The sequence below is a fragment of the Aythya ferina genome, assembly GCF_964211825.1.
Source record: "Aythya ferina genome assembly, chromosome: 21".
Lineage (NCBI taxonomy): Eukaryota > Metazoa > Chordata > Aves > Anseriformes > Anatidae > Aythya > Aythya ferina.
The window spans coordinates 1,548,305-1,689,540 of NC_140319.1; the positions used below are offsets into that span (position 1 = coordinate 1,548,305).

At 48.1% G+C, this 141,236-nt stretch overlaps 2 protein-coding genes and 1 long non-coding RNA gene across 7 annotated transcripts in view; 1 reads left to right on the top strand and 2 right to left on the bottom strand.

Annotated features, from left to right (window-relative positions):
* Positions 1-7,373: 7,373 nt before the first annotated feature.
* On the top strand, positions 7,374-108,044 carry PAX7 (paired box 7). 5 transcript variants are annotated; one of them, XM_084495382.1, is made up of 10 exons: positions 7,374-7,491; positions 8,304-8,529; positions 10,461-10,696; positions 11,359-11,488; positions 12,475-12,609; positions 57,305-57,504; positions 70,938-71,103; positions 71,725-71,924; positions 103,697-103,943; positions 107,660-108,044. In XM_084495382.1, the coding sequence occupies exons 1-10, from the start codon at positions 7,480-7,482 to the stop codon at positions 107,773-107,775; spliced, it is 1,668 nt and encodes a 555-aa protein (XP_084351508.1). In that variant the 5' UTR covers positions 7,374-7,479; the 3' UTR covers positions 107,776-108,044. The 5 variants fall into 5 exon arrangements, with proteins under 5 accessions (XP_084351508.1, XP_084351510.1, XP_084351509.1 ...); XM_084495384.1 differs by having other exon boundaries at positions 12,481-12,609; XM_084495383.1 differs by having other exon boundaries at positions 11,362-11,488.
* Positions 108,045-130,291: 22,247 nt separating this feature from the next.
* LOC311422126 lies at positions 130,292-131,324 on the bottom strand. Its single transcript, XR_014685197.1, has 2 exons — positions 131,122-131,324; positions 130,292-131,028 (listed from the first exon to the last, which is right to left on the bottom strand). It is a non-coding gene; the product is annotated as an uncharacterized lncRNA (long non-coding RNA).
* Positions 131,325-132,845: 1,521 nt separating this feature from the next.
* Positions 132,846-141,236, bottom strand: part of ALDH4A1 (aldehyde dehydrogenase 4 family member A1) — an 8,815-nt gene continuing 424 nt past the window's right edge. The window contains exons 2-15 of the mRNA XM_084494686.1: positions 140,537-140,630; positions 140,316-140,408; positions 140,168-140,215; positions 139,656-139,811; positions 139,289-139,438; positions 139,130-139,204; positions 137,876-138,063; positions 136,969-137,042; positions 136,611-136,807; positions 136,195-136,242; positions 135,674-135,826; positions 135,356-135,477; positions 134,501-134,619; positions 132,846-134,396 (exon numbers count right to left, since the gene is read on the bottom strand). Coding sequence (XP_084350812.1) covers positions 134,284-134,396; positions 134,501-134,619; positions 135,356-135,477; positions 135,674-135,826; positions 136,195-136,242; positions 136,611-136,807; positions 136,969-137,042; positions 137,876-138,063; positions 139,130-139,204; positions 139,289-139,438; positions 139,656-139,811; positions 140,168-140,215; positions 140,316-140,408; positions 140,537-140,630 — 1,630 coding nt within the window. The 3' untranslated portion in view covers positions 132,846-134,283. The remainder of the gene's footprint in view (positions 134,397-134,500; positions 134,620-135,355; positions 135,478-135,673; positions 135,827-136,194; positions 136,243-136,610; positions 136,808-136,968; positions 137,043-137,875; positions 138,064-139,129; positions 139,205-139,288; positions 139,439-139,655; positions 139,812-140,167; positions 140,216-140,315; positions 140,409-140,536; positions 140,631-141,236) is intronic.

The following is a 141,236-nucleotide window of genomic DNA, read 5'->3' on the forward strand; positions in this document are numbered from 1 at the left end:
ATCAAAGGTATCACCTATAAGGAGGAGCCTGGCATTGCTAAGACTGAAGCGTGTAAGGAGCCTAGCAGGGTGCAGGGGTGGGAACCCTTAACTCAGTAACTAATAAAACATTTTCCCTGTTGTGGCAGCCTCCTCCCACCTCCTGACCTTTTCCATTGGGAGTAATTAGAAGCTACCTGGTGTGAATGAAAAGGAATTGAAGGTTGGCTCAGTGGGGTTTAACCTTTTCATTCCCTGTGCTTGTTGCATCCCTCTTCCTCAATGCTGCATGTGCCCCAAATTCAATCTGGCTTTTGGGAAGGGATGTGAAATCTGACACACATCACAGCATAGAAATTACAGTTCTTTGGAAAGGTAGGAACAAGCCCTGGAAGGATCAGCAAACCTCACATGGGCCCAGGAAAGACAAAACCCATGGAGAAACAAAACAAGCATCACTGAAAAAGTCAACGTGCAAGGGAGGGAAGGAGCAAGCAGCCCTCTCAGCTGCCCAGCAAGCCTCCCATACAGGTTCTGCAGGGCTGGAGATGACCAGGGATGAACTCAGCTTCAGGAAAAGATACCCAATGCCCACTCTTCACACCAGTATGGATTTTATTAAGATGCGTTCAACCCTTTTTCTCTGCCACCCAGGATGGAGACAAGCCAAGGCACCAGCCTAGAGCTCAGAACCCAGGGTGCTGGGCTGTATCAGACCCTATGCACAATGGAAAACCACAATATAAAGCTTGTCCACAGGACAGCAAGAAAGTAACAGAAACATTGACCTGCTTTTACTAAGAGGTCTTACAGTGTTAAGTCACATGAGTCTGGGGCAAAGGTAACAATTTAAACAGTTACCGTAAGGATGAAGCCAAGTTCCTCCACCAGAAGGGACCTCCTACCATGACAAGTCAACCTCCTTTAGAATAAATCATATTTATCAGCAACAGTCTGCATTAACTCAAAATGAACTTTTTCTTGGACTCACAGTCACCAAGAGACTTTTAGCCACATAAAGGGGTGTAAGAGTCACCCCCAGGGGGCTACCTCCACTCCCACAGCCTCACCTCTATCTGTGGGGCTGGTCCTCAGGAGTAGCCTACCCTAGGTGACCCCAGCACAAGGCTCAGAGCACACAAAGCCCCCCCAGCCCTCTAAAGACACCTGGAGGGGTCCAACCTCACTCCCCACATGCATCCACTGCTAGGTTGCCCAGGTGCCTCCCCCTACCTTCCCAGCACTGCCCCAACAGTAGGAAACCCTTGCAAGGGGAACAAAAAGCAGTCAGGCCAGCTGCACAAGGTTAAGAACAACCCCAAAACATGCTTCTTCTAAGAGAAGAACTAGCATCTTTTCAGCGCTGTAAGAGAACTTTTATGTGAGGTCTTTATTGAGTTCAGACTGAAGGCACAAACAAGAAAGCTATAAGGTCATCAACCTTTCTTGTCCCTATAATAGTGTGCTCATGTAATGCTATGGTTGGTAGTGGAACGCTTCTAATTATACAGTATTAGAACTAAAAATCTGACCTGAAATAGGCATTATAAGCAGTTCTTATAGCAGGGTGCTAAGCAACTTTAAATGGAGGACTTGAAATGAGTAGCTTCTCTGAATAACTGCTGAGCTACAGCAGCAAGCCCAAGGTGACTGTGCAAATTTTCTTGAGAGCTAACCTGGTCTGTATAAATTCTGTGTTGCTAGTATTTACTTATTTCCTTTGACACTTCAGTAATCTGAGCTGTGTTCCCATGCCACATGGTGTAAAGATGTGGTGGCTTTGGGGCACCACATGGAATACAGTCACCTTATGCATTATACATATATGTGCAAAGACGCTGGACTGAGTTTCTTCCTTTGTTTATTTGCTTTTCTGAGCCCCTTTCTATGTACCAGCTCCTTTGTTCTTGAGGACAGCTACTCTCCATCAGAAATATATAGCCAGAAAAGCCTTCTCTAGCTACTTATTGCCAATGGGGCGAGCTGTACGGAGGTGCTGTGCTTACCCAGTGCTTCTGAGAGCAAGTCTGGTGTTCCTACAACCCAGGTGCCTGAAGCTTTCCCTGAAATCCGCTGCTTTCCTTCCCTTCTGGTGCCTGGCCTTGCCTTGTGGTAAGGCTCTGGTGCTGCAGCTGAGCTGTACCTGTTGCTGGGGTGGATGAGGAACCTTGCTGGGAGCAAGTGGGGAGCTTCTGACACCCCCTCACCTCCCTTTTCCTTCTTGCAATGAGAGGAGCTGGAGAGGAATAGTAACAAGGCTTCAAGTTCAAGTATTTTCAGGGTACCATTGATCTGGAAACTATGTGGGAGAAAGGGAAGAAGCTTTTGCAAATGCATTTTTTGATCTACCTTAACAACGACTATAGAGAATTAAATGGAATTCATTTCTGTGATGAAGGAATTAATGGCAATATGGAGAATCAGGTTCAGGTAGGAGACTTGAATCCAAAGAAGGGAATAAAGCCTTGAAATTCAAATGAAAAATTATTATATAAGCATAAAGGGAAGCTATTTTACACCTGTAAAACTAAATGTATAAATATGAAGCAACTGCTCCCTCTGGGAAGAGAGGATTGTGCTCTTAATTCACCCAGACAAATATGCAGCTTGGCTCCATCTGACTCTTTGCATGTCAGGAAGGACCAAGCCAACCCCTTTGTACATTGTCCCCCCATGCACACAGCTCCTTCCAGGTCTTCTTGCTGCTGCTGTGCTCTCCTCTATGCTGACAGCAATCCAGCTCCAGGCTGTGGGCTGGGATGCAGCCTAGTCCTGGGCTCTGATTTACCTGACTCGTGGCTGACGATCTCCAAGAGCTTCACGAAGCTTGAGGTCCGCCCTCAAGAAAGGAGAAGGTGAATTATAGTTACGGTGGAGATTCAGCTTTCCAAAAAACTCAGACAGCTGGGGGTGCATTGAGACCAGCTGGATGTTGCACACAGGTATCTGGGTCTGCTTTGCCCATCAGTGGAAAGAAAGTGATATCCTTATGGGGGTGAGAAATGTGCTGCTGCAGACCCAGCCCTGAGCACTGGAGTGGGACTAATCTGGAAACAGGTGAGCTATGAGCTGCTATTTCCAGATAATGAGGGATTTGGATGTACATCCAGTGCAGAGGCATCTTGACTTATTTGAGAGCAGGTGCTCCTTTTTTTTTTTTTTTTTTTTTTTTTTTTTTCAAATCCATCTTCAACATGCCTGGAGCTGAGCATCTCAAAAAGAACAGTGTCCTGAAATCATGATCCTGTGGAATGTGCTAGCCCCTGCTTCGAAACTGTCCTCTTTCCTTTTAAAACACGTTGGCTCTTAAATGCATGACCTCAGTGCATCCCTGCTGGGAGCAGCCGTGTCCCTCGCCACCTCCTCTGCCAGCCTGTTCCCTTGAAATGTGCAACTTGCTGACCCCAGGAAGGTGCAAACTAAGAGGAAAAACCCCTCTTTGCTTGCACCCTCACCCTGCTCCAGCAGCATCTGTGCTTGGGCACCCTTCCCATGCGGTCAGGCCCTCTGGAGCATGCTGCTGTCAATGCATAATGCTGAGCAAGTCAAATGCCTGGAGCAAAGCGTTCTCCCTGTCTTGAAAAACCACATGAAAAGGGAAGTGAGACCAGGAGTGGGAATACAGGGATCCTGTTGTATGCAGGGTAAACCCAATTAGTCTGTGCACCCTGACAAAAGTAGAAGTGAGCCTTTTAGCAAGGGGTAGTTAATCTTCTTTAGAAAAACTAAGCAGGGACTACCAGTGGTGTAGAAGTTGGTGAGGTACTGTTGAATATCTCTAAAGCCACTTACAGGTTCAAAGAATGAACAAGGCCATTGCCAGCCTTATTATTTTGATTTGTTTAATGAAAATACTTTACTCATTCCATAGATGTTATGCTTTGATAAGGTAATTGTTCCAGGGCACAGCTTACATCCTATTAATACTGCACTCTGGGCAAATTAAACCTGACCCAGTGGAGAGGCAGATCCGAGGAACCCAGTGGTGTTGTGACACTGGCTTTTGTCTGGCATTCTGACAGGGAGCGAAGTTGGAGGAGTTTTGTTCTTGGGTTTTTTCTTGCTGCCCCTGGGTGGGGGAAGAATTCCTGTTGCATGCACAAATTGACAGCATGGCTAACTGGGCTCCCTGCGAAGCTGCAGGGTCTGTGTGGAAGATTTGTACTGGTGCATGAGCATTTTGCTCTAGGAAAAAAAAATGCAAACTGCTTTAGGAACAGTCTTGGAGGTAAGAACTGTTTCCTTCCCCACTTCAGGGCTTCAGAAAAGCCCATGGTGTAAATGCATGGGACTTTCTTTAGCACTGATGTTAAGAGCATCTCTTGCAAACAAACAGAGGCTTGTTCCCCAAGGAAGAAGAGGGGAGGCGGAGGAAGAAGGTTTGGAGAGCAGCATCGCTTTCACCAGGCTATTGAGGGGCTGCACTCAAGCAGAGCATCCAGACTTTAGCTTTCTGCTCCCTGACCTACCTCTGCTTCCACCCCCCCCGTAGCAAAAAGCAGATCTCTGCAGCAGATGTGGTTTGTGTGCCCCTTCGAGGAGCTGTCTTGCCTGAAGGTCGTGGATGCTCAGGCTTTCCTCAGACCTGCAACTTTGCTTGTGCAAAGATGGGCACTTCAGCCTGTGGGGCTCCAGGAGGCTCGAGCGGAAGCAGGCACCAAATGCCTGCACCCAAACTGCATCTGCTTCATCTGGCAGCTCCTGGGCTTTCATAAAAAAAAAAAAAAAAAAAAAAAAAAAAAAAAATTTTGGTGATGTTGAGCATATGTGCATGTTAACTTTGCCTCCCTGGGAAGGAGCTTGCGAACAGCACTCCGCTCTTCCAGCTTGGAGCTGCCTTTTCAAACAAGCAGCCTGCTTTCCTGAGCCTGCCTTGTTGAGCTCTGAAAATATTCCTTCTCTCCTCTCCGGGTTTTCTGACAAAACAAACACTTCAGCCTGAATGTGCTACTCTGCCTTTCTTGATTTTTTTTTCCAATGGTCATTTTAAAAAATGCGGAAGTCCCTCAGAAATATTTTTTTTAAATCCCCGGTTTTCAAGGTGGATTTATCGCCCTTTAAAGAGAGATTTATTGGATAATCGCTTAAAAAAATAATGCTTATTACGTTGAGATCTCAAGTGGAAAACCTTCCCACATTAGTAATCTTCTTGTAATTGCAGAAGGTAGCAACTTTTCATTAAATAATTCATCCCCGGGCGTTTTTTTTTTTTTCTCTTTTGCATCTTACTTGTTGGGGGGGGGGGGAGTCACCATCAAATTCTTCAGGTTTCACTAGCTGAACAGGCGAGCCGCATCTGACTTAGCTTCTAAGCAGCTTTCTCCTTTCTAGATCTGTATCTCTGTATCGCTCTAGAAATTGAATGGCATCGGGAAGGGGGGAAGGAAAAAAAAAAAAAAAAAAAAAAAAACTTTATTAGAGCATCGCAATTAACACCGCGTGGTGGGATCGCGACTGGCGGGGAGGGGGCTCCGGGCCTCCTCCTGGGCGACCTGGCCGCGGCTTTCCGCAGGGCTCTGCCCTCCGGGAATCTTTTTACCCCCGGATCCAGCCCCCTCCCCTGGCAGCGGTAGGCGGGTGAGGCAGGGGGCGAGATGCGCCCCCCAAAAAACTCCAACCCCATTCCTTCTGCTCACGAGTTGGCTGATTTACAAGTCGCTTCTCCAAAGGGAATAGCGAAATACGGCATTTATCAACCAGAAACATACCTTAGGAAACCATGGAGATGCGCAGGGAAATGGGGGAGCGGGGAGGAATTCTGCCCTGCTCCTTTAGGCGGTTACTTGCTCCTTTCCTGATTGATGCTTGTTTTAATCTATTGCTGCTCCCAAGAGAGAAAAAAAGAAGGGGTCTCTCTTTTGTGGGCATGGGTAATGAAGCAGAGCACTGGCCCCAAAAAAAAAAAAAAAGGGGGGGGGGTGATAAAAAAACAAGGGGGATCCCACTTTCTTAGCTCGCTGCCTGGGCGCGCAGGTAACACCCCCGGCCCCCAGAGCTGCATGTGAAATCGCCATTTCACCCCTGCACACTCCTTAATTGTTGGAAAAATGCTTTGTGAAGTCGCTCGCCGCCAGGAGTGCCGCCCCCAGCCCGCCTGCCCCCCCCCCGTCCCCTCCCCAGCCCGAGAAGCAACCCCGGGGGCTGTCGCCGTGTCCCCAAAATTAACTCAGGCGGCTCCCGGGGGCGTGCGGGAGGAGAAAGTGAAGTTTGGGCCGAAACCGTCCAATCTTCACCCAATTCCCCCCCGTCGCACCCGGGAGGGGTTTGTGACCCGGGGCCGCTTCCCTTCTCTTCCCTTGGTGCCGGCGGAGCAGAAACGTTTAATTTTCAACTTTATTCCCAGGCTCTGTCCATCTAACCATATGAAAGGCAAATAATTGAATTACAGCTGCGCTGGAGGAATGCGGCTGAGAAGGGCTCCAAATTGGTCCCTCTCTGCCCTCTCCCCCTAGCTGCCCGTTATTTTTGTGCCTAAAACTTTGGGAATTGGCGCTTTTGGGGCAGAGGGGGGTGAAGTGTCCTTATTTTCGTTTGCCGGAGCCCCAACCGCTGGGCTGCGCCGAGATTAGGAGACTTTAGGAGGAACTTGACACCTTGGAAAGAATTTCAGCTTTTTTTTTTTTTTTTTTTTTTTTTTTCCCCGAGGATTTTGGGGGACGAAGTTTAAACGTGGTAATGCGATAAAACAAACAAACAAAAAATACAAAAAATAATATAAAATTGGGGTTCACAGTGAGGCGGGGGAGAGGAAGAGTGGGAGCAATGAGGATGCGGCTGGGCTGGGAAGGGTCTGCCCGTGCTTTAATTTCAAAGCAAACGCTGCAGAAGACAGCACGGGAGTGAAAAAAGAGGGGGGGGGGTGTAATTAGGGGTGGCGGTGCCCTCGGGGGGCAGGGGATAATTTAGGGACCACATTTTGGGTCCAGACAGGTCAGAAGCAGCGCTGGCTGGCTGCTTCATTTCCCCCCAGGACGCTTTTTTTTTTTTTTTTTTTTTTTTTAAAGGAGGGAAAAAGAGAAGTTTCCAGCGGTTTGCACGGAAAGTCTTTTTACAGCTGCAAACAAAAGGGTTCGCGAGCCCTGGCGTCATGCCCCGCTGCGAGGAGGATTCCGGCCCCGCTCCCACTTTTTTGGGGGGAAAACACCGCCGATTTGGTCGGCCCCGGGAGCCGCCCTGGGCACCTGGAGCGAGCGGCAGAACCCGGCCCCTTCGGCTCCTCCTGAAAGGACCCGGCTGAGCAGCCCCGCTTAATTAAGGCTGTTAATGAGGGAGGCGCGCGGGGAGCTCGGGGGGAGGGGGGCACTCCCTTTGCTCAGGGGAAGGGCAGGTGCGACCCCTCCCCAGTCCATGAGGAGCGGGAACAACGGGCAAGACACCCCCCTCAAAGGATACAAGCCCCCCTCAAAGGGTAGGAGTCCCCCTCAAACCGGGGGTGTGAAGGCTCGGGGGGAGTTTTTTTTTGAACCTGGGGCAGGATCGGCCCCGCTGGGAACCGCAGGGATGCTCCGGCTGGTACGCGCCCAACTTTTTTCAGGCAAAACCCTTTTTTTTTTTTTTTCCCTAAAGTTTCTCCTCCCTGCTTTCACCCCACTGTATTTAATAATAATAATAAAAAAATAAAAAATTAAAAAAAGGAGGGGGGAGAGCCCCAGCTTTCCATCAAAAGGAAACCAAGCCTAGTAATGAATAATAATATATAAAAAAATAACCCGAGCCCGTAGATTTGCCTGCGCGCTGGGAAGCTGCTGCCTCTTATTGGTCCCTCGGCCCCGCCGCGGTACCCCCTTCCCCGGTGATGAATAAAAGAAAGGAGCTGGAGCCTATCACAGCGCTGGGGCTCGCTCTTCCTCCCCACCGACCCAAGTTGGGCTCTTTAACAACTTCCAAACCTCCCTCTGACACCCCCCCCTTCTCCCCTCCGGCTCCCCCCCCTCTCCCCCGCATCCCCGTAGCGACAGGCACCAACCACCAGAAAAAAAAAAAATAAAAAACGGGGGAGAAAAAAAAAAAAAAGCAGCAACAACGAAATAAGGGGGAAAGTCGGCTCCCCCCCCTCCTCTCTGCCCCCCCATCCCTAAGCCCAGCCCAGCACCGAGGCAACTTTGGATGTGTCTGCTTCTCCCAGCAGCCTGGGTTACATTCCTCCGGAGCGCCCGCTCAGGCCGGTCGTGACATAGCCCTAAAACTTTAAGAGGAATTTCTGGTGGGTGAGCCCTCCCCCAACCCCCCCCCCCCCTTGTTATTATTATTATCATCATCATCATCATTATTTCGATTCTTATCCTTTTTATTTTCGGAGCAATGATTTCTCCCTTGTTTTGCAGCCGCGGGCTGGAAGAGAGGAACCCTTCAGCCTCCCCGGAGAGGGCGACGAGAGGCGACCCCGCAGCTCCCTCCCTTCGCCCGGGGCTCGGGGGTGCCCCCGGTTCGCAGCGGAGCCCCTCCACCGCCCGGCCTGCCCCGCCATGGCAGCTCTGCCCGGGACGGTGCCGCGGATGATGCGCCCGGCTCCGGGGCAAAACTACCCGCGCACCGGCTTCCCCTTGGAAGGTAGGTCTGGGACACCACCCCCCCTCCCCGCAATGCCTATTTTCTTCTTCTTTTTTTTTTTTTTTCTTTTTTTTTTTTTTTCCCCTTTTTTTTTCTGCTTTTTTTCTGGTGGATTTTCACAAGGGGGGAGCCGGGCTGGGTGGGCTCGAAGTTCAACTTAAATCAGAGGGTCCCGAGCCGAGCATCCGACTCCTCTCCGCGGTGTAGCCGCTTTCCCACGCCGTGCCCTTCCCCACGCAGCTGTAGGGCTCCATCTCTGCGCCTTTCCGAGCTTTGCATCCCGAAATTCCCTCCCCTGTTAAAATAGTTACAGGCAGCATGCAGGTTTTGGGGAGCACGTTCCGATATTTTCTTTCGACCCCCTAAAAAAGTCCCAGCCCTAAAGAGATAAGAAAAAAAGAAAGAAAAGGGGAAAAAAAAAAAAAAAAAAAAAAAAGAAACAACCGAAGTGATTGTTTCCAACTTTTCCCGAGGAAAGCAGAACCCAAAGCCCAGAGCATCTGCTGGAGCCGGGAGCAGACGCGCGGCTCCAGCGCGGAGCGGGCAGCGGTGTGGCCTTGGCCGGGGCTGGTGAGGGGAAACGGGGGGGGACTTGGGAGCTGTCACCTCGCGAAGTGTCATCCCCGTGTCATCCCCACCTCGCAGAGCTCCCAACTTCCCCGGTCGTCTGCTTTCCCTTTGTGTGGGCACCCGGCACCCGGGTTATTATTTCTGCCCAAGGCTGTGCGAGGGAATAAAATAAAAGAAAGCAAAATTAGAGCAGGAGCCCTTTCCCCGCATTTATTAACCGGGAGAATTTCATACAGACCGTGATCAAGTGGCGAAACTCAAACCTGTGGAAAGCCACGCAGGCTGCAAAACATACAAGCTGGGGGGATTTGCTGAAGTGCTTTTCTGTAGCAAATGAAGTAAAACAGACGGCAAGGGAAAGGATCAAAGGATTACAACAATATTTGCACAACATGACTGGGAATAATGAAAAGAGAGAGCGGCCGGCGGTTTTAGTGCCTCTTGAATGTAAAATTGGCCACTCGAGTGTTATCTGTCGATAATGATATATCCAGGGAGTGCTGGCCAAGTGACTTTGAATTAGTGGTGCATGATTCTTGTTAAATCGCGAGGCAATTTCTGGAATCGACTTTTCTTTGTAAAGAGAAAATCACCCCTTCGCCCCCTCCAGCCTTTCTGCAAATTACGCAGCTGAGTTCTTCCTTTCTTCCTTTTTTTTTTTTTTTTTTTCCTTCCCTAATTTCGAACCTGTGAAATCGTATTAATCTGCTAGATCCACCTCGGGAGATGCGGAGCACACCGGGGAGGGGAGCGCTGCTCGGGAGCGGCTCCGGCCGCGCAAGGTGCCGGGGATGCGGCGGGGGCTCCGCGCCCATCGCGGCTCCTCGAACGTGCCTAAAACCGGACCCAAAGCCCGGCAAAACCCCTCCGGGGTATTTAGAGGGGTTATTTACAAAAGTTTGCCTGCAAACAGATATCCGCCTGCCCGTAACTTGGAGCGAGGAGCGGAGAGCGCCTTAGTGGGAAGTGGGAACTTTTTTGTTTGTTTGTTTGTTTTTAGCTTTGCAATGCAGTTTTAAAAATCTTTTCCTATTTCCACCGGCGGTCTGGTTTAAAACGTACGCGTGAAATGCCAAAAATACGTACAGACGCATAAGCACCTCGGGGAGAGCAGGGAGATGGGGGAGTGCGGCTCCGGGACCCTTCATTTTCGGCTCCTCGGTGGGAAAACTTTCCTGTTTTCCCAGGGCACGGCGTCGGGGATGCGGGACAAAAGCCGAGGCCAAGGGCTAGGAGAGGTTTCTGCCCGGCTTTAGGGCGCAAAAGCCGGGGGTGCAAACTAGAGGTGCGGGGAGGGACGCGCCGCGTTTTGCCGGATTCTCCATTTTTTTTTTTTAATTTTTTATTTTTCCGTGCTCCAGTGTCCACCCCGCTGGGCCAGGGCCGGGTGAACCAGCTCGGAGGGGTTTTCATCAACGGGCGTCCTCTGCCCAACCACATCCGCCACAAAATCGTGGAGATGGCTCACCACGGCATCCGGCCCTGCGTGATATCTCGGCAGCTGCGCGTCTCCCACGGCTGCGTCTCCAAAATCCTCTGCAGGTACCAGGAGACGGGCTCCATCCGGCCCGGGGCCATCGGAGGCAGCAAGCCCAGGGTGAGTGCAAGGTGGGGGCCGCGCTGCAACTTGGGCCGGTGCCCCCCCCACACACACACCCTCCGCCTCCCCAAACTCCCTGAGGTTAGGAAGCATCGGGGGGGGGGGGATTTCTTGGATTTTGGGACGGGGAGCGGTAGAGGGGAGGTGGAGGGGAAGGGGCTGTGAGCAAGCGGCAGTTTGCAGGCTCGGTTGGGGAGAGAGCCCGGTGCCGGGCGATGAAGAAATGAACGCGGGATTCCCCGTGCAACAAGTGGCCCATGTTCAAGGGTTCGCTTCAGCCCCCGTGCGCGGGGAGGGGGTGAGCCGGTTTCCTTCAGGGAGCTATAGACCGACGGGTCCCCTCTCCCCCGAAAGCATCCCTCACACCCTCCCCCTGCCTCCTTCCCCTCTTCGGGCTCACGATAAATCCATGCTTGCTGTCTCCTTGTCCCCCTGAGCCTTTAGTTTTAGGGGGGGGTGAGTGGACTCCACAGCTGTGGGAGAGGAGTGCCTTCTCCCAGCTTTATTTTCCTCCTTTCCACCCCTCAAATACCTATTCTTGACCCCAAAACTAGCGGCCTGGCTTAATTTTTTCAATTAAAAGGTCTTTCTCTCTCCCCCCTTCCCTCTCTCTGCACTTGCACACGCGGGCACACACTGGTGGCCATTGACCACAAAAGCAGGTTGCGACTCCCGACGTGGAGAAGAAAATCGAGGAGTACAAGCGGGAGAACCCCGGGATGTTCAGCTGGGAGATCCGGGACCGGCTGCTGAAGGATGGGCACTGCGACCGCAGCACTGTGCCCTCAGGTGAGAAGGCAGCCTGGCCAGCAGGGTCCCCACGGCCAGAGAGAGTTGTTTTGGGGCATGGTTATCTCCAGCTGACACCAAATGCATTCCCAGGGGCTGCAGGCATCCTCTCAGCCCTTACTTTGAATGGGAAGGGGGGAAATGATTGCCCCAAGTAAACCCTGCTGCAGCAAATAAGCACAAGGTGGAGGTGAGGAGTGTTTGTGCCCTGGATGCACAGAGCTACTGGAAAAAAAAAGAAATGCAATAAAAACAATTTCCTCAATTTATCTCATCTCTCTGGAAAGTACCAAGAGTCCTCACCTTGGGCAGAGCATGCATGGGGCAGGCCCCAAACCGGGGGTCATGGGGATCCTGCTGGGTCTATGCCCCACTCGACTTGGTGGGAGCATGCGTGCAGCTGTGCTTCTCTCAGTCCGGGCTCCCCATCACCCCCAGGAAGCAGTGCTGTACCCCAGTCTTGGGCTGTGCCGAGGGTCTGGTCATTTTTTTTAGGTCCTGGCTCCTCTGGCTAAAAGTTTCCCTCTGCTCTGGGGAAGCTGAGCCTCCCCTTCAGGGCACAGTTCCCCCAAGAGTGAGGTCCAGAGGAAGGCCTGGGGCTGGATCCAGCTGGTGAGGCCTCACCAGGTACCCCATAGGGTGCAAGCCAAATCCCCAACACCAAGCTGTTGGTAACCCTGGGGGAGAACATCCTGGGACACCCTGCACACAGCCCCTGGGGTTCTGGGACTTCTGGGTGGAGGATGAGGAGTGCATCCAACCTGGGGCATCCATGCCATCGGCTCGTGGCACCTCGGGAGAAGCCAAAAGCACTGGGGCAGGTGTGGCAGAGCAGGCAGGTGCAGCGCGCCCCTGGGAAAGGGGGTGAGCTGCCCTCTGTGGGGGCTCCTGCATGTCTGGGAGGCTCTGGCTTGGGTTTCCCCACCGGCTCCCGCGTTGCATTCCCAGGCAGCTTATATTTGCCTTCTTGTCTTTGACTGTCTGAGGTTTAGTGAGTTCGATTAGCCGTGTGCTACGCATCAAATTCGGGAAGAAAGAGGAAGAGGAGGACTGCGACAAGAAGGAGGAAGATGGGGAAAAGAAGGCCAAGCACAGCATAGACGGCATCCTGGGCGACAAAGGTTAGAGGCGGCCGTGCGTGCCCTGGGCTGGGCTGGAGGGGACTGGTGGGCCCAGGGACATGTCCCTGCCCGCTCAGATCAATAACAAATAGGGGCTGGCCCCAGAGCCCTCTATTTTTGCCTTTCCAGAAAGGTCTGGTGTCAGAGTCAAGGTGCGGTGCTGCCCTGGCAGGGTCCAGTGGTACCCAGCCCCTGGGGTCCGGATGCTTTTCCCATCCCTGGGAGGAAGAGTTGTCAGTGTTTTGCTCACAGCTGCTCCAGGTCAATTATTTATAAAGGGGGAAAGAGATGGCCGGGGGAGGCATCTCTGATTCCTAAATGAATTTGTTAAACAGATTTCTCTCCTGCTCTCTAAGTGGTCCCCTGAAACTCTGGCTGACAGTTGACCGATTTGGCCAATCAATATCAATTAGGGAGCCCAGGATGTGCGCTGCTGTGGGGCTGTGGTGGGAGCCACCAGCACCGGGCAAGGGGGGGCTGTGGATGGAAGCACGCGGGGGGCTGCCCCCCTGAGTGAAATAATAAATAGGGATAATAAAGCTGGGGCTGCTGATGAAAGGCCTGAGGCCAGTTGCGGAGCCGGGGGAGAACTGGTGACACCTCCTACGGCTGGTGCTTTCCTCTCGTGGGATGAAAAATCAAACTTTTTCAAGCTCCTTGTGCCTGGGGAAATGTGGGGTTGGGGGCGAGACGCAGCTGGAGCAGGCCGTGTGGCTTCTGTAGTTTTAGTTTTGGCAAGCTGGGGAAGGGGGCAGGGGGAGATGGCTCCCCAGCCCCCCACAAAGAGGAAAGGTGGTATTTTTAGTGGATGTGATTGAAGCTTGTCAAACAGGGGAAACTTAAAGGAGAGGGAGGTAGTGGTTCAGGCACAGAATTTTATTCCCTCGTGTCAAAGAGGTTTTGCTATTTCTCTTCAAAATTGATGGCAAAATGGCGATGGCACAGGCCCGTCAGGGTCGCACTGGTGTTAAAGCGGTGGGAGTTTGGGGAGACTTCGCGACATCGCCGACGGAGTGGGCACAAAGTCCGTCCTGCGTGGAAACGCTCCCACGTCCACGCGTGGGAAGCAGGGCGATTGCTTGTGGAGTTTCTGACTGCAAAGTTTTTCCCCAATTTGAGACAATGCGGGCGAGTGGGGAATATTGAAGTGCGGTGAATTTTGGGCAGAGAAAAGCTTCTCCATGTCACCATCAAACGTTACTGGGAGTTTTAAATGAAGGTGCACAAAAGGGGGTTCTTTAAGGGTCCGATCCTTTTTTTTTTTTTTTTTTTTTTTTTTTTTTTTTCCAACCTTGAAGATGAACTTCACTTACAAAGACCTTTAAGTCTATTGAACCTTTATAAGCAAAAGATTCCCGGCCACAAAAGCAAACATTAGAAGAAAAAAAAAAAAAAAAGAAAAAAAAAAAAAGAAAGAAAAAAGAAAAAGGGGAAAAAAGGGGGAAAAACCCTAGGCTGCCTTAAAAATGGAGTAAAGGGATGGGGGAGGGAGGGCTTGTCTATTCTCATTCAAAATTCTGCAAGGAGGAGAAAAAGTTTGGACAAAGGGCCAAGGAAGGGAAGAAAGGGAGATAAATTATTCAAAACTCCCTGCTGTTAGATAGTTTTGTAATATTATAGGACCGTCTGTTGGAAAAAGGATAGCCGTTGGACGTTGCAAAATGTTGCTTGTGATTTGGAAATAGGCGATGCTCATTTGCAAATCGGGTCCATTGTGTGTGAGGAGAGCTCCCCCCGTATCACGCCGCGGTTTATTTCTTTTTATTTCGGGGGGAGCTTTGGGGGCTTTAAAGATTTATTTTCTTCGGGTCCCGTAGCTTCAAAAAGAAAAAAATTGGAACTGCGGGATGATTTTTTTTTTTTTTCCCCTGTTCGTCCCCCCCCCCCCCCCCCTCCCAAAATCACCACGACCGCAGTAGCTGGAGGCTTTTTTATTCCGTAATAATATGCAGAATTGCGTGTCAACAAGCAAAACAGAACGGGCTCCATTCCTGCGCGGGTAATATCGCGGGCAGACAAAACACGAGCCCCCGATTTTAGGAACCCAGCCCGTTTGCAGTCGAGTGCTAATTTGGGCCAACTCGGGTGCGGGAGCCCGCGGAGCGCCGCGCTGCCCATCCCGAGAGATAACCCCCGAATTCCGTGTGCTTGGCTTTCTTTATTTTGTTGATTTTTTGTTGATGTTGTTGTTGTTTTTCCTGCCCCGTAATGACGCCGGGACTCTGCGGGTTGGGGTAAAATCCTCCCCAAAAGCCCGAAGCCGGGGGGGAGCCACAGCCGCCGGAGGAGCGGAGCCAGGGGGTGCCGGGGAGCGTTGGGATCCGCCGCTGCCTCGGGACCGGGAGCGCTAAAAAATAATCAGAATACAGCCCAGTCCCTCCACCAGTGTGCATTTCGAAATGTTTTAATAATAGCCCCAATTAAGGTAAATGATGACCGTTCAACTTGTAAATCACTTAGAGGCGGGGAGTGCGCGCTGTGTATTTTTTTTTTTTTTTTTTAAATCTGAAATAACAATACGCTTCGGAGGTCTCTTCCCCCGCACCCGACCAATTTATTATTTTTTTTTTTAAGGAGAGGGAGAGCGAGGTTTGCCACAAACCCACAAAACCACCAATGCGTTCCTGACACTTGTTCTCCAGCTCAGCTTTTACTGAGTGGCTCTGTGGGTTTTTGACTATTACTATTTTTTTTTTAACACCTTTTCATTATTTTCGCGGATGGGGGCGGCACGGGAGAAGGAGAAAGAGGAGAGGGGAAACTTTGTTTTGGCCTTTTTCCTCTTGACAAACGCCTTTGCTCCATTTGCGGGTTCTCCTTGCGGGGAGCCAGGGGAAGACAGCCCTAAATGCTCTCTCTTTTTAAGTGTTAAAGAAAGCTTCCACCCTGAGCCTGTTTCTTTCTATCGTCTGCTTGGCATTTAATAATGTTAAGACTTATTAGAGCTGGTAATGAAAACTGTGGCTGTTGAATAGGGAGCTGTGTTGGAGAAGGGTGTAATAGCTCCAAGGCATGCTAAGAAATGTATTTATCCCCAATCAGTACTCACTCTCTGAGTTCCCAGCACAAACGTTAAGTTGAAGGGTTTTAAGGCAGATTAAATTGAGCCTTTATTTCTTTGCACTTTCATCTTTAAACGGCTCACTCCAGCTAGCCCTGGGCATATATTCATGAGGCTTCACTTTATTTTTTTTTTTTTATCCTTGTTAAGACCGAGTTATTATTATTTGGTGTTGTTGTTATTTATTATGACTGTTGGGGTTTATTAGGGAGGGTCACGTCTGGGTGATGCGATGCTCCCCCGCACCGCGAGATGCGAGGTGGGGAGAGTGAGGGGGGGGGGGGGATAATTTGGGCAGCCCCAAATTAAAGGGGGGTAAGGGGGGAGAGCGTAGGCCCTGCTGCCCTCAGGGGAGGCTCGGGGCTGGAGCTGCAGGGGCAGGCGGGACTGATGCGCGAGTTTTCATATTTAAAAAAATATATATATATTTTTAATTATATATATTTTATTAGTGTCCTCCTCTGCTTTATTTCTCTTGAGCTCCGCTTTATTGCACGGGGCTTCCAGCACCGAGCTCTGCCCCATTTTTTTCCCTTTCCTCCCCACCCCGCGTCAGCGTGGCAATATTGCGTGGGTGCCTTGCGAGGTCGGGAAGGCCGCGTGTGGAAGAAGGGACTGGAAGAGGATTTTGGTTTATTGGGGGCTGGAAACGTGAACAGGTGGGAGAAGCAGCGGGGGGGCTGCTGGGGTGCACCCCCCGGTACTAACGGTGGCATTTGGTGCCCGCCGGTGCAGGGAGGTTCGGGGTTTTTTTTATTTTAGGGGTAGGAGGGAGGTTCGGGTATGTGCACAGGTCCTGCCAAATTTAATTAGGGTCAGGGCTGTGAATGGATACACAGCAAGAGTGCGGGATGGGGGGGTAGGGGGGGCTTCCCTTGCTTTCACACCTGGGAAGTGGCTTTGTCCCCCTGAGCCGGGGGGGAGGGGTAGCCCCTTTATCAGCAAACAATCTGCATCGATTTAAAACCAACAAGCGCTTTCTCTGTAAATGTGTGTTTAGGAGGGAAATGGGGGGGAACAGACACTTCATCAAATCAAGGGATTACGAAAGGTTGGCAATCTAATCAAACAGAGACCAGGCGGGATTTGTGAGTGTTGCGAGTGGGATCAGCTCTAATAATGGGGGGCAGGAAAGAGATAGGGTAGTGTCAAGCAATTCATTGGCTTTAGGCTCAGTTATTCTGTGCATATTTCAGGGAGAGAGAGAGGAGAGGGGAGGGAAAAGGGAAAAAAAAAATACAGGGAGAGGGAGAAGGAAGGGGGGCTGTATGTGAGCACACACGGAGCTTACATGTCACAAAAAAAGCTGAGACAAATGAGGTACAACAATAAACACAGATAACAATTACAAAGGCAAACAGTGGCTTTTGGGAACAAGTAGCTGCAGAACCTGGTCTACATAAACAAAGTAGGCAAATGTTTGCAAGATAAACTCCTTCCTAAATCAAGTGTGACGGGAAGGAGAGAAGAGAGGAGGAGAGATAAGGTTGGAGAGGGGAATAAACGAGTATAATCTAATACAAGACGTTTTAAAAAACAAACTTAAGACAAGGATGCGGAGAGAGAGGTTCAATTATACAGTAGGAAGTGAAATAATATAAGGGAGACGTTTATGATCCGGGGCTTGCTTGCTTGTTTGTTTTCTGCTTTCCCCCCCGCCTTCTTTTCGGAGGGAGAAGGGGTCGAGTTGTGGGGCTGGGGAAACAACCGCGGCTGCGGGCAGGGGAGCAGGCGGGGGGCCGGAGCTGGGCTCGCAAATGCAGGGGGAAGGGGAAAGGGAAGGAAATACGGGGCCGAGCCAGGGCTGCCCGATTTGAAGGTGGATGGCAGACTGCGTGAGCCACGGGGAGGGATAGAGAGCGGCTATTTTGCCTTTCGTAATCGAGTGGGGGAGATGGATGCCGCGATAGAGGAGGGGAGGAAGGAAGCTGTAAGGTATATTTCTAATCCCAGGTTTTGTCGGTAATTGGGGTAGAAGAGAGGAGGCACAGATTGAATTAAGCGGCAGGAAGACTGCGAGGCAAATGTGGGATCCAGGTGTGCGCGGGGATTGTTCGGAAACAAACGGTCCCCCCCCCACCCCCCCAAAAAAAAAAAAAACGCTCTTAATGCCCGAATAATTTTAAGAAGTAGTTTAAGGCTGTGTTGGGGTTTATTCTCTGTTTCATATATATATATATGGATCTCTCCAAATGAGAATAGTATATAAGAGGGGAGAGACGTGTCTGCAGTATGGTTAAAGGAATTAGATATTTACCAGTTTGAAATAAGCCTGGTTATAAAAAAGCGAGAGAGAGAGACACTGAAAAGATGAGACGGGAGAACACTTCAAACGAATTCATCATCTGGAGTGGTGAAGAGGAGATTTAGAGACAGTATTGGGAAGTTATTTAGATATTAATAACATATTTTCCTGAGGCGTCAGGAGTGCCTCCATACGCACTTTTTTCTCGCAGCTATTTGGCTGGGTGAAATATGGGAGACCCAAATGTTGGGAAGAGATAACACAATCAGCCTAGCCCTGGTCCTGTGACTGCATCATAGCATTAAACCCGGATTAACCTCCCCTTTCTCCCCTCCCCCCCTCCGCCCCCCCCCCCCCCCCCCCCGAGAAGCTTTCCAAATTTTTCAGGGGAATTTACATGGCAGGATTTTAAAGCATATATAACACTAGCCTTAAAGCTGTAAGGTACTTACTCGAGCATTAGGGTAAGGCGAGGGGGAAGCATCTTTCTGAAAATTACGTCTGCTACAAAAGAAATAAGCAAATAAGGGACCCTCTTAAGACCTGAGCTTTGGAGATATTATATTTATAGAGCCTATTCTCAAAAAAAAAAAAAAAAAAAAAAAAAAAAGCCCATTTCAATCAGCTGCCACATAACTCCTCTCTACCAATGGCTTTTTTTTTTTTTCATTTTCCTTTTTGTTAATCTGAACTTCACTCTGGTTCGGACTTTTTTTTTTTTTTTTTTTTTTTTGGTGGGAGGGGGAGGAGGTGAGAAAATGCTGGGGGCTGCCGGCCGGGCAACAGCGGGGACTGCGAGCCGGATGGGGACAAGGAACGGGGATGGGAATGGGTTTGGGGATGGAGACAGGGATGGGGACACCGCTGCCCCCGGCTGCGAGCTGCCTGGCCGGACTCTGGTGGCACCGTTTCCCCCTCGAGGGGGTGTTGAAGATGCAGGTGGAGCAAGCAGCCGGCCGGGTGGTGGTGGTGAGGGGGGGCTGCGTATGAGGAGGGGCGGGTCCCTTGTCCTTTCTATCCCGAATCAGCCCAGAAAAAGAAATGAAGGAATAAATGGGCGCAGGTGCGGGTGGGCAGCTGACAGCGGGACAGGGATGCGGCGGGGCCGGGGGCAGCGGCTCTGCTGCATCCCCCTTCAAAAAAAAAAAAAAAAATTCTCATCTTCATCCTCCTCCCCGGCTCATCCCTCCCCGGGGACGGAGCTCGGTGCGCACAGCATTTCGCGTGAACTGGCCCCAAAAGCGATGAGATGCCAGACGACGCCCGGTTGGGGGGGTTGAGGACTGGCAGCGGGGGCTTTTCGGACGGGTTCGGGCAGAGGGCTGCGGGGAGGAACGGCAGAGACAGGGGCAGGGAGAGAGAAGAAGTAGGTGAGGAAAAGTAGAGGCAGCTTGAGGAAATTGAGAAGCTTATAGTCTTTGATCCTTGGATGCTTTTCGTTATCAGAAACATTTGTGGTGACACCGGTACAAAGGAAGTTCATCATATTACAGACTGCTCGGGCCGCTTGCAGGAATCGCTGTCTATTAATTAGCAGGCGCTCTGTCTTGTGGGACACGGGAGATCTGAGGCTGCACATTACGTGCTTGGATGGCTCCGGGTCCGGCGCTGAATTGCTGCTGCAAAGGGCCCTTCTTGCGCCAAGGTCCTGCGGGGGCAGCGGAGGGGGGGACAGCCTGCTCCTGCCCTGTGCCTGCAGCTGTACCCGTGCCAGGGCTGTGGATGTGCCTACAGCTACTGGGCGACGGATGGCCCGGGGCTGGGGGGTGGCAGGGCTGCGCTGTCCGTGCTGGGGGGCCGGGGAAGGGGCGCAGCGCTTGTTTCGGGGGGGATCCCCGCCGCCAATAGCGACCCGAAAAACCTCTCCGCACCCCGTCGGGTCTTCCCGGAGAGAAGGCAGCTGGAAATGGGGGGGTCCCTCCTTTCAAGGCACAACCCAAGGGATGTTCCAGCCCTGCCCGCGCTCCCCTTGCACCTCCATCTGTCCGGGAAGCGCTGGCAAGGGGTGAAAAAACTTTGGTTTTCTTTTTTTTTTTTTTTCTTTTTTTCTGGGGGGAGGGGGAATAAAATGGCATTCAAGGAGGGGGTCGCGCTTCTTATGGCGCTGGGGACACGGGAGGGCACTCAGGGTTGCTCGGCAGTGTGTGCGTGTGGGGGGGGAGCCGCCTCCATTTACACCCGCTGCCCCCCCTCAGAGCCGGCCGCCCCCTGCCCCCGGGCTCCCTCTGGAAGGCAGAGGAAGCCCTTCTTGGTTTTCACTCTTCTCTGTTTTTTTGTTGCTGTTGCTAAAATTGGAAGGAAGCACTTTGCCTGACCCTGGAGAGTGGGGCTGGGGGCACGGCGGCCTGCGAGGCTCCCGCTCGGGGTAGGTGCGGCAGCCGTGGGGAGAACGGGGGGGGGGACACCCGGCAGCCTTCAGCCTTCAGTGGCTTCTTTGTCCGGAGCCCCTAAAGAGCGCGGATCAAAGTGACCTGGTGGCTTCTTGAAAGGAGGGAGAGGGGAGGGGGAAACTGCGGGCTCCGAGCCGAGCGGCTGCGTCCCCACCGAGAGGTTGCTGTCCCCAAAGTGGGGGTGGGAGAGGAGGAGAGGGGGTCCCCACCGGCCTGCCCAGCCCCCTGGGGGGGGGTCCAAAGGGCTGCCCCCTCCCCGCTCTGCCGCCTGAGTCGGGATGGGGACGGGGATGGAGACGCAGCCGCCACGGGCGGGGACGCAGCATTGCCGTGTCCCCGGCCCCCGGGGGCCGTCCCCAACCCTTGGTGGTGGTGGGGGTGCTGAAAAAATTAATTTTCCTCTTTTCGAGGGGAGCGGGGAAGGGGGGCCACGGGGACACCTGCCTCTGACCCACTGCCATCGCCATTTGCGCCCGCATCTTGAGTGGAGGGAAAAGTCCGAAGCGACGGCAATTCTGTAATTTATTTATTTTCCGTTCCCATTATGGGGACGAATTGATTTGCATATTTATTGGGAATTAAAGGAGAGAGAGGAAAGTTGACTCGACAGGATTTCTCAACGAGAAACTGGTTTCGAGCAACTTCAAGTGGAGTTAAAAACGCTCGGGTGATTTTTCGCCTCTCCCGAAGTTAGCACAAACGTCCTCAAACCGCCCGCGAAACTTCCCACGGGCAAACAGCTCAAAAAAATTTGGGGTTCGAGCTTCACCGATCCGAACAGAGCCCAGGCTTGCGCTTTAATAAAGATCCCCTGGTTGCATTATTTTGCATTTTTAAATGTATAAGCGTCCTTGAAAAGAGAGGGTGAGCGTACAAAGGACACTGCGATGTCGAGGGATATTCAGGGGACAGTCATGTTTAAATTCGCTACAATTGTCCCCAGCACATTTGATTGCTCGAAAAAAGAAAGAAACACTGACATGAATAGGAATGGGGGGGTTGGGGGGAGGACGACACGGCATTAATAGCCCCCAACCTTTGTATAGTATAAATTATCCAAGAGAGGGCAGATAGCCGGAGCTGCTGGTGATTTTAAAGGGCTATATCTATATCCACGTAGTTACGTGCGGATTTGGTGAAAAGCTGGCATTTTCTGGAGGGATTCGTTATTTATGTGCAGGAACTCACTTCTTGCAAATTCTTTCCCCACTTCTCGAGGAAATGAGTGTTTGATGCTAAATAGCAGCAAATTGAGCTATTTGAAGGTTTTTTTTTTTTTTTTTTTTTTTTTTTTTTTTTTTTAATGTGAAAATTGGAATATTTGGTTTGTACCTTGTTGCTCTGTTTCTTTTTCCTGGACTTTTCTCCTTAATCTCCTTCCAGCCACAAACCCTCCCTTGTGCGTGTGGCTGAATGTGCTCGCAGCGGGTAAGCTGCAATTTCCATTCCTGAAACTCCAGCAAAAGGAGGAAAAAAGTTTGCAGATTTAACAAATGTTTTTTTTTTTTTTTTCTTTAAAAACAAACAAACAAAATAACCCCGTTCTCGCTGCCTTCAGTTCACCGGAGGGGGGATGTGTGAAGACGGAGAGGAGGCACAGCCCCACATTAGGACGCATATAGAGGACGAGGGGATCCAAGCTGTTTAAATCTAAGTGATGTTTTGGGGGAAAATATATATAAATATAGACACTGTCAAAACCACCGTGCTTCTCAGGGGAAAATGCACACAGGTTAACGGTGCAGACGTAGGCAAACCTCTGTCAAGGGGAAAACTCGTTGGGACCAACTGCTGAAGAACGAAATAACTTCAGGGCGGAACAGAGATCCGCGTGGGGTTCGGTTGCCAAGGGTCCCCCGGGGAGAAAAACTCATCGCAGACCCCCCCACCCGCACACACAATCGCATGTCGCGATCGGTTCCTCCCTGCGAGGCAGCCGGGCAGGGCAGAAGCGAAGCCGAGCCCCCGCGCATCGCCGCATCCCGGCCGCTGGGGCTTCGTGACTTTTCTCGCCGGTTCTCAACTTTACCCCGGCTGAATTTGATCTTTTTCACTCTTTTTTTTGCCTCCCTCCCACCTCCCCCCCCCCCCCCCCCCGCCTTTTATGACGGTATTTTTTCTCACTCTGTTTTCTCCCCTTAACCTCCTCTTTTTGTTGTCCGCCTTTCATTTGAAGCGAGGCTTTACAGCTTGCTACACTTTCTAAGTGCATCAATAGCCACTTTAGAAATACAAACAACTTTTAAAGATAAAATAACCAAACCAGAATGGGACTTTCAATGGGGGAATAGTTGTTGTCCTTTACCATGGAGTGTGCAGCCGCCTCTGCCTAATCCAGCTTTCATTTTCACCGACAAATGCCAAGAATCTATATCTGTCTCCCAACCCCTCGGGAGCTTGATTACACGACAAAAGGCTGCCATTATCCGCGGGAGAAAACAGGGAGGGGACACGGGGGCTCGGGCCTCTGAGGATGAGGGCATCTCCAAACTATTGACTTAGTGGATGAAGTCAAGAGCAAACACGCTGAGATCTAAAGGGGGGAAGACGCTTGCGGAGGAGGGGGGGGGGGCGGGTGGTCAGAGAAGGAGAGGAGGAAAAGTGGCAGCAGAAAGCCCTTGGGAAGGGGAGAGCCTGGGGGGGGATGGGGGAAATCATCCCGCCGGTGGAAGGGCTTTTCCCCCCTCCAGAGCGCCCACCCGCCCTCCGACCCCCTGTTATCCTCCCCCCACAAGCCCCTGCACATGCCCTCGTTTCCCGGAGAGTTTCCTCCCGCCGAGCCCAGGTTTGCAGCCCCCGGGGAACTTGGGGTCTCTCCCCCAAGAAGGAAAAAGAAGGAAAAGAAGGGGGACAGCCCAAGCTCGGGGGCGCGGCGGCCGAACCCCGCTTTTCCCCTTAAACCGGGAACGAGCTGGGTCAAGGTCGAGCTCCGGGAGCTGAGAGGGGGCATGGAAATGGGAGTGGGCCGGAACCCACCCGTGGAGCCCCCACGGGTCCGGCAGGGAGGAGCAGACACCCCACATCGGCTCTTTTCAGGTTTAAGTCGCCGCGTTTGCATGACTGCCTCATCAGCCACCGCTGCGCGGGGATTTGCGGGCCGCGCTCATCCCGGCCCGTCGCGGACAAAAGTTATTTCAGCCCTATCTGTAATTTATCTGGGTCACCCAGGGAGAAATCCTCCGGGCACGGGGAGTCCTACGAGCAGCACCAAAGGAGTCCCACAGCCCTTAATTATTCTTTAATCAACCTAATGCTGTGGTCCCTTTAAAGAGCTTCCTTTGGTGCAAGCGCTGCATTTAAGCATCTGCTTTCTGGCCGAATTTGGGGAGCCAAAAACCTACACCAGTTTAAGAGATTTAAAGGTGTGAACGCGTGCTTCGGGCTGGGCCCCGCGAGCGTCCCTTTTTCTGTAATCCCAGAAGTGCTAAACAAAGGAAGGGGGTGGCGGTGATAACCCGGAGGATCCGATTTAAACTACAAAAGCACACAGGGAGCCTAAATTCATCTTTTAGGCGAGTTTATCCCCTCGGATGGAGAGCAGGCTGTTTGCAGCGGGGGCAGCGTGTGGATGCTTGCAGGGAGCAAGCCGAGCATCTCGGCTTCGGGGCCAGCTGGGCTTCTTCCTCACAATACAACCCAGTCGTGTGGTTTTATTTATTTATTTATTTTGTGTGTGTGTTTGTTTTCATTTTTCGCTCTGTATATATGTAAAGAAAAAGGCGGTGAACCTGCTGCTCGCAGCGGTACTCTGGCCGGGGCTACACGGGACCCTGGGGTCCCTCGCTGAGTTTTCTCTCTGGGGAAGCTGCACGGGATCCCCTGGCTTTGCAGTCCTGTGGACAGTTCAGTGTCTGGCAGGGAAAGAGCAGCTGCTGCGAGAGGGAGAATAAGTATCGGAAGAAAGAAAAATCCTCGTAATCTTGGGACGTTAATAATCTACGCTGCCCTGAATCCCAAAAGGCAGCGGGACCGTCTCTCTGATTTATTTTTATGCTAGCCTAGTTTGCATCCCAAAGAAGTAAACTGCTATTTTTAACCACTGGTTTAAAGCTTAATTAAAAGCCCCTAAACTGATTGTTTTGAAAATTGATTTAGAGGAATTGCCCCAGGGCTGAGACGCTATCTAAGCCAAGTTGCAGTCCCAGAGCTCTCAGTGGTGTCTGAATCGTTAACCCCGAAGAGCCGGGAGTCGCGGGGATGGATGACACATGGGCTGGCCGGGCTCCTCACGCCCCCTGGAAAGAAAGGTCCTTTGTTAGCCCCGGCTACTGGCTTGCTCGGGTGGATCTCCGCCGGTTTCCTGGCGTTGCGAGCTTTAATTGAATTAAGAGAAGCTCTGCGATGCTGGTGACACCGGGACGGGAGAGCTCTGCCTTTCATCTGCGGCTCGGCGGCTGAGCCCGGCGGGGGAGGGCGGCAGGAGCGCGCCGGGGGGAGAAGAGGGGGTTCGGGCACCCCCCCAGGGTGGCTCTGCTGCCAGGGCTGGGTGCCCGGAGCCCTCCCTCCGCCCGCTGCCCCCCCCCGGGGGGGGAGGCTTTACCTGCTACCAGCGGGTGAGGTGGAAGCTGGCTTGAAGGCTTTGTGGCTGGGGAAGGGAAGTGGCGCTTCAGACCCATAATTAGATGTAAACAAGAATAGAGACGGGGCTCCGTGGTCAGACAACTTGATTGTGAAGGGATTAACACCTAAGTAAACCAATAAAGGCTCCGCGGGGATGGCGAGAGGGCTTCGGGCCAGGCAAGCCCGGCGGGGCATATGGGGGCACCCCACCCTACCCCACCCGGGAACGGCGCTTTCGTCCCCGCCGAGGCACGCGTGGGACCCCCCGAGCCCCAGCGGCTTCAGGAGCCCGTGTTTGAAGGCTCTGAGTAAAGGTTTGGGCCGGTTTTGCTGTTGGTGCTCCCTGGGAATCGCCCTTCGCGATGCCTCAAGGCAGGTATCCTCTCGTCGCCCGGCGCCCATCGCCCCTAATTAACGGGGAGAATAAATGAATGGGTAAAGGGTCCCCCACCCGCCCACGTGCGGGACAGACCCGCTCCCGCCTGTCCTCACGTAGCCAGGGCGATCTCCTTTGCCCGGAAGGTTTCCCGAGTCCCTCTGGTCGCTCTGTCCCTTTTTAGGGATATCTAAACAGGAAACTTTCCGAGCCATCTCGAGCAGAACGCTCCCGGGTGTAGCTCGCCAGGTTTGCCTCCAACTGGGCTTTTGTGCTGGTTTCTTTTCCTTCCAGTTCGCCCTCGGCCGGTATTTTCTCCTCCTCTCCTGCTCCGGCCAGGCTCGGAGTAGATGAAGGAGTTTAACCTTTGGAAAATGGGGGCTGCCCCGAGCGGTGCGGTACCTGGCAGCATCTCTCCCGGGACTTTCTGCCGGAGCGGTTTGGGGCTTGAGAGAGGTACCTGAAAGGCTCAGAGTCAAACTGGGTTCAGTAAATTTGGTGGGTTTTGTTTTCCTCCATCGCCTCGGCCTCCAGTGGTCTCTTTGCTCCGCTGGCAGGGCTAATATCGGAGCGCTCTAGGGTGTGGGTATTTCTTCCTCCTGATTGCAAATAACCGAAAGATTAGCACCAGCAGCTGTTTGGAATTGGAACAATGGAGAGACCTAGGAAGTGGAGAAATTGAAAAAGGAGAACCCCCCTCCTAATCACCCAGCTCAAAGTTCACGAAGTCAGCCTGCATGACTTAACGTGACCTCCACCTCGGCTTCACGGGGCTGTTTACTTATATGAAGGTTGAGGGGGGAGAGGCAGAACGGGGGTGGGAAGGAAAATAGCGGGGCGTTTAATGCAATTTCCAACAGAAATAGACGGCCCCGTTTGGCCTCTCAGCAGCCTGTAGCCCCTTGCCCCGTGGGGTGGGTTTGGGGGCGACCATCTCCTTGCTGTGACCCCCCCTCCCCAGAGGGCTTCTGGTGGACGCGGCGGGGTCCGGTCTGTGCCAGGGAACCGACAGCTCCGGGCTGGGGGGTGGGATGCTGTGGGGCCGGGGGGAGACGGCTGTGGGGCAGGGGCTTTGGGGGTTCTGCTGGCCATGCGCTGGCTGATGGAGTGTGAGAGCGGCTGAGCTGTCAAGCAGGGTTTGAATGGGATCTCCTAATGGATTTGACTCGGAAATCTCGACTTGACCAGTTTTTTCCTCTTTAAAACAAACTCATTAAACTTGTCAACACTCATTAGGGCCTTAAAACGCTGAACTGGAGTCACCGGGGAGAGCGGTTGGTGGGGGGCTGCTCGGGGAAGGAGGTGGGGAGGGGGCAGCCGAGCATCGCCTCCACGCCGGGCTGCGGGGCCGGGGCTTTGCGGGGCGGGAGAAGGGGAAAACAACCCCCTGCCAGGCAAAGAAAGGCGTTAACAGAGAAATCAAGGGAGGAGAGAGGGAGCCGCCACGGGAAGGGGGGCGGACTTTGGGCCGCTGCTTGGAAATGGGGGCATCTCCGTATCCCCTCTCTCTCCCCCCCTCACACCCTCCAGGCTGGGCTGCAAAGGGGGCGCGGGGAAGGGGAGGGCACCGAGGACCGGGGCAGGCGGCTCGGTCTGCTCCAAAACAATCCCCATTCGATGTGATTTGGGTGATATATCTATATATCTGCCCGGCTGGGATTTCTGCAATTGCCGGAGGAAGGTGGAGTGAGGAGGAATTCAGGGGGAGGAGGTTAGAGCAAGCTTTCAGCCCTAAATCCTCTGGAAATCAGCCCGGTCTCCGAAATTCCTCCCCAATCCCCCTACCCAAAATATTTTGAGAGCTGTAAAATCAGTCGGAGATCGTCTTAATTCTGTCGGCAGGACGAAAATCGCTTTCGGGGTGTGTGCGCGCAATTAAACGTTGCGCATTTCTCCGTCTCTTTTGAATAGCGGTTTTGTTTGGGGTTCATTCAGATTTTTTTTTTTAAAGGGTTTGTTCTGATGCTTTTCAAGCCTCGGTTCCCCTTTAAGGGGGAAAAAAAACACCCCCACCCCTATTAAAAAAAAAAAAAAAAAAACCTTCGAGACCTTCTGTTATTCCCCTCTCTGAGAATGAGAACATCAGCTATTCAAGCGTATTGATGAACTCCCCCAAAAAGTTTATTAAGAGAAGCGAAAACAAAAGGACTAAAGGCCGCAGGCAACTGGACAGACAGTTTATAAACTAAGGTCCCATTGTCCCCCCGAGGCAGATGCATGAATACCTCTGAATGGGTCCCTTTGGAGTGACAAGATCAAGCCAGACAACAGCATGTTAAAAGGAAGGAGCGCTGTTTCTCTTTCTCTAGTCGAAAGATCTGCTCCCCCTACTCCTCCTGCATTAATGTACATCTGCAGGGGGAGGAATAAATAGCTCCTTAGGATCTGCGCCGCTCGGGGTTTTTATTCTTCCACCCCCAGCACCGGCTCTTTGCACCATATGCTCCAGATCAGCCTCCTTTCTCCGCAGCCTCCAGCCAGGCAGTCGCCTAAAACGATCGCCATCAATCGCAAACTTTCTGCTCTCTTTTTTTTCCCCCCCTCCATTCCTTCCCCCCGCCGCTGTTAAAATCGCGATTTACGGCCTGCTTGCCTAGGAGATCCCCTGTGGTCAATTAGGTTTGCACAGAGCAATTTAACTAATAGGCTTTGATGGATTTATTTTATTTTATTTTTTAATTTTTTTACCCTGGGAGATCGGCCCTGCGCTGTCCGGTCGTTGTGGTGGTGAGGAACACCCCAAGCATCCTGTGGAGAGGGGCAGGGGATGGCAAACCTGTAAGAGTCCAGAAACCAATGCCTAAACCGGCATGCAATAATAATTAACTAATTAAAAGAAGTCCTGAAATTAATGCCAAATCTTCTGCAGGCTCTACTGGGTCACCTCACTCTCACCAGCTGCTCCAGCCTCAACTTTGCGGGTGGCAGGGATGGGGGGTGAGCAGCATTTGGGTACATTTGGGTAATACCCAGCAGCTTTGGTTTCTCCTTAAAATTGCAGCGAGCTCTACGAGGGCCCAGTTCCAGGGGATACTAATGCCCATTTGCAGTCGATGGTGTTTTAACTTGGCGATATTGGGGCATTTCATTGCCTGGATGGTAGAAAAATAAGGAAAGAACAAGTTTCCCATCACTTTGCCTGTCAGAATAACTCCTAGAGGCACAGACCACAGCCCAGGTAGGGTGTAAACCTGAATGCAGAGATGTTTGCAGCCCCCCAGAATGCCTCACTGGGGGGGGGGGGGGTTGTAGGTCCCCTCTGTCCCCGTTGTCACACCAAGGTGATCTCCCTGCTACAGAAAGCTGTCAGTGAGCCCTCCAGGTGGGAGCACCTCAGCTCCGCTGCCACAGTGGCTGCGAGGGTTTTGGGGGCTGACAGCTCATGGGTTGCATTGACCCAGTGCGTCTCTGGTCACCACGGGGCCATATGCCTCTTTGCACGCTCCTAACGAGAGGCAGCTTTGAGTGCTAGGTTGGGAGGTCAAGCGACAATAATAATAATAAAATTACCCCCCTTCCCCAGCCTCACCTTCCCCTCTGCAGCGGAAGAGTTGCTATTTCATGGCTGGCTAAAGCCAAACTTCCCTCAAGGGGGTTATGCGACTTATGACCCTGCTAACCCGTACTTAGTGCTTTCCAAAGGACGCCTGCTCCTAGAGAGGTGACCTGAACGCAGACTGAGCCACAAGGGCAAAACTGATCTATTGACAAAAACCTAAAGCAGCAACAGGAGAAGAAACACTGAACAAGTAATAATAATAATGATAAATAATAATGATAATAATAATAAAAATAATAATAAAGGAAAAAACTGTTTCCTTGTTAGGGAAATACCTGCTCAATCAGCTAGGGCAATAGTTCCCAAGGAGCTGCAGGAACTGCTGTGCAGCTCTGGTGACAGCCCTGCCATGACCAAATCTATGCATGTGCCTAGTCCCAGCTCCTGCTTGTAGGGTCTGACTTCAGGGAAGCGTGACAATTTGGTCCCAGGCTAGAATTAGCTGGGCCTCTGACCCTTCGAGCGAACGCATCCACATTTGATTTTACTCACATGAGTAATCCCTTTGCCCTCGGTGATGGGCACAGGTGCTTGTAGGACAGGCTGTTGCTGCCCCTTAAATGTGGGAATATTTTTTGTATTTCATTTTGGGGTTTCCATAAGGCACCTTTGCCTGAACACATCACAAATGGGGTGGTGGAGAGAAAAAAAAAAGCAACAGATGAGGAGCTGACGTGATGAAAGACCAGCAGATTTTGTATCATTCCCATCCCCACGGTGGCTCCCTGAGGCATTTCAAAGGAAAAAAGAAATAGGAAAACACAAACATAATCAAACCAAGAAGCCAGTTAACCAGGCCAATACCCGGAATCCCAAAGTCCCATTTAGCTGCTCGCAGGATTATCACTTGTTGCCGATTCAAAACCAGCAGGTGTTGTCAGCTATTTATGATCACTGTTATTTATACAGTGCCACTGGTGTGCCTGGCGCTCGGCAGACACATACAGATGAGAGCCAACCTCTCCCCTGAGAAGATACCAAACTAAATTAGACTTAACACAGAGGCAGACGTTAATACACAGCATATGGGGATGAGGGGAAAAGAGAGGTTCAAATCCACAAAGATCGTGCAATCTCCAGGCATTAAATCCTGCACCCGTCAGCTTGTTAGTTCCCGTTTTATGTAAAAAGCTAAGAAACAGATCCGCTTTTACGCGTCAGGAGCCTGTGGCACGAGGGTAGGGACCGAGGCCCAGTACTGCACTTTGCTTTGCAGACTGATGGACGGATATTGTTCGCCTTAGGTGACGGGAGTGACATTTGTAGCCATTGCATTTGGCGGCATGTGGATGCACAGTGAGAGGTGGTTTGTAGCGCAGGAAGGAGCCGGGGGAAAAGTGAAGTGAAGATGCTTGCTCAGGTTCACACAGCATAGCAGCAAAGCCAGGACTGGAGCCCCATGTGAAAATTATTAAGCAGAGCCCCAGCCACAGCCTTTTCCTTCAAAACCTTGTGGTTTTAGGCAGGAAAATTCCCATGGTATCTGCAGGAGTTTTACCAAAAGATTGAATAGGGATCTGGTGATTTGGCTTTCTCTTTTTTTTTTCCTTATTTTTTTTTTATTTTTCTTTAGAGGCAAATCAGCTCACAGAGCAAACAACTAGATGCTACTTGGAAATAAAACATATTTCCAGCTTAGGATGCAAAGGCTTACGTCTGTGGGCGACTTTATCCAAATGAGTCATCCCATCCCATGTCTGTGAGAGGATTCCCCATGTAAGCAAAATTGACCAATATGACATTTATAGGGATTGGGCCAGGCACCGGTAAGAAGCATTCCCCAGCCAACGGAGGCTGCAAGGGGAAGAAAATCAGCTCTGCAACTAAGGCAGCCTCCTCCTGTCTTGGTCTTAAAAAAACAAAAGTCATGAACCCAGTAACTGGTCGCCACTTAGCTGGCAGGGGTGTAAAATGCAAAGCAACCCCCTGTAGTTATTTGAAGAAGGCTCGGCCCTGCTGTAAAGCTCTATAAACTGGGCTTCTTCCCCCATCCCCTCCTCCCCGGCATGTTTTAAATGATTTTGGATTTTAATGCAGGGCCTGGAGCTCATTCCATCGTATTCATGGCATCAAACAAGAGGCTGCTGCCCCCAGCTGGGTTCCTTGAACTTAGAAGCAAAGCTCTACCCAATATTACCTTAATTAATTAACTAAAGAGACAATGGCTTTTGAGGTCTCACCTCTGTTTCCAGGGAGGGGGGTCTTTTGACAGAGCCCTGCCATAAACTAATTCAAAGTTCCAGCAAGGAGTCATAGGGGGAAGAGTTAAATGACACTATTTACTTGTTTACCAAGACAATTTATGTCATATTTGTTTTTCCCCACCTTCTGTCTGCAGCACTGAAAACTCTGTTGGGGGTGCAGGGGGAAGGAGGAGGAGAGGGTATTATTTGCATTAGCCACTGAAATCAAAGCATATTCCCATCTGAAAAATACCACTTCATAGCTGTTGGTATCTTTTTTTTTTTTTTTTAAATTTTAATTTACAAAAAGTTTTTGAAGCTTTCCAGGTTCAATATAACAAATCTGAGCTTTGATGCTTTAAAAGTGCTATAAAGAGCTACAGGCAACATCACAGTTAACCAAAAAATATATATTTCAAGGTTCCTGTGAGCACTTGTATCTCCTCTGAATGTTGTGTTTTTTATTTTTTTTAATTTTATTTTTTATTTATTTTTTGTTATTTTCATTTGCAAGCAAGCACTGAATAGATGGTTGTTGGTTTATTCCACCTAGAAACAGATATCTCACACTTTGTAACAGCAAGAAAAACCTTTTAAAAGGTCACAGTGAAATGTGACTGGCTGGAAAAATCTATCTAGGAACACATAGGCAACACACTCACCAAAGCATCATTATGGGATTTTGGGTCACCACACCCCAGCTGAAGGGCAATATGATCAGTACTTTATAGGGAGGGAAATTAAAGCACAGGCTAGATCAGGTGTGTCACTCCGTGTCCCATCGGGAGCTCACAGTTAAAGAAGGAACTGAGCCTGTGTCTTGTGAGATTCCCCCTCCATCAGAGCCTTCTCCATCTCAAATCGTCTCAGTGCTGCGGCTAAACCCACTCGCTGTGCCAAATTCTCATATAGCATAAAATGGCTTCACTTCATGGAGTTTTGCAAATTGAGTAGGTCACAGACTGTGGATTTGAGAAGGGTCTTTTGGTGTTTTAGGGCTGTGACCCACAAGCTCTGTATCTCCTATTTTTTATGTATTTCCAGGAGTAGCATTTTGATTATTTGGCAAATTATACCACCGTCTTCCCAATTTTGTTTGCTAAAAGTCATCTGTGCTGACATGTCTAAGGAGTCTCATGAGGACCAATCTAGAATCATGTTCCTTATGTGCTAAGAAACGAGTATATTTTGTAGGAGATTTCCCATTTACATCAGAGAAGGAATCAGTTACTCCCCTCTCCAATCTATAAATATTTGGTCTGTGTTTCATTGCTTAGAACTTAGGTTGGTGCATGCAAAATATATTTGTGTGTGTATTTCAGAGCTCTGGGGCATATGAAAACGTGATCATTCATAACCACATCTCCCAATTTAAGGCATGCAGTTTTGGAGGCTTAGGCTTAGCCAATGAAAATTTGGTCCTTATTGTCTCCTGTCTCAAATCTGCAATTACTTATGTCCATACTTAACTTTACACATGTGAGTAGTCTGATGATATGAAACACAGGCACAGTAAGAAGATACTTCCACTATAACCTCCTGTGAAAGTGAGTAGCTAAAAGAGGGGTCATTAATTCAGTTAGCAATAAACATTCCCCAGTGTATGCAAGATCTCTTTTTATATTTGTTTTAGCAGAGTTGTGGTCATGTGCAAGGCTTAAGAGACGGGTTCTGTTATAAACCAGTGAATCTGATGGATATACTTTACCTTGCACCAAAATACGGAACTTCACCTGTTAAATCTAGTTATTGATTTTTAAAAAAGGAACTGAATTTTATTTCACCACCACTTTAGTTAACGTGCAAATGTGCAACCTCACCCTCTGAGTGTTCTGTCTACTGGCAATGGGGCTGAGCAGGGACTCCAAGCAGCAACTTTTCATTTCTGGCTCTAGCAGTCAGTTGCTTTGTTTTTGATCAAGCTGCTTCCCCTCTCCGTGGCTCTGTTTCTGCTCCCACCTCTGCCTTGTCTGACCAGGGATTGTCTCTTACTGTGTGTTCATTCCAGTGCCCAGCATAACGGGGAACCAAAATGACTAACCTGTCTCATTCTTACGATAATAACACAGAACACTGCTGCTCTGGTTTAGCTAAACGTCTCCTGAGGCTGGACGATGGCTAAGAAACCTCTAAGTGCTGCAAAAGCTACTGTTAATAATTCATCAGGTTACCCTTTTTCATGTGAAACAGCTCTGGACTAGCACTTCTCAACACCACTAGCAAAGATGCTAAAGCTGTTGTCCCTGTCATGTCAAGTCTCTGAGGAGATCGCTCTTCATGATTATTGGTCCCTTAACCACTTGGTAGACTCAGGGCTGCTGCCACTTTGGGTATTTAATGATCTGTCACATGGGAAACTGCTCTGTTGCTGTCAGACTCCTGTTTTTGCTTATTCCCCCAAAACAAACGCCAGCTTTCACATAGCTACTGCATCCCCCCCCAGCTCTGGTTATGCATCAGTAGGAGCCCTTGCTCCAACTCGCACTGACTTTGCAGTCATGGAATGATGCACGAGGACCATGTTGATACTATTGTGAAGTGGCATCATTACCATTTCTTGGTCAAGGTTAAATCTTATTGGGAGAAGTGTTGCACTTCCAGCTTCTAATGACAAACCACTATATCAAGGGCAAACTCTGTCGGTGATTTGTACGGGGCTTGGCTGGCTTTGATTCCAGCACTGCCCCAGCTGCCTGCACGTTCTTGCCACTCAAGCCTCTGATCTTTGCAGGGGGCTTGGAGGGTTGGGCAGGACTGTCTGCTTGAAACACATTAGAACAAAAAGTGACATCGGCAGTGCTGGTGTCACTTTGTCCCTCCTCTCTCCAGGAACCATAAGCCTTGATTAGGGTTGTGCAACTTTACAATTTCCATTTCCTCCCTTCCCAGTCACAAATATGACAACAGAGCAAGCGATGGCTGTTATTTTCTACAGAGAGAAGAAAATACCGCTGGGCCTGTTTGCCAAGCTGGTCTGAATCAACATTCCCCTAGAAAATGCAGTGGCACCAAGAGGGCTGCTGCAGCAGTTGCCAGGCATATCCCTGTCCCATTTCTTTGACACCTTCTCTTTGATTCTGATCAGAGGTTACCTGCCCATGAAAACAGGCAACTTACAGCTTATCCTTCATCAGATGCTCATGTTACAGGGACTACAAAACTGTAATTGCTCAGACCCTGGGGTTTGGGACACAAGTCTGATTTCCTTGGGGCTCACCTGAGACTCACCCGCTCAGTGCATGTTTCAGTTTGGACTCAAGCCAGAGAGCAGGCCATTTCCAGAAGAGGGGAGAAAGGATGTCTTGTTTATCGATTAAGCACCTGGCTCCCTTTACCCACGCGGCACTGCTTATGATGTACCTTTAAGTGGGGCAAGAGGGTGAGGGGATTGGAAACACTTCAGAAATGTAAATGCCGTCCATTTGTTTATAATTTTATACCCCATCGTGTAACCTGAACCTGATGGAGTCAATAAAGAATGAAACCTCTGCATGTTTCCTACCTCAAAAATACTGGAGCAAATCCAGGACTCTTGAAAGCAAATTATTCCAAAGGGCTGAAAGGAAAATAAGAAGGAAATAAAAAAAAAAAAAAAAAAAAAAGAAGCCCGACTTTTGCATTCTTTTTTTTTTTTTCTTCCTTCTCCCAAAGTTTTGAATGAGTGCCCTTACTTGTTCTCCAACATCAATGGGCAATCAATGCATTTTCGGGAGCATGGCCAGCTAGCTGCAAAGCAAGCCTGCAATTTACAAATAATTACATTTGTTCAGAGGAGTTTTGAGGACAGAAACTAATTCCAAGGGAATGAAATTTCTCAGTCTGGGAAGAAATCTCAGTGAGGACTTTTCATATTCCATTATTTTTTTCAGGGAGAGGAATTTTCTGCTCACGAAATATAAGTTAAACACCTCAGGATGAGCTTACTTGTTGCAATTATGCAGTTTGGGTTATTAAATTAATTATGAATATATTTTGCCATTAGCATTCTTGCATAGTGAGGGTTTTTTGTTTTTGTTTTCTAAATGCAGAGTATAATCAGCTTACATGGGATAAAACTGACCTAGCTGTAAAACTAGTATCTGGACTTTGCATGCCACAAATTGAAGAGTCACATGGAGATAGAGGTGTTGATTTTGCCGGTTAAATCAAATTAAAACCACTGTGATGCCACTTTTTTTACATCTCTTCTAGTCCAATATTCTCTAGTGTTTGTTTATGTCCAACTGAAGCCAGTGGTGAGCCAATTATTTCAAGGCACTGCAAATGTGTAATTTCTATTTCTTTTTCTGGAGTGCACCGGTTTAGACTGGGAAGAAAATACACTGACAAAACCATGCAGAGACCACGCTTTTGTTCAGGATTTGTACAGATTCTGGTGCACTGTGCAAAGAGAGGGCAGCATCTGGGGAACTCTATAGGTGTATATTTATTTTGTGAAGTAGTAGAGGTCAGAGCTACAGCCTGTGGGTCTGTAAGCCTATGGGATATTATAAGAAACTGTAAATTACTGTCGTATGAGGACAGGCTGAGAGAACTGAGTCTGTTTAGCCTGGAAAATAAAAGACTGAGGGGAGACCTCTTAATATATATAAATATCTAAGGGGAGGGTGTCAAGAGGATGGAGCTGGTCTCTTTTCAGTTGCGCCCAGTGACAGGACGAGAAGCAACAGGCACAAACTGAAGCACAGGAGGTTCCAGCTCAATATGAGGGGGCACTTCTTTCCTGGGAGGGTGACAGAGCACTGCAATGGGTTGCCCAGAGAGGTTGTGGTGTCTCCTTCTCTGGTGATACTCAAAACCCACCTCGGTGCCATCCTGCGCAAGGTGTTCTAGGTGATCCTGCTTTGCCACGGAGTTGGACTAACTGATCTTCAGAGGGCCCTTCCAGCCCTGCCCATTCTGTGATTCTATAATCAGAGCTGCCTCAAAGTAAGATTTTTTTATATATGGGGTATACATGATCAAAGTATATGTATAATATAATTGATAGCTAAATAGATAGATCTGGGGGCAAGGAATTAGCAGCTTGGGGTTATGCTGGCAGGACTTGGGCTCTGGAAAGCTTTGCACATAAGCAGAATCAGCTCTGTGGGCATTAGAAATGAGAGCAGCTCCACTGAGATGGGGTCAGTACGCTGCTTTGCCTTGCTCCGTGATCCATCCCGTGTGCATCCTTCCTCGGGGCTGAATCATGCTCCCAGTTACAATGCTTGGGCTCTGTGCAGCCAAGAGGAAAATCTGGCTCTCACTCTTTCTAGGCATTTGGTAGCAGGGATGTCCACTTCCTGCATCCTCGTGCCGTTGCTTCTCTCGGCTCTTCAGTCCCCTATGGCTTTCCTGCTCAGCTCCCACACTGTGGCGGTTATGCTTTGCTCTGGGCTAGCCGAAGACACTCAGAGCAGTGCTATGGTAGTGGTGAGCAAGCCAGCTGAAAGGCTGCCAGGTTCCCAGAGATTTATCCAGTCTTATTATCCTATGGATCTAGGAGAGGTAAGCACTGCCGTTAGCTCTGTTCTGTTGCAGAGCATGGGTTTGGGATACCCTTTTCTGGGGGCCAGCCTGGCCTTTTCCCAGTGCCAGCCGTCACCCCCCAGCAACACGCTTTAAAAACAGCCTCTCAGAATGGCAAGGGTGTCTTGGTAGTTTCTTTTTTTTTTTTTTTTTGGCTAACTTTATCAGTGCCCGAGCACGCCTCGAAGTGTCAGCTTGACATAATATGTAACAGTAATTAAGAAATAAGCCTCTTGCCCGGTTTCACAGCAATCATTTAGCTAAGTAACTACCATGGTCCAGTGCCTCAAAAATCACCATTAGCCCACGCCACTTATGGCCATAAAATTTCTTGTTTTCTGCTTTTCATCGGACTCACCCTGGAATCTTCGTTTTGCTTTATTTATACATTTGCACTCAAACAATGGCAATAAACCCATTCACAGAGTGTTGCAAATCAGAAATTTGTCCACATTTTTTCCACCACCTTCCTGGGTGAAGCTGCCTTTTGCTTGGGAACGGCGGTGGCTGGAGGCAGCTGGGCGGGGGGGCAGGGTGTCGCTCGGAGATTGATCGGTGCTGTTGGAAGTCGCTGGGATGGGGCAGAGAGGGGGAGCTGGAGGAATCTGGCATGAAAAGGCAGTTTGTGGTGACAGGAGTTTCTTTTGAAAGACCTGATTGAATCAGACCTGAGGCGGGAAGAAACGGCTGTTGCCTTCATTGAGTTTTCACTAACTTTTCCCCCCCTCCTACTATCGAGGTTTTCATTTCAGGCTTTTTGCTTTGTTCTGTTTTAATGTGTCCTATGCTGTTTAAGCTGGAAGAAATAAGCACGGGGTCCTGCCTGCAGAGTGAAAAAAACATCAAGTACATCTCACTCAGTCGGTAGCTGCCTGCGAGACATATTTTTAACCATTCTAAATCAGCGGACCGCTAATTTCGACAGAGCCTGCGATTTTAAACTAGTCCACTATTAGGAATTTAGCCTCCGTAAATTACAATTAACGCTCTCCACAGACAACTCAATGGAGCAGATCGGGCTGCTGTAACACAAACAGAGTTGTCTAGTTGGTACAATTTACAGAGGAAGCTGCTTGTCTGGCCTCGTGACCAGAGTATTGCAAACTGTCTTCCCCTGCAGACTGTGCTGCACTTCATGCTTTACAGCTGGCAAAAACAGAAGCTACACATTTTTTATTTATTTTTTTTAAGATTGTATCAGATTTTCTAAGGCTGTGAAGGTGTAGGGACCTAAACCCTGTTCTCAACGGCAGACTCACTCCTTTACCACTTCAGACTGACCAGGGCCACCTCCTGCAGGCCTGGTGCAGATTTTCCTGGGCGGCTGACTTAGAAAGTAATGACTGCTCACTCAAGCAAGCGCCAGCTGGCATTATGGAGATTTACCCCCAGTGACATCTGAATTGAGCATTGAGTAAACGCCCTCGTATTTGGTCCACTCAACTTCAGAAGTTTTGTCTGAATCAAAAGAAATAGGGACAGGGAGGGGAAGAAAAAAAAAAAAAAAAAAAAAAAAGGATTTTAGGTCTTAGTGGTTAGTGAAGTCCCGGATTTCCCTCTCTTGTGGCATTTGGACACTAGGGAAAGCACTGGGACTTAAACTGAACTATCGGCTTTTGAAGGAAAAACTCTCACTGGCAAGAGCAGCCTCGGGCTGATGGACGTGTGCAAGAAATGACCTACTAAGTCTTTTTTTTTTTTTTTTTTTTTCTTGCTGTTAAGTTTCTTCTTCCCTATTTTCTTGGATGTTCAGAGTTATGCTGCTAAATCCACCTTCTCTACAAACCAGCACCTCTCTCTTCAGGGAGACATCTAAATTCTCCTCCTCCTGCAGGACCTGTGTAACCCACCCTGATCATAACTGCTTGTCCTTGCTCCCTGAACACCATCCAGCCTCTTCTCTCATTTCTTTCACCCTTATTGAATAATTTCTCAGATCTTTTCCCCCAAACCTCAGGGATTGCCAAGTCCCTCTCACATGTGCAGCCACCCTCTGCTCCCTCACAGCAAACAGATGCCTCAGGCACTCAAGATCTTCAAGATAGACAGGAGGTAAGGCAGCAACCTCCCTTCTTTTGGCTGAGGGGAAAACGGAGTGTCTTCTACCCCCTCAGCGCCTTCCAGGCCCCAGCACGCACAGTGTCCAGGCTGAGGTGTGGCAGCGCTGAGCAAGGCCTGGCAGGCTGTTCTTTGAACAGCCCTGCTCTAGGTAACTAATCAGTCAAGTAGCCCTCATTTGGGTAATTAGCCAGCTGTGGCTGGTCAGTCAGGACAGCTGCAGTGTTGTGGGCCAGCGGGGCAGCCTTACAAGCCATTGGCCTGCATGTTCCAGCATGGCTGGCCAGTCTGGGTGATACTGCCCCAGCATTTCCAGGGCCAGCAGGGACTCAGTGCCCTGCTGCAGCCTCGGCAAGGTGAGGGCCCTTCCAGTGGTCTGTGCTAACCCTGTCCCCTGCCTGGCTCTGCTCCCTGAAGGGTCTAATGTGTCAGCACAGCCCCACGTGTGCTGCTGTGCTCAGGCCAAATGTCTGCGCTGGGCAGGGGTGAGTGCAGTAAGAGGAACCTGCAGCAAGTCCCGTGTTAAGTTCAGCCTCTGCTGAACTCCTCTCTCTAACAAGCACCTAACTGAGGCAGGGTTTGCCTCTGGTGAGCCTCTGGGGGCATTGCTTACCTAGGGCTAACATTCCCGTGTGCTTCTGTTCTCCTCCATCCCTTTTATTCCTGCTCCCAGTGCGGTGCTGTGAAGTGTGGCAGTGTGTGGGGTGCCTCCTTCTGTGTTTTCCAGCCCTGGTGTTACAGCACTCCCTGCCTTTGCAGCCTCTCTCTTCCAGGAAAAACAGCCACCACACAAGCTGGCTCCTGGGCCCATCTGACTATCTGGCAGGTGTACAGCAAACTTACACGATTCTTATTAGCAGCAGATCCATAGGGAGGGAGGGGCTGGAGGAGATGTCTCCAACAATAATAAAGGGAAAACCAGCTGAGTTGTTGTTGGGTTTGTTTCAGAGGATGTTAGGGTTTCTGAGGGGTTAGGAAAACAAAACAAAACAAACAAACAAAAAACCTCCTAACCTTCTTCGTGAGCTCTGTTATTTCGTTATCCCTGGCTTAGGAGAGAGCAGTGATGGCCAGAAGGAGTAGTAGGAGGAAGTTTACACCAAACGATCAGTCTGACCAGAGAAAAAAGCTGTCATCCAGGTGGATGCAGGGATCACACTTCCCGCAGCAGTTTCTAATTTCCCCATCTCCCCTCTTATGGTCATTTGGAGCACAGCAAAATATCTTGTCTCCTTTATGTTGTCTTTACTGTCAGTGCCTATGAGGAATGGCCTGGGGATGGGGATGTGAGATAGAAACTATAGGTGCAGCCTTTTTTGCATGTTGAGCAGTCCAGATTTAGGTGTCTTCCCCTTCAGATATCACACTTAGCATATTAAAAGGCCCAAATGTTATTGGTATATGGTAAATATTGGCTTTACTCCACTTGTCACAGTCTTTATGTGCCTTGCTAGTATGTTGTATGTATTGCTGTATTTAAATTTACCTGGCTCTTTGGACCCAGGAAGTACCAGATGAAAACATTTCAGTTTAATTTCTATCTCAAATTAAAGCTTATGGAGCAGGGCTTAGAAAGTGCTGAGAGAATGATGTTAAATCAGTGCTTTTTGTGTGCGTGTGAGCAGACAGAACGTTAAACCAAGTGGCTAAGTGCCTCTGCACAGTAAGACAACGCGGGGTGAAGGTGGAAAAGGGGACTCCAGCCTTGTCTCATGAATATAAAATCTTTTCTAACAAATAATAGCTAATTATGGCCTTACTTAGCTGGCTTCTAATTCCTCTTAGACTTTCAATTCTCATAGCAGAATCTTGCCATCAAGTAATGAAGTCTTTGTGGATTTTTCTTCTCTTTTTATCAATGTAAGTATCTTTCATATGTTGATTATTGTGTGGTTCATGAGAGACTTTTTCCAGCCCAGCTATTTCAAGATACCTTAAATAGCAGCTGAACTTTTAGATACTGCCCCAGGTGGATCCTACGCACTGCATGACTATTTTTAATGAGGAAACTGATCTCGATTTTTTGCGCAAGTCAGCTCTGAGTTCACTGGTGTTGGGCAGATCACCATCGCTTCCGCCGAGTGAAGGGTGTAGGAGATAATTACAGGGTAGCCGATGCCTCAGCCAGGAAGTACCAGCCATTGGGAACTGTCAGAGGCAGGATTATGGACTAAAGTGACCGCTTATCTCTTTTTTTTTTAAATAAAAACTTATATTTGAATGCGTCAGCAGAGGGTGACATTGTGCAGGTTTGGGAAATAATCTTGAGTGCCATCAACAAAAACTTTGAAATCGAAGTGTTTAGAATGGTTCCCAATTTAAAGAATGTAACTTTGGTTTAGTGAAAACTGTTACACTTAAATAATTCCTTATAATTTGTTGTCATTACTATGGGCTACAAAAATATTTTAAATTTAAATATTATTTCTGACTCTAAAAATTCTTATTTTTATAAATACAAGCACTTTATATATATCTGTATACCAAAGTATGCACCTGATCTTGTTTGTACATGTTTTGATGGAAACTTCAGTTCTTGTGAGGGAAACATTTCTGTCTTCTGGGTATGAAATTGATCCAAGTGAACTTCTGCAGAAAACCAAAATAATATAAATGTTAGATCACACTTGTAGTCAAGAAAAATCTGTACTGCTTCTACTGTTTTTCTAAGGCTGGCCGTGGCCCGTTGTTACAAACTAAAAGAACTCAAGCAGAATGTAAATGTTTTTGCCCCAGCTCCCAGAGGGTATGCATGCCTGATTTGGCTGACCCTGGCTTGTGGAGCAGGTACCATGATTTTTCACGGCTCTGTTCAGCACCTAGTGCGACAAAGCTCCCATGGAGGTAGCATGAGGCAAAATCTTTCGTAATCAACGAGGGGAAGATTGTTCTTCGGTACAAAGGGAGCGGTCGGACTCCGCTGGGTTGAGATGGGTGCTTCCACCTAATACTTAGTAGGTACGGGGCGTGTGCTGTGCTTTGAAAGTCGTTCCCAGAAATATCAGCATCTCGCGCAGATCGCAGAGACACAGTGTGCAAAGCGTGCCTTCAAAAGACCCTGTCATGGCCCATGCGACGAGGTTCAAGGCTTGCTGGAACTTCTTGAGTTGTGTCTGTGTGTGTGTCAGCTGTCCCTGAGCCCAATACCAAACAGGGGACAATACAGACAGATAAGATAATGGATGAGAAGGGAGTGGAAAATCTATCCTGTATTCTGGTGGCATTTCTAATAGTGATAGCGCTGGCAGCATTGGACCGAAAAGCGTATCCAGCACAAAGGGCTGGTAAGTCCTCTCCAGCTCCCACTGTGACGCTAAAGCCGGTTGCAAATATCCAGCGCTGGGGCCCCTCGCAGTGGGGAGTGGAGCGGTGGCTACGTGACCCGGGGCAGCCCCGCCATTCCCAGAACAGGGCTGGCTCCTGCTGCTGCCGATCGGAGCCCAGTGATTGAATATCCCGGTGGGGTTTCTCCTCGAAACCACGTCACGTCCAGGGTTAAAATTAATATCCTGGCAGTATGGGCCTGCTCTTCAGCGCGCGTTTTACCGAGGTTTCACGTTTAGGTCTGTTGCTTACTCTTCTGACTGCCCTATCGCGTGGTTTATTTTGCATTGTGGAGGAAGTTGTCTCACTGTTGGCTTGTCTTTTTAGAAAACATCCACCAAAACAAATCAACACTCCTGCTCTCAAAGGGCACCTTTGAGTTCAGACCTTTGCTGACCAGTTGGATTTGCTAGATGGCATCTGAGTGCTCTGCTTGCTGTTTAGTAGCAGGGTCTGCCTTGCTGCTGCTGCTGACAGCAATGGGGCTGTCCAACAAACTCGTGCAGCCCAAGAGCTTGGTCTGTCTGGGTTTTTTGAAGCATGAAATAGGAATCTTTAGGCATGGAGGGGAAGTGTTGAAGTAAGAAGGGCTGGCTAATCAATTACGTGAATAATGTGTTAGAGCTGTAGGTGATATTCAACAAAGTGGTGTCTTTCAAAAAGGTGTGTTTTCACCGAAGCACGAGTTTGAGGCTTGATATAGGAGGAGTTATGCAGTGCACCTGGTGAGGTGTGAGGAATTGGACCAAGCCATGAATTTTCTTATATTTTTAAGATTATAACACCCCGGCCAATGCACCTAGCAGCTGCCTGGGAGCCAGGACATCCATGTTTTATTTCTAGTCTTGACTTAGACCTGCAAAATTAATTTCCACCATCTATTTCCCTTGTCAGGTCCTTCTGCCATCATTTGTCCATATTTTCTTCAGAACAGTGCAAAATTCCCTCCTAACCCTAGGAATGGGCTGTAGGAACTACAGAAACATAAGTAACAGTTAATGCTTTACACCCCAAAACACAGAGAATCTGGACAATGCAGGCAACTGCATTTTTGAAGTGTTTCAAATTTCAGGGGAGGTAATTTCTTAATTTAGCTAAGCCAGCTTGCTCTATCCCAAGAGGAAAATCTCCATGCTTGCACCCTGAATGTCCTCAGCGTGCAGAATGAAATTATTTACCAGCTGAAGAAGTATGAATATCAAAAGGTTCATTAAACATTCCAGCTAATTTTCTCTGGTCTGTAAAATTTGGTTGGGAAGAAGGGGTGGATGAAAGGGGTTAGGCTTTTGCATGGTCAGTGCTCAGCTTTCAAAATTACGTGGCGTGGAACTAACTTACATATTACCAAGCCCCTTGGAGGGTGGGTGATTCTCATGCAGGCTCCTCAGTAGCTGGAAAAATATTTTTCTTGTGACTGTTTGTGCACTTGGTGTGTCTGTTCAAGCTGGGGGTGAGAACTTCCTTCTTGTACCACTTCACTGCTTGGTTTTCGAGTAGGTTTCTGTGGGTTTCTGACTTTTTTTTTTTTTTTTTTTTTTTTTGAGAGAGAGAGAGAAATGGAGTTGCCAGTACCTATTTTATTTCCCATCTTTGCTCAGAATCAGTTTGTTCGCTGTGTCCGTCCCACATGTAGCTCATGGGATTTTTCACATGGCCACCACCTTGCTGCCAGAAATTAGCTGGAGTCACAGAAGATTGCGTGTGTCCATGCAGGTCCCAGAGAAGCAGGCACACAAACACTCTCCCATTTGCACACCTGTAGTCACTGAGGAGCCACCTGTTGGATGTTAGGCACCTTATAAACTCCCCACTTAATGTCTGCCCAGCTTAAGAAACTCTCACTGATGCCACTTATTATCTGCCATATCCAGCCCCTGCACTAGGTTGCAGACCATTAGTATTCCTATGTGATGCTCCTGTTTCTGGCCAAATACGAAGGACACCAAGCTTTGTGTCCCTTGTCTCTAAACAGCAGGGCAACGCTTGGCTACCTTAATTTCTGGAACTGACAAAGGGCACGTGGTCAACATTCAACTGAAGTTTTTCGTTTCAGGTCAGCTGAGTTGTTTTGACTACCTGGATTTAAAAAAAAAAAAAAAGAAAGAAAAAAAGAAAGAAAAGTAAACAAAAGATTTTAAAACAACACACACCCCCAAGAAAACAAACAAATCCAGTCAAACAGATGTTACTTAAGGTTATCCTGGAATACACCACCTCCCTGCATTTGGGGAAGTTGGCTGTTGAACTGAAAATCTCAAGATCTGCACTGTTCTAACCAAAATAGGTCTAGTGACAAATGTACCTGCTCCCATCAGTGACTGACAGGCAAAAGCAGTGCTCTGCACATGTTCAGTCTCTCCATCTGTAAGAGCAGAGCTCTGCTGAACACATCTTTCTGCTTTAATGGTGGTGGGAAATGTTTTTGACTTTCTTCCTCATCTTGAATTCCCAAGCAAGAAGCAGTTGTGAAGGGTTTCAGCTTATGCTGTGTGTCTGTCAGGGCACAGTTGCCTCATAGAATCACAATCCGAGAGGGAAAGAGATCATCACAAGCCCTTGAAAGATCCCTTGTTACATTTTAAAATATCTCAAGAATGAAGTCATGTATCCTGAGGAATTCTTGGCAGATAAAAAACACAGAATATTATGCGTATATAGTTACCTACCTCCCAATAAAGCTCCTCTGTAGGGCTGGAGCTTTGAAACTTACTGTTCTGTCTTGGTCGTGGCCTCATGCAGCAGTTGTGTCTTGCCTTTGTCAGGACTAAAGAACATGTTCGGCACAGCTCTGCTCCTGGTGGTGGGATGGTTCCCCTCTACCAAGGGGAGCTCCAAGTATTTAATTCAGGAAAAATATGTTCTAACCTTTGTGTCAAAATTAAAAATTCAGAGCTGTCATCTGAGCGGAAATGGAGGCTGTGGATATTATGTAGACTTTGGAGAGCCTCACTTGGCTCTGAGCTTGATTTCTGTGGAGTGAGTCGCCTTTGCTGTTTCAGCTGGGTGTGTTCACTCTGGAACCTAGTGGTGGAAAGTATCAGTAGAGAATGTTTTGCAGCCAGTGCTAGCAGGTACGAATGAGCAGCAGTACTTCTGTCATGTGCTGTTCCTACTCTTCTGGAAGGTTTATTGTTATGGTGTCAGAAGTGGCAAAAAGTTGTTACCATGCTTCAGTATCGTGCTGGCAAAACAGGCACTTGTCACTCTGGGCTGGAAGCTTTGCCAGCAGCTCAGCTGGGACCTTGTCACTGGTCGATGCCGCGGAGCAGCATTGTGTGATAAAGGGCAGTGTGCACAGAGGTGGGATATTTGCTCCCTTGTACACACATGACTGAAGCAAATGTCCACCAAGCAAGAGGCAGGGCAGAACACTGAGCAGGTGAGCTCAGGTTCTCTTTTGGCTGCTGGACTCCTGCCCAGCTCAGTTCCCAGCAGAGAATCCCTGTCCCAGGACCTGTAGTGGAAGCCATCTCACAAGCCCGTGTGCCTCTTGTCCTCACCAATGGTCAAGAAGAAGAGCAATGACACTGAATAGTTACACAGACAGCAGGTAGCAGATCTGTAATGGTGATTTTTTTGGCTGCCTTGCCCCTAGCTTTTGCTAACACTGCCCCCTCGTTCGCCAACCTCATCTTGCTCTGAGCCACCTCCTCCCCTCTCCACCCCAAGCTTATTTCCCGGCCGCTGGAGGTTTTAATATTCAAGCCGTACCTTCCACATGAGCTGTGCTGAAGAGTTGACGTGTCGGAGTTTATTGATATCACATCGGGCTGCACAGGGCTGTCAGCTGCACATTCAGCCTTGAGCGACCCCCTAAGGTGCGGGCTCTGGCAGCTCTAAAGGAATCTGCACAAAAACGCCTTTTTGTTTTGTCCAAGGTGAGACAATGCGTGCAGGGCCCTGCACCAGATGACAGGGCTGATAAAGGACCAAGCGGCGCAGGGATATCTTTCTTTCTTTTCACTCCTTCATTCAATCCTTCTTTCTGTCACTTGCATTCTCTCCTCCCTATGCTTTTCTTTCTTCTCTTTCTTCTCCCAGCTCAGCTAGCAGAGAGCAGCAGAGACAAGCAGAGGGGTTCAATTGCAGGCAAATGTCACAGTCCAGCTTCTCAACACATTTTCAGCGGCAGCCAAAGTTGCTGTTGGCCAACCTGATACGGGGCATGCTCTGCTTGTGGGCCTTTTTCTCCTGGAGCTGTTAACATTCATGCTCTTTGGAGTTTTCTCCGTGGGCTGAAATTAATGTAAACCTGTGAGTGTTTGTGTGCATTGGGAGAAAAGTAGGCAGGGGAGGGTTATAAATAGAGAGAGAAAGACAGAGGAACTAGCAGGAGCACAGCAGTGAGACCAGGGAAGTAAGTGGAAGTGGTGGAGCAAGAGAGGATGTGTGTGCACGCAGTGAGTATGCATAAAGCAAAAGGGCACGAGAAAGGGAAGGAAGCAGAAGAGGGAAAAAGAGTCAGATATTCTCCTGAGACACCTGCCTTAATGACTCCTACTGCTTCCCTCTGCTTCCACAGACACGGTAGAAGACAAAGTAAAGGAAGCAAAGTGGCTGCTCGTGCCCACTCTCACACACCTCTTGGCTTCAGGCAGTCGCTCTGACATTCAGATAAATGAAGCAGGGCTTGCAAACAGCAGGAGGAATGTGTTTCTCATGTGTGGTTAAGTGGTCTCTGGTGCCTCATTCTCACAGGCTGGTTTTTCAGGGTTGGGAAAGGTTTATGAGGTTAAATTTGTTTATCTTTCCTGAAAGAGTCTTATATTGAAAGGTCTTTAACTCGATGTATCCAGCCAGGGAGGCCCAGAGCTGGAACAGCAGAGGAGCTACAGGACAAGATTAAGGGCCACTGGCAGAGCTATACAGGGGTTGAGGATGAAAATAAAAGAACTTGTCACAAACTGGGATAGAGGAGCAGTGACAGAGCTGTGCAGGGACCCCAGAGCAGGAACAGCAAGGCAGCCATCAGCTGAGATTGAGATGTGCTGGCAGAGCGCATGGGGCCCAGGACTGTAATAGGAAGGGCGGCAGCACTTCAAGTACGTAAGCAGAGGGGTAGTGGGACAAAGTCAGGAGGAACGGAGGATGTCCCAGGCAAGCATCTGTGAAACCTGGATTTGTGCACCTGACTAGGATGCTGGGCACCAAAGATAGCATGTCTGTGCACGAGCAACGCACTGAGTGTGCTGTGCCAAGTGGATTACACTCCTGTGCTGGAGGAAGGTAAATTTTGCTTTAGGTACCACCTGGTATCTAAATGGCTGAGACATTAGTGTGGTGCTTCTTGCTCAGTTGGCGTTGGGGAAAATTCTAAGGAAAAAGCACTGGATTAGGTTAAGGACGAGGGCTTGGGGCAGGGACAAAGGCACACATTCCCAATATCAGAACCAAGGTGTAAGGGCAAAAGCTGCCTGGAGGTGCTAGTCATCTGGCTGGGCTCCATTCAACATCTTGCTCCTGTGGATCCGAGCGTTGTTTTCCTGAAGGTGTTTGGATAGTACAGTACCTTCTCTATTGTGGTGCTTGTACCTCTGGGCACCCTCAGAGGGTGGTTGGAGCGCATGCAGGGAGGGGTCAGATATTGTATTGTGCACAGAATGAGGAGTCAAACTGGTGCAATGGGCTCCTGGAGGTTCCCCCCCCCCCTCATTATAGTGGCTGTGATGCTGTGTACTCTTGCTGCTGGGGGAAAAGCAGCATAGCTGGAGCACGGAGGGAGGTTACAGCCAGCTGGGCATCACCAGCATGTCCTTGCATCTCTTTGGCCCCCAGCTTCAGGCCTGTCAAGGCATGGCATAAACATAGTATTAGTACTTAGCCTGGGTACCACTGCCGGGAGCAGGGCTGAAGCAGGACACAGAGTGCCAAGCAAAATGGGTGCGTTTTCTCCCTTGGGTTAGGGTATCAGGAGCTTTCGTCAGCCCCATGTAGCTGTGTGCCAGTCTTCCTTGCCCAGCCAAAGGGCCTGGCATCCTGTGCTGCAGGCCCACTGGTCTGGCCTGGGTTTGCTTGCTCCTTTGATAGGTAAGTCAAGGCAGGATCAGCTCTCCCATCCTTAATGCTAGCAGGCTTCCAGCACCCCGGGCGCCCCTGTGCTACTCTCTGCAGCTCAGACCCTCAACTGGGACGTGTTTGCGCTGCTCCATCGACTTCCATACATCTGCGAGAAATTGTTTTAAGGGAACTGGAGAGATGATGCTAAAAAGGGAAGAAAGCAAAAAAGGGAAAACTCCAGAAAAACTGATCAGACCTTTTCTTCTCCTCCTTTCCCCTATATCCCAGCTGGTTTCCCTTTGCTTCCCACTTTTGGGAGCGCTATTGATGCCTCTCTGACTACATCATTTCAATTCAAGTAGAGGAGCCAGCAAGCCCCTGCAGACTCTCTCGTGCAGCCCTCCGCTGGATCCTGCGCCTGCTACAAACACGAGGCTATGAATATTGAAGTGAAAAAGGGGCCTTTTATGGACTTCACAGATGTGCTGGGGAGTTGGGGCAGGCCTCATTACCTCGGGGTTCTTTAAAAGGCCAAACAAAAGCCAGAAGAAAGAGTGTTAGGGGTGGAGGGGGCAGGGAGGCGAGAACTAGAAAAAAAGTTGAAAGAAAAGAAAAGACGACTGGAGTTGATGGATATTCCATCTGTTTATGTTCAGACCAGTGCTGGGAATTAACAAAGGCTGTTGTAGACATAGGCTCTCTTTCTCCCTGCCTCCCTCCCTATCTTTCTCCAAATGTTCTGGATGATTTGGTTTTGTTCACTACTCGCAAGGAACAGAGTATGTTGTGTTTTTTTGTGACCATGTGTCCTTGCGTGGGGGCACCACAGCTGGTACCTTGGCTGCCAGGCCCTGATTTGCAGTGGGGTTTGCTGGGGCCCTGATGTCTCTTACGACTTTCACATGCAGAGTAGATGGAGCCTCCGGGGCCAGATCCCTCCCCCGAGATAAAGGAGTACAGCTTCCTGGCTTTTACCAGAGCTGCACTGGTGTACGTCCGCAAAGGAGTGTGCTTCGTCTGTATGCGTGGCACGGATTAGGAATAAGCAAATGGTTAGGGATGCAATTCCTGCTCCTCTGTGGGGCTGGAAAAGCCCTCATCTAGCTTACCTTGGGCTCAAAGCTGGAAGTTATGTTCCCAACCTAAGCAGGCTGCCTGGGACAGCTGCAGTTGGCGCCAAGAGCAGTGCAGAGGAGAGCATCTGTTGGCTGCATCCTTTCTCCATGCAAGTCCTCAGCTTGGCAAGATGCAAATGACAGATGACTCTCTTGTTTTCTTCTCTTAGAAAACAAGCCCTCTAGCTTTTTCTTTCCAAAGTCTTGCAACACTCTACTTGTAGTTATTCCTAAACACCTGGCTGGATCTGAGCCCAGAGGTTGCTTGTTCAAGGAGATGCAGACAAGTTATAATGGCAAATGGAGGTGAATTCTGGACCCCTGTGCATCCTAAGCACCCTGACCAAGGAGAAGTTTATCTTGTTTAGAGGCATGTATATATTTCATGGTCAAGTGCCAGGTGAGATACTCTCATATAAGAGTTTTCTTAAAGGCCCCGAACCAGGCTGAGTTATGAGGCAAATTCTGTCAGAGCTGGGAGGAAAGTAACTTTGGGCTGAGTGCTTTGGGAAGTAGGACAGCCAGAACCAGGTAAAGCCTGCCAGACTGATCCAGGTCTTGTCTTCAAGCCCCACACATGAATGTGGGGCTCCTCCAGGCTGAATCCCTGGGATTGAGGCACGAAGGAAGTCAGACTGCTGCTATAGGTGGTGTGGTTCTCACTGGGGCTGTCCTGCTGGCTGGCTGCATCCCCTCAGCCACTACAGGAGGTGTGCACGCCTGGGTACCTTTTACATGTGCTCCCTCTTTGTCTATTAAACCTCCAGCATTCCTCTCTCTGTCCTTCCTGCAGCTTCTCCTTCTACATAAGACCATGGTTATTCAGAAGAGATCTTGGCTTGGTGAGGGAATTATCAAGCTGCAAAACACCTCTCACTTTGACCTTCACCTTTCCATGTTCCCCCTAGGCATACATGTACACTCTGCCTCTGTCTCCCTGCACCCCTGTTTGAGAGCATCCACTCCACTGTATTATTTCTAAGTTGTACAACCCATAATGGGCATTACCTCAGTCTGTGCTTTGGTTACAGCTGGCCAGTTCAGTGCCTGAATAAAAAAAAAAAAAAAAAAGAAAAAAGAAAAAAAAAAAGAAAAATACCCAAACCTTTATCTCCTAAGGCCCCCACACTAATGCTTTGCTGAACACTGCAGTCCCCAGCTGAGCTGTAAATGACTTTTTCATTTTCCTAGGCCTGCTACCCAGTCTGTTTGGTATTCAAGGACACCCCACCAACAGGCTCTATCATTCTGCTTGGGCCGAATTACTTGATTAAAACGCATATCAACTATTATGTGATTCGTTTTCTGCCTCTGCTCCACACCACAGCCCTCTAAACTATGTTAAACTGTAATACAGCCACACAGGCATGAGCAAATGCTGGAGAATGGGGAGTTTACCGTTTGGAAAGGGGAGGGAGGGGGAAACCCAAGGTTTATTGTATGTGCTGTGTCTTTTATTTTATTTTATTTTATTTTATTTTATTTTATTTTATTTTATTTTATTTTATTTTATTTTACTTTATTTTATTTTATTTTATTTTATTTTATTATTTTTTTAATCTGGGAATGCGCTTGGACAGGGGAGGGGGGATGAGAGGTGAATTTGAAACAGCTCTGTCTTCTCTTTGCAGTTCCACTTGCTGTTGAATAGGCTTGGAGGTGAGTGGGGCTTATTCTCCACACAAATATGAATCTCTTTCTCATTGTGAGCTCAAGACTTTATCATTTTCCAAGAAGAGAGAAAAGAGGCTGTTCTGGTTTTCACATTAGGAAGAAAAATCTAGGCAATGCAATTCTGTGTCTGTGATGCTACCACTGTGTCTCCCTCTTTCAGGCTTACCATAGTCTTGTTTGCATTTTGATGGGTTTTGTTTGCTTTCTGCCAGAGGGAAAGGCAGATGCTAAGAAGTCAGGGAGAGTTTCAGCTCTTGCTTTTGAAGCTGTTGACTGCAGGTGCAGTGCAGGGGACATGCTCTGAATAAATGGCTGTGTCTTGCTGATCCTTGGTATCCCACCTGGATGCTAGCGTGCTTCTGAGGGGTGTGCAGTCCCACCCGCACTGCTCCAACACATGTGCCATGGCTAAGAGCAACAGCAGAGCCCTCTGCCATGTCTTCATCTGACTTTGCTCTACCCAGAGGCTCTGCTATAGATGCACTGGGCAGAATCACACCTTCTGGGGATTGGACTAGATGATCTTTCAAGGTTCCTTCCAATCCCTAACATTCTGTGATTCTGTCTGTCCTGTTGCAGTAGGAACTCTGAAGCATGTAATTATTTACTTATGGGCTGCACAGGGACTCCTTTTTCTAGCTTATGGACTTATTTTCCTGTATGACTTTTATTCTGGCTCTGCTTTGTCTCCTTAGCAAAGATAGATTTCTGTTTGTTTCGGTAGTCTGATCAGGTGCATGAATACTTTTGTTTTCAATAGCATAGAAAAGCTGCTTATTGCTGCAATATTTTGAGTTCTGCCAAGGGGCTGGTCTCACAAGCAGGTGGAAAAAAGAGGAAGGAGATACCAACATCACAGAACTAGACTGTGGCCTGTTCCAGTCTCAACCTGCTAAATTCAGTAAGAGTGCTTGGAAATAGAGCAGGAATGAAGAGAATAATGTTGTGGCTGTATTGCATATATGCAGATCTTTGTCCCGTTTTATTATTTCGGGCCCTCCTAACAATGTGTACCCACAATCAATGTATTTCCACCTGTGAGATGAGTGCCTCCTTACTGGCTAGTGGCAATGTGGCTCCAATCATTAAGGCAGTGTAAACATCAAAAGTATCATGTGGCAGGTGAAGCAACCTATCCAAGGTCATTGAGAGCCTCTTTAGCTGCCCTCTAGCATAAAATAGCCTGCCCTGACACTCGTGTATGTACAGGACTAGTGAAACGTGCATGCGCACGTGGGACACCAAAGCCAACAGCTTTGGTGGATGAAGAGCTTTGTGAATAAGGGGGGGACCGGGTGTGGGGCTGTAACGTGAGGTGCTCAGATCTCAGCAATGCCCTCAAAGTGAGATTTTCCTTCCTTTCTTGTGCCATTAAATCCAAGCTCCCCTGTGGCTGCATTACCTTCCCGGCCAGCCGCCTCCCAGCCCACTTTTGTGGAGCATCACCATTGCTCCAGCAGTGGCTGGGCGAATTTGCTGAAGCCAATTGTAGCACAAGCGGTGCAGTTAAAGCAAAGCCCTCCACAGAGCCATTCCCTTCCTCCTCTTCATCTCTCCCATCCAACGCACATTTAATTTTTAGGATGGTGCAGCTGAAAGCAAGAGAGAAAGAGAGAGGAAATGAGAGAGAGGGTGACAAAGAGAAGAAATACTGCAGGAAAAAAATGTGTGATTCCCCTTTACCTGCTAACAAAATCCGAGCCCCACTTTAATGAATGCGTTTTCATGTCTGGTCCTGTCTGCCAATCGCTCCAGACGGCACCAAGGTGCTTCAAGGCAAGGCAGCAGGTCCTTACAGAGCATCAAGGGCTCAGTCTGAGCCTGGAGTGTCTTGTTGTGGCCGATTCTGCCTAATCCTGTTGATTAATTTAACTCCAGGGCTAAGAAGCGCCCAGAAGCAGTCAATGGAGGCGGAGGAGAGAGAGGGGGAGGAAGGGAAGTAGAAGAGGGAAGGGGCTGTGGAGAGGGAGGACAAATTCAGTCCATAATTACAGAGGGTTTTCCTTGCTCCTTTCCTCAAGCCCCAGTCTACTTCTGTTCCTTTCAAACCCCTACAAAGAGCTCTGCCCAGCTCATGTTAATTGTACCCCAACCCGAAGCAGCAGCATTATTCAGGAATGTTGAGTTTGTGGGCCATAATTTACACATTTTCTCATGCTAGAATGGGTCTCAGGACAAGCCCAGGCTTATGTTTGTCACTGTTCTTATGTCATCCTGAGGGCACACCTGCACCCATGCGCTGGCCACATTTCATTCCATGGGGAGAAAAAACTCTTGGTTTGTGCAGTTTTCTCCAGCTCCTCCTCCCTAAAGATGGGGGACTTGACATTGGTCCATGCAGACCTTCAGCGAGTCCCTTCATGTGGTCTTTGCTCCCCTCTGGCACAGGCTATACTGGGTCTGATCTGAGAAGGAGCCTCTACATTCGTGTAGCCCCCTCTGAACAGGGGGAAGAAATTAGGAATTTTCACACTTACAAATTTATTTGCATTCCCATATTGAAGTTTGTGTTTATTTCCTGAAGTATTGCAAAGCAGAGAGATTGCAGCAGTTTTTTTTTTTTTTTTTTTCTTTCTGAGCTACCAAACAGTTATGCTAAATAATAAAGATGAAATAGCTCTTGAACACAGCACTGGGGTCAGTGTGTCCTGTAAAACACACACTTTTCTTTTTTTTTCCCTTTTCCATGGCTTGTCCTCCTATGAGATTTTTTTTTCCTCCATTCACCTCTGTTCCGTTCTTTTCTGTCAGTCTTCAGCCAGTATGACATCCTGGGGGAGCTGCCTATCAGACAGCTAGCTGTTTCCCATCCTTCATCACAACAAGTGATTGGTAAGCCACACAAGAAGCTGCTGCCGGATATTTCTCCACCTTTCTATTTACAGGGTGTTCACTGCTGTCCGTGCTGACTAACTGCCAGCGCGTGCTAACTGTTACTGCTGCAGTGATTGCCCGGTTGTGCTGGAGGCTGCAAATGGGGATTCTCCCATTGCTCATGCTGGTGGTAGTGCTGTGCATCTGTTTTTCACACAGGGATGTGTGGCAAGAAAGGAAGTGTTCAGGTTTTGGATGGATCCCCCCCAGACTTGCCTAGCAAGGGAGTTTTTCATGAGTTGCTCTTGCAGCTCTGTGAACCTTCTCCTTGCACAGAAACTTTGTAGAGATTATGGCAATGGTTTGTCTGGCACATTTCAGCCACTTAGGAATGGGAAAAAAAATGTTAGATCTTTGAATAGTATGTTAACAGGTAAAGGAGACTGTCCCCTGACAATAGGGATGCACTAGATAATAGGCTCTTACTGCAGTCTGTCTCAGCCAAAAGACTTTCTATATTATTTAGTGAGTCTGTCTGACAGCAGCAGCTGCATCGTACTAAGACCAGCTGGTTCCAGACATGCCCTGGGATTTTTCTTGTTCTCTTGGTTTCATCTTTGTAGTCGGGTTGTTGGAGCCTCGGACTTGGCACGAGGCGCTGCGGCTTCTTTTCCCAGCTTTGCTCCTGACTCACAGGGTGACCGTAGGTGTGTGACTTCCGCCATCCCTGCCACGGCTGTAAAATGGAGATAATGCCAGCTGGGAGCTGCTGGGAGGCTTGCGGATAGAAAGTGTTACATCAAATTATGTTGCGAGGTTTGGTGCTCTTTCTTTCTAGCCCTGTAGCCAGGGTGATGGCCGGCAGGGTCACTGGTGCTGCTGTGAGCAGGACAGGCAATTGCTTGTGACACTTGCTTGTCCTCTCCCAAAACTTTGTGGTCCAATCAGGGATAGTTAATTAGGAGCATAAAGCTACTGCAGAAAGTTTGGCTGTTTCCCTTGCAGACTTCCACAGCAAAAAAGTGAGCAAAGTGAAGTGTGGGAGATGAAACGGGTTACAGGTTGTTTTGTGGACTTTCCTCACCTGGGGAGATGCTGGATCCCAGCCTTGCTACAAATGTTGTGAGCAGTTGCACCAAAGAAGTGGTGGGCCTTAGTAGATGTTACTGCATTTCTATCGAGTGGGAAGGAGAAGAGTTATATCTTAAAAAGTCACTTTGATATTTCTGTCACCATAGTACTTGCCAGGCAGGCTGGGCCTTTGTTGCACCAGATGTGAAACAGGCCACAAATGATAGCTCCTGTGATAAAGAAGCATCATAGCTACTGTGGGGTATATTAACCATATAGGATCGTGTATTAGCTATAAAGAAACATGTTCTGCTGCAGAGATAGGTGATATTTAACTTTGTGTATTTTCCTTCCCTCCTCACACTGTCCCTCTCACATTCTGGACCAAAACTCACTTCTATCCTTTTTTGCGTATCACCCGAGAAGGTACTAATTAAACCAATAATAGTCAGTGACTTAGTTGATCAACTTAAAGAAATTTACTGTATGCTGTAGGTTTCCAGATGTGCTTTTGCGCAGCGTGGTACTCTGGGGTCCAGATGTGCTTCTACCTGCATCAAATCATCTGGGATGCAGATGTGCAGGGCTGCTATTTTCAAGTACAGATGTTCCTTTTAACCACTTGAGATTCCAGACCTTCCCTGGAAATGGACATAACCAAAAAGCTAGTTTAGTAACAATTTTCTACTATGTACACTAAAACTGTCTTTAAAATGTTGGACGGATGCTGGTCCCCTGAAGTCAACAGTGAATTTCTCACTGCCTTCAGTGAGAAATAAAGGGGTTTTGATCTAACAACACAGATGTGTCTGAAGATGCTGTGCATTGGTAAGCCAGAGCTAGAAGAAGGGAGAGCTTTGAAGTGATGGCTTTGCTTAACTGGAGTTACTCGGTTCTGACATTGTGTCCTCACAGTGAAGCCTCAAGACAATAAAAGCATTTTTGTATTGTAGCAACTGAATTCAGTGGCATTTTGTGATCTTCTCAGTATAAACAAGTGAGCTCCGATGGGATGTTTGCCTCCTCCTCCTCAAATGGCCACCATTCTTGAGCAGCTGTTGGGGAAGTCACAGCTGTCGTTCCCAGCTCTGAAAAGAAAAAGGCAGACTTTGGGTGATGATAGCATAGGACCTGAACATAAAGAGATTGCAAAGCACTATTACTAGCCTTAGGGAACTTTATTGTCAAGGTGAGCGTATGTAAGTCCCACTTCTAATCCCAAATTGTGAAAGGTTTACCTAAAAGGAAAAAATAAATGTGAGCATGGTGTTTTAGCTCTGTCTTATGTTTGTACAGTTATTCTGAAAGATAAGCCAAGCGTGGTTAAAAAAATAATAATATTGCACATTTAATGAGCTTCTTATTTTCATGAGAGTGAGTGAAAAGGTGGGTAACATTGGTAGTGGGATGGTTGGACCAGATAATCTTGGCACATCTTTTCCAACCTTAGTGATTCTATGATCCTAAGGTGGCAGAGGCCAGATCTCTCACCTAGCTGAAAGGCTCCATACATCATGTTCTTCGTTCTCTAGTGCTATGATCCCTTGGCACATTTTTCACTGTCCCAAAGGCAGACATAAAGTTTTGTCCTAGCTGAGATCCTCCATACATCACTGTCTGCACTGCAGGGAAGCGATAACCTGAAGCCTCGGGCACAGATTTCTGAAACTGCCGCTTTGTACCCTGAGAGGCTTCTCACAAACACTGGGGATGCAGAAAACGCCGTTCTAAGTGCGTCCCATCTAAAATCCATGGGTCTGGCTGAAGCCTTGGTGTAAATCAACATAGTGCCTTCTGCTTTACCGCTGGATAACAAAAGGAACAGAACTGGGCTTACTCCAGCTCTATTTGGGTTTATTGTTTGATAGCACCTTCTGCGCCCTGCAAACAGCACTTACTGTCAGCAAGCCCTGCTTAATTTGCTCAGACAAGAGCTGGCATCAACTGCTGGCTATGGAGGAGAGACAAAAGCAAAGGGCCTGAGAAGGGGATAGGTTTAGCCTGGTGTTCAAGGTAGGGAGAAGGGAAGGGCAGAGATCCAGGGCAAGGGAAGGTGGAGGAAATGGGTGAACAAATAGAGCTTGGTGGAGGACTTTTGTTCACCTTAATGCTCACAGAGTCTGACCTTCTGTAAAATGCCCACTGAAATTTGCAAAGTAAGAGAAGAAGAACTGTGTCCTGCGGGCAGTCCAACATAAAGATGAAGGGGAGCAGGACATATTTTTCCCAAATGCAAAAGTTCCTATTTCTCCTTTTCTTCCCAAGGTTCTTTAAAAACTTGAAATATCAAATGCTAATACTTAAAAAAAACACAAGAGAAAAATAGCTGCAGAAGCCAAAGCGTCATGTGTTGAAATCTTTGTGCACTCATTTCAGTTTCTACATATGTTCAATGTAAAATGTGCAACTCTTAAAAACAGTCATTCCAAACTAAAAATGGAAATTTATTGAAATAACATAAATCAACAACTGGAAGCTCTTTCACTGTAACCACTGTGGACTTTGAGCCATCCCATTCATGCAAACAAATTTTATTTTGTTAAATTGTCTTTTTACTATGTGGGGAAAAAATAGTAGAAGGAAACTACAGTAGCAGTAGAGAGCTGATAGCTATATTGCACAGGGACAGATAATTTGTTTTGATGGACACTTTCATTACAGAACTGAGATTACTGCTATGCTGAACTGTTTCAACAGCCTTTCTGCCTATTGCTTTTTACCCATGCAAACATAATTTCGTACTTCTTTCCTACCCAGGTAACAGGCTGGATGAAGGCTCTGATGTTGAATCTGAACCAGACCTGCCTTTGAAGCGTAAGCAACGCCGCAGCCGAACCACCTTCACCGCTGAGCAGCTGGAGGAGCTGGAGAAGGCCTTTGAAAGGACCCACTACCCAGACATCTACACACGAGAGGAGCTCGCTCAGAGAACCAAGCTCACTGAGGCCCGAGTTCAGGTAAGAATGAGAACTGGTGCATGGCGAGTCAACCTGGTGGCACAGCTTCTTGCTTACCTTGGGGAAGGAGGTGGTAGCACTGGGGAGGAGGGTGCTGAAAGGTGGTGATTTGGTTGCACCTCTTCTCTGGAGCCCCATTCACAAGAATCTGAGGCAAAAATCCAGCTCTGTAGATTCCCACGTTCCCATGAATTTGCAGATATGCCATTTGTATTTGGCCTGTTGCAGAGGTACCAGCTGGAGGATTTCCATCCAGGTTGGGACTAGGAGCCAAATTTTCCCTAACTTGGCAAGGCGTTCAGCTCTGTTTTCTGTGTGAGGAAATTCCTCCATTTGCCTAGGAGGAAGCAGCGTGTGTGTATGTTTGTATTTGGTGTTTTAGGAGAAATCACACCATTTACCAACCTTGCCCAGGGGAGCAGATCATATTTTGCAAAGTTTGCAAGTTGTGTGTGTGAATTTTCATAAAACTTTTTTTTTCCCCCCTGATCTCCAGAGAGTACAAAACGGGCGGGGGGAAGGAAGAAGAGGGGAGGAGAAGGAAGGGAGGGTTTGGAGCCGGGGGACGCTGACATCTACACGATTAATAGCCCTTGTGGGAACTCCACACAGAGACCCTTATGTCTTCCAGATAAAGGCTGGGTCAGCAGTGTGTGCAAACATGCAGAGGGATAAGGAGTGTGAACAGATCGGGGGGTATAATAGAGTCCCTTGGGGAAAGGGAAGGAAAGGGGGAGGGATTGGGGATTGTGCTGGGTTAAAGAAGTGAAATGGAGACCCCAGCAGTCCGTCCTCCGTGTGGCTGGTGTGATTAGGTTTCAGGCTAAGCACAGGGCTCTCTGCACACACAGCCAACAGTTGAATTGCGGGCAGAGAGAGGAGGGAAAGTACTCCAGGCTTGTGGCAAGGACACAGACAATTAACCTGCTTCTCCAGAACAAAACAGGCTTTTTTTTTTTTTCTTTTTTTTTTTCTTTTTTTTTTTTTTTGCTGTTGTTCTGTGGTTCTCACGATAATGAGCTTGATGTGATTGCTCAGAAGCCAAAAGTGCCAAAAGTTTCTGCTGTTTTCCCTGAGCTGTCTGGGCATGGATGTTTCTCCCACACACCTGGGATGTTCCCTGGCTAAGGACTTTTCCCAGTGTTAAGCCAGTCACAGCACTGCAGCAGACACATCCTTATATCCCTCCAGCTTCCTCCTGGGAGGTGCCAGGTTTTCCTGAATCCATCATCCCTCATGGTCTGCCTTATAAAAACACCAAAAAGGGAATCTGGTGAACTTTAAGCTGTTTCCGGTTTTGATCTTAGTCAAAAGGCCTTGTCAGAGTATTCAACAGCAAGAGTGTTAATTTGCTAGACATGCAGGACTTTAGTTAGGTGGAGACTGGGAAAAGTGGCTAATTTAGGGAACTAATCTACTAAATGTTGGAATGTGTGGATTCCCCCATTTTTGTTTTTCATATTCCACTCCTAATTGCTCTTGCTTGTGTAGATGAACATAAAGTTGTTAATGGAGTTGCAAAAAGTAAAAAAAGGGCATTTCAAGAAAGAGCAGAGTTCAGGTAACACCTTGTCATGGGGTAAGAGAAAACCTGCATTGTGTGAGCTGTGATGAGGACATGCTAGGGAGGATGGGAAGAGCCTTGAAGTGCCAGGGAGTGCAAAAACAGAGGCAGATTCTCTCTTTTTCCAAGGGGTTCTGGCCTCACCGTGACAGGACTGGGAGAAGGGAGGGAGGTGAGAGCAGAGAAAGGGAAAGCTAAATAAATAAATAAGGAGAACCTTTCCCTTGTCTCAAGCTGTGATCTCTGAATCCCCCTACTTGCTCCCAGGCAGCTTGCATGGAGGTTTCTGCCAGGGCTCCACAAGCAGCTGTTCTCCGAGGCACATTCCTGATGGCTTTCTCATTCTGACATCCTGGCAGGCTCAGCTTCTTCCCACCACTTTTAAGCCTGCCGCCCCTTGTAAAATTTTCTGGATATCAGAGCAGATCTTTTACTGGCTCTCGGGACCTACAAACATTAGTCAATCAAGTTTTTTTTTTTTTTGGGGGGGGAAAGCCACACACACACACAAACGCACTCACATGCACCATCCAGCAGGATATCTTCTACCACATTATAGTCGTACTCCTGTCTCAGAAGAGTTTCTAAGGCCAAAAGGTGCACTTTTGGATTAAAGATAGCTGCAATAACAGTAGGTCTGGCTGAGACCAGGGTTTCTGGGTGTTAAGAGCCATGCTAGCATCTACCCAGAGACAGACTTTGTCTGCAGAAGCTTATCATATTAGCATATAATATGGGAGGTGGACGTATGAAAAGTATTTGGTGACCCGTGGTCACAAAAGAGACTAGAGAGTAGCCCTTACTGCTCCTTGGTGCTTGTTCATTCCTCATCCATCTTCTGGAACTGTGCCTTCTGTCTGCTGTGCAGCCATGTCCCTTGATCAAACCCATCTCTGAAGCAGAGCTCAGATGTTGCTACCCAGCTTTCTAACTGTGTCGTGTATTAACACCACCCCTGCACTGCAATCCCATTGAGCTAATCACTGTTCCAGCACTGAACAAAAACAAGAAGGCCTGTGCATACATTCTCCTTGCTTCTTTCTCCTGCTCAGCTCTCTGCTTTACCACATGAAAGATGAACCTGCCTAGGTCTCATTCATTCCCTCCGATACCTGAGTGTTCACGTACTGTAATCTCCTCCACATGAAAAGCTGATAGCTCTGTTAAACTTTATTGGCAGGCCTTAGAGTCCGGCCAGTCCTGCAGCTGTCTAGCTAAGTGGAAGTTTGACACGTTGACAGCTAATAAAATCCACAAGCTGAACAACAAGAAGAGGTGGAGGGGGAGCACTTCCAAGCTCCAATTTCTCATCTGCTAGGAAGATCACGGGAGGGTGAGCAATATTTTAGCAGGGTCACGGCAGTGTCTGTGTGGGTTAGATGCCGGATTCCAGTGTTCAGGCTTCAACACACCATACGGTGTGAGACATTAAAAGGTTAATCCCAAACACAGCGCAGACTGCCATGGATTTCCGCACAACCAGGATTATGGTGCCAGATCTGTGCTGAGTGAGGCCACCAGTGGAAATTCCCACTGACTTGTTTTTGTGCAGGGCAATGTCTTGACTCATGTGGCCACACAAATTGTCCAGTACTGAACAAATTCCTGCCCATCTGCATGGTCCCATTTCATCACTTCCAGAAAACAAGTTGCTGAATCCAAGTGTTCATGGATTTTAAAATTAAGTCTAACAGCTAAGCATTTCACTTAGTGAATTTAATGGAAGCTTTGATTTTGATCTGCAGTGTATTCTGGGTTTTTATACTGTTTTTTTGCAACTACATAACTGACAGCGTTAAAGTTCTTATATAGAAAAAACAACCTTAATGGGATTCTCTGATAATTTTGAACTTCTTCTCACTGGTATTTCTAGAGAATGGACATTTTTCAGAACAACCCATTTCTCACAAATGGTTTCAGCTTTGTCAGTATAGCATTTTTCAGTAGGAAAATAGTTTTGTCAGAAATTCGTATTTAAGTGTGGAAATGACTTCTCGAGGCAGCACCGGTGTCAGTGTCAGAAGAGACACCAGGTACATCAGTCATAGGGCTAACGAGTTGAAACTAATCCTTCTCTTAGATGATCCCATTTGTGTATCTGCTTGGCCAAATGTGTTGTAATTTGAAGGCTAGTCACAAACAAACATCAGTGCTTTTTTCAATTTGATATTTGAACGCTATCAACAAAAAGAATATAAGGTAAAACAAAGGAGAACGCATGCATAAATTGTCCCCAGACCGGCCCCACAATCCCAAGTCATTTTGAAATGTGTATGCTGGAAATGTTTTTCACAAATAGACCTCAGTGCATAGGTTCCCACCCAAACAGCCCCTCTCCCTTCACCCTACTGCTGTAATGACTCAGACATGACAGGCTCCAAAATATTATCTCAAAATGTTTTCCTAGAAACCCACCAAAATCGTTCCCAAAAAAATAGATGGCAGCTTCTCAGTGTGATTCAGATGGTCCTACCATAGGCAGCTGGGTACAAGCATGCATACTGCAAGCAAGTACGTTAATTCTAGTTCCTATAGTCTAGGCAGTGGGCACTTTCTGGAATTAAATCAAAAGTGAGAAGGGGTGGGTGCCTTGTGATGCTGATCTCTGTTATTAATTCCCAGGAAATTCCATGCACTGAGAAACCGTTATTTCAATAACAAAATTAAACTGGAGAGCAGGAGTCGCAACCCAATGCTTTATTGATCATTTTTATGATGGATACCATTGTGATTTCTGCCTGGGAGAAAATGGATGTTTCGTTTAATAAAAAGGCTCAGAGCAATTCTGTCTCTGAAATCTCGGTGCATTTCTAGGCTACTCACATAATATGTATTTTATGACACAGTTTCAAACTGTAGTAAACAGCCATATTCTAGATCATGCTGCAGCAGCTCAGACATGCCGAATGGAGCACCAGAAAAGAAATTCCATTCCATTTTGCTTGAAATTTTTTTCACAAAGCAATTCTGTTCTCAGTGTGAAGGAGCTCAAACCACCATTCCCCCATTTCCCAGCAGCTCTCTGCAGTCTGTGCAGAAAATACACAGATTTCGTGGGAACTTCTCAGCTCTCTCTGCTCTGTGCTAGTGGGGACCCCGGTGCTTTCACCAGCTGTCCCTGCGGTCAGAGGCCTGCCCTTGAGATGGTGCTTTACAAAGGCGTCATGTGGAAGGATGGTGCGGTGACAGCCAGGCTTCCTCTAGCTCTGAGCATAAGCTGGAGTCATGAAAAGCTGCTGGAGCCTAATGCTGTTTGCCTGGTGTTTGGATTCCCAAACTCTTTGAGTAGTGTCCAAACTGGCCCTTCTGAGGCAGTCCCCCTCCCTTAAAGGTCGGCTGGGAATGTTTTCTTTCTTCCTGAGGGTCCGACTCGTTTACATTTCTTGTGAAGAGAGCTGCGATGAGGTTATGACACAACAGCTGCCCCGTGTTTTTGGCAGCAGCTGGGGCACTGAGAGGCCGTGCGGAGGAGCTGGGAGCTGGAGCTCTCGTTGGCAGAGCCTAGCTTGGCACTCTCCTTTTCCACGGCACGGGGCCAACCGCACTCTCGCGCCCCAGAGCGCCCAGCTAGATGGCCTGCCGCGAGAACAGCCCCTGGCACTGCGGTGGCTGGCCCGTGAGAACCGCAGCAGTGCTGCCGGTGCGTGTGGCCAGGCACGGCGAGAGACCCGCGGCGCGGTGCCAAGCGGCATCCAGCTCCCGAGGGAGGTCAGGGTGAGGGCAGCGTGCTGTTCCAGGCAGCTGAAAGGAAGCGGCTCCGCAAGGTAAAGCCAGCAAGGGCTGAATGCTGCTGAGATGGCAGTGGGGTCTGGATGCTTCCCTGGATGCGGCTAAGGGAGATCCTGCTACAGAAGGATGCAGATGATGAGAGGGAGAGGTTGGTAACCAGCCTCGTAAAACCCATCTTGTAAGTTTTCAATCGCTTAGTGAATCGGTGCTGGATGTCTCACAGTGTTGCTGCTGTTCTTTCACATCCAGCCTGAATTATAAACAGAAATGCAATTGGATTGCAGAGTAACCAACGACACACTTGCCCCAGCTAATATCCTCCAAATAAGCCCTTGATCCATCTACTTGCGAATGAAAAAAAATAAATTAAAACAAAATGTAAAGTAAATTTTCAGATATCCAAACTGCAGTGGCAAGTCCTTTTTGACCTAAATTTTCCTAAAGCCAGAGGTGATCTCTTGAAATTGCGAGCACATCCTTTGCCCACATCTATGGACTTCCTTAGAAAAGCATCAGCACTTTTGATATTTGTAGGAGAATTACAGTGACCAGCACCCTTGGAAATAGAAATGTCCCATTCATGGGGGACAAAGTCCCAGCTGCATCAGCCTTAAGGGCATCTTGCTAGAGAGAGTCAGCATTATTTCATTAAGTATGAAATTTACTGAAGATGAAGATGATAAACTTAATCCTGTAGTCCTTCTAGCAAAACATTGCTTGAAATCAACTAGAATGAATACAAACTTCAGGACTTGCTGTATAATTTGACAAGACCAGCTTGGTTTGTACATGTGTGGCAGGGAACCTGTAGGAAACAATTGGAGTACTTTATGTCAGAAAGTGCTCCTTTGAGCTTGCTGGCTTCTGCAGATGGAGGAATCCATTTGATACAGTAAAAAGTGGTTTTTAGGAAAAATCACGGATTTTGGTGTTGAGATTCAGACAAGTCAGTTCTGGGTTTTGCTTGTTTGTCCTATTCTGCTTTTCTTGGTCTGCTTTGGACCAAGGGGCAGAACTGCCACCCTCACAGTCACAAGCTGAAAAGGGGATCACCTAAACAATGTGGTAACAATTTACTTTTCTTACAAAGGCAAGAGGGCCCAGAGGCCAAAGCAATGAACTAGGTCCCAGTGCCTTGGATGAAACCGTTGTGTGTAACACTGAGCACTCAGCTGGTCTAAATGGAAGTCAGTGAAGTTGCACTGATTTATAGCAGCAGAGTGTCTGTCCCATTGTATTAAAAACAAACAGGGCCTCCGAGAGGTTTTATGAGGAGAACCTTTATCCCAAAATTTCCAGTTCAACAAAGGTGGACCAAAATGGTTCTCACATGCTTTGTTCATCTGCCCTGCGCTGAAGCTCTGATGCTAGCAGAGCTGCTGCCTTGTGTGTGCCAGGTGAAGTGAGCACGTGAACCAGCACGCATGGTGCTCAGGCTGTCCTCAACCTCCCCAGCTGAGGAGGCTTTCTATTTACTGGGGCACCACTGTAATAGATTCAGCTTGGTCAATAATGGAGAACGTTTATAATAATCAGGGGTAGGCATTGCAAGGGTTTGTTAAGCTTTAAGCCCCTTCCCATAGTGTTTAAGTTATTATAAAGGCTCATAGCTTTTCCTTGCAAAGAAAATCTTGATAGTGTAACTCAACGTGCTGCTGGTTTGCTGCTAAAGCCTAGTCTATATCCAGGCAAACAACAGCAGCAAGAAATCTACTCCCCCAACATCTCATTCACCTCAGTGAGGTGTGAACATCAAAACCCATTCTGAAATGTTTAAATGCAACTCAAACACCATTAAAATTGGGCCATCTAAGAAGCAAGTGAGCAAGTGCAGAGAGAGCACTTCATAAAATGCACCGTCTTGCAGCTGCTTTATGGCAGCACTGAAGTCATCCAGATGTCTTCAGGCTTCCACAAGTCCCATTCACCCTCAGACACAGAGTTTATAAAGATAAGCAGATAAATAAAATAGAGGTTTTATTAATTTAACAGAATTTTCTCTTACGACTTGAAGTAATCACAGTACGTAAAAAATAGATCTGGAAAACGCAATAGCATCAGCAAACAGTCATTCAGAATCCAGTAGCTATGTCATTCAATTGTGTGTATATATATATATATATTCTATAAGTATGAACTCCCTCGTAACAGTGAATCACAGAATCACAGAATTGTAGAGGTTGGAAGGGACCTCAAAAGATCATTGGGTCCAACCCCCCTGGTGAAGCTGTATCGCTGGTCAGAGTTGGGTTCGGAGATCTGAAGCCATGAGTTCAAACATGGGCTTAGACAGGATGTCTCAGCACAGAAGTGGACAGATGGACCTGCTCCATTTTTTCCGCCTCCTGTTTCCATGTCTGGAGGATGCAATCTATCAGCAGTTACAAGGTGTTTGTACTGTGATGATCATTTAAAGGTAGAGATGGCTTTTTGGTTGAGGAAGCGTTTATATCACAACTAATTCATGGATAGCTACTCAAAGGCTATAAATAATATTGCAAGAGTAAAGTAACTTGTGCGATAATGAAATATTTCACTGCCAACAATGGTTTGTTTAATAAAAAGCAGTTTGGAAAAAAAACAAACAAACAAACAAACAAACAAAAAAAAAAAAACAAACACATTTACCAGAAACTGTTCAAACTCTTCGGAAGAATGTTATAAATAGCTAACACCTTCAGGAACAGGGATATGCCAGGAGAAATATAGGCTAAATTCATTGGATAATCTCATTTGTGAAGAATCATTTGTTCTGCTCCACTAACCTTGTTTAATATTTATCTTAACCGTATCACCCACAAGTGACAGAGGCTCAGCGTTTTGGGCACTGAGCCAAAGTGTCACCAGATACTGCTGTATCCTTACACGCACAGATAAAATCTGCGTGCCTAAAATCTGTGCACTGCTAGGGGCTTTTTTTCTTGTTTTGTAAAGAATTATCTCAATAGCCTTGATGATGTTCGTATGTCCCTGATGTCTGTTTTTTGCACCCCTTAGCACCTGGCATCACTAAACTGCTGTAGGGCCTTGCAGGACCCCATCTCACTGTAATGTTTTGGCCCTTCCAGCCTGGGAAGACATTAGGATGGAGTTGTAACTATATTGGGTCTCTCATCAGTGCTGTTGCTAGAGCTCCTCTTTCTGAAAGCCTACTGCAACAGCCGCCTGGAAAGCCCAGGGTCTGCAGCATTTATGATAGTGTGGACAAGGTGAGGAGGCACTGCAGGGACCTGCCCTGCTGCCGGAGAGAACCTGACCTGGCACAGCCTCCCCCATGCAGCCTGGGGAGGGACCTCATCAGATTCTGGTGGAGTTTGTGTGCTTGCTTGGGATGGATGATTCTTTTCCACCTGGTTTCTGCAGCCTCTTGGGCCTGTGAAAGCAAACACATGTTGCATCCCTTCCATGCTGCTGGAGAGCAAGGGCACGGCTTGGCTTTTCCATCCCTGTTTCCATTTATGAGCTCATTTATCCCATCCATCTTTCTCCAACATCAAGTCCTGATTAGGCTGAGCAGGAACACAACAGGCTTTCTTTCCCACAGGAGGCTCTTTTTGACCTTCCTTTCCTCTCCTTGTCTGACAAATTGTGGGAGCTGACCCATATCTCAGCGGCTGCAGGGATAATTCAGTCCAGCCCCATCCTGGCAGGCAGCTGTCTCTGCAGCCCTTCTCCACTGTTCTGCTGGTTGAGAACAAGTGGCTGGGACATCTCGGGCCAGCCCTTGGCAGGGTTGGGTGCAAGTGTTCATGTTAAATAAGAACCAGTGCTAACCTTTGCCCCAAACCCACTCTGACTGGGAGGATGAACATGAAGAACCTTCTAGGACGTAATTTTTTAAGTTGTTTTCCATACAGGCACTTCTGTATCTATGCACTTGCCCTCAGCAGAGCTGAGCAGTGTATGTAACACATCTCCTGTCTATATAATGCATTTTTTGGAAGCCAATCAATGGGGACAAAAGCCCCAAATATCTCTAGCAGGTATGAACTGTTGCCTTCAATGACCTGTATTATACATGTACTGCCATACCTTTGGCAAGCAGCATATTTAAACAGCACGAGATCTCTTTGCTATGCACAGAGAAATGATTGCGAAGAACTTGTCTTGTTAAGAAGCAGCAGGTTTCTGCACTGCCAGTTTTTCTGCTCTTGGGTTCTTCACACAGTCCTTTTTGCAAGTGCTGGCTGCCCTGGTCCCAGCATACAACCGTAATTGTGCAATTCTGCCCCAGCAGCCTCTCAAACAACATCTCCACAGGCAGACCAGCAGCTTCAAAACTTCTTCCCCTTCCCATCTTCTTCCCACCAGTCTGGGTTTAGCAGACGTAGCCTTCACCCTGGGCTTAACATGGTGTAACAGTATCCTCTGGCAGGGGGAATCTTTAGTGGCTGATAAAACCTTAACTGTTGTGAAATGAAAGCAGGTTCCCTTTGAAGTGCGCCTCGCATTACAGTTAGATGCTTTAGCCTCTATATTTTAACTACCAATAAAATGATTTATAAGCATAAAGGCCTGAGCCACCTTTAAGGCGGGGGAAGGGAAAGAATTGCTAACGTCATTAGCTGGAATGTATCTGCTTTTTTTTTCTGTGGGTTATGAGTAAGGGGCAGAATCAACCTGTTTGGGCCATGAAATGTCCCTTCCTCTGCACGGGAAGATAAATCCTATCAATTTCTTTGTGGAAGGTTTCAGTGTATTTGGGGCTGCGTTCTCCAGCCAGGCTCCGTTAGGAAGCAGTGCACTGCAGCATGTAGTTGTGAATCACATTTGGTTGCAAATGTATTTACTATCGTTATTGTTTATTATTCCTTTTGCTGTGATGCTCCAGCTGAGACACAGACCTCATTGTGCTGGGTGTGGTGCATACCGGCAGTTAATGAGAGCCTCCGACTCAGGTGCTTGATTCTTGAAATAAATTAAAATGTGTGAAAACATGGGTTTTATCCTCACTGCAGAAGTTGTAACCTGATGCATGGACTGTGTAAGGACCAAAATTTATTGAATGAAGTAATATTTCCACTGACTTCAATCTGGAAAAGCAAAGCTTCCCTGAAGTCATACAAGGATCCCATCGTATAATTAGGAACTGACTTTTTCTCTGGTTGCAGTCCAATGCCATGCAAAATAGCATTCCCTCCTTTCTTCCCATACCCTTGTGTGTTGCAGACTGAAGTTTGGAGGGCACCCCAAGAATGGCCCCTGCAGAGGCCTTTCCAGTCAACACGACATGGTTATAAAAGGATCCAATGTATCCTTTTATCTCCCTTAAAAATGAAATGAAATATAAAATAAAATAAAATAAAATAAAATAAAATAAAATAAAATAAAATAAAATAAAATAAAATAAAATAAAATAAAATAAAATAAAATAAAATAAAATAAAATAAAATGAAATAGCAGCTCTGCACCCTCAAGTGGATGTGGAGAAGCAAGATGGGAGGAGTTATACACACAGGTGTGAATTTGAACTCTACGCAGATACGTGTGTTGGTGCATGGGCAGCACTAACCTCATGTAGTGTAATGTAATACAGTGCAAATCTCTCCAAAGTTGTGTTTTGATCATATGTTAGCCGAGCCGACTGACAAACCACCACAGGGAAACCAGAGTACGCGTGGAGATGTTGTTGGAGAACCCAGTCCTATACTAGACCTTCTCACTCCACATGTTTCTTCTGAACTTCTAATCCCCAGTGGATTTGCCAACATCTGGCTCTTGGTTATAAAAAGGAACTTTCCCACCCTTTCTGATGTTGGGAAAGAGTCAGAAATCACCAGAATGGCGTTTACTTTCTTGGACTTCATCTTCTCTTTCCGTCCCAACTCCTGGATTCATAGGTCCTTGGTTATTTGAATTTTTTATGCTGTCCTCAGCACTGAGATCTTTGTTGGAGTGGGAGCTCTTCCAGACACAGGCTAGGCCCTTTTCTATGAAGAGAGGAGGTATATATATCTCCTGGTGTTCTGGTTAATAGAAATACTTGACAAGTTTTTATGTCCTTAACTGTGCAAGTGAAAGCAAATGATATGAGAGGAGGAGACGCGTAGTGTATCCTTAATGTGCATGAATTAACAAATTCCTGCACATGTGAGAAAAGGACAGGACCATCCACTTTTTATGAGCAGGGCAAATGAAAGGTTATTTATTTGTGTTGCTCACAGCTCCTAGAAACTGTGCCATGTGTTGGGCTGTGTAAAAATGTTATAAAGTGCTACAGACCTTGATGTTCATTCATTTTTCTCTCCCTAACTCTGTCCTAGATTTTGCTAGCGACTTATGGTGCCAAAAATGAGCACAGAGATTCTGACCTGCATGGACTCTGTTGATCAATGCAGATCGGATGTAAGCTGACCTATTTCTGTCACGCTTTTGGAAGGTGCTAAGAGGTTACGCTGCTTCAGTAGCGCAGTGCAGTAGGAACAGGTCTGTAAAGAGGCACATCGGGTGCCAAGGACCTGACATCAGCACTGTATACATTTCAGGGAGGTTAATTTAGATGAGCTCCTCCAAAGAAAACTGGGCTTTTTTCTTTGTTTGTTTGTTTTCATTGTGCATGGATGTAAATAACTGCAAGAACTGAAGGACTGACCAGGACAAGGCCATTGCCAGCAGGTCACACACAGCTGTCATTAGCGGGTCTGAATCAAACTGTTTTTAAAGCACACTAGTTAGATGAGTAACATGTCCAAAGAGCAATAATAGACTATGATCTAGAGAACCTCAAAGGAATTTGTGCATAAAGCTCATCATATGCTTGTTTTTGCAGCAGCACTGCAGTGTGTGTGGACTTGGAGCCAACACTCCATTAAATGAGAATCTCTAAATGAAAACAGGTTGCCTTGTTGAATGAATATACATACCCACAGGTGCCAATAAGAAAAAGGCAAGCTAAGAAGTGAGCATTTACAGAGAGACTCAATTTAAAGGCCAGAGCAAGACTCCCACTTTGAGATTTGGATCATGTCGGAGCATTGGACTCAGATTCCATTATGTTTAGGGAAGAGAGTTTTGTTTTGGTTCACAAGATGTGGGGACAGTTTGGATTGCAGTGCCTCAAACCCTTGTAACCCCAGCTTCTGATCTGACGTTGAGCAGCTTGGAAGCCTGATGGAGGTTTTTTTTTCTCCGAATGTCTTACGCTCTTGATTTTTGCTCCATTTTTTCTTGTTGCTGTGAAATTTAATCATGTTTCCTAGCCCTTTAGGCCTCACAAAGTCCAGCAGCTGCATTCTCATCTGGCTTGAAAGCTTATCCGCATACTTCTGAACCCCAAACAGAGATCGGTCCTGAGAGCCTCTCTGATTAAATAAAGTAAACCAAGCCCAAGAGACAGCTTGAGAAGCCCTTTCCACTATCCAGAAGGGAGATTGCTCATGATAAAACACATCAGGGCAGACAAATGCATTTAGAAAAATCTCTCCTAGCGTCTTACAGGTAAAGTAGCACTGTAGGAAACATGAGCTTGGCTTTGCACATGCATTAATACTGAGTTTATTTTAATGCATGGAGATTTAAATTGGCTGCAGTACAATGCTAGTGCACACTGCAGTGCCTCTTGCAAGGAGAGCATGTCTTAGCATACAGACAACAGTGATTTGCTGCAGTACAGAGAAGCTAAGAAAACCTTGTATTCCCTCCGGTCTGGTTCTATCTATTTAGCTTGTCTAACATAGAAACCATGATGCTAATCTGTCTATTTATCCCTCCTAACAGTGCAGCCGTGTTGCTATTATGGTACATAATCCTTCAGCATAATTCACATAGTTGTCAGATAACAAGGCAGAATGGCCAGGTGGTAGCAACGCATCTATTTGGTATGGACTGTCTCAGAATACACAAGCTAAATTTTTCCTCTTCGTCTCACCCTACTGCTGATAGCACCCTCCCATGCTCTTAACAGTATCTTTCACAATTTTAAATGCATGTGTCTTCACCCAGGAAACAGAGCAGTAGTAGTACTGTCATTTGAAAGAAAGGAAACTAAGGAACAGAGACCAACATTCTCAAAGTCAATATCAGGCAGCAATTTGAACCTGGTTTTGGCCAGTGCTGTAACACAGGATGCTGTAACCCAGTCTAGGTGTGATAGGACAGCTGCTCCGAGAGTCACACGTACTTTTTCCTGCCCCTGTCTCAGGTGTGGTTCAGCAACCGAAGAGCGAGATGGCGCAAACAGGCAGGAGCGAACCAACTCGCGGCTTTCAACCACCTGCTGCCGGGGGGCTTCCCACCCACAGGAATGCCAACGCTGCCCCCGTACCAACTGCCGGACTCCACCTACCCAACAACCACCATTTCCCAAGGTGAGCACCCCTTCACCTGCACTCCTGCTCTCCCCTTGCCATAACTCGTCCCATTGGCACCTCCTTTTCTGATTCATGACATTCCTCTTAGATTCTTGTAACAGGTAGGTGGTTTTCCTTTAGCTGGGGAGGCCAGCTTTTGCCTCAAGTCATTGGAGACTCTGCTTTCTCCTCTGGAGAACAGGCAGATCTGGCCTGCCCATTGTCTCATGGACCTTTCTGCTACACCAGTGTGTCTCATGACTGTTGTCCTGCTCAGATTTGAAATGAAGAGCACATCAGCCCGAAGTGAGCATGGTATAGGCTTTCCTTTGTGGTTCCCTTCCTTTTCCTTTGTGGTTTTCCTAGGAGTATTGCTAATTCTAGCCGGCTTTGGCCTTGGCCTTTACAAAGGAATTTGCACCCTTGGTCTGGAGGAAAAATAAGAGAAAATTCAGACGTTTCGTCCCAGGTTTACACATTTTGTGCTGTCACGTGTCATGTTTGTGTTCACCTGGAACACCTTGATGGTAGGACACAGAAGCTGAGATCAGGACAGCCAAACTACCAGTCCATGCTTTGCGCAGCACCAGCCATACCACCCCACGACTGTTGGTTGACCTTTGAACAATCTCTCCGCAGATGGGGGAAGCACTGTGCACAGACCCCAGCCCCTGCCGCCATCCACCATGCACCAGGGAGGGCTTGCCGCAGCCGCTGCTGCCGACACCGGCTCTGCCTATGGGGCCCGACACAGCTTCTCCAGCTACTCAGACAGTTTCATGAATGCTGCAGCTCCTGCCAACCACATGAATCCTGTAAGCAATGGCCTCTCTCCACAGGTATGTGACCTGCTTCCATTCTCTTTATTTGGCTGACAGTATTTGGCTGGTCCAGATCCTCTGAGAGCAGGGCAGACTTCAGGCTATCACAATGAATTATGGTAAACAAGGGAGTTATTATTATTGTCAGGAATTCTTGGAGGCAGCCTAGTTAAAACAATTAGTTAATTTGTTTATCGGCAGTATCTATCCTGAGCTCAGCACTACACTGCCAGAGCATTTGTATCCTGTTAGTTCCTGTATTCAGGATAGCACACTGTAATTGCAAACAGCAGGACGTAGAGCATTGGTGTTTGTCTTCTCAGCACTCCAGAAAAATTCCAGTGCAGGTGTGTGCCCTTCATTTGTTGATTTTAGCCTAATGGCAGCAAGCTTGATTTTCTCAGTTACCTTTTTCAGACTCTTTAGAGTAGGCCATGATTTGTGGACCACTGATCTAGAGATTAGTTGGAGCCAGCTTGTCCAAGTCTGGCTGAAACTTGGAAAGCCACTAGTTGTGAAAATGCCATGGATCTGACTTTCCTCAAAACATAAGGATTTGTAGATCAGGGATTTAGTTTTGAGAAATGTTTTGTCATGTAATCAGTTCTGCTAAATGCTTTCCACAAGATCAGAATAAGAGATGTAGGTAAGCTTTAAAGGAGGAAAGATACGTTTCACATGCATCTACTGGTGTAAAAAAATGGAGTGTGTGTATGTTTTAAGGATATCAGGCAACATCTATGGCCTCCCCATATATCACACCCTTGATTTTGAAATCCCTGCCTGAGCTCAGAATAGAGCACCAAGGCTCGGCCCAGCTGCCTTCTGAAGGGCCCTGTACCCAGGTTTTATCAGATTGCTGCCAGTTGCATGCACAGCTTTTCAGTGCTGCACATGACAGAGAAATGAGCCTCAGCAGTGTAGAGAGGTTAAGTTTTCCATCATCAGCAAGTCTGGAGAGTACGGAGAGCAGAGCTCGTGCTATGTGGATGTAATGGGAGCAGACTTATGTTCTCAGTTGGTGAGCTCTACTGAAGTCAATGGAGATGTCGGGGTTTGCACCAGCTGAGAATACAGCCCACACTAGATCTGCTCTCTATCACCATCCTGGAATAAGAATTCTAATATTTTGTCACCTCATTAGATAGAGCCTTTAATCTTCTCTTTGGTTTACTTGATGTAATCTATATTCTAAATACACATTTCCTTTTAAGTGCAACAAAGCACACTAAAAAAATAACAGCAAGGACTTGTATTCTTGTGGTGTCTGCAGTCCTGGAAGGGTACCAAATATGTTTTGCTTTTGTTCTCGGTCACTTGTGAAATATGGAGACATACGAAGTGCCCTGTAGCAGTTGTTTCAGAGTGGCCAGTAACACTATTTAAGACAGGAAGTACAAAATAATTTGAAACTACAGGAGAAATGAGGTAGGTATCTGAAATGAAAAGGCTACAACTGTTTAGAGAGGAGTCCAATAAATGGGGACATCACAGAGGTATATAGATTTTAAGGTCCAATATCTTGTGATCTCTCAAGTGTGAAAACAAACATTGAGTGTCAATGGAAAGAGGGAAATTTTGCAGCTTCTCTGAAATGGTATAAAAATCCCACTTCTAGCTTTGAATGGTCATAAGATAGAAAATGTAAAGTGTGACTGGCACGGGACTGAATATTGCTTCAAACAGTGTAATTTGTGGGGGAAATAGGGAGACATCTTTATGACAAGGGATTTCTAATAGCACTAGGCTTGGGAGATGAGCATATGGTATGGAATTCAAAGGCAGGCTGCAGGTTAGATAGTCCAGGGCACATGACTAATTCAGATTTTCACAAGTGCAATTTAGAACTGAAGAATAAGTTAAGGATGAGATGCACGTGATAAGCTGCACAAACACTAGTCCATCATGCAATTTCCATTTCTGTAGGTTCATCATCTACTTACTAGTCCTGCTTGCTAAGTCAGAGACTCATTAAAATGACCAGACCAATGCTTTTTCTGTGCTTATCCCTATCCCAAATTACCCTGCCCCCAGGCTCAGAGTAGGGGAAGATAGAGTCCTGAGCCAATAAGCCCTTTGTATGGGAAAGAGAGGATACATTATCTTGAAGTCCTGAAGAAAAGAGAGCTTTGCACCCCCAAGAAGGGGTGATTCCTATTTCCCTAATGCTTCTAATCATGCGAGGTCCAAGATATCAGCATATAAATTCTTCTATTTCTTTTGTGCATGAAAAGGCTAACCCAGGTTATTTTATGAGTGCTTTATATTTACTGATCTTGCCAACTTCCTGCCTTTCTAAGCTCTCTGCTGTTCCTAGTGGAGGGATGCGAGAAATACAGAAGTATCCTCATCTATATAGTGGGGTGTGTGTAAGTGTTGCGAGTTCTCGATATGATTCAGCTGTTTCACAGCATTACAGGTAAAGCCCATAGCACCTCAACCCTCCCATTCTCCTGAGCAAGTATCTGTGGTATCTGTTTGCTCTCTGCAGGGGTAAATATCAACCACAGGGAAGGAGAGTGGTCAGGAGGTAGAAAAAAATGGGAACTTCAAATGATGGCAATTTGTCTGAGAGCTGCAAACAGACAGTTCTCTGGTTTCATCCTTCAGCAGCAGCAGGAGGGAGATTTCTTTGCAGTTTGACAAGGGGGTGGGGGCCTGCCAGGTCAAGAGCTCCCAGCATTTGCTGCCGCTCAGCACACTATCCAGTTACCCTGGGATTGGGTGTCCCGGCCAGAATCCACCAGACAGGCTCGGTGCTGGCAGTTGAAATTCAAGAGGAGAAGCATGGCATTTCCATTCCCACAACAGAGAAAAGGGGATTACGTTCGGCCTCTGCAGTCTCGGTGCGCTCCCCCTGCATGCACTTCGGTCCTCCCCCTCCTGACAGAAAGGGCAGACGTTGCTGAAAGTTCTACCCAAACTTCACATGGGAAATGGCCACGTTTCTTGCTTGTTTTCCAGCCTGCAGCATGCACAGCTTTGTGCCTCGTCCTGTTCTGCTCCTGGATCTCTAAAGCCCTCCTCGGAAGTGACATCTAGTTGCCCCAGTTTAGAGGCTGTTGTGCCTTTATTCCAGAGCTGAGACTGCCAAGGAGCAAGAAGTCAGCTGGGAAGTTCAGCTACTTCATCCCATGATGATGTTTTACTTCACCTAAGAACACTGTCTCGGTTGTGCGAAGGAGAGTCCCACACAATTAAACTGCTACCCAGCATGATCCTTTATTCTCTACCCCTTCCCAGATCTTAGTGAGAAACCTCAGGGTAACCTGAGCAGTTATTTCAGATTGCTTCATGCTGGGACAGCCTTTGTAGGGAAGAGATCTTGCTCTGAGCGTAGCCTGTTTGAGAATGTGTATGTCACGGGCTGGCCAGCTGCAGCCAGATGAGTCACCTTGCATCTGCCAGGGTGCACTCAGTGGCTGCAGCAGTCACAGATTAGCAGAAAGTAGCTCAGTACCAGGGAGCCGGAGCATGCAGCAGTGAGGTCCCCATCTCTCCCCAGAGGTCGCGTGGGTTAGCAGCAGCTGTCACAGATTCAGCTGGCCTGACTGCGGCTGGGAGCTGCCTCCTGGCTGGCTGATGCCTGTGCCAAAACTTAGCAAAGAGATACAGGCCTGAAGCAAAGCTAAATACAAAGGGTGAGAACCAGAGGTAGCAGTCATCCAGTGGGTGGTTTCTGGCCCTGGAGCTTTGGTCTCACCATTTCTCAAAGCACTGGAACAGAGTAGGTTGTAAAACAAGTGTGTGTGGAGATGGGTGGGATTTCATGAATACCTTTTAAACATTTCCAACTCAGTTTCATCCCACAGAGGAGTTGTTTCCCTTTTATCTGAGAATACCTGTCAAATCCAACTAGAGCAAGGCCAGGCACCAAGAGATACTTAGCCAGGTCCTGCTTCACACTGACAGCAAAACAAACTTTGCATCCAACTGTTCTGAAGTTCAGATCTTTGCTAGCTGGGACTCGCCTCTCACTGTGGCTGCTGTAAAGTTTATGACAAGTGGCTCATTGTAGTGGTAAAATCAGTATAACTTCAGATCAACATTTGCCTGATGGTCTTTCAGGAAAGCGGTATGCAGTGTGGGCTGAGGTGGAAGGAAATAAAGTAAATTAGTACCTTACAAGTCAACACAAAGAGAAAAATGAGGGCCACGTTTGACTGAGCCTCTGCTGTTTGTGATGATGGGCAATTCCCTGGGTGCTTTTTAAACAACAAAGAAGTAGGGTCATATTGTATTCTGGGCTACTTTCCTCTCTAGTACATCTCTTCTGCCTCTTAAAATGACTTCACATTTTCAGAAGGATCCTGTCCACTGCTTCCCCTCCTAACATTTCTGCTTCCTTTTTAGCTCCTGGCCTATTATCTCAAATGTGTCTGATTCACTTGTTCACTGTAGCATGTTGGGGTCTTGCAAGGGGTTGTTGAAAAGCAGAAGACAATTAGTTTATTGCAAATGGCCACTGTCTAGCTGAAGAATATATTGAGGCATAGTTAAGAGTCAGGCGCTTCCTGTGCTTTCATACCATGTTATTTCTGAGAGCACTGACTCTTTCAGCAAACCCACAGGATCACCAGAAGATTAAGACACCTCCAGAAACACTAAGAGCCAAGAGAAACTTGTTCATCATCTCATATTTGTTGCTTTAATTTTCTTGGGGCTTTCAGTGGATTTTTTGCTCTATGAGCAAGTTCACTCCCAGTGTAATGGCAGTATAGTCAGCACAGAGAGTTAATGTGGCTGTGGCTGGAGACTGAAGGTTGGAATCAGGTTTTACAATTTCAGGTTTATCACCATTCCTGGAGGGAGCCTTAAAGGCACAGGTCAGGCTCTGCCTGAAATTTTACGTCCTAAACTCAGGGACATTCTTAGTCTGCACAAGCGTAGCACAGTTTCACATTTCCTGACATCATCCCAGGGCTCCAGTTCTTTCCACTGTCCAGGGTAATGTTTTCCTCGGCCCCAGTGGAGTGGGATTAGGGATCATCTGAATCCTCGTCAGGAGCATGCTGGTCCTGGCAGAAGCGTGAGAAGAGCCAGCTGCAGCCTTTTTGGGAAAACTGGCAATTGGGAAGGACACGATGTTAGCTGGCGAGATGGGAGCAGGCATCGTGGTGTCTGGCTCCAGAGAGACAGCGCTGCTTCCTTCAGTGACATGGATCCTTTCTGTCTAGTTCCCTTTTTTTTTTTTTTTTTTTTTTGTTGTTGGAGACACTGTGCCTATAATAAGCATTCAAAATGAGTCTTGCTGGGCCAGGAGAAGGGGAGGGGAAGAAAGAGGGGGAGGAGAGGGTGAGATTTGGGGGGGAGGGGGAAAGGGAGAAGGGGATTTAAATAGCAAAGAATTAGAAAAAAAAAATCTGATGCAAATCACTAGTAGAGAGAAAATTATGTGCAATTACCCAAGCGATACTGGGCAGCCGTGCCCACCCCAACCAACAAGATCTCATTAACAAGCAGAAAATAAGATTGAAATGGTGTGTAAAAGAGCTGAAAAATGAATTTGAATGCTGCATTTGTCCACAATTACCCCCTCGTTCACACATATTTTATTGCAATTTTTTTATTATTCTTAATCTTTCCATCCCTCAAAGCAGATTGGGAACATCCTGGCATTACAGTTGCTGAGGGAGGAAGCATTAAGGATTCCCCGTTTCCCTGAAAGGAGACCCTTCTCTCACTCGAATTTTAAAGGGTTGGTTTTGGACGGATAAGGATTCATTTCTCCGGCTTATCTTAGTGTAGGAACATGTTCTTCTAATATTCTTTAACCTCTATTGCTCTTGGGTGCCACCCCACAGAAGTTTTTTTTTTTAACCTTTCCTCACGGTTTTCTCTACCTCCCTTTTCTACCTCTCCTTTCCTTTTCTCCTTCCACTCCTTTTCCACTCCATTTTTTTTTCCATGTAGTCTCTGCCCTCTTCCCCCGTATGCTGCCTCCTCTGAGTTCCCTCTCCAGCCCCATCTCTCCAGAGGACTGTGATTCCCTCAAATAAAGTTTTTCTCCTTCAGAAGATGGTTTCTGTCCCTATTTTGAGTCACGATTATTCTTTGCACCCTATCTCTACCTCACCAAAGAATCCTCCCCACAACCTTGTGACAGATTGCATGCAGGATTTTAGGAGGATGAGGCAAACGCGTGCTAAAATCCGTGTCCTTTTTTGCCAGGGGCACGGGGGTTCCAGATTTCTCTCCAGGAGAAACTGGCTCTGCTGAGACTGCGTTGGCGTTTTCCCTTGCTCAGTGTCAAATGCAGCTCCGTCTCTCTAAACTTTTAACCTATGTGTCCCAGGAAAGCTGGTGGTTTTTCCACTAAAGTTTCTTTTTCCTTTTTTTTTTTTTTCTTTTTTTTTTTTATTTAACCAAACAAAGCCCATCTGCTCTTGTCAGTTAGACGCCTCTGCTCCAAGCTGTGGCAAAAGGGGAGAACGGAACATTTTTCTCGTGTGAAAATAGATACGTATTTATTTGCCTGATTCCTCATGACTTTGTTTCTGCAAACAGAGGAATAGGATGGGAGGGGGAAAATTGATATCTGAGGCACCAAAATGCTTTCTGTTCATTTTTCCTCTGCAGTAGAACTATCTTCACCCATGCCGTTTACACCTGACTGTCACATAACTCTGCTTGCAAGGAAGTTTGCAGAAACTGCTTTTAGCCCTCACTGGACATATGTAGCAAACGAGGTTTCATGAGTTTCCTTGATTAATTTGGATGCTCAGGTCCCATTAAAAACTGATTAGAAACAATTAAAATAGTATCTTATTACCTTAACCCTACTTCTAATGCTCTGGGTGGCACCGGTGGTGTTTGTTCCTGTGTGGTTTCCACACCAGACATTGTTCTCTGTGTGTATTACTGAGATGTTGAAATCGGAGAAACACCGAAGGATTTCAGAGCAAACGGCTCCTGAGCCTTGAGATTGCCAGGAGCTTCACTGTTAACTTCAGATGGCCCAGGATCAGCCCCTGGGACTGCGCTGTTGGTAAACTCAGGTATCAGAGACAGATGAAGTGGGGAGAAAGGGGAATAAGGAGGAAATAGGAGAAGAAATAAAGGGGAGGGGGGAAGTGAGGAGAACGATGAGACCAGTGACAACAGGAGGAATAAGTGCAGGGAGGTGTGAAAATGTCTGATAAGCCCCCAGACTTAGGAGCAGGGAGCATGTATTTAAGACACCCAAGGCTAAGACGTGAAAATCTGTACCCTAAAATCTTTAAATACTCCTTCCTACCTGAGCCCTGTGCTGTAGCTTCCCATTTTACAGGCGGGTGGGAGCAAAGTGAAAGCCGGGTGGGTGCTACCGGGGCTGTAATTCCTGCTGATGGCTGAACAGGGCTGCTGGGGCTTTCAGCTCTGTTGCACCGACTCAGCCGAAATGTTTCTCCTCTGGGTCCTGTCTTCTCCACACCGGGGAGGGTGAGAGGGACTTGGCTGGCAGACACAGACTTGGAGGAATCAAATGCAGGATTTGCCCTGCTTTATGATTAATAAGGGAACTCGAGACAAGGCAGGCAGGGCAGATAGAGAAAATGAGAGATTAGCAATTAATACAGCATCCAGCCTGGTGACAGGCATTTCTGAGTGACCTCTGGCATTCAGAGGCGAGTGTTTTGCCACGTGGCTCGAAGAGCTGCAATAACCCAGGGACTGGGGAGCTGGTGCTGAGCTGCGAGAGGAATCAAGGGACTGCAGCAGGGAAAGGCAGCGCCGGAATGAGGGACATGAAATAGAGGGGAAGCTTAAAAGGGAGGAATGCAATAAAAGGAATAATAAGGACTCAGAAGCAGGGGCATACGTGCATGTGCTCGCACATCTGTGTGCACAAGGGCATCAATGTCCCACGTGTACACACTGTGTGCACACCAGCGTACGTGCCCATGCACTCTGTGTGCCTGTTAAAGTCTGGCAGTGGTGTAACAGCTGTGCTCCAGCTGTGCCATGGCTGTGAAAAGCCATCTATGACAGGAGAAATCTGCAGCAATGAGCTCTGCAATGGGTCAGGCACTAAGCCCAACCTGCCTCCTCTTTTTTCCCCAAAGAGGGGTTGTGGAAAGTATGTTGGGTTCGGTGGGTGTGAGAGAACAGCAGAGATGCAAGGAGGCAGGACAGCCTACCACCACAGGTGTGCACGGTTAGGGGGATATGCCACGACCTCCAGCTTTCCCAGGCCTGAGGGATGCCTTTTGAAAGAGGTTGTTTTGCAGTACAGTTTTTTTTTTCTGTTCACTTCACCATCTACATGTGCTAATGATAAAGGAAACCCAGGCCTTCCCCCATCCTAGAGCCCTCCAGCTGCTGGGATTGCGGACAGCCAGGTTGCAGCATTTTGGGTGAAGGTTTGGGTGAAGAGCAGAGGCGAAAAGATGTAGCCGTGTGTGTAGCAGAGAGATAATGGGGGGGCTGCTGAGTTGTGGGGCACGTGCCACCTAGGGGTCTTCTCCTCGCAGAGCAGTGGAGGTGAGGTGAGATGCAAGATGCTGCTCCCTGCCTCCATCAGACAGGCGTGCACCAGATCAATTTACAGTGAGGGCTGAAGAGCAGAAATCCTAGCAGGGTCTAGGGTGTGCGAGGAGTGAATTGATCAAAGGTGTGGAGGGTCTTAGCTCGCCGCAGTAAGCTGGAGTCAGCCCTTAAGCCTATCCTGTTTGGAGATGAGGGGGATCTTATTTCAGGGAATAAGTACCTGAAAGGGAATCGTGAGCAGCACAAGGAAAAGGGTGGGGAACTGCTTGTTGGCAAAAACAGAAAAACTGCTGGGACCAGCTTTAGAGATTGAAGGGAAGGAGGCAAGGCTGACACCCAGGGGGTAGTTTTGGTGTAGGAATTCACCCACCAAACCAGTGCAGGAGCTGAAACTGAGATATCCAAGCGTGCAATGCAGGAGGGAGCTCTCACAGTGATTCTTGCTTCAGTGCAAAGCTTGGTCTGGGAACCACTGATGTCTGGGGCCAGCTGGGTTGAGGCTCCTTTGGGGAGCTCACCTGTTAGTTTGGGGCAAATATCTGTGTTACTGTTAGTTTTCTGGGGGTACACTGGCAAGGGGACGCTCTGGATAAGAAATGGGAAAGAGGGAAAGCAAAGGCTGGTGTTGTCTGTCTGTCCCCTGAGATCTGGAGCGGCAGAGAGCGCCTCGCAGCCTCCTCTCTCTGTCTCTCTCCCAGCTTTTCTTCTCCCTCTCCCTTCCCTTCTTCCTCCCTCTCCTCTCTCCTTCCATTTGATGTGGAGGAGAGCTGTCTGCCACTCGTGCGTCTCTACCGAGAAGGGATCAGAAGTTTCAGCGAGCGCTCAGCGCCTCTCCTTTGATCCATGTCCTGAGGCCTGCTTGACAGCGAAAAAAAGCATGGAGACAAAACGACTCAGTCAAAGTGATTCCTGACAACTGTCTCCATGAGATAAGGAAGCTCTCTGTGTCTTGTTTTTTTTTTTTTTTTTTTTTTTTTAATACCGCCTCTCCGTTTCCATAAGAAGTGGAGTCACTTTAAACCAGAAGAGCCAGCCAACAGCCAAGCTGTATAGAGAACAGTGCAAACAGAGAGCGCCTAGCTGAGCTTTATCAAGTTTCCTGTCTCCCTTTCCATTCCTTTCCCTTTTTTTTTAAAAAAAAAAAAAAACATTCTTTTTCCCATTTTTTTTCCTTCCTTTCTCCATGCTGCATTACCCTCCTGCCTCTAATTATGCAGTTGCAGAGAAAGCCCAGCACGTTTGCAGGTGGCCAGGACATTATTCAGCTCAATCCCAACCACAGGGAAATGCCTGCTTTCCCCGTGAGGGGCTGGGGGGCAAAGAGAAAACCCTGTACATTATCTGACAATAACCAATCCTTTTAGGGATCGGCAGCAGGCCTCATTAATAGTGAGGCATTATGCACCGCTGGCCACTTAAGTGGTCCTTAGAGCTGTTCCCCTGCTGCTGAGCCCCAGATTTTCTTATTATTGTTTTATTTTTCTTGCCTAGTTCATGTCAGGCAGCGAAGTGCCCCCCCCCGCCCCTTCCCTTTCTTGCCTCCAGGTTCCTTTCAGGAATGAGTTTGCAAGGGCTCAGCAACACTAATCCACGCTGGAGGACGCGGGGCTTGGCATGTGTTGGCACACGGGGAGCAGGATGTGTGCCTTGGAAGGGGACTGCGCTTGCAGACGGAATGCTCAGGGGGTCCCCAAACACGTGGGCTTCTTCTGGGACAAACGTGATGTGAAAGGAGAGGGAGCTCATCCAATAGACCAGGATGCTCAGGGCAACCTGGAGACACGAGACAAGACCACTTAATCCAGGTGAGGAGCAGGGGGAAAGCGGATGTGACAAGTCTTGCCATGCTCCTGCACTCCCCCATCCTTGATTTCATAAAGCTGGAGGGGACCTCAGGTCCGCCCAAGGTGACAAAGCCTTGCAAGGAGTGGGCCAAGAGAGGGACAGATGGCTCGGTGGTCACAGATGGGACAAGGGAACAGCCCCATGCTCTGGCAGGCCCCGGTGATGGGGACACGGATCAGGGTTTGTCCCAGGGATGCAGAGCCTCTTTGCCGGGAAGTTCCTTGTCCCCTCCACTCACCATAATTAGGCTTTTGTTGTAGCGTCTGCTCCGAAGTCAAACTCCATTAGCATGCAGGATGGGGGGTGGAGGGGATGAGGGGAGACACGGAGGGGGAGATTCCCTTCCCCCCAGAACTGCGCTGTGCTGCACTGATAAACAGTAAATATCGGGGAACAGGATTTCCACATTATCTGAGCGCGGCAGAAAATCAAAATTTCAGTCTAAATCCGAGGAGACGAGGCTCATAAGCTCCTCCAGCTGATACAGAAGCCGAGCCCAGCCGACAAGGCTCAGGAGGCACAAAATAACATTTTTTCGTTCAAAAAAAAAAAAAAAAAAAAAAGAAAAGAAAAAAGAAAAAGAAAAAATAAAAAAGAATGAACAAGGGGAGAAAGCAAGAAATATTTGTGGGCTGACTGCAAGAAGGAGAGAATAGATGGTGCAAAGCAGAGCATTGTCTGATGTTGCAACCCTTTTCTACAAGGAAATAAATACCCTGGTGTATTGAGGATGGGGAAGGGGTTGGACACTGCCCATACAATGAACTTTCCAATCGGCAGCTCTGGCTCAGCAGAGTGTTGCTTGGGGATCGACCTGTAGGACACTGACAGCTGCTGGAGGATGATGGCAAACCTTTAATTAGCGATTAGAGTGTGCAGCTGAGCACAAATCCAGCCCCGAATTAGGAGCCACATGGGGTCTCCCCAGACCTAAAAGCCAGCACAGGATTCAGCAACTCTGTTGGGAATGTGGGTCCAACAGCTCTACTGAAGCTGTGGGCTGCTTGTGCTGCTGGCACCTCTGTGCCCTGCAGGAGGCACCTTGGTGGGCACCACCTCCTGCCATGGGACACGCAAGCTGCAGCAAGGAGAAGGAGGTGGGGCAGTGGTGGCCTGGGGATCACTTTCCAAGGGGACATAGGGCTCCTTAAAAATGGGCAGCAGTGGTGAGAGCCAGGTCGCTGATGCAGGAGAGCTGGGCTGGAGGGGATCGTTGGTATTGCAGCAAAATGTGACGCTGTCTTGCCTGCTTCTAAAGGCATTTGCTCCGTCATTGCATGGCATGATTTTCCAGCACCTTCTTCTCTCCCAGGAAGCAGGGTGATTTCAACACCAAATAGGGCTGGCACTCCTAGGTTGTTCAATTTAGCCACATACCACCCCCCAGATGTTTTTGCATCATTGGCTGGAGCTGTGTTCTGTTTCCTCATCTTTTCTATGCATGAATCTCTACAAAAGCACTGCTCACTGCAGCATCCATACCTCCGGGCTTTTAGCCCAAGGGAATGCAGTTCAGCCACATTTCTGTACAGCACCCAGTGCAGTGAGGCTTAGAACTCTCCCTGGGGCCTCACAGTCATTGCTGCTTGGAGCAATGGAGAAGAAAAAGCAGGACCAATTGTGGAAAATGCTTTCTTGGTTCCCATAGCAGCCAATTCTGTCCTCTTACTCCCATCACAAGACCACAGGCTTACTAAAACTCAGAAAGCAAATTAACTCCTTGCTCTGAGCTGCTGTCCTAGCTCTCAGTCTCTGCCCAGCTCCCATGAACGTCCTTTCCCTTTTTCATTTTTGTGCCCATCTGTAAAGTGTTTTCATGTAGAGAATTTTAGGGTCTATGTTGCAGCTCCAGGAGGCTTCTAGTATAAACTCTGTCCAGAGGACATCTTATAAGATGCTGTCACCAGTATAAGATGTCCCAACACGTCATGCATTGGCTCAGATCTTGTTCCATACTCTTCTCTCTTCAGTATAGAACAGCTGGAGAAGGCTAGTTTCCCTGAAGCATTTGTCCTTTCCTTTCCCTCAGGTGTTTACACAGATGCCCCTGAAGTCCTAAGTCCTAATCCTATACCTTAGGACTGGTATTTGAAGATCTCTTGGCAGGCATTCAGGGCTCTCTTCTGCTGTTTAGCAGCTAGCACTGCCTTGGTTTGCAGTGTTTGACCACTACTCAGTACAGTTTTGGCCTCTGTTAAGTACAAGAAGGGTTGATTTAACACTGAAACATGTGCTGTACTGCTAAACAGCCCACACCGATGCATTTGATATACCTCATCCAAAACAAAGCCCATCCAGGGGACATATAGAAAGGCATGGGAGTATTTGACTTTAATTGTCTCCAGCATCTCTGAATATGCAGCCTGTTGCCTACAGCACTGAGCCTCAGGCAGTTCTTGCTCTTGGCTTGTTGGCCAACCCCTTGTGTGCTGTTTTGTCTCCCCATCACATCCAAGTCATTCACTAGCTCTCTGACTGAATTCTGCCACCAGTGCCAAAAGATTGCTGGTCCCTGCATCAGCCCCACCAGCTATGACCTCTTTCTGCTTCCTCCACCTCTTATAACCCAGCTCCCACACCTCTCCTTGCCTGCTCCCCTTGCTTTATTTCACCTGGGGTCTCAGAGCTGTGGCCCCGACAAGAGGGTTTCTCCAGCCACTCAAGAGCCGCAGGCTTGTCTGGAGGGCGAGAGGTCAAGCACTAGCAAGTGTTTCCATTTAGTTCCAGATACCAGCCTGACAGGTGGGTGCCTCTTGATTAATTCCCAGCTCCCCTAAATGATCCCCTCATCATGTGCTGTGGTCCTGTTCAAGCCTAGGCAAAGTTGGTGGAGGAAAAGAAGGTATTGGGATGCTTTAGGCACTCTCCATTCTGGCTCTTGCAGTGGCACCATGGCCTGGAACAGTTGCTGATCTGCACCTTCAATACTCATGGTGCTGGTGGTACTTTCCAGTAAAGGTGCATGTTCAGAAAGTACAGCCAGAAGCCTTCAAAGCCCCCAGTGCTCTCAGCTCAGCTGCAGCAATTCAGTCCTGAACTAACCTCATCTTCCTGCTCATCTACAGTGTCCAGCAAATGTCTAGCTGAAACTGATACTACCTCAGGAAAATAAGGATTTGGGATCAAGGAAGCATCCTCAGCACCTGATTTTACCTTGGTGGGCTCTGAAGCAGTTTGTGTGCAACATGTGGTGCAAGGTCTGGCTGCTGCTCCGTGCATCAGCTTATTGGCTCCTCCTGGCCAGGAGGAACCCTCTTTATCTAGGTTCCAGTGCTAAGGAGTTCTCATTCCCAGTTTCTCTCTTTCTCTCATTCCCTCTTTCACATACACTGGTTTATAACTGTGCCCAGAAATGTTGGAAATCTCACAAGAACATGTCTGCATACATCCATAATGGAGAATTCCCAAGGTTTATGTAGCTGAGTGAATTTCAGAGGGCAGATAACTTCTGTTTACCCAGTTAATGCTCTGTGAGGTCCCTGTGAAGGTTTCCGTGAAAGACTTTAAGAGTGGGATGGTAACTTAATGGTCGTAGCAGAGGACTGGAAGTTCTGAGAAGTATATCCCCTGTGAACAACTTGGTTACCCAACCTTTCCTCATCCACATAACAGGGAGAGTTCACATGGCTCTGTCATGCAGGAGAAAGGAGAGGCTAAAATCCCAAAGGGATGCAGTCCACAATGAAGAGGAGGGAAGGACAAATCCAGTGTCCTATAGGTGTTACAGCCTCAGGAGCAGGAAAACATCCAGCACAGCCAAGGTCCTAGGGAAGCAGCCAATGCCCGAGCACTATTTTTTTTTTTAATGAAATAATAACAATAAACAAGATAAAATTTTGCTTGTCTGCATCTCTTGCTTATTCAAATACCTCCAATTTCACCGTGCATCTGATATCAGCTCCCAGCATCTCCTTGCCTCAGTGCTTGGGTTATATGGAAAGAGAGGGGGGGGGGGGGGAACTGCAAGCAAAATAAAAGCCACTATCTGACAGAATCTCTCCTGGGGATCTCAGTTATTAAAAAAAAAAAAAAAAAAAAAAAAAAGAAAATCATTTTTCTCTTAGCTGGTGTTTGTTAAATGTGCAGGAGCCATAGGCAAATTTTTGCTAATTTTGTGCATGCTTTTATCATACTGGTGATTCACTGGCAGCTTTATCCTCCGATAAGTGGATTAGTTGTTGAGCTAAACAAAAAGGTGTTTGACAACCAGGAAGCTCTAAAGAACATATTTGTTTTCCAAATAATGGAGCTGTGTTTGTTGCTCAGTGCAGTGTGGGGTGTTGTTGTGAATTTCATTAGCCGAAAGGAAAACCCTCAAAGCTTTTCTCCCTTACACAAGGCAGTAGTTCACTAAGAATATCTCCCTATTATCAGTGGCAGGTTATTTTTATTCATTTGCTTTGGTCTAGCAGCTTGGCCCTGGAGTGATGCTGGTTTGGTGGGAGAGCACGTCACCTTTTGGCAGTGGGGCCAACTTCATTCGGGGTGACCCGCCAGGCAAGAGGAGCAGCAACCCCTGGGTGCTGGGGTGTCGGGTTGTGTGGCTGGGCGAAACCATTCCTGCCCCCTTTGGGTGTGCTAACCTTGTGGGCTTGTTTGCTGCTGTCTCAGACCACAAGTTATTGCAGTTCCTCCAGCAAAGAGTAGGCAGCATGGGTCTGCTGGATGGTTAGCGGGGCCCTGTGGCTTTATAACTAGGCCCTGGTTTGTAGGGCTGGGAGCTAAACTGAGGGTACAGAGATATAAATTGATCGAGTAGAAGAAAACGGGACTACAATAATGAGGTTAGCTTTATCTAAGACTTTCATCGTAATATCTTAGCATCTCATCATCCTGGGATGTGTTTCTTCTCACGGTTCCGTGGGGAAGGTTGTTATCTCCACGACTGAGAACAGAGACACAGGGTTTTTATCTTGCTTAAATTTAGACTTTTAAGGTAGGAACCTTATCACCTGAGACTTTGGGTGTAGTCAAAGCCCCCTGCTCTAGCCCAAAAGGCCTTCTCTGTACAAATGCTTCCATTTTTAGTAACTGCATAATTGTATGCAATCGCATGTTTATTTTCCGCAGTCCTCCTCTCCACCCTCCCTGCTGAGACACCTGCAGCTCTTTGGCTGTATTAGTGAAGGGCCTGGGAGGTGGTGGGAAGGTTTACATCGGGGCCGTTGAGAGCACAGTGGTAGTCGCACTACTTGGTCTCTCACTATTTTCACTTAGGGAATTTCCTTAAAAAAAAAAAAAAAAAAAAAAAAAGGTGTTTTTTCTGTCTAGTAGTGCTCAATGGACCTTCCTTCCATGTACTTTTCCAGTCTCCTTTTTGATCCACACATCTGCTGCTTCGTGTGGCAAGGAGTCCCGCAGGCCGATGCTCCACCGAGTGAAGCAACGCTTCGTGCACTTTGGTTTTCACCCCTACTCCCTTTATTCAATGGAAGTGATGGTGAATAGTCTGGTGATACTCACTCTTTCCCCATCATTTGCGATTTCTTAAGCTGCCAGCAAATCTCCAGAGCCTGGGGAAGCAAGAGATGGATTCCAGCCCACCTTCACCAATGCTGTTGATGGTGCGGTGGCTTTTTTTCCCCCTTGCTCAGGTCACAGCAGCCTTGCATGATGCCCTGTGGTGAGCCATGCCCTAGGAAGGAGTGACGGGGGTTTGTAGAAGTGCAGAATGATGTGGGCTTATAGAAGTGTGTTTTTCTTATGGGCAAAGGTTAGAAGAGCCAGCTCAGGCTCACAAATCTCTGTGGATGCTACTGATAGCAATGGGAGATGTGTCTCCTGTGGAAATGAAGCATCTTTTTGCATTCTGATGCTGAACCGCATGTTTTCCAGTGTTCTTTTGAAATATAGACAACCTTGGTGATATGAGGAACTTAATCCCAGTGCTTGAAAGAGATAGCTCCATCCCATCTGATGTTTTTAGGAGCCCACAGAGATGGAAGGGTAGCCAGCCACGCTGTTTTCATCCCTTCAGCTTTACTCACATGACTGCCAGACGTGAATCCAGGAAAGCTTGTTTTCCCCTTGCAAGGGGCTAAAAGCAGCATGTTTTTTTCCCCTGACAGCCGATTGTAGCCCCTGGCTGGGAGGGTGACACGAAGAGGGAGGGAGCATGGTGCTGTAACAGGGGGGAGGGCTGCGAGCAGACCTGCAGTTGCCAGCAATTGCGCTTGCAGCTCTGGCATAGATGAAATGAAGGGAGGGAGGGAAGAAAGGGGGGAAAATGGCAGTCGAAGAGTGAAAGGTCCCCAGCTGGCTGTTAGTGGCATCTGCACTCGGAGTACAGACTCCAGCTGAGAGCTATTTCACTATTTATTTACATGTAATTATTGCTATGAGGTGCAGATATTAACACTGTCAAGAGCAATTTGCCCTGACATTTTTCACTTGCTCTGTTCCCTGACGTTTTGGGTTTGGTGGGATTTTTTTTTTCTCTCTCTCTCTCTCTTCATCGCACAGCTTCAGTTTTGGTAGCGCAGGGACCAGGCTTTTTAATCCAGTGCCCTTCGCAACTCATTAAACTTTGAAATTTAATTTTGTCCGGAGAGGAGCCGGGGCGCAGGGAGCGCCTCCCGCCCCCTTCTCCCCATGCTCTCGCACCCGCCACCCATCTACAGCAGTTCAAGCATTTCCACTCTAAACAAACCAAATTTACCGGTTGCCGCGTTTTCAATTGGAATGCAATCTCCAGCATTAACCTTTGCTTTCGACGCTGCATTTAAAGCACAGAGAAAGGTGCCCAACCGTTTATTAGGGGGAGAGTTTGAAAGTGCATGTAAAGGGGAGTGAGAGAGAGAGAAAGCAAATGCAGAACAAATATTTTTTGAACCAGAGCCCAGGCCAGCATCAAAATCACAACCCATTTCAGAAGGTGGGTTAGGACCAGTTACTGCTTCCTACCTCTCTAAACCCCATTTTTTCCCTTCCCTTCTCTCTCCTCCTGTCTAAGGCATCTGAATTCAATAGCTTGTGACACTTTAAATTAAGACTTCCGGCCTACACTCAAGCCCTGATTTAATGAGACAGTTGTTGTATGTCATCTAATAAATACCAATTGGGCATTAGAACTTATTTGCCAAGCAGGAGCAGTGATGTGACAGGCACAACTCACCGCAGCCTGCTTTTTTTCTCTGCCAATATGGTGCTTGTAATCATTTAGCATTTGTTTAATACACAATAGACCATATTCCTCCCGCACAGAGCTCCCCTGCCCAGTGATTTGCTCTCCTGTCATATAAACCAGAAGGAAAAAGCTAGGTGTATACCGGAGTCTACAGGACAGTGCTGGGCTGTGGTGGGGAGAGAGTATGCCGTGTGTAGGGAAGAAGTAAATGCTGAATATTTCTTCAATGTCTGTGCAAGTCAAATTTTCAGCAGGGATTAGTAATTCCCATTCCTCCATTTTACCTGCAGCATCTTAGGCCATTTTTTGCTTCTTAGAGTTGGGCAGGGGAATTGATTCAAGGGTATGATACCTCACCTTCTTTCTTTTTCTTCTGAGTTTGCTTTCTTGGGGTGTGAGTAGTAAGAGAGCAAGGCTTGATGGGAGATAGCAAGTCCCCAGATCTGATACATCTGCCATTTTGAGGATTTGAGATCTTGTTTCTTGTGTTATGCAGGGTCTTGCACAGTGGTACATGCCCCTAGACTGCAGCAATTCCATGTCACTGCAGCAGAAATAGATAGCAATAAGAATGGCTTCAGATTACAAGATGCTGTCACGTATCTGTAACAGGCTCACCCTGCAGCTGAGTGGGTAAATGAGATGACCAGGGATGAGGGGGCAGGTTGCTGGGACATTTTGCAAAGAGCAGAATAATGCCATTTCATTCAACGCTCTCTGGAGAGTTTCTTTTTCTGTTGTAAGCAAAGGGACAAAATTGTTTCAATTGGATATTTTATTTTAAATATACTTTTGTTACAAATTGCAGCCTTTATTTTATTTTGATCTTTCAAAATCAAAAGTTTGTATTTTCACTTGCATCCATCACCCATTCCCTTTCCATTTCCATTTATGCTATTTGAAAGTCTTTCTTTCATCTAAAAGAAACGGTTGTTTATCTTTTTCATAACATTTTTTCATCACCTAGCGACCCTTCGTAAACCACTTACAAAGGGACCTGCAGTGTAATGCAGAAGCTTAGTAGTATGTTTATTACCACAGGCTGCATGTTTAAATGTGATCAGAGCCCAGTATGGAAACTCAAAATTTTCTATTCTTAGCTCTTTCTCCCCATGTCTCTCTGCCTATCACCTTTCTTGGTGTCAGTGAGAGCTGATGAAACCGTTCCCACCTTTGTAAAGCTTTCTTATATTGCCAGGGGGAGTCCTGTAGAGACACTAAGCAATTAGCATCTAACGTTTTGATATTCTTCTCGTTTCTCTGCTTAATTTAGTACAAAGCAAGGCTGTCAGGAATGAGGACATCAGCCTTGGGTTTGGGATGATCAAATTCCTGCTCCCCCATAAACTTTGGTGCAGTCTCAAGTTATCGGCCTTTATTGGGCTCATTTTTCCACTTGTAAGGTGAGAGGTGGCAGCCCTGCTCTGCCTGCTGCTTGGGATAAATACATGGGAGTTGCCTAGACCATAAAAATGAGAGACATTTCTGCTTTTCTCCTGGCCGTGACTTTGGATAGCCTGTGCTGTGTCCTGCTGCCTTCTGGGGGGGCTGAAGGGTCGCGATGCTCAGTCCTCGCTGGAGTCAGGTTGGGGGGGGCTCGCAGCCTCTGCTCCCTCATTCAGCAAGATTCAGACTCATGGGCCTTCTTGCATGGAGAAGGAGATTTTGCTTCCCACATAATGACATGGGGATAGTTAGTTGGTTGTGGTGTTTATGACAAGTGACCAAAATGCACCCACAAAGCTCAGGAACCAGATGGAACATACATTAAATCCAGTTTTGCTTAATCTTGCACTTTTTAAAGCAACCTCACAGTGGGGCAGGCATGGGAGGAGACAGAACGTGTGGGTTTTCTGAGGATCCTACACCGAGACAGTGATCTGAACCCAGAGCGAAGCTTAGGGCAAGTAAGACCTGCGCAGTGCTCTGGGTTCGACATCCTGACCAGCTCCTTTCTGCTTTACCCATAGCCTCAGCCCCTCATCCTCCCACCCCATCCCCAGGATCCCAAACTTTCTGCCAATGCCTTGATTCCTCAATTCCAAAGTGAGGCTGGAGGGTGTGATCTGGCCCTCTCTGAAGGGTGCACGTTGAACGGGGAGAGCTGTGCCCGGGGCTGCCGAGCCACTCTCCAAGCTCTCCCCAAGCCGTCACAGCCAGGGACCGCTGGTGTTGTCAGCGCTGCCGGGACTTAACGCGTTGTGAGATATGGCAGCTTGTTTGCACGGGTGTTAACCAGCCTCTCCTGTCCCCTTCTTGTCACTGCCCAGTCCCTGCCACAGCCAATCTGTGTCCTAATCTCCATCGATTAACAAGAAACACTTTCGCCCCCTCGCCGCGCCCCCCACCGATACAGGCACCCACCCTGAAGCCTTGATAAAGAGGAAAGAACCCCCCCAGCCTCGACCCTCTCCCCCTTTACTTTCCACTAACTCAGCGCAACCAATTAGGCATCTGACACCCGTACTGGCTGACAAATTGTTTCTGTCATCTGCTTTCTGTCTTTCATTAAACGAGAGGCGGAGGGGGGAATCGAGAAGGGAGGGGGGGGCTGGGAGATGTGATCTCCCATGCTTAGCGAGGCCAGATACATTAATTACAAAACGGCCATTTGCAGCATGAAAATGCATTAATTAAATTTATGCAATCATTATCTTTAAATAGTCATATCTTTAAAATAATCAGCCCTTCCTGAGTCTTCCCTCTCCTCCGCTAAGTATCTCTAATCCCTTTTCCACCATTTATCTCTGGATCAGCAGTGGCTTGTGTGATTTAAACTTCTGCATGCAGGAGATGCCTTAAAAACTCCGCTCAAGTAATGCAAGGGTGTGATACCTTTACTCTTCCTCTTGGCTCCACAGGGAGGAGGACGGGCGAGGGGCACAACTTGACTCAGCACCTTGGAAGATTTGCCATTTTCAAGTCTTTCAGTCGAGATATTTTCCTAAAAGAGAGCTTGTAGCTCAGTCAGGAGTTGTGGGGTTAATGTACAAAGTTCCTTGCATTTGTACTGGAGAGCAAGGAATGTTTTGGTTTATGTACCCATTTAGTAAATGTGTTACTGTTTTCTTTTGGAAGAGGTTTAGTTTTAATGAGGTACTGACCCTTCCCTTTGGTGCAGGTATAGTTTTGCCAGCAGACAGCTACTTTTCATCAACATATATTTTTCTTCTTAAAAGTCACTTAGTTCAAGGCAGTAAACAATGTTAATAGGAAAAGCAAGGTTTTAAAGGTAGGCATTTTACTACTCTGATGTTTGAGAGTGCTTCTCAGTGGCTTTGTATTATAATTGTAAAAAATACTTTATTTTGGAGTGCTGCCAGACATAGCCACAATTGAACTGAATTGTGCTAGATAAATAAGAAAGAGACACAATTAATGATGCATTACCCCAGGAGTTTCTTTTATTTTTATACTTTATTGTTCCAAGGCTTCACCTGTTTGTGATGGCTAATCAAATAACCATTGCAAACTGATCAAGTTTTGTGCTGCTCCTCAGCAGACCCCAGGTGCAGAAATGCTGAAACACCCGGGGAAGAGGTAATCTCATCCCCTGCTTAAGTAAGCACCTATAACACCACAGAAAAACTCCAGTCCAAATAGCTTTTAGAGAGCTGGAGGACTCAAAGAGGGATACTTATCTAAACTCAAATCCTTTAGGGCTTTCTTATCACTTCTGGTTAAAGATTTTGTTCTGCTCTTTGTGCGTCTGCATCGTTTTTAATAAATCTTACATGTTGTTTTTTTTTTCCCTATCAGTAATGCCTAGTGGGCCAAAGTCCAATTAGATGGGAGCTGATGTAGTGCTGTTTGGCTCCAAACCTCATGTTGTGTTCAGCCAGTCACTTGCTCAGGATTAAGACCAGGTAGAATTTGGGGGAGGATTTGGTAGTCACCAAATCCTGCCAGATTTCTCATGTCTGAGGGGCAGAAATGAGCTCTGGCATTTCTGAAACAGAAGCAGATAGTAGCTTATCCTGCACAGCAAAGTCCCAAGCATCCCCAGCCTCTTCAAGAAGTGCATTATGAAAATATAAGCTACTTGGATCCAGCACAGCATGAACTTAGTATAAAGGTGATTAACTTAGTGTAAAGGTGATTATAAATAACGGATACAAAGGGCTCAATTTTTCCTGGGCCATCTCTGAAAATGGGCATTTATGGAGAGGAAGGAAAAGATTTACCATGAAAAAAAAAAAAAAAAAAAAAAAAAAAAAAAAGGAAAAGGTTGTTGCGCTAGAACATCATAACTGTAAGGGTAATCCTTTATTTAAGTTACTGTTCTCAGCAAAGATACCAACTTTCTTCTGTCTTCTCACCTTTTTATTTGCACTAATGCCTCCACACCATTGGCTCCAGACCATGGTGGACACAGCTCCATTGTCCCACTGTTCAGATCCTAAAAGGTTTGGGGCTCATGTTTGGCAAAAGCAAGTAGTTCCCTGTCTTTAAAAATCCCACACTGCTCCCTAGCAGCAGAGAGAAGTCCAAGGGAAAAGCACATAACACTGCGTAGGGCTGCAGGAGGCATTTCCCTGGATTCAGGAGCTGTCGTTTTCCTGCAGGTGAGGGAAGGCGAGGTCCTGACTTTACAAATTCATCCCTGCACTCTTGGACAGTACCAGGGGATTGTTCATTTATTGGGGTGAGGTGAAAAGAGAAACCCTCACCTTAAAAAAGGCACCGACCCTCCTCCGGAAGGCTGGGAACTGGGAGAGGAAGTGAACAAGCAGCAGAGGAGCTGGGATTAGGAAGCACTTCTGATTTTCCTTCTTCCATTCTTCTGCCAGCTCAAGTTATTAAGTGTTTGGTGCGCGCCTAGCTAGCACTGCACTTGCTGAACTTATCAGGGTTATTTAATCTCCCCATGACCTCTCCGTATTTACGGTGGGAACCCTGGAGGCATTGGCTTTGCTTAACTGGTGTATCTTACACTGCAGCTAAGCTGGACCTTAACTGATTACAGCCCTCGATTGATCAGAGAAAGAGGGAGGGGAAGAGAAAGAGGAGTCCTCGAGCAGATACGCAGGACTATCAGTGCACCAAGCAGTTTCGCCTGGGGCTGGGATATGCCACTCGGGGATTTCTTTGTAGTGCAGCTCCTTTCACATTTATAGAGGCTCCCCTCCACTCTCCAAAAAGAAAGAGACAGAGAGAGAAAAGCAGACGAGGGGGGGCATGGAGCAGGCTCAAAGGATCTCAGGAAATCTTGTTTCGAAGCAGTAAGTCAGCACCCGCACTCCATTACCAGTGTCCGCAGGGGGTTGTGATAGTGAGCGAGCACAGATCAGCTTAGCTGGGAAATGGGAAAATAAATAAATAAAGCGAGGGAGAGAAATGGAAAGGGAGGAGGGGAAAAGGAGACCTTTCTGTGAATTTTGGCTTGTCTTTGTTAGTCTCTGCTGGTGTGGGGCTGCTGACAGGAGAGCCGGCTCAGTGGGAATGACAGAAGTTCATAAAACAGTTTTAATTTGCTGGGACTTAGCTATACTGCATGATCTCCCCATCCTGCCATTGTTCATGTCAGGCAGATGCACAGCAATAGGTTTAGGGCTGATATGGTAGGAAACCTTTGTATGTGTTTGTTTATTTCTTGGTATTTTAAATCTCTCACCCAGACCTGAAAAATTTTCATTCCCCACCTGTCATCAGCATGTCTGAGGTTACCCAGAACTGGATTGATAGTTGCAAAGTAAGACACAAGGATCCCCAACCCAACCCATTTCCAAAGCCAAACCTAAGCTGGGTCCTTCCCAAGGCTTGAAAATGTTCAGGAATTCCATTTTTCCATGGTTGTGCCTTTCTGCTTTCTCATTTGAGATGATTTTGTGAGTTCCAAAATGCCACAAGCAAGATTCATCTTCCTGCAATTAATACCCTCTGTAAAGGTGCCCAGAGATGCTCCATATCTCAACAAAGCAATTTTCCCATGGAGGCTTTCCTTTCCAGTGTATTCACTTGGTCTTCACTGGGAAACATGGAAACATTTTCTGGAGTAAAACAGAATTAGGGTAGAGTTTGCTTGTGTTTTGTTTTGTTTTGTTTTGTTTTTTTTTTTTAGTGTGGTTAACTACCTGGAAATAAGGAGGATGGGGTGGCTTAGATCACCACCCAGCACATTTGGGAAGCACCGACTTTCTTTTGGTTTTCTCTATAAAGTGTCTTAGCAATTACAAAAATTTAATCAGGAAAAAACACTTCAAGCTTAGGTAACATAAAGCAAATAAAGATGTTGATGTAAAGCACAAACAGCCCATTTTCAGACAAGAAATATTCAGCAGTGCCTGAAAATCAAACCCCGACAGTTTCAACATGGCACAGCACTAGTTAGCCTGCAGGCTTGAGTCTCTCCTGTTTCTGAAAGGGGTGAGTCCTGTCTTTTGATTTTTCTCATTAATGAATTTGAAAGCCATAGAACTGGAACCTCCCTTTAACTCCAACAGCTTATGCTAGCTCAGCATGCCTTTTTGTTTCCTCTCTGGTTATCCAGAGTTTTAGAAACTTCAGCATCTGTTTTTACAGAAGTGATAGTAGAATTTGGTGCCCTATCACAAGGGATAGCAGCTCCTGTTTCTAGATCAAGTGGTTCCTATTCACAGTGATGCCTGCCCTCTTCCCTCCAAATTACACTTCTGCTGCAAAGTTCCTTATAGCCCTTACTGGATGTATAACCCCATGTTGCTTCTGGTTTCCTTATGGTATTTCCACTGTGAGAAGAGCCATTTCTCTTTCTAGCCCATCCCGGGTTAAGCAATTTCTCTTACCATTACAGCTAAGACCTTCCCATTCTTTTGTATAGCTTAGAAACTTTTCTTTAGACCTTCTCCATAATTTGTACATCTCTACAGAAGCAGGGTGCCCAAAACAAGATGCAGTGCTCCAGGTGGAACCTCACCATAGCCTTGAACAATCAGGTAATAACTTCCCATCGCCTTTTTTTTCTAATCCTCCCCTTGTGCAGCCTGCGTTGGCCTGCTTTGCTGCAGCTCACCATTGCATCCCCAGCTCCATCTCATCACCAGCATCTCCCCAAGCCCTCTCCATCTTGAGTGTGTAGCAGATTGTCATCCATCAAGTGACCAGGGTCGTCTTAGGACACAAATGCTCATCTCCGTTTCACCTGCTGTGTCCTAGACTACTCCCCTATTGTGCTGAAACATCCTGCAGATGTTTTAAGTCACTGAAAGGCATTGACAATATTTCTGGTTTTACTGTTCACTGGCAAACCGTATCACAGTTCAAGCACAGACCTGTAGTAACTGTTTCTGATCACTTTGAAGGGGTCCAGTATGGTCTGTCCCATACTTACCAGAAAGGATTCAGAAACATTGCATTCTGTTCCTGGCTCTGGTTCTGATCCACTTTGTGTGGCCTTGGGAAAGTCATTTCACTTGTCTCCACACATTTTCCACTGGAGTGGAAAAGGTTACGTAAATGAAACATCACTGCTATACAACAGCAGCCCTGGAGTCCTTCCACAGCAATCCTTTGCCATTTGTGATGAACATTTTGGGGGGTATGGCCATTTTATCTGCATCTATTCAATGTAAATACACCAACTGCAATAACATTGATTAGAATAGGAAGCAAATATTTCTACTTCTCCTCACTTTATAAGAAACTCCAGTCAGAGAAGACCATAAGCATTCCTTTAATCAATAGCATATCTGCCTCTCAAAAACAAAACAAAACGAAACAATACAAAACAAAACAAAACCATGGAATTTGGATTGATGAGGAATTATCTAAAGCTTGTAAGATTCTGTTAGCTCCTATTTATAACACCATTCTCCTCAGCACTCTCAGCACTAGAAATCCTCATCTGATGGTCAGGTAACATGCTGATGGGTTGATTGTAAGTGCTGGGCTAGATGAAGCCCTTTACATCAAATGCTTTTTATAATACAACCAAATCCTACAGCAAAATAAATGCCCCATTTAAATTAATGGCTGAACTCCCACATACCTCACTGGAGCTTAGATTTCACTCCTGATGTTTCAAATTCTATTTAAAAGGCATTATTAAATTTTATGTTGAGTTGAAATAAAACCAAATCTTCTAGGATGTGATATTTGTTTCCATTCCTTCTACCATTCAGACCGGTGGGCATTGGATGGAGTCTATTCAGAGGCTGCTCATGCTAAGCTAGTGAGGTAAAGCTGGGGCAGTGGAGCACCAGCTTTCTTTAACCCACAGCAAAGTGGAAGTACAGAGTCAGTCATTGCTCATTTATGCCAGTGTGAATCAGGATTGTGCTTGAAGTCAGTGAAGGTAAGGAAGTTTAATGTCAAGTTCACTCCTCAAGCCCCAAAATTTATTTGGAAATGCTATTAGACTGAACAAATCAGATATTTTCTAAGCACAAAAAGTGTGAAGCAGTGTCCTGCTTCTTGGCCTGACTGCAAAATCAAATTTAATGGGTACACTTACTGCATTGGCATATTGGGATACAACTCAGCTGGGTCTAGTGATTTAGAAAATATTCAAAATTAATTGCTTGGCTTTGTGAGTGCACTGTTAGTGATTGCTACATAAGTCATTTTAGTCCTACCTAGGGGCATATTTGCATATATTTATCCTCCTTTCAAGTGAAGATCTTTGGGGAAACTATTTATCTCCTCCCAACTCTTTCTTCGTCTTTCAGTAGTCTTACAGTCACCTCTTCATTTTGTTTCTATTTAATATATGTATAGAATAATCAGCTCTTCCTATTCCCACCAAGTGAAAATGAATCCACAGAGATCAAAAAGCATTAATATGAGGAAAGGTGCCTTCTGCAAGAGAGAAGGAAAAGATTAGCTGAAAAGACTGCAAAGGAAAGATGCAAAAGATTAAGCTGGGTCCCCACCAAGTAGCTAAGAACAGATGTTGAGGACAGCACATGACCTCCCCAAAGCAGAAGCTGAATCGACCATGAATGACAGAGACCAACCTCTCACAGAGGAGCTCACAGTGCACTGGCAGCTTGCTCCACACAGTATAAAACCAAAAGACCTAACACCTTTCCCAACATGACTGTCAGGCACATAGTCGTACTGGGAAAGCACGAGTGTGAATATCAGTCAGATATTCATCCCCTGCTAACTGGTGTAAAAGTTGACCCCACAGAATCTGCAACAAAGAGAGATTTCAGCCTACAGATTCTTCACAGCAGAATTTCCTAGATGTTTCTGATTAGGATTAAATATTCAAACCAATTGTGTTTCCAGCCTTTCCCAAAGACAGGATTTCTACCTCTTCCTAGGGAAACAGTACCACAGCCTCAGAAATACTGCCAACTGCCAGGAGACCCTTCCTCTGCTTTGTCCTTTTCAGTTGCCGCCTGGTATCCAGTTTGCATTCCTTTGGGACTACCCGGCAGCTTCTTTGGAGTTAACACCCTTCAGCTAGTTGCAGATGATTACGTCTTCCCTTTATTCAGAACTTAGCCAGGCTCAGCAGTTTCTAAATGCAGCATTTTTCTAAGGCAGCCTCTGATTTTGGATGCTTTACGCTGTGTCAAATCAGGTGCACAAAACCAGAGACATGCAGCATTGGGAGTCACTCCAGAAAACGCTGTCCGCAGGCTCCTGCCTCCCAATCACTCTGGTTTTTGGATCTGATCTCCTTACAACGTCTCTGCGTCCTCCTGGTCATGAGATAGTGCAGCACCACTTGAGGGTAGATGGCAAGTCTGCAGTGTCTCAGGGCCTGGTGCCTGTTGGCTGGGCATCTCTGCAAGCCCAGAGCAAACCAGTGATGCAGGGCAGGAGATGTGGGGACTCTGAGGAGGTGAAGCCTGTCCAACATGGCCCAGACCATCCCTGTACATCCCATGGAGATCTTGGCCAGAGAGGCCGTCCAGCAGCCAGGTCTGCAGGGGCAAGGTTTTGTTGTCAGACCAACCTGTTATCCCCCCTTTCCCCTCCCTGACATGCACACACCCTTCTCTATCTGAGCAGTATCTCTCCCTATCACTTGTCTGTCCCTCGAGCCCCTCCTGCCCCCCCAACCTCCAAACCTAAAATCTGAAGGCCTGATTGCACAGATTGAAGGCCCTAATTGCACTTGCCTTTCCAAAGCCACATTCGTTTATCATAAAGGGTGCACATTTCCCCTGCTACAGTTTCCATGGCCAGAGGCCCTGAGGGCCAGCTCAGAAATGGAGGGAATTAATTACATTTTTTTAACTCTTTTAAAGTATGGGAGAGAGTGATGAAACGTCCCGGGGGGGGGATGGGGGGGGACAGGGGGGAGCTGCAGAGATGAGGGTGGGGAGGGCAGCAGCAGCAGGAGGCAAGGGAGGGGGGGGCTGGCTCTTTCATCCATGAGGGTCTTTGTTCATTAACCTTGGTCTCCCCAACATATCGAGACCCGTACCCTCTCTCCCCCATGACAAATGACCTCCGGAAAGGGTAGGAACAAGGCCGAAGGCCCCTAGCACTGTGGCTGTTATTGACTTAGCCTAAAGTGCAAGCCCACGCCAAGCCTGTGACTGATTTGGGACAGCAGCAGAGGGAAAGGAGATGGGGAAAGGGAGAGAGACAACCGATGAGAGGGAGGGGAAAGGGAAGGCTGTCAGTCACTGTGATGGACAGGTAGCAGATTTCCCTCCAGATAAAACCTTACAGATGTGAAGTGGGTATTGATTTTTAGTTAGTGATGATAATGCACCAAGAAGTAATAAATTATAAGAAAGCAAGGTCAAAAAGAAAAGGTAAAAGGACTTTGCATTCTTGAGGAGGGTATTTCTCCAGATGCCTCAGACTTCCCTAAGTTCAAAAGTTGCCTGGAAAATGAGTTTATCCAGCTGAAACAAGAAGTCAGATAATGCTGGCCTGCCGAGGCTGAAGGGCTCATGTAGGGTTATCCATGCTGGGCGGCTGCAGAGCAAAGGGGGAGTAGAAATCTGTGGTTTGCTCTTGTTATTTCTGACACCTTCATGTCCTGGGGTGGGGAAGATCAGATGCTGTCCTTGTGCAAACAGAGTCAGGGGGAGGGGGGTGGCTGGCAGTCCCAAATTGCTCAGTGTGCCTGGAAAAGGCAGATGTTTCCCACGGTCAGCCTTGTTGAGGAGGGAACTGGCTCTTTGGGGCTCCTGGCTCCGCTGAGCCTGTATCAGAGCTGGTCTGCAGTACACAGCCACCCTACCCCTGTGGGAGCATCCAGCAGGGATGTGCATCTCACAGTCACCCTCCAGCATCCCCTCTCTCTGACCTCTGCTCGCTTACATGTCCGTTCACCACCCTGGTATCGTCATGATGAAATATCAGCATCCTTGTGTCTCACAGTGCATTTCCAGAGGGTAATAAAGACCATCTTTTTATGAAAGGGGTCTTAGATCAGGGTGAATTGTCCCTTAGAAGTGTCAGTCTCTCTGTAGAGGGATTCTGGAGGATTAGAAGAGACTAGAAACTTAACTTCACGTGGCTAAGGGCAGTTGAGTTGAGTCCTAGCTTAAGTGACTCGCACAAGCCCTTGTGAGTCAGTAGCAGAGCCAGGATTAGAAACCAGTCCTGATTCTGACTGACTAAAGCCAATTACTGTCTTTAGTAGGATTTGTGCAAGTGTCTTCTCCAGTCTCAGCTCCTCTCACTTTGAAGAGTGTGAATCTGGGTTTCATTTACCAACATTGCTTTACAACCCCTTTTCTTTTTAAAAGGGCCTTAGTGGAAGTGTTAATATGACTTCTGCTTGCTTTAAGACCTTTATATTTTTCCTCAGTAATATAACGCAGCTGACTCTTTTGGGGAGATGGCCAAGACAGAGAGCACTAGAAAGCCCTCCAGTCTCTGAGGTTCCAGTAGCCCGTTGTTTTCTAGTGCATGATTTCTTCCTGCACCTGCAGAGGTTTGCAGTGCATGCACCAAATCTGCAGTCCAGCAGCCCTGCCAGACCTGGACAGCTCACAGAGGGAGCATCACAATGGCCCTACTTAGTGCTGGAGCTTGCCCAAAATAACTCATAATTCCTGCGTCTGTGTATTAGCACATGCAAGAAGGATGTTTATTGCTTTAAACATCTGATTCTGCTTGCAAATGAAATCCAATGATGCTTTGTGGCTGCCACATTCATGAGTGTCCTGGATATCCATCGGGGCAAGGCGGTGCAGGGCGTGACACCAACAGCCCAGGCGAGGCTGATGCTAGGAGGTATGTCTGCAGTCAGCAGCACTGAGGGGCAGAGAGGGAGGATTCGTAGCTGAGACAGATCAAAGTTCATGACCCAGCTTTAGTGGAAGGTTACAAACAACTTAGCAGCTGGAAAACTACATTCAGGCTACACTCCCATGATTTCCCTGCTGCATAAGCCTTGAGGCAGAGAGGTTTATGTTACATCCATCCTGACAGCCCTATTCTCATATTAATCCACTCAGTATTGCATATTTAAATGCAATTTCCTTTCTTCATCTCCCTGTATGTCAGTCTTTGTGCTGTCATGGGGCAGGGAGTTCCACGGGCACATTTTGTGAACAGTTGTGACTGAACAAGTTCATCTAGATACCACGAGGCTTCATTGGTGTGATTAAGAAGCTGTGCCTGGAGGGTCTGGAGGGCTAGAGGTAATTTAGGCTCTGTTGGAGCAGAGTCTGCCCTGGTTCTTGAAACAGCTAAGATGGTTTTAACTTTTGGGGACCAGTAGGAAACCCTAAGCTCAGTGCAGGCTGAAAAACCTGAAGGAGGAAAGGTTAAGTGAACTTTTTCTGAGCTCCATGCTGCCAACACTGTGCTTTTTGTTCAAAGCTTATTCCTGCATCTCTGCACCTAACTGCAGGCAAACCCAGTGGTCAGAGTAAGCCTGATTTTCCAGGCTTTTTAACTCCCCCCTCCGCAGTACCTCCCTACCACCTCCTGCTCCGCAGGGGTCCAGCCACCCCTGCTTCCAAATCCCCCTCCCAGACAAATGCCTGGGAAGGGTCTCAGGCCAGCTGAGCCGGGAGGTGGCATCACATCAAGGCAAAGCATCATGGCAAGACTCCGGAGCCCTTCCGGGGGGGAGGAGAAGCTTTAGAAAGCAAAGGCCAGCGCCAAGCCTAAGCCTCTGCTCCAGCAGGAAGGTGAGGGAGGAGGGGATGGGGAAGGTGTCGGGGTGAGGAGGAAGGGGAGACGCCGCTCTATACAACCCCTCTTGTGTCCTTCCAGAGAATGTATCCTCCGCACAATAGCTCACCAGGCCGCTGGTGGGGGATAAAGGGCTCATTTTACCACTTGCCAGGCTCCAAATATTTCCAATTTGCCACTTTAATTGATGTCAATAAGGTTATGCTAAATTCGGAGATTTTCAGCCGCTCGGCATCTGAGCGCTGGCCTGGCCCCCCGAGGTGACAGGCTGTCCCCTCTCCCCCCACCTCTCCCCAGCACAAATGTAGCCAGGCACGCCTGCGGCGGCCGGCAGAGATCAACGAGAGGCATCAGGAGTTCCCTTCCTTCCCTCGCCGCAGCCCCGCTCCTGCAAACTCTTTACACTCTTAACTTGGCAGCCTGAGGGTCATTTTGCTGATTGCAGAAGGCAATTGCATTAAAGCGCTGGCGGGATCAGGGCACTGGTGTGAAGGCCTGTAGGCAGCAGCTTACCTCAAACTCACCCACAGGAACAAATCTGGCATTTTTGTGGGGGAAAAAAAAAGTAAAAAAAAAAAAAAAAAAAAAGTTCATCTGTTTCAGGTCTCTAAGCAGGAAGATAGCTTGTGTGCAAATTTAATTACATTTTAAAACCAAGCACTATACTGAAATGAGCTGAACCGGGACTAGTTATCCTTTAATGCACAGATTTTTGACGGTAAAGAGAGCTTTGACATTTCAGTCCCTACTGCAGAATCTGCATCCAAACCAGGAAGGGTTTGTGTCTGGTTCAGTTAGGGACCTTCACAAACCATTCAGACTTCCAAAGACAGTGGCTGTCTTCAGAGTCCCTTTTTCAAAATGCAGATCATGGCTTGATATCTCGTGGGTCCCCTCTTCTGTGAGGGCTGTGCATAGGAAGGGAGGATGTGCTAGCTCACGGCAGCATGTTGAGCAGGTTTCTCCTTGTTTTATTCCTTTCTCTAGCGTTCATTCTGAACACCACAGTCAACGTTGTTCAGAGGGCAGCAAAAGACCAAAGACTTAGTGTGCCACAAAGCAACCTCTCCATTACCTGTTAGGAATGTCTTTCATATAAAGCGTTAAGCACAGGGGAGCCAAATGTGGGGTCTGTCTTAGGTGAAAGCAAGCCTTCATTTTCCATCCGAGTTAAACCTATATTGATACAGCATATTACACTGATCAAGCGCCAGTATACATAGATAGCCTCTCCCTGGTATGCATGAAGGTATGCACATGTACCCTTTCTCCTCTGGATGATGGTGTGTTGTCTCCTGTGTTTCTCCAGGTGATGAGCATCCTGAGCAACCCCAGTGGGGTTCCTCCACAGCCCCAGGCTGACTTCTCCATCTCTCCCCTTCACGGTGGCTTGGACACTACCAACTCCATCTCTGCCAGCTGCAGCCAGCGGAGTGACTCCATCAAGTCCGTGGACAGCCTCCCAACTTCGCAGTCTTACTGTCCTCCCACCTACAGCACTACCAGTTACAGTGTGGACCCAGTGGCTGGCTACCAATATGGACAGTATGGACAAAGTAAGTGTGCTGAATGTATTCCTAATTCCTCTGTGCAGGGAATAGGAGAGGAGAGGGAGGGGATCTGTGAAGGTACGGCTATTGTTTTGGAAGGGATTGCATGGAAATTTGTCCATCTAGAGAGAAAAAGGGAATCTAGTCACCAGATAGTTGGAGCTTGCTTCGCATAGAGAGATTGCTCCCAGAAACCTTACAGTCCAATTCAAAATTCCTAATTAAAATATTTTAGGTAAAAGCATTTCTATTAGTAAAGAAGAACAGGAATTCCCAGATCTATTCCCTCCCCCATCTCCAGTTCTTGCTTCTCCGAAAGCCCTACAATGTTCATCCTGTTCAGCCAAAGGAAAGCTGGGATTTTAATGCCATCCCTTAGTGATGTAGAGCAATGTATGTTGCTTCCTCCCCTGCCCTCCATAACGTAAGGGCTGGGTCCACACTCAGCTTTTGCTACAAAAACCATTAAGCCAGTGCCTGTCAACTGGGCTGTGGTTCTACTAACACTGAAGTGAGGCTGGAACTATAATCCCGAACCCAAAGCTCAGACCTGGAAGGCAGTGAGGCCCTTGGAGGGTCTGTTTCTCCTCCAGAAAGCCTGGCAAAGGGCTCACCTGCCAGTGTTAAACTAATAATAAGTGTGGTGTTGTGAGAGAGTGATCCGCGGAGGGTTAAAGGTGCATCCTCTTCCTCCTGGAGCACTCCTGCTTGCCCATAGCTTGTCCTCAGTGACCTTTCTTTCCATTTGGCTGTGGCTTTTTATTCCCCTCTCCGTCACAGCCCTTTAATGTCTTTAACTTCTACAGCTAAATGAGAACCGGCTGTGGCGGCAGACGGGATCAATAGTAGCTTCCCCCCACCCCTCCTTTTTTTGTTTTTCGGGAGTTTGATCTGTGACCCCTTGACCTTCCCCTCGCTTCTGAATGTGAGGCTGGACACACGTGCTATTGATAAAAATCTTAAACAAATTCCAATACCATGTATTTCCAATAAAGATTCCCTTAGGCAAGACGTTAGTCACACCCATGTGTGTAAAAAATAAAATAAGGAGGACGATCTACATTTTCTGAGAAAGAACAACCAGCAAAGGAGAGGGAAAGAGAAAGAAGGGTTTGTCTTGGTTGCTGCAGGAATTTTACTTGGGCCTCTCCTTGTGCTCATGAAGAGCTACTCACCCAGCCCTATTTAAGTTGTTCTATTTGCCTCCCTTTCCTGCTTTCTGTCACACAACTCCCTCTTTTCGATTTTTAAGTCCAGTATAGAGCCCACTGGGCTCGGTTTGGAGCAGGAGTATTTTTCTGTTAGTAATCACAGGAGCTAAAAATCCCAGGCTACTAACAGCAAACCTTGCGTGGTCAACAGAATTAGTCCAGATGTGTCCCATGCCCACAGACCTCTAGGTAGCTAGTCATGAAGGATTCATGCTCGAGCGAGGAAGGTAGGTGAGAAACCACCACGCACTGTCTAGAATGCTGATGCTCTGCAGTGCAGGGAACTGGAGTCACACCCAGCATGACAGCAAGTTTTACACATAAAGCTGCTAAGAATTTGCACGGCAGCTGCAGCACAAACCAACTGTAGCTGTTCTAACATGGGATCTATGTTAAGCAGCAAATTCTCCATGTGTGCATGTATATGTATAGGTATTTATACGTACAGGTAAATTCAGGCCATATATGTCTGCTTCACTACAAACATTTCCTATAATGAGCTCCATTTATAATAACCTCTATTTGAGGAAACAGTTTTCATTGCTAATTAGTCCTGCTACAGCAGGCACTTACATGAAGTTGACCTTCATATAAGAAATTTTTTTCTTGTCTTTCTCGGTGCATCTTGAATTTAGCAGATATTTCTAACTCCTTCCAGGTTTAATTCTTCACTGCTTCTCTTTGAATGCTGATCAGTGCGAGATGACCTCCATAAAGGCATTATTTATTGATGTTAAGTTCAAACTATGTATTTCTTCATTCTGTGATGTGGCAAAAAAAAAAAAAAAAAAAAAAAAAAAAAAAAAATCCTAAGCCTTTTTGGCTTCCCCTGTATTAAACCAACAAAACATAACTTTGACTTCTGGTGTGGGATGCCCTGGTGCCTTTTAACTCTTCCCACAGGAATTTAGGAACAAAAAGCAGTATTGAGAGTTGAAAGTGGGTGGTGGGTTTTTTTTGTTTTGTTTTTTGTTTTTTTTCAGGAGGATAGGGTTGCCATCAAATTTCCGTTTTGCTGGGTACAGCCAAGAGCAGTATGAACAGCTCCAACCATTCACCTTGCTCTCCCTCCTTTCCCAATTATGCATTCAAATTCACCCAGAGCACAGGCACCAGCAAGAAAAGAGGCACAACCACACACACATGCCTGAGGAGTGAATTCCCTCTTTACATACAGCTTCTCAAAGTCATTATTTAATGTCATGACCTGAAATATCAGGGGACTAAACTGATAAGGTCTGGACAAGAGCCATAGCATAGGGTCTTTCCCAGACTCTAATCCTAGGTATCTCCCTGAAGCTGGAGACACCATAACACAACTTGATAGAGATCAGTGCTTGAGACAAGCTACTCCAGGATCCCAGTCCATGGGGAGCACCAGCCAGCATGCCATCCCCAAGTGCCCAACTCAGATCTGAAAGGACCCTTCTACCAGTAGAAGCCGTGCTTCCATATAATCTACCCTGAGATGAGCCTGCTTGCTTCCAGCATGCCAGCCTGTGCTATCCCAGCCGGTGAGGAGCAGAGATGCCAGATTAATGTGGTCCTTGTGGTTCCCAAAGGCCGGAGCTGTGTTAATGATGCCGGTGCTGGAACGCAGAAGCGTGAAAGGAATTCTAATAGATATGACAACTCTAATAAGAATTTGTGTCTAGAAGGGACCTCCTCTGGGGCAGGCATCTGACAAGACGTTGATGGCTGAAATTTGTTTACTCATTGGCACTGATTGTACATCTCCTGCCAGCTCCTTATTAATCTAATTTGAGACATTAAAGCTAGTGAAAGGGAGAGACTTTGACTGAAGCTCAGCTAATGAGCAATGTCACCATCCTGCCCTGCTCCTCATCCCCCTCAGACCACGGGGCAGTCAGGCGAGCTGGGATGCAGATTCACGCACTGCCTCAAGAGCTGTGGCTGCATTTCTCACCAAAACAAAGCAGTTTCCTGTAGGAAGGAAGGGTGAAGGCAGGCAACAGAGCTCATGGAGATGAGTCAGCATGCAGTGGGTGAGTCAGATTCAAGCCCCATCCAGACTGGGGAGGTCCCACTGAAATCTTTGCAGCCATTTACACTGGCATCATTGCATGCAGGGCTTGGATTTGCAGGTGGCACAGGGAGGTGAAGTTGGAGGTCTGATCCTGCTGGCTTTCTGATCAGGCCCATCTTCAGGCAGCTCCTCTGGAAACACCATTTTCCATAGTAGAAGTAGAATTTTAGCTCTTCTCGGTAGGTCCATGGAGAGATTTGAGGGACTGCAGCATCACACTGCACTCCACAGCAGTGCTTAACCCTGTCTTTTTTTTCTAGCAGGACTGTTTTCACTCCTTCCTAGGAGTATAACAGGACCCTTGTGCCTGGGACAACCACTGAATTAGGCCTCTCTTCTAAGAGTCAGTCTGCAAGGTCTATTGGTTACACATCCTTTGATGTCAAATGCTTCATTTCTACAAAAAGCTAATCCTCATGTTGTGCTGTTTTCTTGCCCTCCTTCCCCTCCCTCCCCCACTTCAGCTGCTGTTGATTATTTGGCCAAGAACGTGAGCCTGTCTACACAGCGTAGGATGAAGCTGGGAGAACATTCAGCTGTTCTGGGTCTCCTACCAGTAGAGACAGGCCAAGCTTACTGAAGAGTCCGACTGTGCCAACAACCCACTCCAGCAACTTGGTACCACTGGAGAAAACACCACCAGCCTTCCAGAGATCTGCCTGTACCCGGACCCTACTCCTTCCCAATTCCCTTCCACCTCGCACCAAATTGAGCTGTGAAGGAGACAGAAACGATGGGGAGGGGTCTCCAAGTATCCAGCTCCTCCCAGAGCACTCAGAGGCAAGCCTGGCCTCAATGACCTGACTTCTGTGGCCAGAGACAATGGGTTGGGTACATTTATTAACCCTGAGTTCATGCCCTCCCTCTAACCTACCTGGCCATGGCATTTTGCCCACACTTAAGGACTTTCCATTGATCTAGGTAGCTGGCATAGTCAAAGCCAAATTGATCTTTTTTTTCCTTTGTAAAAAAAAAAAAAAAAAGAAATGTTTCATTTTGTTTCCTTTTCTTTCCATTGGTGTAAATTTGGTGAATGTTGTATACGAAGGAATAACCAAGCTGATCGTTAAGGATGATATAATAGGGACCACAGAAGGCCTATGGACCAAATATACGAACTTGTTTAAAAACAAACAAACAAACAAAAATCATAAACATAAATTAAAGAGACAGCAGATTTCCCCACCCCACTCTACCCTTCTATTCTCACTGATGGCTTCCCAAAGCAGGGCCAAGGCAGGCCAGATTGCTGCTAAGCAGGGGCAGGATGTAAGTCTGTCCAGCCTGGGACCTTTGGAAAATGTAAATGTAAATTGCTGCATGAGGACTGGAGATTATGGGCACAGGCACAAGCAACATTTACATTTCCTCTTAGGGACCAAGTTAGACCTGATTATCACTGAAAAGACATGGGCTTCAGATAGCAGCTGCAGATGTGATAGCAAACTCTGGCCTTGCATGCACAGAGGAAGGACATTGGATACAGCTGAGTATGTTGGAGCTTTTGCCCATCCAGTCGAGAAGGATGAGGACTGTCACGGCCCTTCTTTTACTCAGTGGGAGAGAAGTTTGCCGTGAGAGCAAAGACAGGAGAGGGAAGAGTCAAAGATGTTTGTTAGCTGCCTGCTTGCAGGGGTCAGTGTGCAAAACTGTGTTCTTCTACAAGGAAAGGGCCACCTGAAAGAAAATGGTGCTTCTTCTGAAGGTGCTGTCCTGCAGCTGCCTGTCCCAGGGGAATGGATATGGATGTGGAGTCAGAGGGGAGATGGCCTGAAGAGTCTTTAACAGCATCTAGGAACAAAACGCGCTCTCTGCCCACAACATTGCACCTGTTTGTACTGCAGAAGAAAGTACTGTTTACCTTACTGATGGCATTTTGTATCCTCCAGCTACCAGGAGAAATGCTTGCCCCTGTCCATCCTCCCTGCTCTTCCCTCATCCCTCTCATTTTGCGTCCTCTTCTGTACAATGTGATCTCTCAGCTCCTTCCCTCTGCTTTTCACTTTGGTGCTGGAGACTCTCCCTCTCTAAGCTAGATCTTGTTTTCTGGATTTATCACCCCATTTTTCTGTAGAAGCCAGTGCTCTTGCTTTTGTATCAGCTCACAATTCTGCTCATCACACTGCTCAGATAAAAGAAACCCACAATAAGAAGTTATTGCTAAGTCATGAACCACATGGGGTTTTAGTTTCCCTTCTGCATGTGGTAACGATCTTTGACAATTCTTAAGCAGATCTCAAATATATATATAGGCTTTTTTTCCCTCATCTCCTTGTATCCAGAGGGCTTGCTTCAAGAACACCCTGAAATTTGACCTGGAGACAATGAGGAAAGCTGCCCCTGAGACAACCACCCCTGAGACAACCATCTTGATCCACAGAATCCGTGCCAGCCAGTGGCCGATTTGTAAAGTCCCATGGCAACAGGCAGTACACAGAGTCATCTACAGTCTGCTTACTATTTTATATGTCTACTTAGGAAACATCCTAAAGGATAACAAATACCTGCTTCTGCCCACTGGAGATAACGGGACCACATGGTCAGATGAGTTCTGGTCTAGCATATGTTCCTAGGGCCCGGTTGTTAAAGGAGACACTTCTGCCATGCCCTGTTCTGTTACTGCTGTTTCTTCCATTCTTTCCAAATAATCTGATCTTGTTTTTGCAGCTGAAACAACATTTTTCTGGGGAACTGTCCCCTGCCTTGCCCCAACATCATTTATCATGAACGACCAAGGCGCTTTCTTTTGAGCCATGTGGGCAAGTACCTGTTGGGACCAAAGCAGAGTTTTGTTTCTTATGTTGCTCAGCATCCTATCAGATCCACATGTGGCTTTGATCAGCTCTGCTGTATGGGTGTGACAGAGCCTGCTCTACATTCCTGGAAGTGTGTTAATACACCAGCTTGGCCGTTCTGCCTCACACTCACCTGCATGTGGCTGTGCAGGAGCTGAGAGGGTGACAACTGCAGGCTGCATTACTGTCATTTATACTGCAGAGACCCTGGTTCAGCCTCTGCTTGTCTGGCTGTATCACACATAAATCTTCCCTAGTTGCAAGAGACTTCCCCTGGGTCACAAAGCTTTGGAGCACTTGTAGCTTGCATTCTTCGCTTCCTTTCTCAGGCTAGTATATTGCAGCTACAGCTGGATGAACAGGTAAGGCACTGATTTCCTTGAGGTGACTGAAGAGCCAAAATGAAGGGACCAGTCACATTACCTTGAGCATCTCCCTGCTTTGTGCCAGTTTGGAATCTTGGAAAGCAACAAAAGATGCCGTTCCGTGTTCTTAATGCTTTAGAGATGATCTGAGAGAGAAATCCCTTTTGAAATCCAATCCTGGCTTAAATGTCATTCCCAAGAACAATCACCTTCTGTGACTGTCACAGCTGAACTGGGGGATTGAGAGCAAGGGTGTCTGTGGTGGACACCAGCCTAGGGATTAATGCCTGAAACACCTGTTTGAATTTGCTCCTGTGTGTCAGCATCATTCTGAGCTGACTGCTAAAACAACAGAGCACATGATTTTCTTGTTTACCACAAATAATATTAAAGAGGCCAAATGCTGATCATCTCTGGTCTCAGAGCACCTTCAAGTCTCCAGCCCCATGCATCTCCTTGCCACCAGGAAGCAGAGTCTGCAGACAGTGACTGCTGGCCCTGTACCTGCCCTGGATGTTTGTAATCCCTTCTTGTATCCCTGGTACTTGACACTGAAATTTCTGACCAAATGCATTCCTAGCTGCCTGCTAAACTGGAAGGAAAGCTTCAGTTTGTTATGAGAATTGCTTGTCCGCAACTGCCACTAGCAAAAACCTGTCAGCTCTCCTCTCGCCTCCACTGTCCTATTTTCCAGTTGTGCATACCCATGCACGTAGCCCACCTCCCAAGCATCCTCGAAGAGCGGACAGTCAGTCCTAGCAGCAAGTGTGTTCTTGAGCAGGACTTCAGAGCTCAGAGCCGAGTACAGGACCCTGCAAGTAAAATGTCTTAAAAAGAGGGAGCACTGCAGAAACCTGCTTGCCACTTAGCTTCACCAGAAAGTCCATGAACACCCGGGCACTGCTGTAAATAGAGTTCTTAGAGGAATATGAAAAACGCCCCATGCTAGTGCAAATAGCTATTCTCTGACCTTTCCCTTGTGGTCGCACTTTGTACATTAGTTGGAAATTTGGTCATGTGCTGTATGTTTATAGAAAGTTGACATTTTTTTATACTAAAACCACAGTGAGTACCGTGCTAGTTAAAAAAAAATAATAAAAAAAAAGGGGGTGGGAAGGGCAAAATGTAGAAATTTGCCTATCGTGTGTTTTCAAAATACATTCCAGAATCTTTGGGGTGGGATGGGTTTGATTTGAGGATTTTTTTGGTTTCTTTGTTTTGTTTTAAGGTACATTCATGTATGAAAGTCAAAGTATTTTTTGTTTTGTTTTGTTTTATGGATTGCCAACCTCAGTTCTGCTGAAAGAAACAAACTCAGGGGGTAGGGTGGGACAGAACAGAGGGAGGTGCCGTAAAGGCGAAACAAAACCGAGCATGGAAGAGCAGCAATCGGCAACAGGCAAGCAAGCCATGGACAGCGGGACCCTGAAGAATGTGCGGCCGTGGTCGCTTGAAGCAGACCAAACAGGGACTGAGCAGACACTCACCCACTGGTGACTCTGAGGGTGCCTAGGGATCCAAAACCGGTTACGCACCTCGCACAAAGAAGCCACCAAGTGATGTGATGCACTCCAGAGCCGTTCTCTCAGGTCGACATTTCTTCGTGCCTGCAGATGAGAACTGACAGCCTTGGGGGAATGCAGAACCGCCAAGTGGGTTTCTTGTACCTCCCCGCACCCCTCCTTCACCTCTCAACACCATCCTGAGACCACAGAATGGACATTTCCTCACTGTGTCCAGTAGCTCAGCAGATTGGCTCCTGTTGCTCAGAGACTTTGTGTATTTAATGCTTCTAACCCGTCATCCCTAACACCTCCATATACCCACCTGGGGAATATCTACATAGCACTATAGGACATTCCTTATTCCTAGTAACTGCGAATATGTTGCTTCTGTGTTTGACTCATAGCCATTTTGCTCCATGTGTAAGCCTGCGTGTGAGTATGTGTGCGTGTGTGCCTGCGTGCGTGCGTGTGTATATATATAATCGCACCATAATTTATTCAGCTATATGGAGTAGTATAGTAGAAAGAGAAACTGGTATTTGCTTTAACTACCTGCTGCCTGTAGGTGTCTCTCTGTAACTCAGGCATAACTGTTATACATTAAAAAAAAAAAAAAAATTAAAAGTGTCTTTAGGTGGCTTGTTTGCTTAACTCATTCTGCAGCATGCCAGGAACAAGGAGAAAAGGTGGTAAATCACAAATAGTTACCCACACACAAATTACAGATCTTTTTGCTAAAAAAAAAAGCAAAATTATGGGCTTTGTTCCTTAATGAAAATGCAGAAAAACGACACAAATAAATGAAATATTTAATTTCACTGTGACTTTTCACAAGGGAAGGACAATTACCTGGCCTGTTCTAAATACAACCATTTCCTTATGCATTCGTTTTCAGCAACTGATTGCAGGGGCAGAGGCAGGCAGGCAGTGTGGGCTGGGTTGGGACCAGGCTGCCACATTAACTCCAGCTCTGCAGGCACCTGGCTTTCGTTAGAGGGCAAAGCACAGCATCAACAAGCGGAAAAATATTTTGAAACTCTATGGAGCAATACATGGCTTGGGGCTTCAGCAATTGGTAATAAAGCATTTCGCCTTTAAACAAAGCACTGAATTCAAAAGCAATTTCCATCTGAAGATGTTTTGGCTCTCTGTAAAATAAGTTGATCCTCATCCAAGTGGTGCTGGACCAATATGTGCACAGAGAAACCAGGGTAATTAGGTGCTGACTTTTTTTTTTTTTTTTTTTTCTGGTTGCTTTTCAGCAGAGGGATCAATCCACAAAGGGGCAGTGGGAGCTGACTGCCTTCCCCAGCCCAGCTGAGATCAGTGTTAGATAACATACTAAACATGTGATGGGATGCTGCTCATGCATTTGTCTCTTGTGAGCAAAAGAGGCAGCAATCTGCCTGGCTGGAGTCTTGCATCAGCACAAGACGAATCAGTGGAGGCACATGGGCTGTTGTGTTTGCAAACACTGCCAGCAGCACACCTTGTGCACACCACCACATGCAGCTAGCTTCAGAGTCAGTTGCTGAGATCCTGTCTTAAAAATATCCTGCTCCCCTTGGTGCTGTCTTTGAGGAAACACTGAGCCCAGAGCCCTGGATTTGGGCAGAAATCTTCACTGAAGTTGTGCGGTGTTCTCTGCCTTCCCAGGGGACTCCGAAGCTGTTCTTAGCACACAGCAAAGCTCCCTCCAGGTTGGGTGGGCTTCAAACCCTGGCCACTGCCTTCCTTCCCATCAAACATGCAAGGGAACACACCAGCCTGGGGCCAGCCACCCCAGGAGGTGGCTTTGTGGTGGGCTTGGTTTGCAGCAGGGCAGTGGGCTGGGGGCTGTGGTGGGCTCTACCAAGCTCTGGGAGCATGAATGGAGAAAAAATTCACGCATGATGGCAAAGGTGCTGTGATGTCAGAAAAGCTCTTTTTTGTGTGTGATGACATGAGAAACAAAAAGGCCACCTTTGGGAAAGAATCATACTAAATTTTAACAGCCGGAGCAGGGATGCTAGCACCAGCTTCTTAGCTGCATCTGAGGGGAACTATATCCTAGGTGTGCTAATTTTATCCACACAGAACACCCTTTCCACCCTAGATGCACTCTCACTGCTGCAGTTCACCCAGCAGCCGGCTCATTTTGGCAGTGGCTCAGCGGGCCACACTGTGTTCACACAGGGATTTGTATGGGCAGTGCGAAGAGCAGGTGACTGTCATTTCCTAGGAGCCCTAAAACGACATCATATCTAGCCACATCCCTTTTCTAAAATCTGCACTGAGCTGCCACTGGAAGGTAACAGCTTTGTGCCTCCCCACCAGCCCTCCCAGAAACAGCTTTGCTCCAGCACTGGTCACGTCCAGGCGCTGTTGCCGCCGGCCCTGCAGTTGCAAGCGTTTCAACACTGCCCTCAACTGTTCCCTGAGCTCCTTGTCCTCTCTCCTAATGACTCAAACCTTATCTGAGGAACACAGGATATTTCCCAGGCCTTGCCAGAGCCTATCTATTGCCCTCTGAAAGACATCAAGGGTGCAAGCTGGCCCACGAGGGAGCTGCTCTAGGCCGATAGAGCTCCAGCTACAAGTATCACCAGTCAATTATGGCTCTAAGCTGTCATCAACTTTAATCTGCTGATAAGCCGGTGATAAATCAAATTCAAGTCAATTTGACACCAGCTGTTAACTTTTGCAAGTGCACTGCATCCTGCAGGCTGGGGACGGGCAAGTGCGAGGTGCCCAGGGGTCACCGTGTCAAGTCTGTGTGGAGTCAGATCTTGGGACACCCGGGCATGTATGTGCTGCACGGACATTCCCCTGGACCACTGCAGTCACCCCTCTGCAGCTGGGGAAGGCACAGGAGGACATGGCTGCAGGTGAGCCCAGACACAGAGCACCTCTACCTGTCAGTGCTACGTGATTTTGGAGGCTGGGAGGGCTTGCCAGGGTAATCAGAACTTTTCTTTTGAATTACTCAAAAAAAAAAAAAAATGTTCAAAGTATTTACATCATCTTCACATTTTCACAAATATTTTTCCAAGAAGAAATAAGAGGAAAAGATAAAAATACTTTTAATATTGCGATTGCTTCCACTTTTCCATTTAGTCCTCATTTAAAAAAAATATGCAAGAAAAGAAAAAGAAAAGAAAAGAAAAGAAAAGAAAAGAAAAGAAAAGAAAAGAAAAGAAAAGAAAAGAAAAGAAAAGAAAAGAAAAAAAGAAAAGAAAAGAAAAGAAAAGAAAAGAAAAGAAAAGAAAAGAAAAGAACAACATGGAAAGGAAACAAAATATTTTTGCCTTTCTAACCTGGAATTTAAAACTTTTTTAAGCTAAAACTAAATAAACTTTTTTTTTTCTTAATTTCTCTGTATTAAAAACTGAATAATTAAAAATAATTTGTAAAACATCCTTTTTAGACAAACAAAATGTTTCAGAAAAGGTTGTTTTAACCAGCTTTAATTTCTCCTCTTTTCCATCATGTTACCTTTCCCAGCATTGCTGTAATGTAATGGTTTCAAATGTTGTTTTACAAACACAGTTTAAGGTTAAGTGACTTACAGAAGATCATTGTTTTAAGTGTCTGAATCTTGTTCGTGTCTCAGCTGACCACTCACCAAATCTCAGCTGTGGTGTTGTAAAGATTAGAGATAAGCGAGGCAGAAAGCCCAGCTGTGCAGGGTGTGAGTGCTGTGAGAGTTTGGGGCATTTTTATAGTATTCTGCCTGTTGTTTTGCATTTTAGGTGAAAATGCACACAGAAGTATGACCCAGGGACCATAAAAGAGTGCAGGTGCAGCCCAACTTAGGACTGGCCCTGCACACACGTAGGGAAGGTGTGTCCACACACCTTGCTGCCTGTCCTAACATCAGTCCCTGCTCTTTAAAGCACCTCACTGAGATCTTTAAAACTTGCTCATGATTTTAGCTCAGTTCCAAAAGTTAGCATCATGGGCTTGATTTTTTGGGGAAGTGCAGAGCATCCATCCTGTGCAAATGCCCACTCTGTTGTTTCTGGCAGGATCTCCAGTCACAAGAAAATACCAGCACTTCCCTTCTGATTCAAACACCACCACAAGACTCCAGTGGAACTCATTCCATTCAGTCTTGTGTAGAGCAGATGCAACCTGTTGGAGAGCAGGACGGGGATGGTGAGTGCATCGACACCTCTTTGGGAGAACAATTCCTCCATGTGATCTCTCTTACACCTGCTTCCCACCAGCTCCCTCACTTTTCACAAGCGAGCCTCCTGCCCCGCAACACCCTGAGTTCAGCCTGGATTTCACCTACAGCTCTCTCTGCTATTTCCCCTCGCTAAATCTCTCTGATGAACTGGGGAGATTACAAATGAAGCTGAAAAAGGCATAATTACAGAAATCCCGAGTTGCCCACGCGATGCATGCCTGACAGTGTGTCCTGCTAGGAATCGCTGTGCACTTCAGTCACCCCCGCTCCTGCAGGGCTGTTTGCCTGTCTCTGGGATCAGTCCCCACGCACAACCCATGTTTAGAGCTGTTGTTGCTTGTCCTGGTGCTTAGAGCTACTGCCAGACAGTGACCGTGCCATCAAATCTGGCTCAGCAGCCTTTAGCTCTGCAGCATTTTATGAGCAATTTCTTTTCGGAATAGGTGTAGAGAAGTTTATTATAATGGGCTGTGGACCTGCATAAAATCAGGGTATTCTGAGCAGGGAGAGGTGTATGAAAGGGAATTAAATGACTGAAAAAGGATTTCCTTGTGAGGCCCATTTCCTTCTTTTTTAAGGATTAATATAATTAATATCCTGTCCCGGGCGGGCCACAGTCTCACCAGGCACAAACCAGCCCAGAATTTTAACTGGTTTTGCTGATTTACACTAGCCCGCAAGCTCATCCTGCATTCCTGCAGCGAGCAGCACTAAGTCCTCCTAATGCTATGCATTCCTGGGCCTGTATTCCCATCATTTCCTACCCAAGCTGACTTTCCTGTCATTTTCCCAGGAGTTCTGGGTGCTGAGGTAGGCTGCACCCAGGCCCAGCCCTGCTGTTCCCAGGGGAGCATGAGCTGGTTTATCACATCCTTTTTCGTCTCTTGCCCCCTACTCCCCAGCAATACACAACCTTGAGGTGCTCTCTCAGAAATAAATAAAGAAGGGGGAATCTTTCTGCATGTTCCTCACCCTATTCTACACAGAATTGTCTTTTGTGTATACCCAGGCTAATTATTATTAATAGCAGATATGGGCTTGTTTCAACTGGGAAAAAAAAAAGGGGGGGGGGGTAGGGGGGAAGGGGAGGGAGGATGAGAATGGGAGGGAAGAGGTGGAAAAAAGAGAAAAAGAGAGAGAAGAAACCCACAAGAAACTGTTCACATTTCCTGAGACGTCGACAAAGCTTTTATGAATATAACTGGATTTGTAACAAGCATTGCAGCTGCATATAAGGCATTCAGACATGGAGACAATTTTACTAGATAATAGACTATCATGCAGGATACAATTTAAATTAAAAAATGCAATTTTCACCTTGAAATGAACAAATGATTACAATTTCTATACAAATTAAGGCATTCAGGCTCTCTTTCAGTAGTGGCATCAGTCCATGAAATATGACATAATTACCATGAAATACATTTTCAAATATTTTGATTTTTGTCCGCCGCTTTTAAAAAACATAGCCCCAGCTTCTGTGTGCATGTGCGTGCGTGTGTGTGTATACGCGTGGGGGGAGAGCAGCTCACATTATCCCACCTTCTGGGGAAAAACACATTAAAAAGAAAAGAAAAACTACCCAAAGATTAAGCTTCCCCCCCCTCCTCCTCACTCCCCCTCCTCTTGACTTATGAGATAAAATTGAAAAAAAAAATCAGACAGAAAGAAAAGGAACGCAAGCGAAAGGCTCTAAAGCCTCCAGATTTATCTAAATTACTACGCTTATCTGCAAAAATCACATCTGCTGGTTATCTACTGGCTCTGCAGATCTCCTGCCTCCCCCCCCCCCCCCTTTCTCCCTTAAAATGATGTTTTTTTATTCCTCTCTTTTATTTTTTAATTATTTTTCCATTATGTTCTCTTTTGATAGCTAGAGATACAAGGTGAATTGGAGATATTATTCTCCATGCACATGCCCATGCAGGTCCTACTGACGGCAGGGAAGTTTGGCAAGGGAGAGAAGGGTGGGTGAGAGGGGTCCTGACACTGCCCAGCTCACACTCTGCAAAGAAGCGGTGCCTGTTACTTGGGGTAAAATGCCACACTTGAAGACCTAAAGATGAGGTGCTTTGGTGGAGATTTAAGCAACCAGCCCCCATGGGATGCAGTTTGCTGGGAGCTTCTTGCAACCTGTCACACCTGAACCAAGCTCTGCTGGTGGGTTCCAGGGAGTGTGGGGCTGGGGCCATGACTTCTGCAAACGCTGCCATCCCTTCATCCTCCAGCACGCCCAGTTTGCTGCCTAACCTGCAGTCTTATTTAGAATTTATCTAAATTAAAGGTCATTAGTGGGTTGGGAGAATGAACTGTGCCTCTTCTTACACTGAAAATTCGTGAAGTTCTTTGGTGCTTTGGTAGCCCTACACTGGAGTGGTGCTTTTTAAACCCCTCATAAAATGGGTCACGGGAATATTTTACCAGGTGGGTGTGTGCTGGGATTAAATTGTTATCTGGAACACAATTCAATATTTTCAGATGGTGAATATAGAATACAAACTTTTTGGTCTGGAGCAGAGAAAGAGAGCAAAGTCCTTCAGAAATGACTGTGAGTCCCATGACATACAGGCACCCGTCATTGCCGTGAGCCCAATGGTTCTGCACATTGGCCAGGGAGGAGTGAAAAGCCAATCCTGTGCTCAAAAATCCACCCCATCAGTTTTGCACAGATCAGCGGTGCCTTGAAATTAGCTCGTGCAGCCTTTGCCGCAGCACACAACTGGTGGAGACACATTTTGTCTGACCTATTGTGGATATCAGCAGCAAACTGCCCAGGCAGGATGAGGCCAGGAGTTCTCCTCTTCCCTTCTCTGTTGTGCAGCCTGAATTTAAAATTTGGCTGAATTTAAAACCATTTGCATGGAGACTTGGTGTGGGGGAAATAATGTCTGGCTTCATGGAGGGCGCGACGAGCTCTTTAAATTAAAATGTTTGCGGCTTTTTGTGTGTGGTTGTGCAGCGGAAAATATTCTTGAGAAACCTTGAGTACAGAGGTGGTCCTGCCTCCTTAGTAGGACCAATTTCTATCCCTCTGTCTCTCCAAAACTGTGTCCCTGCCTATAGCAGCCATACAGGGAATGGGAAGCTGGCTGTGGTGTTTCCAGTCTTTGTTGCTTAAAGGTGAGTTGACCTTTGTTCACGTTTCCAAGACTTTACCCGCAAAAACATGACAGTGGAAGGTTTCTTAACAAAATAATCACACTCTGTGATCTGCGTTCAGCACATCTACAAGTCAGGAAGGGTAAGAAAAAAGCCACACCCATTGGTAAATTCAGATGAGCTCATGATAAAAAAAAAATAATAATGTTGGAGACTTCAGAGGTGTTAATGCCCTTGGAGGGAAGCATCCCTGTGGCTGCTCACATCGCAGAACGTGTATTGGTGCTCTCTGAGACCACACAGACCCTTAATCCTCCGAGCAGGGTATTTCACCAAATTTAGGAAGACTTTAAAGCTGTTCTCAAGGTAATTATGGCATTCAGTGTTCTGAGTGTGCATAAATAAGGAAGATCTGGGGACTGTTTATTGGGAAGTCTCAAAGTCCAGTTACCTGCAGCAGAAGCAGCCTGGCAGAGGATAAAGGGATTGCCAGGAAATGATGTCTTATCCCATTAAAAACAATTTCATTTTTTGTTAACATATTCTTTGAAATTTCCCTTCTTCCCTGAGAAAATCTAGCAGCACTTTATATTTACTAGCAAACATTTATTTCAGTTCAGAAAAGATAGATAAGCAGAAAAAAAAAAAAAAATGCCGATCATTGTTTTTTTAAGCAATCAATAACTTCATCTGAGAAATTGTTGTTAATTTGGTAAGGACAAGTGCTTGTACAGCAGCTGAAGCCACTTGTTGTACTACCCAGCAGTGAAATACGGTGCTCCCACTGCACCAGGGCATCACCTGCAAGGGCTCCGTTGGGCAAAGCCCAGGGTCCCAGCAGCCCTGAGGCCTGGTGGCATTGAGGCCCCAGCAGACAGAGGGCTGGTGGCATTCAGGCTCAGCTTGAGGTCCCAAACAGACCAAATTTGCAGAGATAAAGACCCTCCCTCCCCACCTCCCTCCTCCCCCCCAAACTGGAGGCAGTCCCTGATTTGAGTGAAGATGCTCTGGGTTTGGAGGCATCCAAGAGAACCATCCCTAAAACCACATTTCCCTCTTTGCCAAGCCCTGTGCCTGCAGAGGGAGCGTAGCCACCCTCACGTAGCAGGGGAACGAAAAGTGCTCAGGAAGGCAAACCTCCCCAGCCTGTGCTCAGAAGCATGAGAATAGTTTACACGACTATTGTCACTTGCCTGTTAATCCAAAAGGAGCCAAGATGCATCTCTGCTGACAGACGTTCAGCTGCTCCCTGTGACTGGGATTTAGGAAAAGCAGGCTTGCATTCAGCTCCAGGTGTTGTCCATCTCTGTCACTCAAGGCTGCCATCGCCCACCTGGATTTTGCACACCCATCCTACATCTCAGCCTGACCTCTTCACAGAGGTCTCGGTTTTAAATCCTCCCAAGGTGTTTTCAGAGCTCAGTGTTGGATCTGGTACCCACCAAGTGACGCAGGTATCCAGAAAGCTGTCCCTGGGGGAAGGTCCGAGGCCTCAGCTGTGTTCTTGTCTTCCCATTTCAGGCACAACGAGCTCAGCCAGAGGCCCAGCCTCACCCTGCAGAGCCCGTGAGCTGTAACAACCCCAGGAGATGATGGGTTTCACTTCATTATTCATACAGAGCCCCCCAGCTACCGGGATTTGCTCTACAGGACCATGTCTGCCTTGGGAGCTACATAATGCTGTCTACAGCCATGTTCTTCTGAAACCTTCACCTTCCGCGAATAGCTTGAACTCATGGTGGCTTAAGCTCACTCCCATTGTAGATCCACATCCTGTGGATCCATGTCTAACATCTTCTCAGCATCTGATCTCCAAGAGTCTCTCCAAACTGCGGGTTGTACGTTATTAGAGAGAGAGCCTTGCTCTAGAGCTTCAGTTGCCATCTAGCAGCAGTGGGAGGGAGTTCTAGGCATTGAGCAGGTCTGGTTTCAGATGGTGCTCCATGAGGTTTGGGCTTAATTTGTTCTCCTGTCGTGCTTCATGGGCATCTCTGTTGGATAAGGGAAGTTTTCATCCCTCGCAGCCACTTCTTGCTGTTACTGCTCAGCACCTCCTGCAGGAGGGCTTGGGAGCCAGCAGGTGGGCACAGAGAGCCAAATGCATGAGAGTTTTTATTATTATTATTATTAAAATTACAGAGCAATTAATTGTAATTAAGAAAGATAAAACTTCAGAAGGAGAAAGCACAGCTATCATGCTGACACTGTGCTGGCAGGAAAGAGCATCTGCATCTGCATCACTGGTTCTGGAGAGATGACGTGAAGAAAAATGAGCCCCAGGAGGATGACGTTCCCTATGAGGCACACAACAGGCTGCTCTGGTCCATTGTCTGTTCCTGAAAGATCTACCTGATGTTGCCCCAAACACTCAAACTCATGGTCCAGCTTGAGCACACCTCCTTGTCCATGTTAAACAAAGGGAGCCCCATCCCTAGGGCAACCACTAGCAAGCCCAAAGCCACCCCCAAGAAAATCCTCACCTCTGAGACCAGAATTTACTTCATTTATTGAAAACCCTGTGCCTTTAAGGCTGGCCCCAGCTGCGTTTTCCACCGTACAGAAGAGGCTGAGAAATTAAGTTATGTGAGGCTCCTGCAGCTGAACCAGATGCGACTAAAACCAGCCTCTTTATGTATTCATGAGCTGTGTGGAAGAGAAATAAAAGGATTCATTACCACGCAAACTGTTACTAATGACATGTACCTGGTGCCGAGCACCTCTGGAAATCTAATGCGACACACTGGAGGAGAAAATGTATTCGCTTTTCAGAGGCCGGCACTGAATGGAAAATTTCCCCTCCTTGGCCCTTCCTCATTCTGCATTCACTAAAAGCAACATTTACAATTCTTCTGCCATTATGTCCTACCAGGGCCTCTGCGCTTTCTGTCATGACCTTGATATTAGCTGAAAATTGGAAATTCGCTGGCATAGCGGAGGTGGGGAGGGGTGTGAAAAAACTTGCTCTGCCTCCTGGTTTGCCATGCACTGAAGAAAGAAAAGAAAAAGAAAGAAAGAAAGAAAGAAAGAAAGAAAGAAAGAAAGAAAGAAAGAAAGAAAGAAAGAAAGAAAGAAAGAAAGAAAGAAAGAAAGAAAGAAAGAAAGAAAGGAAGGAAGGAAGGAAGGAAGGAAGGAAGGAAGGAAGGAAGGAAGGAAGGAAGGAAGGAAGGAAGGAAGGAAGGAAGGAAGGAAGGAAGGAAGGAAGGAAGGAAGGAAGGAAGGAAGGAAGGAAGGAAGGAAGGAAGGAAGGAAGGAAGGAAGGAAGGAAGGAAGGAAGGAAGGAAGGAAGGAAGGAAGGAAGGAAGGAAGGAAGGAAGGAAGGAAGGAAGGAAAGACACAACTGTTTTAAAGTAGCCAGCAGAAAAGTGCAGAGGATGCAGAAGCAAGAAGGGAGGGGAGGCAGAGGGATGGACATGAGTGGATGGAGTGCCTTGATGGCCTTGTCTCTGCAAAGGAGAGACAAAGGTCCCAGCAACTTCATGTTTTTTCTCACATCTGGATGTGGGGGGTAAATGGTCCCCAGATGGAAGGAGAAGAGACTTTGGGTTCTGTTCTTGCATCCCTTTACACTGATGCATCCCCAGCTCCTTCAGCCAGATCACTACCCCAGAGCTGGCCCCATAGTTTTCACCCAAATGAAGTAAATGACCGCTGGTGGAGACAGCAGGGAGGGAGCAGCAAAATGTGCTTCCCTCTTGTTCAACCCCAGCTGCTGAGTTCAAATCAACATCTCAGTCAAGCTCAGGTTGTTGCTGACACTCACGTGTCTCTATGCTCCCATTTTTCTCCTTTCTAAACTTTTGCAGCCACCCTACCTCCCTGCCAGCATCCCCATCACTTGTCAGCTTGCTTCCCATCCACTTTGTTGGCCCCCACATCCTTGCTTACTGAGGGGTGCTTGTGTTAGTTGGAGAGCCTTCTAATTTAATCAAGGTTAGAGATGCAGTTCTTGCTTGCCCATTTTGCTGGCCCCCCTGTCTGATTAATTCGCAGGACTCCAGCTGTGCTGTTCTGTTTTTGCTTGTCGCGTTCCTGCTGCATCACACTCCATCTTAGATGGCCTGGTTTGTGACTTCCTTCAGCTCTGGGAGCCTTCCTGAAATGAAGTTTGTGGAAATAAAGGAGGATAGGGGTCCCCAAGGTCTCTCAGTTAGGAGTAAACTTGCCCAAAGGTCGTGCCGTCTCCATGGGAGCTGCATCCTCTCTTCTCTGTGTCGGGGAGCTCGTTCCCAAACTGGCTCCAAACTGGGCAACCAGTCATTCCCAAATGTGGGCAACCAAGAACCAGTGGGAGAAAGCCACAGCTGACCAGGCTCTTTCTGCCCACCATCCTGTGTGGTGTCATCAAGAAATGTCCCCCACCCCATCCAAGGCTCTCGCAGCCCAAAGCTGTTCTGGGAACAGAACTGTTTGCTCTGACACTGCAAGCCATGAGCACAGCCTGAGCTCTGCCCACAGATCAGCAATTGCCCTTTTCTAACCTGGACTCTGGCTGTCTGCAAGAGGAAAGGACCCCCACTGAAGTCCCCACTGGGCAGAACATCCCTCCCACCCAGTGGCAGGGCAATGGGAGAAGTGGAGCAGACACAGCATGAGCTGCTCGTGGGCTTTGCTTTTCTGTGCCATCCCAGTATCTGCTCATCCTACCCCCGGGGCCATCCCCAGCATCAGACAGACAAATGGAAAAGGCAAGGGGAGAGAACAGGGAACGCGTCCAAGAGGTTAATAAATAAATTTGTGTCGGGGCAGATGAGGGAGCTGGTGAGAGCATCACAGCACCAGTCCCTGCAGCACAATACAGCTGCTGAAAGCTGCCTCCGATTGCAACAGCAGCATGGAGAAGGGGAAATCAGCCCTGCCCTTGGGAACGCTGCCAGAGGTGAGAGGCAGGGCAGTTTGGGCAGTTTGGAAGCGCTGGCATACTGCCTTTGGGGAAAAGGGCACCAGAGCTCGTCTTCCCCAAACCCTCACAACTCATCTAACTGCACCGAGGAGGAGGCAGAACTGAAACCAGCTTTGCTGCAGCATCTGTGGGCCTCTTGCGCATGAGGTTTTGGCCAAACTTCAAGTGGTTTTGGTTTGAGTGATGGTTGGCAAATGGAGACGGAGGCTAGCACTGGGATCTCTGAGCTCAGGCTTTGTCTCAAAGGTTGGATTTCCCGGTCTGGGAATTTTCCTGCCCGTTTCTGTCCCCACCACCAAATTTATTGATCGTGATGGGTCGCAGCACTGGGCTAATGGCTCTCAGCTGTGGCTGAACCTGCATCAAAAATCACGCTCCGTATGGTTGTCAATCTGACCTCGAATCAACGCCACAGGACTGAGCTTTCACATCTGTGCATCTTTCCCATCATTGAAACACGATGAGTGGGGGAGTTGTGACAAATTGCTGACCCAAATCATCTGTAGGAGGCAGCCAAGATGCGCACCCAAAGCTGCTGCCAGCAGCCTCTGCTAGGGACCAGGAGGGACCTGGAGGGATTCGACCAGCCCTGTCCTCCTGTAGAACAAACAAGGAGAAAAGCAGAGGAAGCCAATGTGCATTAATAGTAAAACTTGTTGTTAAGACTAGTATTTCCTTCCCACACAAACCACTGGAGGTGTGTCCTCTGTCTAACCACCCACACTGGTGGCATGCCCTTTTCTTGATGCTACTTTACCCTGGGCAGGGATTTATGCTGTCTCCACACTAAGACACCTCGTGCTGCAGCTTTCTGTGGTGCAGAATGGGTGGGAAATGCTACCACTGTGAGTCATCAGCATTTTGCAGAAGTACAAATGCACAAAGCTGTAGGATCCAGCTTGAAAACAGCAGCCCTGCTTGTCCCTCAGCTCCCTGCTGAAAAACAGAAGGTGGCTTTGCACTCGTCTGAGCACCACAAACTCATGCTGCAACCACAGAAATCATCATCTGTGATGTGTTTTGGGGGTTCTCGTTGGTAAAACAGGCATACGCTCACTGAAACAGTGGTCCTGGGTTGTGGAAGGTTCCTGTTCAGAAAACCCCAGGTCATGCTCTGTGGTACTGGGAAGCTATGAAACCTCTTTGCACCTCATTTCCTCGTCTAGAGACCAGGGATAAGGAGCAATTTCATCCACCGTGGGAGAAGAGCAAAATGCAAGGCGTTGATGGGCTTAATCAGCTGGGAGGTCTCAGAGGTTCGTGGATGTGGGCTCTTTGCCTGGGGGCTGCTGAGGAGGATCCTGAGGAAGATTTGCCCTGTGGCAGTCACAGCCACATGGAAAAGGAGAGCGGGATTTTAAGGAATATCTTGGAATGGTTGGAATTGCAGTCTCAGAAAATAACGGGGTGGTGAAGGAATAGGTTAATATTTGGGGGAAGGCATGTGAGGGATGTGTAAAGCACTGAGACCCCTCATAAGGTATGGGATGCCTGATTGAGCCCCTAATGAGGGAGTAAGAATGCTTAATTTCAAAACAAGAGCTGTGTAGTTTTGGGTGAGAAAAGAGGAGGGAAAGAGAAGGGGAGAGGGATGGGGAAGGGCAGCAGCAGCGCTGGCCACTCGAATTTCAGGGCTCTCAGGGAAAAGCCAAGCCCTGAGCTATTTTCCCAGGCTGTGAGAAAGCGTCGCAGCTGGCTTCACCCACCCAGGGCAGGAGGCAGGGTCTGAAGTGGTGCCAGAGCCTTAGTGGGGAGGTTATGGCCGGGTCCTCCCTGGCTGGAGCAGAAAGATGAGACCTTTCCCATACACAGCTGCTGGCCACATTGCCCAGTGCAGGGTTGAAACGCCGTCAGGAGCCTGTGACAAGTTATCGGCTGTGGTTAAAAGGAGATGACAAGTGGGGGAGGCAGCAAATGCAGGTGTTGGCGAGGAATTATCACCTTCCCCACAGCCTGGGCTGCAGTAAATCAGCACCACAAAGATACTGCCCCATGTGCAAGGATGCTCAGGGAACTCTGGGCTTCAGGAGCAGGTCTCTGAGCTGCTGATGTGGATCAGTCTTAATTGGGATCCAGGGACTCAGTGGGCACTGACGTCCTCTGAGGAGCTCAACAAACACCAGCGGGACTGGAGCTATGAAAACAGGCCAGCAGTTCCCAATTTAGTAGCCAAAGTAGAAGAAAAGACAACTATTTTGCCTCCTCCTTCTTTCTTCTTCCATATTCAGTCCCTAACAGGGAAGATGAAATCCTTCTCCAAGGGCTAACCATCCAACAGCACACAGTGGCTGAGCCAGGAGCAGGGGGCAGACACCTTCTTGCTGCCATTCTGGGACATCTGGGGGCAATCTCACTGATTCCCACCACCACCCTCACCTCTCCAGGCTGCAGAGCCATGGCTATGCAAGTCCCCAGCAAGGCTGCACAGTCCTGGAGCCAGTTTCTTGACAAACCCTGGTTTAATCAGCTGGTTCCTATTTTTGATAGCGTAGAAAGAGCTTTCATCTCATCTCCTCGATTTCTTCATCAGCAAATTTCTTCATTTATAATGCAGCATTTGCCAGCAAGTTCTGGTTGTGAATGCAGAGACCTCACACCTCAGAGCATCGCAGCTCTGCCCTGTGAGCAACTAATTTGATGTAGCTAATCACTGCACTCCCTGCTTGTCCCAAGGAGACCAGCAAAGCCCAGATGGACGTGGTGCGTGATGGACATGGTGAGTGATGGATGTGGTCAGTCATAATTGTGGTGGACCACGGATGTGGAGCCGTGTGGGCACCTGACATCACAGCAGCTGCCCTGGCTCCTTCCCAAAGCATGTGAATAGTGGAAGAGCTGAACATGTGCAGCTCCTCTGCATTTCCATAGGCACTGCCAAGGGTCACTTGGGTCCCATGAATCAAGCAGCCTTGCTGTTTTCTGGCTGGTGCTGCTTGAAAGCACGCTCTGGTCTTCAGGCTCCACTTCTGCTCCCTGTAGCTGCTTGGTGCTACATGACAGTGAACACCTGGTGCAGAAAAGACGGTAGAATTTCAGGAGGCACCCAGCGTGTAGTGGTCCCAAAACATTCACAGGGATCCAAACACATCCTCCACTTGCATGCATCCCTCTGTCCTTTCTATTTTTCATTTGCAAGCTTCAGAGAGCAGATTTCATAGAATTATTCGGGTTAGAGAAGACCTCTACGTTCATCTAGTCCAACCTTTCATTTCCACTCAGCCTGGCTGGCTGGGCTGACCCAAGTTCTCCTCAGCCCAGTTCCTTGTCACCCCGCTTTGTTCCTGAACAAGCACAACTGAAGCCACTGGAGCAATTCCCAGAGAACAGCATCACACTGGGAGCAGGCTTCTGGGGGGGGTGGTGGGGGGGTGCACCGAGGCTGGCACCCCAGGGTAAACTTTCTGGAGCCAATGCTACCCTGCCTGAGCACTGCTTTGGTTTTAGCTTATTAGTAATGACATTGCTGATAGAAAGCTGACAAAGAACTGTGTTTCCAAAGACTTGCCTAAAGGATGCTTGTGTTGTAGAGGGATGGAGGGCAGAAAGGAACCACAAGTAGCAAAACTTCACCTGCCTCTCTCCCTGTGTGCATGCTGCAGAATAGTGCCTGTGTGCATCTGAGCAGCAGCATGAGGAGGGGAGCACATGCAGACCTGGCTGTGTTTTGTGCAGCCTTGTTTTTAGCAAGTCTGGGCTGTAAATAGTACAGGAAGGCATAGCCGTGTTTCTTCGCATGTCACCTGCTTGTGCAGCACTGACTGAACAATGCCTGTGCTATACCTGACCCACACCAGAAGCTGAGGATGAAGAGGAGAAAGCCAAAAAGCTGGGGCTACTGCAGAGCTGCTCCAAGCACCCATTGCAAGGGTTTAAAGCCACAGCTATGATTTTCCTCCGAGCAAAGCTGGGGCTGCTGCGCTGAGCTTGGGTTTCATGAGCAGCCCTGACTGTAAAACACGATCATGTCCCTGCACTGATTGATGGCTCCAGAGAAAACCCTGAGCAGACAGATCTGGGGGGGGCGGGGCACGTTTGCAAGGACTTTGTGACTGACATCCCATCCCCTTGCTGCAAGTGGGAACCGTCTGCAGCTATACCACTGTCACTCAGCTGTGTCTGGAGGACCAGAGCACAGTGGGGGCTTCGGCTGCTGGCTGGACGTGAGGCTGCTAGTGCCACTCTGTGGGTGCCAGCCTCTCGTCTCAGGGTCACCACAAAACCCTGGGACACAGCAGTCCCACAGCAGAGGTGGCCTCAGGTGTAGGAGCAGCAAAGACACAGGGAATCTGTGTGCCCTGCATGATACCATGTCTCCAGCTCAGGCTCACTTGCAACCCTCCTTCCACATATTTTTGTTCCCAGCTCTGAAGCACCAGCAGCAGAGCAAGGGAGGTGACAAAACAGAGCAGCACTGCAACACGGGGCCATTGTGCAAGCGGTGGGCGAATGTTCCCACTCTGCTAGCAGAGGGTTAAGAGCCGTGTGGGCGTCCCTGGCCCCCCTCCCCTGGAAACCCTTGGAGAAGGAGCCCTTTGCCAAGGCAGTGCTTTCATAGCTGGCCGGTGATGTCAGGCCGCTGGGGCAGGCGCAGCTGTCTGCAGACATCCCCCGGATTAGGGCACGGCGCGTGGGGACGGGGGGGACGCATTCTTCGGGGCCAGGCGTCACTTTGGCGGCTAGAGCTGAGGGCTGGGGAGCCCCATGGCCCGTTTGCTGATTGCAGTGAGTTAGCAGAGGGCTCTGGGGGGCTGTTGTTTCCCCAGCTCCCTCCTGCTGCCTCAGCATCCCCGATCTGCCAAACGGGTCAGCACATCTCCACACCCGCAGGGCAGGAGGGGATTACCTGCAGGAAGGGGGCTGAGAGGTGGCTGTGAATGAGGAGCTTGCCATAAATGCAGCATGGGGATTCAGTTCACCACTGTCCCTGTAGGATTCCCTTTGGGCAATTCCCTAGTGAGATTCCAGCCTCCGGCAGCAGAGACCTCACCCAAGCGGCTGAGGACCAGCCTGCAGGGATGCTCAGGGACACTTTGTCCCAGCAGCTCTCCCCGGGAGCCCAGAGCCCCAACCTCTCTGGTGCCTACACCCCCCCCAAGTCCCTGCCATGCACTTTTGGATGGGCACAGGGCCGTCACCCTTACTTCTTGGGCTGACGCAGCCACCCACCCACCCTCCCTGGCTCACCCCCACGCCTTCCGGGCATATTTTCTTTCTTCCCCCAACCATGCTCGTGCCACAGGCCCCATTTCAGGGCATTGCATATTTTCAGAGGCTGGGGAAAAATGATGATGATAATAATAATAATAAAGCGAACGAGAGCTGCCGGAAGGGTTGATCTTGCGTTGATTAAATGTTTTGGATGGCACCGGTAGACGATGCAGGGAGAATCGATTGTTGCTGGCAGTTTTGCCCGCCTGGCACTGCAAAGCAGGCACCGAAATGTCAGGTTTGTGATCTCCAATCGGCAATCACAATGTGGGGTGTAGAATCAAAAAAAAAAACCACAAACACACTCACACACACAAAAAAAAAGGAGCAGGGAAAAAATATCTTAAATGAAAACAGCACCCGAGCAGGTCTGCCTCTGTGATAATATTAATAATTGGTGTGAGGGGGGGGGAAATCTGCAGGAGGAAGCTGCTGTTTGTAAGTAATTTTCTGGGTGCTGTGTACACGCAGATGCCTTATCGCTGAAGGATGAAAAACAGCAGCCGCGATGGCACCGCTGATACATTTTAAACACCCAAATGCTGGGATGTGGGGGGGGACGGGGGGGATGTTTGGCACGCAGCACGAAGCGCGGTGCTGGCAGGGGATGCGTGGCTGGTGCTGAGCCCCCGGGAGTGGAGGGGACGGGAGGTCAGGGCAGGATCCGGGGGGAAAGCTCTGGGAGGCAGCTGGCGGGGAGAGGCCAGGAGGCTTGGCGGATGCCGAAGTTTCCTCTTAATCCCGAGCTGCCCCAGGCCAACTTTGCTGCGGTTTCCCGCTGCTGTCATACGCCTGGTTTATCCAAGCCAACCTCGAGGCCGTCAGAAGGCAGTGAGTAATTTATCTCCTGGGGGGCCTTCCCCGGGCTCTGCCGGCCTCCTTCACCTGTTCCTCTTCTCAAGCAGGCTGGCTCCAAAATAATTCAGGCTCCCAGACGAGCCTTCCCTGGGGTAAACTGGGGAATGCTGGGATGGGGATGAGCCTCGCCGAGGCTGCAGAGCTCTGGCTGATGTGCCCTGCGGGAGAGGCATTTGGGAGACTGGGGAGTGGTTGGCCTCAGATGACCCAGGATGGAGGCTGCTGTGCGGCCTGGGGCTCTGCCCCATGGGTCCAAGTGGCTTGGTGGGCAGCGTGGCCACGCGAAAGAGATGGGAAGTGAACTGCTGGCTTCGTTAGCTAACCAAAATCAAATGTAGCGCTGTCGTAGGGATTTTTTTTTTTTTTTGCCTCCTTTTCCCCAGCTGGAGCTCTTTGGTGGATGGCACAAGCAGGACCCTGGAGCAGCAGGTGGGACCAGGCTGATCCCCAGCCTCCAGCACTCTGCCTCCATGTCCCTCTATGTGCTTTCCATGATTTTGCTCTGGCCCTGAAGGGTCACGTTATTCAGCTTCCCTGGGCCGGCCCAAGCAATGGGAATCTATACTTTATTTACTCTAGCTGGAGGCTGACATCCTGCTGTATTCTCATGACTCCAGGACCTGGGGCTTTAGCACAAAAATGCTAAATATTAGAAGACTCTCCATAACTTTGCAGGAGCTGGTAGCATTTTTGGAGGGGCTGGGGAGTACAACCACTAGCTGCAGCCTTTAAAAAGTGTGGTTTGTTTGTTGAACAGGGCCAACATTCAAATCCCATCCCCTTCTTGCTGTTTGGGGCTTCCATCTGTGCTGTGGGAAAGGAGCTGAAGTTGGGCTCTCTGCGGATTTTCTCTCCTCCTCTGATCTTTTCTCCTCTTCATCCCATGCCCCAAAGTGGAGGACTGAAGGCAGCTGATGCTGGGCTGTTACAACCTGTAGTGAGTTAAACGTTTCAAAAAAAATTAGTAATAATAATAATAAAGTTACAATTAGCACTGCAATCCTCTTATTGTGGCCATGGTTCACCTCTCACTGTTTTCAGTTGCAGGCACATCCCTGCTTGGGGCACGGAGAGGAGCATGGGCCTTGCTGTGGGGCTCTCACTTGCAGCCTCTCCCACTCACTCATTCCCCCACCCCCAGTGAATGAACAGCTCGGTGCTGCCCACTCTTCCCCTTCTGCCTTGCTTCAGCCTGTTGGGCATGAGATCTCCGACCAGAAAAAGGAAGAATGCAGCTGGGCTCCATCCAAGAAACACCATGCTCACTATGGCCTCGCCTAACGAGGTCCCTAACGAGGTGCATTGAGCTGCCAATGAGCTCCAGCCTGAGCTGCTAAGGGGAAGCAGATGGAGCTACGGGCTATCCTAGGGGGTTTTCCCCATCCCTCTCTCCCTGAAGAAGGCAATGTGTTTTCCCTGTCCCTGCAGGCAGAGGAGCATCCCCGGGGGCTGCTAAGAAAGCTCAGGAACCACCAACACCACCCCCCCACCATCCCCGCTCCGGCCTCCCCAACACCTTACCAGCTTCAAAAAGCCAACTGTTTAAATAGCATTAGGGGTCTGATTTGAAGTGACAAAAGCCATGAAATTCAGAGTTAAGGCTAAAAATCCACTTGACACCCTGGCCTTAAGTCCTAAAAGGCGTGAGCCGAAAGCAGTGGCTTGGACGAGCACTCGGCACTTTCACCCTAACTCCCCAAATTGCCAGCTCCCCTGAGAGGGGGGCAGAGCCCTTAATGAGATTTAAACAAGCTGGGGGGGGGTTGGGGATGTCGTCGGGGGGTGGGGTGTATTTGGGGTGCTCACCCCAAATGCCTGGGGAATGGGGCAGGAGAGCTCGCCTGCTCAGCAGGACCAGCAGGGAGCTGGGTCTTGTGCATCAACTGCGGGCAGTTTGGCACCAAGCACGCATCCTGCACCCAGAGGACATCCTGAGGGCATCTGCCCACCCTGCAGTAAGTAAGTTTTGCAAAACTCAAATCACCTGCCTTCAAGTTGTGGTGACCCTGCCTATGCTGTCTTCCATCCCCTCCTCTTTTCAACACCCAGAGCACTGCTCAGCTCTCTGAAGCCTGAATACAGGGTTGTGTTGCCCATGGCAAAGAATCACACCACCCTTCTTTTCCCCCAAACCCCAGTGCCCGAGTAGCACCTATGCAGAGCAGCACTCCTCATGCCTCCCAGCCTGGGGTTAGGAAGGAGGCAATTTGGATGGTGATTGGTGATTTGGATGGCAATTTGGTGAACTCAATGGTCTCCCCATAGTTGATGTGCTGGGATGCCACGAGGCACCGGGTGAGCTCCTGGTTCCACATTTCTCAGCCCTTCTGTTTGGTCTGTCTGTGGTGGGTCCCACCTGGCTGGTGGCCTCCTGGCCTGTGAACTTCTTGAACCCAGGGGTGGAGACATTTGTTACAGCCACCCCAATGCCGGCCCAGTCCTGCTCTGGAAAAGGCTTAATTGCTCAAGAGGGTTTTTTTTTTTTTTTTCCTTTTTTTTAAGCAATAATTGATGCACACGAGAGCTGGTTGGCATTGGATGCAGCAGGGTGAAGGAGAGACCTTGCAGCTGGGCACCAAAACTGAGCAGAGGTTCAACGCCCTGTTCAGATGCTGTGGCAGCAGTTTTGGGCAATGCCTCATTGTGCCTAACCTTGCCCACAACACTGCATGCACTTAAGGTACCAAACGCATGCTCTCTTCCTTTGGCAACAATTTGAAGAAATAATTCAAAAAAGGACACAAAAAGATCTTCATAATGTATTTTATTGCAATTTTCATCAGTTAAACCTGGATTTGCAAGTATTAACGCAACTCGTTCTTGACCTACAAGCCAAGTAACTTGCAGCAGCCATAAAAGGGTTAGCCACATTATCTGTAAATCGTGCTAATTGACTGGCCAGTAATTGGCAGTGTTACAAATGGATACATTTCTAAATCAGAAATGCCCCTGGAAGATGCAGGACTCGGTGTCCGAGCTCCCTGTTACAGTTTGTACTGCAGGACTCATTCAGCAAGAGCTTGCTGATGGGAAAGAACAGCAAATTTAACAACTTAATGCTCAACTTCACAACTCAGCAGCTTGCAGAGCCTCAGGTACAGGGTCCTGGGCCAAGCACGACAACCTGGGAAACAGATTTTGCTTCTAATTACTGCAAACCTCTTCTTGCTGGCCTGGCCTCTCTTCCTAAATTCCTTCTGGGGGTTAAGGATGCTGCAGCCACCTAAGCAGCTTGTGCAGGAACATTAGTGGAACTTCTCTCTAAAATCCTTCTGCTTCCTTCCAGCCAACATCCAAGGATCAGAGCAGCTCTGGCCAGTGCCTTCCCAATGAATAAAGGCACGTGGGCAATTCCTGAGCAGCTCTGAGCTCACAGCTGCCATCTCTTGGCAAAATGTGACTTCTGGAGGCTTAGCTTTTGCTTAGGACCAAGGAAAATACACAGCTCAGGGCTACCATTGCTTGGCACTATGGTTTAAACCAACCCAGGCTTCATAGCCCTCTTGGAAAGTCCTTGAATTCCTTGTTCCACTGTGCAAGGCTCCCTGATGGAGCAGCCGGGGTAAACGATGTCTTTTGGACAGGATGATTCTTCTCCAAGTGACCAGGTTGCGGCCAGCCTCTGAATGTTGCTCCCTGTTCCAGCTCCAGCGCTCCCAGCCCATCAGGTGGGCATGGCTGGATGAGAGGTCAAGTGGAGGGACAGAAGAATAAAGGATAACTAGGATTCAGCGCTGCTGGGCAAGCCCAAAGCCCTCTGCAGAGGTGTGGTGCTATTACTCTTTGAGCTAAGTAATGGAAAAATCCTTACGTGTTGGAAAAAGCATTATTCCTACCTTCTTAAAGCATGTCACAGAGAGAAAATCACTTCTCAAATGATGGTGCTTTGTGGAGCTACTGCAGACAACTTGCTCTTCTTGTTCCCAGGCTGGGGATCTCAGGTACCAGCAAAGCATCTCTGCTGTTGCAGTCAGCCACAGCCTGCTTCTTCCAAGACTAAGAAATCATAGGGACCTTTTTTTTTTTTGTGTAAGTTAACAATTTAATAATAGAATTAGTCTCTAAAAATAAAACCCTAGCTTGCTGTGCTGAAGATTGGCTGATTTAAGTGCTTTCAAGGCTGTGGCTGAGGAGCCACTGTGTGCGTCCAGCTTCAGTAGTAGAGGCACGGGTATGAGGAGAAGGCATCAGTGCATGTAGGCGTAGCGCCAGTCCCGCAGAGGCACGTGGGTTTCCTTGATGGCCTGGGGAGACGTCCAGCGCAGGATGTAGTGCGGACCACCAGGTTTGTCGTTGGTTCCTGTGCCAAGAGGAAAGAGGGACCATGAGATGAAGGAGATGGACAGAGGGGATGTGTCCCATTGCACCATTAAATATGTTTTATGGAGAGTTTTTTGGTCTCACCTGAGATGCGGGAGCCCCCGAAGGGCTGCTGAGCCACAACAGCGCCCGTTGACTTGTCGTTGATGTAGAAATTGCCAGCTGAGTTGCGCAAGTAGCTCCTGGCTTCCTCGATGATGCTCCTGAGGAGGGAGGGAGAGGACCATAAGCAGGAGGGGATGGCAAAGGCACACTTGGAAGTCTCTGCTCTGCTCCAGTAGCTGCACTGGTGCCCAGTATTTGTGTTTCTTTGCACACGTGCTATTTGTAGACAAAAGAAGCTTGACACATGCTGCAAAGGGACCTGTGTGCTTAAAGCTCAATTAAATGACTGCAGTTTCTCATTTCAACTTTGCATTTCTTTTCATGTTTTTCCTCAAGATTTGCTGTTATAAAATGAAGTTAATTAAGTCCAAGGATAGCCTGACTTAACGACCTTCTAAGTTAGTAATTCAATGCCTGCTCTTAGTTTCACTAGTATATGATTAATTCTTAGGTATTTATTGAAAAATCACGATCCCCATCTGCTTCATGGCAGCCTGGAACTTTCTCACAACAAAAAGTGTTAAATACAAACAAACAACAACAGCAACAAAAAACACCTTGGTTTTCATACTACCCTACAAGCTTCTGCCTTTCCTCATAGCTTAGAGAAAGTATTTTAATTCAGGCTTCTTAGCTCCTCTCCTTAGGCCATCAAATAATTTTTTCTTTTCTTATTCTCTTCCTCTCTCAGAAAAAAAAAAAATCCTCAAAACCAGCATCTAACCCAAAATACCATCTCGGACTCGAAGCCCTGAGGGTCCAGGCTGGGAGAAGGACCCTGACCCCCCCCAGGATGTCTCCTTCCCTCCCGGCTCCGGGGCTGCGGGTGCTCACTTCTCCTGGGCGAAGACCGCCCCCGTGAGGCCATAGGGTGTCGTGGTGTCAATCAGCTCCAAGACATCCTTGTACTGCTTCTCTGGGTAGACGTACACGGTGAGGATGGGGCCAAAGATTTCCTGTAGAGCAAATAAATAAATTAGCCAAGCACACAGCCCTCCTTGTACAACCCACAGCCTCCAAAAACGAGTGACAGGTTAGCCAAAGCCATGAGAAAGATGGAAGAAGATCATCCCTGCATCTATCTATCCTACAAATCCAGTCAACTCACACCCCAAGACGCAGAGCCACGTCCCATGATTTTCCCACTCTCACCTCTTTCATGATGGGATCCTTTGGGTCTTTGCTCTCCACGATGCAGGGCTCAATGAAGTACCCGACGCTGTCATCGCAGCCGCCTCCAGCCAAGATGGTGAGGTTGGGAGACTTTTTGGCGTGCTCAATCCACTTCTTTATACGTGCAAAAGACTAAGGAAAGAGAAGAAAATGAACAGAGTGTGGAGCTGGGGGGTGAAAAGGAGTTTTGGGCAATGCCTTTTGGGGCTATGTTGCTCTTTGCTCGCTTCCAGTTCAGGAGGAAGGCTGCAAGCTGGAAATACAGCCCTGGACACTCTGAACCCTACGTCCGCGAGGGCTTCTCAACAAACAACCCACTTCTCAAGAGGGGTAGTGACATACAATATTCCTGAGGGGAGCAAAAAGCACCCCATGCCATAGTGCTGGAACTTCCTAGTCACACTTTGCTGAAAGCAATAAAAAGCATCCAGCCAAACAATGAGCGGAAGCCTGGCGGTGTTACCTTTGAGCACGAGCAGGGGCAGGACGCATGAGCTCACCTTGTCATCGATCACTGCTGAGAAAAACGTCCCAAAGTCCTGGGCAGGCTGCAGGGGCAAAAGGAAGTAGACAATGTAAGTCCACGCTGTGCCAAAAAGCTAACTCTAAAATTGAAATTCCCAGAATAAAACTGCTCCAAAGCACACCTCCGCGCGAGGGAGCAAGCTCCCCCTTTTCAATTAGTCTGTGATATTCAGTGACTTACACAGTCCTTCCTGCAGACGCTGGCTACAAGTTAATTTCTAATCACTAAAAAAAAAAGATGAAGGGGGAGGACAGAGGGGTGGTGGTGGGGAGAACCAGTGGATAAAAAGCTCAGTTCAATAGGAATTAGTAGCCAGTTACCGCAGTCTCTAATCCCATCAGCCACCCGCTGAGCTGCAAAGCCCTTCAGCAGCCCGGCAGCTCCACTCACGTCTCCCACTTTGATCTTCTTGGTCTCCTCCAGCAGCTTCTCTTTGATCTGGGGCCACAGCGAGTCCGGGGCGTAGAGACGGGAGCACGCCGAGCATTTCTGGCCGCCGTACTCAAAGGCAGAGCGCAGGGTCCCGTTCACCACACTGGACACATCGGCTGAGCTGTGCACCAGGTGGAAGTTCTTCCCACCACACTCTGGTTTGGGAGGAAAAGGAGCAAGTGAGAAGTTGCCCTGCTGGAAAGCTCGAGCTATGTCCAGACCCCAGTGGGTGATGTCCCAGGGAGGCCAGCCCAGGTGCTCCAGCCCTCAGCACCCCCTGCTCGGGCTCCCCATGACAGTGAGACACAGCCATTACCTCCAGCCAAGCGGGGGAAGTTGCGGTAGCAATCCAGGTTTTCAGCCACTTGCTTCCAGAGGCGCTTGAACGTCCTGGGAGAGAAAGGAGGAGGTGCTTAGCATGAGAGGGGAACTTGGAAAAGTTCCTGACCCTGCTGAAGACAACCCCTGCAAACTGCCAGGTCCATCCTCAAAAGAAGGGATGCTTTGCGAACAGAAGAGGAGAGGCTAGGTCAGAATGAGTCCCTAGATACCAAAGCTCTGGGCACTACACAAAAACCCTAGCACATTACAAATAAGCGCCACAGGGAAGACCAGACAGCATCCAGCAGAAGTTTCTGTCCTCCTCCTTTCGGCCCTTCTTTTTTGGTTCTCACTGTGACAAACCCCTTGGCTGCAAAACAATAAAAATGCTAATAAACCTCCAGCAGGAGGCACGGCCACTAATACTAATTTATGAGCTTCCCCACCTTTACAGCACAATGCTCATCAGACCATGGCACTTGCAGGGCCCTGGGGCTTAATAGCCTCTAGGGGCAAGTCGCTAACCCAGCAGAGGGTTTGCAAATCAGCCAGGGACGAAGGCAGCATGTGCTCATAGCGCTGCACAGCTGGGTCTGGGTGCGGGCACGCTGGCAGGAGGAGGGAAGGATAAACCCTGCTGCCCTCCAGCATCACTCTGCCAAGTCACAGCATCCCTAGGAGACAGGTCGGTGTCTCCCTTGTTTAACTTGCAAGTTTATTCTCTGTGGCTTGGTTTTAGCCACAGGAAGTCCTTGATATTAAATATGCTCCCTGGGCTGATTAGATACAGTTTTTTTTCACCCAGCAAGGTGTAAGGACGGCAGCTGCTCTGCGCAATGGACCAGTGGGCAAGTATCAATCATGAGCTGGGCAGCTCCTTGTGCTTCCCCTCCCCAGCTTACGGCACGCTGCCGGTGAAGTTGAGCCCGCAAAAGTGCTGGTTGCTGGTGACGGTGTCGCCGAACACGGGCCCATCTGCCGGCACGAACTGAATGACGTTGGGAGGGAGCCCAGCTTCCAGCAGGATCCTGTAGACGGCGTAGCTGGAGAGCAGGGCAGTGTCGCTGGGCTTCCACAGCACCACATTTCCCTGGGGAACAGGGGACAGTCAGTGTGAGAAACACGCAACTGCAGGGCTTAAATGTGTCAGGGAGAGCCCATATCGGAGTCTGCAGCACCTCCGGGAGGGTTTGTGTGATGGTGCAGAGGTTCTGCTCTGCAGGTGGCTCATAGCTCCCTTGCACCCCGAGCAATTGAGACAGATTGTGATTGCCAGCCCAGCTAGAAGCACCAAAATCACCCCGCTTCACATCAAAAGCTGCCACGAGATCACGATGCTGCCCTCTTGTGCCCTCCCGTGCTGGGAATGGGACTTACGGCCCTGCAGCTGCCACCCCTGGGCTCATGCGCAACACAGTGGGTGCCCACGTGAGTGAAACACCAGCCCGTGCCTGGATTAATCGTGCCCAAACCAATGGCACAATCAGCAGGAAAACATGGTGCAAACGCCCCGCTGTGCCTCCCCACCCCTTTGGCTCCATGCCACTGCCTTCGTTTGGGCTTGGTGACCTCCCCTGCGTCACAGTCACCACGGGTGGCCAGGATGAGAGTGCAGCCAGGGGCTCTAATTAGCAGCCACTTATTAAGAACTCCCTCTTGCAGCACCCCAACCTCTCTGTCTAAAATCCAGGCGAGGAGTGAAGCCCAAAATGAAAGCCTCAAGCACAGACACCTCCAAGAGCGGGTTTGGGAGGGTTTTTCCTTTTCCAACACTTCCCTCGTCACAGCAGTTTGGTGGACAGGTCTAAACAGCAGCCAGGGGAATGCCTGTCTGTAATTAGTCACCTGAGCCAAACTGCACACCAGCTGGCTGAATTCCAGGGAGGGTTCCAGAAGCAGAACCCCGGGTGTGCCTGATGTTGTTGGGTTGCGTTTGTAGGTGTCCAGTTTTGGGGACGCCTTAGGAGAATGCCCCCAGAGGGCTCCTCCATCCCCATGGACAAGAGAAGCACAAATCACTCCTGCAACCTGGAGTCGGGACAAAGCAGCAGGAGGCTGCACAATGCCAGCAGCTCCTCCTGTGCACGCCACTGGGCATGGAACAGCACCAGAGAGGCTGGATTTGGAGAGAGACGCAACCCTGCAGTGATGCTCACCATCAACGCCGGAGCCCCCGCCAGGTTTCCACCGATCGCTGTGAAGTTAAACGGAGAGATGGCTGCCACAAAACCCTGCGGTGGAGAGAAAAAAGGGACGGGCTGCAGGCACCCACGCTTGCCACGGGCGAGCCAGCACAAGCAGCCCCAGCTCCTCACCTCCAGCCCCCGGTACACCATGCTGTTGGTGCTGATGTCCACGCTGATGGGCTGGCTGCTCTCCAGCTCCAAGGCGTACTTGGCGTTGAAGCGGAAGAAGTCGATCAGCTCTGCTGCCGCATCGATTTCTGCCTGGATGACGGTTTTGCCCTGCCAGGAGAGGACCGCAATGAATAAAAACACGGCAGAGGCAGGACAGAGGAGGAGGAGAAAATGCAACATGGCCTGGCACATCCGGACGTGGTTTGGGGGTTCATGCTCTTCAGAAAGAGCTGGGCCTCTCTGCAAGCCCCCATCCTGCCCTGTTGCGACCGGCTCCTCTACAAAGCCCAAATTCCGTCCTGTTCACCCCCTGCACCCTACTCACCTGCCCCACCATGGTCTTGGCCAGCACCTCGGCTCGCCGTGGGCCACTCAGCATGTCAGCTGCCTTGAGAAAGATCTGGGCCCGGTCCTGGACAGGTTTCAGGTCCCACTCCTTCCTGGCTTCCAAGGCAGCATTAATGGCTTTGTTAATGAGATCCTGTGTGAAGGGGAAAAAGCAGCCGTGAGGAAGCCATCTCCCAAGAAACCCAAAGGGGACAGTGAGGGGATGTCCAGCTTGGACACATGCTGTGGCAGCCACCTTCCCTCCAGCACCAGTGCCCCTCAGACCACCTTGTTCCAGGGCCTCAGGGGCTTGGAAAGCCAAAACCCACCGCTGCCTCTTTTGGAAAAGCCATGTGCTTTGTGACTCCAAAAAGCCACTTCTGCTTGTGAAACCTGCAGTCAAGCTGAATCAGTGATGCTGGCAGCTGGCTGGGGCCCTGTGGTCACTGCACTGTCCCCAAAATGTCCCCCACGAAGAAGACCGAAGGGAAGAGGAACGGGCACGCTCACCTTGTCGGCGTAGCAGAACTTGGCCACCTTGTGCGCATGATTGAACGGCTGAAAAAGAGATGGGAAACCTTGGCACTTCCCCATCCGATCAGCGCATCCCTTGCTTTGCTCTCCTTTACTCAAGTCCCCCCAGCACCCCAAAACTCACCGAGAGCTGGTACCGCACCGCTCCGGTCCACACCTCCTCCCCACCGACCACGCAGGGGATGTTTTCAGTCCTGCCCTTCAGGTCAGCAAGCGCCTGGGTGAGAGCAGAGCGAGGTGCTGGGGCTGCACAGGGCAGGCAGGGACCCCAAAGGGCTCCATGCTGGGCCAGGAGCAGGGAAGGACGGGGAAAAGGTGCAGGGCACTGCCCTGAGCCTCCCATACCTGCTGCAGAGCCGCTCGCTCGGGGCTGCCGGGTTTGAACTCGAGGATGGGCTCGTTGGCCACCGTGGTGGCCGCACGGTGCAGGCTCCTGAGCCTGGTGGGGTGGGGGAACAGGCTGAAATAACACCCCCGACCCCGTGCTGCCAGCCCGGGGGGCTTCAGTGCCTTGGCTGGGTGCGTCCCAGCTGAGTAAATCCAGGGAAAAGGGCCGTGTGGGGTGGGGAAAGGGGTTTTGGTGTGACAGGAGAAGGGGCTGCGATGGTGTGGGAAATGGGGAATGGGAGCCATGACCATGGTGTGGGGAAAGGGGTTTGTATGGGGTGGGCAAAAGGGTTTTGTTCCTATGGGGTGGGAAAAAAGGTTTTGTTCCTATGGGGTGAGCAAAAGGGTTTGTATGGGGTGGGCAAAGGGGTTTTATTCCTATGGGGTGGGCAAAGGGGTTTGTATGGGGTAGGAAAAAGGGTTTTGTTCCTATGGGGTGGGCAAAGGGGTTTGTATGGGGTAGGAAAAAGGGTTTTGTTCCTATGGGGTGGGAAAAAGGGTTTTGTTCCTATGGGGTGGGCAAAGGGGTTTGTATGGGGTGGGCAAAGCCGTTCCTATGGGACGGGAACAAGGGGTCCCGATAGGAAAGGGGTTCCCGTGGGGTGGGAACAGGGGGGTCGCAGCCCTGGAGGACGACGACTCCGCGCTTCCCACAGGC

What these genes read in the sequence shown, in the direction of transcription:
- PAX7 (XM_084495382.1), top strand. An exon ending in TCGGAGGCAGCAAGCCCAGG is followed by an intron (nt 10,697 to 11,358) that starts GTGAGTGCAAGG and finishes TGACCACAAAAG; the next exon opens with CAGGTTGCGACTCCCGACGT. An exon ending in TCACTGAGGCCCGAGTTCAG is followed by an intron (nt 57,505 to 70,937) that starts GTAAGAATGAGA and finishes CCCCTGTCTCAG; the next exon opens with GTGTGGTTCAGCAACCGAAG.